The sequence below is a fragment of the Haliotis asinina genome, chromosome 11 (genome assembly GCF_037392515.1).
Source record: "Haliotis asinina isolate JCU_RB_2024 chromosome 11, JCU_Hal_asi_v2, whole genome shotgun sequence".
NCBI lineage: Eukaryota > Metazoa > Mollusca > Gastropoda > Lepetellida > Haliotidae > Haliotis > Haliotis asinina.
The window spans coordinates 3,578,258-3,722,436 of record NC_090290.1 but is presented as its reverse complement, the minus strand read 5'-3'; the positions used below and the strand labels follow the sequence as shown (position 1 = coordinate 3,722,436).

General features: G+C 41.6%; 4 protein-coding genes and 1 pseudogene across 4 annotated transcripts; 2 read left to right on the top strand and 3 right to left on the bottom strand.

The window, feature by feature from the left end:
- Nucleotides 1–4,200: 4,200 nt before the first annotated feature.
- Nucleotides 4,201–23,891, top strand: LOC137256318 (sphingosine-1-phosphate phosphatase 2-like). Its single transcript, XM_067794079.1, has 3 exons — nucleotides 4,201–4,953; nucleotides 20,560–20,649; nucleotides 21,940–23,891. Exons 1-3 carry the CDS (start codon nucleotides 4,351–4,353, stop codon nucleotides 22,501–22,503), a joined length of 1,257 nt encoding a protein of 418 aa, XP_067650180.1. The 5' UTR covers nucleotides 4,201–4,350; the 3' UTR covers nucleotides 22,504–23,891.
- Nucleotides 23,892–25,578: 1,687 nt separating this feature from the next.
- LOC137256429 (uncharacterized) lies at nucleotides 25,579–27,260 on the top strand (annotated as a pseudogene).
- Nucleotides 27,261–30,450: 3,190 nt separating this feature from the next.
- On the bottom strand, nucleotides 30,451–83,614 carry LOC137256519 (uncharacterized). Its single transcript, XM_067794360.1, has 7 exons — nucleotides 83,169–83,614; nucleotides 43,259–43,489; nucleotides 42,369–42,734; nucleotides 39,628–39,798; nucleotides 33,425–33,505; nucleotides 32,732–32,804; nucleotides 30,451–31,961 (listed from the first exon to the last, which is right to left on the bottom strand). Exons 1-7 carry the CDS (start codon nucleotides 83,242–83,244, stop codon nucleotides 31,082–31,084), a joined length of 1,878 nt encoding a protein of 625 aa, XP_067650461.1. The 5' UTR covers nucleotides 83,245–83,614; the 3' UTR covers nucleotides 30,451–31,081.
- Nucleotides 83,615–87,707: 4,093 nt separating this feature from the next.
- LOC137256188 (glycoprotein-N-acetylgalactosamine 3-beta-galactosyltransferase 1-like) lies at nucleotides 87,708–92,267 on the bottom strand. Its single transcript, XM_067793905.1, has 3 exons — nucleotides 92,051–92,267; nucleotides 89,429–90,084; nucleotides 87,708–88,537 (listed from the first exon to the last, which is right to left on the bottom strand). The coding sequence occupies exons 1-3, from the start codon at nucleotides 92,265–92,267 to the stop codon at nucleotides 88,403–88,405; spliced, it is 1,008 nt and encodes a 335-aa protein (XP_067650006.1). The 3' UTR covers nucleotides 87,708–88,402.
- A 4,284-nt stretch (nucleotides 92,268–96,551) lies between these two features.
- Nucleotides 96,552–143,046, bottom strand: LOC137256517 (uncharacterized). The gene is made up of 28 exons (XM_067794358.1): nucleotides 142,944–143,046; nucleotides 129,838–129,939; nucleotides 129,254–129,310; nucleotides 127,702–127,786; nucleotides 126,597–126,744; nucleotides 125,884–125,944; nucleotides 124,766–124,871; nucleotides 123,786–123,883; nucleotides 121,740–121,857; nucleotides 120,927–121,058; nucleotides 120,035–120,295; nucleotides 117,390–117,617; nucleotides 116,565–116,708; nucleotides 114,092–114,201; nucleotides 113,466–113,569; nucleotides 112,834–112,964; nucleotides 112,159–112,300; nucleotides 111,382–111,521; nucleotides 104,207–104,350; nucleotides 103,335–103,514; nucleotides 102,469–102,649; nucleotides 101,682–101,791; nucleotides 100,132–100,266; nucleotides 99,801–99,929; nucleotides 98,971–99,144; nucleotides 98,175–98,361; nucleotides 97,558–97,869; nucleotides 96,552–96,728 (listed from the first exon to the last, which is right to left on the bottom strand). The coding sequence occupies exons 1-28, from the start codon at nucleotides 143,019–143,021 to the stop codon at nucleotides 96,698–96,700; spliced, it is 3,828 nt and encodes a 1,275-aa protein (XP_067650459.1). The 5' UTR covers nucleotides 143,022–143,046; the 3' UTR covers nucleotides 96,552–96,697.
- Nucleotides 143,047–144,179: the final 1,133 nt, after the last annotated feature.

Genomic DNA, 144,179 nt, shown 5'->3' with positions numbered 1-144,179 from the left:
TATACCGTCATCGTGGCGACCATATACCGCCATTGTGGTGACCATATACCGCCATCGCGGTGACCATATACCGTCATCGTGGCGACCATATACCGCCATTGTGGTGACCATATACCGCTATTGTGGTGACCATATACAACCATCATGGTGACCATTTACAACCATCGTGGTGACCATATACCGCCATCGTGGTGACCATATACCGTCATCGTGGCGACCATATACCGCCATTGTGGTGACCATATACCGCTATTGTGGTGACCATATACAACCATCATGGTGACCATTTACCGCCATCGTGGTGACCATATACCGCCATCGTGGTGACCATATACCGTCATCGTGGCGACCATATACCGCCATCGTGGTGGCCATATACCGCCATCGTGGCGACCATATACAACCATCGTCGTGACCATATACCGCCATTGTGGCGACCATATACAGCCATCATGGGGACCATATACCGCCATCGCGGTGACTATATACCGCCATCGTGGCGACCATATACAACCATCATGGTGACCATATACAACCATCATGGTGACCATATACCGCCATCATGGTGACCATATACCGCCATCGCGGTGACCTTATACCGTCATCGTGGCGACCATATACCGCCATTGTGGTGACCATATACCGCCATCGCGGTGACCATATACCGCCATTGTGGTGACTATATACAGCCATCATGGTGACCAGAAACCGCCATCGCGGTGGCCATATACCGTCATCGTGGCGACCATATACCACCATTGTGGTGACCATATACCGCCATCGCGGTGACCATATACCGTCATCGTGGCGACCATATACCGCCATTGTGGTGACCATATACAACCATCATGGTGACCATTTACAACCATCATGGTGACTATATACAACCATCATGGTGACCATTTACAACCATCATGGTGACCATTTACAACCATCATGGTGACTATTTACAACCATCATGGTGACCATTTACAACCATCATGGTGACCATTTACAACCATCATGGTGACCATTTACAACCATCATGGTGACTATATACAACCATCATGGTGACCATTTACAACCATCATGGTGACTATTTACAACCATCATGGTGACTATATACAACCATCATGGTGACCATTTACAACCATCATGGTGACCATTTACAACCATCATGGTGACTATATACAACCATCATGGTGACTATATACAACCATCATGGTGACCATATATCACCATCGTGGCGACCATATACAACCATCATGGTGACCATTTACAACCATCATGGTGACTATATACAACCATCATGGTGACCATTTACAACCATCATGGTGACCATTTACAACCATCATGGTGACCATTTACAACCATCATGGTGACTATTTACAACCATCATGGTGACTATATACAACCATCATGGTGACCATATATCACCATCGTGGCGACCATATACAACCATCATGGTGACCATTTACAACCATCATGGTGACTATATACAACCATCATGGTGACCATTTACAACCATCATGGTGACTATTTACAACCATCATGGTGACTATATACAACCATCATGGTGACCATTTACAACCATCATGGTGACCATTTACAACCATCATGGTGACTATATACAACCATCATGGTGACTATATACAACCTTCGCGGTGGCCATTTACAACCATCATGGTGACCATTTACAACCATCATGGTGACCATTTACAACCATCATGGTGACTATTTACAACCATCATGGTGACTATATACAACCTTCGCGGTGGCCATTTACAACCATCATGGTGACCATTTACAACCATCATGGTGACTATATACAACCTTCGCGGTGGCCATTTACAACCATCATGGTGACTATTTACAACCATCATGGTGACTATATACAACCTTCGCGGTGGCCATTTACAACCATCATGGTGACCATTTACAACCATCATGGTGACTATATACAACCATCATGGTGACCATTTACAACCATCATGGTGACCATTTACAACCATCATGGTGACTATTTACAACCATCATGGTGACCATTTACAACCATCATGGTGACTATATACAACCATCATGGTGACCATATATCACCATCGTGGCGACCATATACAACCATCATGGTGACCATTTACAACCATCATGGTGACTATATACAACCATCATGGTGACCATTTACAACCATCATGGTGACCATTTACAACCATCATGGTGACCATTTACAACCATCATGGTGACTATTTACAACCATCATGGTGACTATATACAACCATCATGGTGACCATATATCACCATCGTGGCGACCATATACAACCATCATGGTGACCATTTACAACCATCATGGTGACCATTTACAACCATCATGGTGACTATTTACAACCATCATGGTGACTATTTACAACCATCATGGTGACCATATACAACCTTCGCGGTGGCCATGTACCGCCATCGTGGCGACCATATACAACCATCATGGTGACCATTTACAACCATCATGGTGACTATATACCGCCATCATGGTGACCATATACCGCCATCGCGGTGACCATTTACAACCATCATGGTGACTATTTACAACCATCATGGTGACTATTTACAACCATCATGGTGACTATTTACAACCATCATGGTGACTATATACAACCATCATGGTGACCATTTACAACCATCATGGTGACTATTTACAACCATCATGGTGACTATTTACAACCATCATGGTGACTATTTACAACCATCATGGTGACTATATACAACCATCATGGTGACCATATATCACCATCGTGGCGACCATATACAACCATCATGGTGACCATTTACAACCATCATGGTGACCATTTACAACCATCATGGTGACTATTTACAACCATCATGGTGACTATTTACAACCATCATGGTGACTATTTACAACCATCATGGTGACTATTTACAACCATCATGGTGACCATTTACAACCATCATGGGGACCATATACCGCCATCGCGGTGACCATATACCGCCATCGTGGCGACCATATACAACCATCATGGTGACCATATACCGGCATCATGGTGACCATATACCGCCATCATGGTGACCATATACCGCCATCGCGGTGACCTTATACCGTCATCGTGGCGACCATATACCGCCATTGTGGTGACCATATACCGCCATCGCGGTGACCATATATCACCATCGTGGCGACCATATACAACCATCATGGTGACCATATACCGGCATCATGGTGACCATATACCGCCATCATGGTGACCATATACAGCCATCATGGTGACCAGAAACCGTCATCGTGGTGACCATATACCACTATCTTGATGACTAAATACCGCTGTCGTGGTGACCCTATGCTACTATCGTGGTGACCATATACCGAGAATATTCCTATTGGACGATACTGTGGTCACTCCGTTGTTTAACGCGGTACTTGACACTATTCCAGGTCGAGGAAGGCTGTCTGAAGCCATTCGATGACATGCACTAACCAAGTCAGTGAGTCTGACCACCAGATTCCTTTAGTCTCCTTATGTAAAGCACAGGTTGATGAAGATCAATTCTAACCCAGATATTGGCCTTGTGATTTGTGACAGCCATTGACGATGTTCATTGATCAATCGATTTCTCTTCTCATTCTGTGCACAGCTTACCTGTCCGATTCAATTGACTAGCCGAACCGGTTTCATTAATATTTAGACAATTCAAAATAACATGCAGAGCGGGATAGTAACGGCTGAACAAGTATCAATACACTTACAAAGAGAAAGTAAGGTCTGAGACAGACACGCTATCTACCTATCTATATCTAAAAACCCGCGTTTTATATAAAATATTTCAAACCACACAAGCTCACACTGTCACAATCCCGAGGCCAGTCCTTCTCCAAACCGGTTTTCTATCGAAGCTAACCGGTTGCTGCTATCTATCAAAACCGGTTTCAGTAGATTTTCGTTTTCATCATTGTTCCCTCTTCAAAAAATATTAAATGGAAATATATTTGTTTTCAAAGGTACAATTCCCATAAACATACAATCGGTTTAAAAATCTGCTTAATGTACAAAATAATCCTGGCAGCGTACAGTACAACTGTCACGCCAGTGCTAACCGCGACAGTTAAGTAGGACCATTCAAGAGAAACCTGTCAATAAAATGTGTTGAAACTAACTGTGTGCACTACGCATGGATGTATAAAACATACCAGTCTTGTTGACAGTGTGGTCACGTGGCGCTGTCTAGGCAACGGCCTGTTGATAACGCTCGGATAACTAGCCGTGAAGACCTTCATACGCCACTGTCTAGTAGATGATAACAAACTATGGTGTTTTGACTCCGTGAAGACTCGTTACAGCAGCCACACGCTTCTCGGACATTGGAAATATGGAAGATATATTGAAACTCGTTAACCCGGAATACGTCGGAAATTTTCAGGAATTTTGCGGACTACAACCCCGCGAACAGAGTGGCGCTGAATCAGGGGTCCATCCGTCTGAGAGGTCAGAGGACAATGAGTTTGTCCCCAACATCCACAAAACAAACGGGTTTCGGAAAACGAAATACAGCAGTTGTGTTAAAAGCCGTATTGATAATGACGAACCATCGTGTGTTTATACGGAAAACGGTCGGTCATCACACCCAAGCCTCATCGAACAGACGCCGTATATAATACAGTATAAATCTATATATTACGTTGCCAAAGTTGGATCTTTTTTGGGCGAGGAATTGTTCTATCTGATATTCTTCCCTTTTTGGATATGGAACGTTGACAGTCTCGTTGGCAGACAAACGGTGTTCGTGTGGTGTCTTGTGATGTATTTTGGACAAGCAACTAAGGACTATCTACGATGGCCCCGCCCCCCTTCCCCCCCAGTCTTCAGGCTTGAAACTGCCCATTTGCAGGAATATTCCATGCCATCTACTCATGCAATGGCCGGGACTGCCATTCCTGTGGTGTTGTTCTACGGGATTTGTACTCGTTATGAGGTAAGAATTCAATATGCTCCTTGTAAAGTCGATGTATGCACTGTTTACAGAGAGAGCGTCATACCCGAGCCCAAGTGAATTGCGGTGGATAGCGATCAATTGTAGCTCTGATTACTAAGGTGGGAAGGGACTCAGGGTTGTGGTGGTTGCAGCAGTCGGGGTCGGGGTGGGATGTTGTGTATCAAGGCTGTGTTCATTTATTGTTCTGTTAATCAAGCGACTGTGTCATTCAGTTTTGAGGTAGTGTTTACCAGATCGTGGATACGCTAATACGCTCAGTAGTTTCTCGCACCTGACAGGATATTCTAGAAGGTCAAGGTGAAACGTAAGGAGGTTGGGGGCGGGTGTGGGGATCTAGAGGCAGTCGGGAAGATATACAGTAAACACCAGCATCTGTGTCAGGGTCAGGGTGGAGTTACTTTTGGTTACTGTCGCCTGCTGGGTCATTTATTGTGGTTGATCGGCATGGAACGCTTCGAGCGTGTACGCACGTACACACGGACACATCCCAGCTAACTATTCAAATTATGCTTTGGTTGTGGAAACGGTATATGTTATATTGTGTCAGCACGCATAACGTTATAACGTTGTAGCAATGTTGTGACGTGACGTTGTGATGCCGTGCTAATGTCGTGGAAACGTTCTTTTGTATCTGTACAACGTTACTGTGTAACACAACGTGACGTGACGTTGTGATGCCGTACAATGTTAGTGAGTAACTCAATGTGACATGATGTTGTGATGCCGTACAATGTTAGTGTGTAACACAATGTGACATGACGTTGTGATGCCGTACAATGTTAGTGTGTAACACAATGTGACATGACGTTGTGATGCCGTACAATGTTATTGTGTAACACAATGTGACATGACGTTGTGATGCCGTACAATGTTATTGTGTAACACGACGTGACGTGACTTTGTGATGCCGTACAATGTTAGTGTGTAACTCAATGTGACATGACGTTGTGATGCCGTACAATGTTATTGTGTAACACGACGTGTCACAACGTCGTCACTATGGGAACGTTACAAGTGCAGGGGACCATTATCTATTTCTTGAAAAGTCAAAAACGTGGGCTCAGTGACACATGAGTCTTATATTTTCAGTCTTCAAGAGAAGAGGCGGAAGAATTGTTTACACATCTTCATCTGCAAAGGTCTATCTTGCGTCTTAGTATCGAAAGAAACAATAACACAGACATGTAGTAATGACAAGGCATCTATATTTTAGGTAAAATGAAAAAAAAAAACATTGGTGATAATGAGATAGGAACCAACATACCCCCCCCCCCCCCCCAACAACAACCCAAAACAGCAACAACATCACAACAAAACAAATAAAAAACCCCAAGAACTAAGAAAAAAAGAAAACAAAAAACAAACAACCAAACAAGCAAACCCAAAAATACCCAAAAATACTCCCCCCGCCCAAATAAAAACCAACCAACCAACCAAAAAACCAAAAAAAACAAACAAATAAAAACAAAGAACAAAAAAAAACAAACAAACAAAACAAAACAAATCACAAACACAAAAAACAGCAAAAAAAACCCCGAAAAAAAAAAAAAAAAAAAAAAAACCCAACCAAATAAAATAAAATAAAACAAAATAAACAACAACAACCCCCCCCCAAAAAAAAAACAAAAACAAAAACAAAACAAACAAAAAACAAAACAAAAACAAAACAAAACAAACAAAAAACAAAACAAACACAACAACAACGTTTGGTATGTTGCCGCACTCAGCAGTATTCCAGCTATATGGCGCCGGTCTGTGATCGTCATATTGTTCCGCCGTAGCAGCTTGATCAAGTTATACGGTTATGCATTACACGAGATTTGAAGAACTATCATCAGAGAACAGGATTACAACCCCTATCGTAGACTGGTTAAAACTGGTTTCAGGACTTAAAGACTCCCTGACTATTTGGCAACGATGTTAAATTGGGCTAGAGATCGTCATCAGCCTGGGTATGGTAATTTAAGCATACTAGAAACACGGGGACCCAAGATGTGATGTACATCGTTTAGTTAGTAGACTAAAAGTAACAAAAATTGTGCACTTAAAATTTAGATAAATATATCTACGCTTTGAAAGACGTGGTATTACAGATCTGTCACTGGATGATGATGATGATGATGATGATGACGACGACGACGAGGATGATGATAGATTACTTTTAATCTCGCAAGATACGACAGTTTGAAAGAGACGGAAGTGTGTGTGCTATAAGCCATTGCATCCAGCCACAAACAAGAAAAGCTTGTTAGTAGACAGAGCCCAGCTTGACACAGGAAACAAGCCCCGCCTCATGTGTAAATACCGACCAGATACTAGGACCTTCACAGTTCTGACAAGGAAACCCAATATAAAATAATACAACGTCTTCACAAAATACTTTCCTTTATACTACTTATTATGCATCTCTAATTTCCCGATACATTGTAAAGTGAATTTGAAATCGGTAACAGGTCAGGATGTCATGAACGTAGTTCTACTTTGTACAGATATACTTATCAAAAGAAATTAATGAACATCAAAATTTGACGCGACAGACTTATTGTCGTCGCGTGGAAAACATTATATATCTTAACCTCTCTAAAGTAGAATATCTGGCCTACTTTTGATTCAGAGTTCAATATATGGGGCACGTTTTAAAGTGTTTAAACATGCTGTGGTAATATCAATTCATTTTTTCATATGAATATTTCAGCTTTTCACAATGCAGTATTACCAGTAACATAAACCCGTTCTCGACAGTTTTCCACGTGTCTCAACACCACAATTAACAATGAGATGTAGCATTACATTGACACTGGGTATTTGATTGTTAATACCGGTTTTCATTGACGTCAGGAGGAGCTGTTAAACTATCATGGTTGCCGCATGCATACACATGTATTTCACAGCTGAACAGGTTTCGGCGGCTGCAAAAATTAAAGACTACCTGCCTTGCAAGATCCTGCGTGGATCGTATCAGAAACGTCTGAATGATATTTCATTTTTATTTGTCCCAGAAGAACTTTCATTTTTCCTGAAACTCATTATAAAGCGTTTTTTTTCAATGTTGAAATAAGTATATGTTTTCTCTGTGCTCGTGATCTTTCATCTGTGGTATTTTTTATGTAGTTTTCACAAGCAGACTCTGAAATAGATCGATCCAACAACATCTGTAATATTTGTCAAGTCTAGATTACCACAGTTTCAGGAATGAAACTTCTCTTGTTATAACATTCTACAATATTATAATTTAACAGATTTTTTATGCAAAATATTTTCATTTCAGGAACAAGACATTAGTTAATGTACGTCATAAGAAGTGTGTTTTCTAAAGGAAGGCATTATATTTTGTCCTTTGACTAGCTGACCCACTTGACAACATCATGACACAACAATACTGCTGATCCAGTGGACATTTATATTCGCTGACGACCTATTTCGTCACTACCCAGCAATGCGAACAATTCGACAGAGAACGTCAACAATATACGTCACAGAAGGTATATTTGTTAAAGGGAGGTAACCGGACGTCTCGTGAATAATTAGCCCAAGACTAGCATCCTTTGACAACCTCTTTCGTCATTACATGGTAACGCTAAAAATCCCCCCAAACGGCATATTTTCAACCCCCACTCCTGTTCCTGTCTGGCGGACTTGTACCTCCTTACGAGGTCCTTGATACAGACCCATGTGTTTAAACCCGGCACATAACTAGACTGTGTTTGTGATATCTGGTGCATGACGATACAAGGATGCGATATAGAACAAAGCCATACTATCGCCTAGATAGCTGTTTATCAAGTCAGGGGTATGTAATATATTTAACACATTCCTTAAGGTTATTCAAACTTGAGAAGATCGCATTCTTGTGGTAGGAGGCGACTAACGCTCTCGGATGGCCGGGCACGCTGACTGGGTTAACACATAATCGCGTAGGCTGAAGCTCATACTATTAATCACTGGATTGTCTTGTCTTGTCATTTACAGATCGCCGCCATTAGGACTGCAATATTAATACATCATCACTATGAAATTACACAAGTATTATTTTTAACTACAGCTTTTGGTGAAGTAGTTGTTACTTCGTCGAACAGGTTTATAATTATATTGTATTTTTTATCTTAAATGAACCGTATATTCCCCGAAGCATAATGGTACCGCATAATACCGTCAAAATCCAGACGCTTTCGACAAAAATGCATTGATATTTGTCTATTCTCATGATGGCACTGGCGCAGTAATACATTAAACATCGATTATGGGTGACGTTTCCGGCTCATTACTACCTATAACGTGTGACCTTCCACGCAACAGTTTCAGTTACATTTGTTGATTATCACGACGTTGTTGATAATGCAAAATAAACAGGGTCAACTATAACTTATAAAACGCCATAAAACTATAAAGTTTCAACACAGAAGCAGGAGAACGCAATGAAGTAGACTGATCGATGAATTACGACTGGGAAAGTAGTCCGTCATATACTGATATTAGGTCATCACCATGGAGTATCCAATCGCCGACTGGAATTTGATCTTAGACATGTTTCCTACCAGTCACCTCAAACGAATCCTTTTCAGCCTAAATAAGTCCACAAGGAGCTAAAAAGCCCTCAAAACCAATAACTTTTATGTGTACCCTGGCTGATAGGAATTCATCCTACTTGTGGAAGAGAGAGAGCCGTTTAGTCATTTCAAACACGACGCTCCGATGACACGTTGGGAAAATGTGTCATGTGATCGCATCATCTGAAACCGACATCAACGCAAGCTTTGTGTAATGGTCACGCTGTGATGTCGCTGTGATCTGAAAACACCTCGTGATTCATTCACACCTGATCATGCGGGAGAGAGAGAGAGAGAGAGGTGTCCTCCGCTGTGATGTACCGCAAAACCAGACTCGCTTATTTATTCACTCACACTCTCATTACAACTTAACATACTTCTCAGTTTGAACTGTATCTTGGGTTATCTTGTCCGTATCTTCACGGTGCACTTTATACCAATTAACTGATACTGATAGTGATATTAACTGATATTGACAGTGATATTAACTGGCATGGATGCATATTAATGGTGAATGTATTTGCATGTATAAAAAATGTCTCCGTTTGATCGTAAATAGTATTTTTTTTTCCATTTCTCTCATCGAGCAATTCCACGTACTATGGGAAATCGCTGTGAAATGGTGAAGGTTGAACATGTTGACCATTTTCGGTGAAACATCAAGTGCTAATGGACACAGAATCATATTCAGTGGATCCTGATACTGCCAAGGGAAGCAACTATTGACACTCATAGATTTCGAGGTTTAAATTGATCCGTTCAATTCAGATGCTACAAATCATGTTCGCTGGTTCTATTTTATCAAAATATAGTTTTAGGCAATCTTGCAGCAATATATTGACGACAGATATTGACTGGACGACGAGCAAACGCTATAACCACTGCCTCTGAGTTTGAAAGGCGACCGACATTCTTCCCTTTCAATCAGATTGTGTCCTGGCGACCACTGCCGTCATGCCACCTGTAATATTTGTTGTTGCAAAGCAGAGTGAAGCTCATTTACTAAACTTACACTCCATGTCAACTTTACACATGCCAATACCGTTCATAGTTTCATAAAAGCAGGTACTACTGGAGTTGTGTAGAGTCGTACCCATTGACCTCGGATGGCAGTTTGTTTTTATTGACAGCATTCTTCTATGCCGTACTCAGCAATATCCCAGCTATATGACGGCGATCTGTAAATAATCGAGTGTAGACCAAAGAGCTCATTTGACAAACCCCATGAGCACCGATCTATGCAACCAGGATCCGATGTCATGTGACATCAAAGTCAGCGAACCTGACCACCGAAGTCCCGTTAGTCACGTCTTACGACAAGCATGTGTTACTAGAGACCAGTTCTAATCCAGGTCTTCACAGGTCACTTCGGATGGTAGCTCGGGGTGGACGACAATATGATACACTAACACTTTATGTTCATGATTATCTTTCTTGTTGATGTGGAAAAATGAGCAGTGAGTGAATATTTCTATAGGCCGCATCAACAATTTTGCAGTTATTTTTTTTCCGGAAAATAATCAGGGAAAGGTTTTTGATATAAATAATGACGTCACAACACGTACACGAATGAATTTTGATTACATGTTTCGGATATTAAGAGCTTGTTTTGCATTGACAAACACCAAACAATTTACACTTCTTTATTTTTGTCTATTGGCGGGTAGGTGGGGCAGCCCAGTGGTTAAAGCGTTTGCTCTTGACACATGTTTGATTGCCTGCATGAAGACGATGTGTGATTTCGCTGGAATATTGCTAAAACCCGCGTAAACCCTAACTCACTCACTCACTCTAAAGGCAACGCCCTGATTGCACCTTGTGCTCACTTTGATAAGTAACCAATAAGATGGCTTACTACATTTCATGATTCAGCAGCGTTTGTAATGAGCGTTCGATGATTATCTTTAATGTCTGTATGTGACTGCGATAAGAGATCAGTAAGGTCATGTTGCAGAGCCTGTTTAATTTAACCTGTAGTTCTTAGAGTTCCCCACACAAACCACATCCACAGTGACCTCGAAACACACGAATGAATAGTATATCCAAGATCTCATTCACGATGATGTGAAGAGTTAACCATCTTGATTCACGCAGATCACATGTAGATTGGGGTAACTATCTGTCGCTGAAGCATGTGCTTGAAACGACGTGTGAGTGAGTGAGTGAGTGAGTGAGTGAGTGAAACATCTGTCTTAATCTTTATTTGAGAAGTTATATTTTTAATTCAATTTATCACTTTACCATTACAGTTTCTTTTCTGTATTGCGTTCGGTAGTGACCATAACCATTTTAATGAAATTCACAATCAATGTGTGAGTGAGTGAATGTTGCTTAACGCCGCATCAGCAATGTTGCAGGGAAAATTCAAAAACAAGGCAATGGTGCTGCAATCTAGGATCTTAACGGGAAGCTAGTATGGAACTTAATGGAACCCGATCCTGGACCGGAAGTGACGACCTCGGTCCCTACACAACAATATTTTCCCTACTGACAAGCCTCCCTGCAATGCTCAAGCCCCAAATGAAGCAAGCATGGATTTCCTCAGTTCTGAATCTCTGGTCTCCCCGAGACACCTTTTGAGTCTATTTGTTTCGATAAAAAGTATATGTATTTCAGAGACTAAGCGTTAAGCTACCCACTTGGCCATCACTTCATCGACAACCCGTGCCCTTACTGGTAATACAAGCACCGAGGTACTGAGGTCAGAGCCCCGTTTCTAAAAGTGATCGCATTCCTACGACAGTCGTAAGTCGGTGTTAACGTATGGGAGATACGAACGGAGGCCTGGGCCGAGATGTCAGAAGCTGTCCTAGCGTTAAAATAGCCGTAAGTTAATGTCAATGCTATCTTACGGGACTATTTTAGCGCTAAGGCAGTTTGGAGAATCTAAGCCCTGATCTCTTCGGATTAAAGGGGGGTTCAGGTGGCCTAGTGATAAAATTGTGTTAAGATCACATCAGATGGAGTTTGTCGTGATTTTCTAAGAATGTTACTAAAGCGGTGTAAAAATTCACTCACTTACTCTTGGGACTTGGAACAAACAATCTTCTTTGTCTGCAACACACACGCGTTCCTCAAAACAATCGTACCGCTACGGTGATCGTAACTCCCATACTTTAACATTGACTTACGACTACCGTGGCGCTACGGTGATCGTAACTCCCATACTTTAACATTGACTTACGACTACCGTGGCGCTACGGTGATCGTAATTCCCATACTTTAACATTGACTTACGACTACCGTGGCGCTACGGTCGCTTTGCGAAACGAGGGACAAGTTTTTCAGACATATGTTATTTCTTAACCGGAGACAATGAGGGCTAACATGTTGTTTTTGCCCCAAATAGCCCAAACTCCCTTCAGAACATCGGTTTCCGGCCCCCAAGAGGAAAGACAGTATTCTTGCTACTGTCTGAGACGCGGTAATCAGGACACGACTTTGACTACTATTTTGGCCCACGTGACCTAACGACCGCTTCCGGTGAACCCCGAGATCGTAATTGTATGTGTCTGCACAAGCTGGGAATTAGACACTTAAACTATCCATCTGGATTACAAGCATACAGTGATTGACTGGGAATCTATGGAATCGTCTAGTTTCCCGCCTGAGCGGATATCTCATTGTTAAGTACCTGAAGGAAGTTGTCTTGTACCATAAACTGTAACTCTCCAAAGCAAGTGACTTAATCCGTGTTTTTGAAATTGGTGCTGTGACATTTTCTGCTTGTCAATAATAATCAAATGAATAAATATTTTTTTCTTAAAACTCAAAACATTTTACAATGTCAATGTTTGCAGACTTGGACTCGTCGCTATGTGGCTGAAAGAATGGCTGTGCGATGTAAAAATGAGAGATATTGTCGAGTTGGCGGGCACTGGATCCTTGTTTTTAGCTCCGGGCAACGCGACAATGTTTTTGTTGTCGGATTCCACGGTTACCTGAGGCGGGACACTGAATAATTAGACCCGTCATATCTAACACACTTCCTTGTGCACCAGATGCCACCAACCAACCAACCCCCTTCTCCCCCTCCCCTCCGTAACCGGATACGACTCATGCTCAAGACACCGGATATGCATCGATATACCTCGCTTGCATCAAGTCATGTACTTGCTCTAGGCACGGGCTCATATAAATCGTGACTGTCTCTATATCCTTTGGATCCGAACTTTGATTCGACCTTGCTTTTTATCTGAGCGCACCTGTCTGGATGAGAGAACGCGGATACATTTATCAATGTGTACCTGTGAATAACAACGCCTTGGAATATGAATTGATAATGCACACTCTTTATTGTATATTATTGTTATTTCGTTGGCGTCTGGTTTGTTGTATGTTTTGCTTTGAATGCATAGTATGTTGCATACACCTCTGTTAGTTGTAATCCAGCTTGTTACCCTTGGAATGTACTCCACAGGTAATATTCGTTTGGAGAATGTAACACGGGCCGTAGACAAGATGAGCTACCGCTTTAACCACTAGGCCATTTGATCAATATCACTGCGGGGTACCGATACACCATGGGCTTCACGTGTTGTAAACGTGGGATTCTAGCCCGAGTATATGGCATGGTGGGCAAATATTCTCGCCACATCCTTACGGGAAACCCATTTCTGTCTCGTGATATTGCTTCATTACAGCGGCGTAAACCAACACCCTTTCACTTCCTGTTCTTTCTTGTTTGTATCTTTGGAAAAGGATATTCCAGTACATGCCTTAGGTAATTAAACCTCTGTCGATGTTGGTGTCTGTGTTGGCGTTCATTCAGCTCTGCATATTGACGTTACTGTCGCTATTAGCGTTTGCGTCAGTGCACGTGTGAGTGTCGATGTCGTTGATGTCCATAGCCATGTTCGGGGATTATGTCGCAGTCGGAGTCAGTCCTTCCGCTACTTTTTCATATGGGGCGGTGGGGGTATCCTCATGGTTAAAGCGTTTGTTCCTCACGCCGTAGGCTCTGGTTTGATTCCCCATCTGGGAACGGCGTGTGAAACCCATTTCTGGTGTCCCCCGCCGTGATATTGCTACTGAAGCGGCGTAAAACTATACTTACTCACTCTATCCACCGTTTCCACGTGTGCTTGTGAAATCGTGAGAACCCCTGATATGGCAAGAAACACCCCTCTTTATATTTCTGAAATGTTATTTTTCAGTGGTAATATTGAAATTGTCTTCCGAACACGTACCACTTACAATCTGTTTGAGAATCGTCTAAAAGACATCGTAACACGTCTTAACTGGGTCGTGTATTTCGCAATCCGCGTTGTCAAGATAACCGCCTTTTCTTATCAGCGTTGCATACCCCAGATGACCTCTATGGTTGAGGCTCTGGAATTTTAATGGACCAGTTTCAATGACATCGATAAATGTACTAAGTAGTAGGCATTCACGATAGTGCACGAGCACTTTCTCACGTCTGTGGCACGTCTGTCGGCCATTGACTGGATAGTAACGTGTAACAAAACACCACCAGACTCTTTTGCTATTAGAGAGTGAGTTTAGTTTTACGACGCACTCAGCAATATGGGGCGGGGGTTTCTAGATAATCGGATCTGGACCAAACAATCAAGTGATGAACAGCATGAACATCGATCTACCCTTTTGCTCCTAAGTGATAGGTACTAGGCACCACCATCCCCACTACTACTACTACTACTGTTGCTGCTGCTACTACTATTGTTCCCCTTGCGTTTTCTCACATTTCAACCGGATAAACACATTTCCGAATATAAAGTATATGAGTCTAGTGAGTTAAACCCCTTATTTAATTTCCAGGGAAGGCAAAGGAACGCGTTCTATTTCATGTTAATATTATTGTGTATAGTCAGATCAACCACATCATACCTCTCCCTGACCTCCACGGTTGCCCTGCCTCACGCAAACTGTAAATATTTAACATCACGACCACAATAAGACCAAAACCCCGACGCACTACATCATTCCGAATGCAGACAGATATTACCGATCGATAGATAACGTATAACTTCAAGCCTTATAGAGATCTTCTCAGGCTTTCTCAATGAGTAATCAATCTGTCATAGCACCTTCGCCATTTCATAAAAGACGACTATCAGACAAATGAACCTGGAGACGAATCTCCATGAAGTCAGTCATGCCATTTCAGGCATCAGGTGTTGATTCAGGTCGTAAAAAGAATTAATTATACATCCCCAATTATTAACGGGAAGGTAAATCGATTTGTATTCGATTCCTAACTCCCCATGCTCGGTAATGCAATGTATTTATACGTGTTTGAAATATATCAGCTGTGTGTTATCGCTCTTTTGTGTGCGATTAACCCAAGACATTGCGAACACAGAAATCTGCAATCATGTCGTTACCTGTATCCGAACACAGGAATCTGTAATTATGTCGTTATCTGTTTCCGAACACAGGAATCTGTAATCATGTCGTTACCTGTATCCGAACACAGGAATCTGTAATTATGTCGTTACCTGTATCCGAACACAGGAATCTGTAATTATGTCGTTACCTGTATCCGAACACAGGAATCTGTAATCATGTCGTTACCTGTATCCGAACACAGGAATCTGTAATTATGTCGTTATCTGTATCCGAACACAGGAATCTGTAATTATGTCGTTATCTGTTTCCGAACACAGGAATCTGTAATTATGTCGTTATCTGTATCCGAACACAGGAATCTGTAATTATGTCGTTACCTGTATCCAGGAAAACGCTAGACTTTGAAGCAACTAGTGTAAAAAATTGAAATATCGAGATTTTGTAAGAGGCCTCATGAAACGAGCAAGTAACGAGATGTTTTGATCCAACTATAATATTTTAGGTATAAAAGTGGCACCATTAATGTTACATATGAAGCAGATTGTAATTATGAGAATTTGTTTGGTGGTATGATTAGTTTGTTATTGTTTTACGGCGCACTCCACAACATTCCAGTTATATCATAGCGGTTCATTGTGTGGACAAGCCAATGCATTTGATTATAAACAAAAATCCTCTGTCTACGAAACTTGGGGCTGTCTCCATGGAAACACATCAGCTTGGAGAGTATCGACAACTGTAACAAGCATCTATTGCGTAAGTGTGAGTGGGTCAAATAGATGTACCAATAGTTAGATCGGAGTATGTTCATTAATGTGGATGTTTAGGTCAGAAACTCTACAAACTCGAAAATCGAAGACCAAATTGTAGGCCGCTCCAGAGAGCGTGGCGTGACGTTTGGAAACTTTCATACCCACGGCAGTTTATACCCTACCCTTTAAATTACAATGTATACCTTCATCTGTCCATGGTATCTACAACTGTAACATGTATATCGCTTTTAGGAATATGCGCATACATTTTAGATAATATCTGAGACCTAATGTCCTCCCGGCTTTGATGGAGATTTGTGATTCACTACGTTTTTCACAAATGCACTTTACCTCGGAATGTAACACCTGTCACCTTGGCAACGTAACGGGTCCGCATAGAGATGGAATCAATTTCCCCAGCTGCTGCAGACGCAATTTTATCAAAATCATTCCTGCGCATACTCGAAGAAGATTGAATTGTTGTTATATTTGAATATGAATATTCATAAACCACCCATAGTGCTACCCAGAATATGTAGATGAAGCCAAGGAAGGTGGCAGTTACAAAATTCTCAACTCACTCACTCACAGGCCCATATAGAGCCCTGACATATCCAAGCCAACGAATCTGATTTTGTACTTTTTTCATAAAATCAATAGAATTATTTATATAATTGAAATTCTGTCCCTTTTGACAGCAATGTGATCGACAGGATTCAGGGAACTCATGGCAAATGACATGTGGGCTGTGTCGTCAGGCTCCCCATTGTTTTGGGTGCCTTGGTGTGGCACCTCCTGATCTCTTGACACAGATCAGGAGAGTGCCCGGCTTCTCCACCGGAAACACAGCCCTTCTGACACGCCGGTTAATGCAGAAGGCCTCAATGTTGTCCGGAAAGTTCTTGATGGATTTGACTAGGTAGTGCTTCCTGGGAGAAGTCCCTTTCGCTGTCTGGGCTGCGTGTAGAAGGGGCGAGGGGCTGAGCTGTTTATGAGCCAATCGAGCCTGACTGTGCGACGCCCTCATCAGAACCCTCTCTTCTGCGTATTTTCTTAATCTGTTAGACATAATATTACGGGTATGACCCACTCTTCTTTTTTCTGCAGTAACCATGTACTTTTGTAAAAGTCTACTGGGCACGTTAGACATGAAAGCAGTGACTGAGTGAGTGAGTTCAGTTTTACCCCGCTTTTAGCATTATCCCAATAATATCACGGCGGAGGACAAGCATGCCCCGTGTGCCATCATGGAGATATCATGGAGAGATCTGTGTCTCCTTGGATGGGGTAAGAAACAGAGACGGAAGGCTAAACGTCATGGGAAGACATCAAAGACGACAGACGAACATCGGCAAATATAATGGACTCTATGCAAACCCATGTCTGGTGTTCCACGCAGTGATATTGCTGGAATAAAGCTATAGGCGGCGTAAAACTAAACTTACTCACTCACTCAAGTGCGTATAGTTTATAGCGACATACGGTGTATAGTACTGGCACATCTCATTGCCTGTCTACGTGATCTGCTTACGTGGATACTCTTTTCCACATATGTTTTATTGGCTGTGCAGAAATTATGCATACATCTGTCGTTTAGCTGACTCAGCGATACTCCAGCTGCCGGTATAAACTCGGTGGATGATATGTTAATTTCACAAACTGCTTGTCTGTTTCATTACTGCTATGTTAATATCAGTCAATGGTATACATGGTGTACATTGCAAAAGATCAGTTTCAAAGGTCCACTTCAGAAAATAATGATATGTATTGAAGTGTCGAGCACAGTCTCATGGATGATCTTCTGATACAATTGCACATTGAATATATAGTGTCCATGTCAGAAATATTTAACATTACGTACTGTTTAATGAAATATTAATATTGGTGTAAAATCGACTTTTCGAAGGTTTAATTGGAAGTACATACCAGTACGTTATAACGGGGAATTAAATTTTTATAAAAGTATGTGGACAACACATGATCGCAGATCAGCTGAAATAAAGACGTCGTCAGGTTGTATTTTTCGGTTTGTTTTTTTCGCCATAAGTGTCACTGGAAAATGCGCAAGTTTGACTGACACAAATGTGAAAAGATCACGACGCCAAATTAAGGATGGAAATGCCGGTCGTTCTCAGGAACATGTCGAAGATCGATTCAGATTAATTCTGCATTCCATTCGCCACCACACGTTTCTTCCCGAAACCTCCACGAACACTCAGTATTCTGTTTGTCCCAGAGATGATCTCGAATGATTAAGACTGGGAGAGGTTACACCGCCCAGGGGTTTGTGTTCTTGAAAAAACAATCAGATATGGGCTTTCTTACGGGCTTTGGATCCAGAATTTGAAATTTTAGAAAACATAAACTGAAAAGGATAATGTAAAAGATACAAGATTTCTTAGACAGACCTGCTGTCTGGGGATAGATAAAATATGTGTGAATGTACTTGGCTTTAATTATTTCTATTCGGAACTGCATCGTTGGATCTTCTTAGATAATGTTATTGTGTCAAATTTGAATATCTGATTACAAAGGTTTGTGAATTGTTCACAATGCAAAGGTTTTCAGAAAAAATATATTGCAAAACGCATCGTTCGAATGAGCGTATTGCGATATACTGCTATACAGTTAATACAGTTAATACAGTTAATACAGTGCAGCCCTAATGTCCACACAATGTGATATCACTGAGGTCCACGTGGTTGTGTATGTATTACATATGCCTCCTGGTCGGATATAATCCTAATATGCCTGGTGCTGTTGATACAGAGATTACAATATGGGTGTCTGTTAGGTACCATTTATCTCACAACGAGCTGTGTAAAAACGAAACTGATTAGATACCTTTCCAACATGAGTTGGAAGCTGAATGATATGTGACAGACACGAGTGCAGTAATTCGCTTCTTGTGTGTGACCTGAGCTCGCCACCTTGGCACATTCAGTCCATTCACACCGTGGTCTACACTTATTACTATCGAGCTCAGTCATGACTGACGTCATACAGTACACATACTGGTCGCATCTTGTCCAAAATTACTGGGTAAATGAATTTGATATAATATAAATGTCGTGAGATTCCATTCAGAATTGAGGTCGACCAGTTTCTACTTTTACAGCGTACCATACGTTCAAATGCCGTGAGATCTCGTGCAGCTGTCGTGAGATCTTGTCCGTCTGCCAAGTGATCGCCGACTGTCGTTGACCACTTCGTACGCGACAATGCTCATTTGTCTGTTGCCTGTGTTCTAATGTAGTGGCTTGTCCAATTTGTCTCTTTAACTTGGTAGTGATTAAAGAGAGGCAATTTACAGTCCGTGTTTATAGACCATGTTTTAAATTCGTGTTTACAGACCATATTTTATACTCCCTTTACAGACCATGCTTTACAGTCCTTGTTTACGTACCATGTTTAACAGTCCGTGTTTACAGATCACTTTTAACAGTCCGTGTTTACACACCATATTTAACAGTCCGTGTTTACAGACCATGCTTAACTGTCCGTGTTTACAGATCACGTTTAACATTCATTGTTTACAATGTTTAACAGTCCGTGTTTACAATGTTTAACAGTCTGTGTTCACAGACCATGTTTTATAGTCCGTTTATAGACCATGCTTTGCAGTCCTTGTTTCTAGGTCATGTTTCACAGTCCGTGTTTACAGACCATGTTTAACAATCCGTGTTTACAGGCCATGTTTAACAATCCGTGTTTACGGACCATGTTTAACAGTCCGTGTTTATAGACCATGCTTTACAGTCCGTGTTTACAATGTTTAACAGTCCCTTTTCAGATTATGTTTAACCTTCAGTGTTTACAATGCTTAGTCCCATGTTTTACAGACCATGTTTTACAGTCCGTGTTTCCAGACCATGTGTAACAATCCGTGTTTACAATGCTTTACAGTCCGTGTCTACAGTCCGTGTTTTAATTCGGGATTCTGATGTAGCAGTTCACCACCGTGTTCCATGTTTCAGTTTCCTGTCGCAGCTGGTGTCGTCCTGGCGGTCACGTGGTGTGTCACCGTGTGCCTCAGCCGCCTCTACCTCGGGGTCCACTCGGTGCTGGTAAGTCTCGCCTTGGTTTCAGATAATGGTTACTGAATGGACAAGCTGTTGACTAGTAACCCGCTCTCTAGGTACAAACTTCACATGCTGGCTAGACCGTGACTGATCTTTACTAAATCGAATGCAGGTTATATCATCTCAAAAGTGAACATCAGTGTGCGAAATATAGCCACTGGGCCGTTAGCCCGTTGCTAGTAAACATCGAACCGGGACAGTCACTGGCCCAGCTGTCTTGTGAAAGTTTATGTAGTCATTTGTTTGGGGTGGTATTTTACCCTTTCATAATGTTTTGCTCACTTTGTGTGCTGGCGATTAGGTGCCTGACTCTGAAGGTGCGGATTCGAATCCCGGATGGGACTCAACCGAAAAAGTAGTAGAATTCGTACTTTACTAAGAAAGTGTATACAAATATGACATATGTTGAGATAACTCATGTTGTATTGAGTCAGGTACGAGCTGCCACGATGTCCACGTCCGCACTGACAACTCTCTAAACCTTTGGACAGAACTAATATGTTTCCAAACTTTTGCTATTGCGTGAGTGATCACGCCACTACATGGATTCGGAGATAGGTGGGGGCGGGATTGGTTTTGAAACCACGGGTGTTATACTGTGCCATTACTCTCGATCTGTCATGTATTGCGGGTTACGCGTTGTGAAACACAGAATCGGTGACCTTTAACCGCAGGTCAAGGCAGCTAAGGGACGTCGCTCTCTGCGCCGTGTATCATTCGTTACTACTCGTCTCTTCACGTGATCTACAAAGAGACACCATGACACGAGTAGTTGCGGATGCGCCTTGTACCACATACAACATTGTTGAAGCAAAACCTTTCTTTATGTTTTTTTTTCTGTTGAACGTCGTATTGAACAATGCTCCAGCTGTATCTCCTTGGTGTGTAAATGATATTTTGGGTCTCGTCTAAGCCGACAGATTTCAGCAGCACGTTTGCTGGGCTTGTGGTTAAAGCATTTTAAAACGGCGTAAATCCTTACCTTAAGGGCACTGGAGCCATGAAGATCCGGCTTAGAATAGGCCTTCAGCAACCCATGCTTGTCGTTAGAGGCGACTATCGGGATCAGGTGGTCAGACTGGCTGACTTGTGTCATCGTATACCAGTTGTGTTAATCGATGCTCATGCTGTTGATCACTGGATTATCTTGCCCAGATGCGATAATTGGCAGACTCAATTATTTACAGACCGCCTCCATATAGCTGGAATATTGCCGAGTGCGGCGCTAAACAGCAATCAGTCAATAACCGCAATCCAATATTTTTCTTTTCGCAGGATGTGTTAGTCGGTTTCCTGTATTCAGTGGCAATCATCATCATCGCGACACCTTATTTCAAGGAGTTCGACACATTCCAACAAACTCACCCAAGCGCCCCTGTCGTCCTCTTCATCACCGGTCTGGCCCTGTGTACAGTGTGTTACCCCAGTAAAACCCAACAGTCCGCCAAGGGCGACGCCGTCGGGACGGTCGCCGTCACTGTCGGTCTATCCTATGGCTTGTGGCTCAATCACCATCTTGGATTGACCTCCCCACCGGAAGTGACGCATCCATACGCCATTGCAAGCCTCACTGCAAAATGGCTGGCTTTGTCCATCATTCGTATGTTTTCTGGTGCTTTTGTGTTAGCGTTGGTCAGAGAAGTGGTCTCAACTGTGTCCATCAAGGCTTTAGCGTATTTGTTTAGTTTGGAAAAGCCAGACAAGAGACACCCAACGGTCCAAACAGCGTATAAATTCATCAGCTATTTTGCGATGGGTGTTTGTGCCATGTGGGCGGTGCCATATGTACATACGATCATGGGAATATGTCGATCACAGTTTTACAATGAAGTCTCATAACACAAAGGACAAAATGGACAAAGCAATCACCTTGGCTACTGTTTCACCGAAACTGTCCTGTCAAGATTCGTTTTCGTTTCAAATGCAATTTTATATCAAATTTGATTTTTATGTCTAAGTTGACTTTATTCTGAATCACCTGATATTTAATTCCGTGAACAAATGGCAGTTATTGTAAGGCAAATTATCTCAGGATTCGGTAGTATATTGTGACTTAATTTTAAGCATATCACTTTCCCTGCTGCAAAACAAAGCGGTAATTTGAATGCTAATAATTGTTGCTCTATTTTTTCATATCGGTGAGGCTCGTAACTTTCCGTGTACACGATTGGAGAGTGCACGGAAAGACACGAACAGTGGCTGCTACATAATTAATGGCTGGAAATATACGCGATTGCTAAACTTGATAAGAGTCGAATGGAACGTAATGGAAATATTCCATTCTGCTTGAAATCATATAAATTGCAATCTGATTATAAAACGTTCAAAATGACAAAAAACTATTTCTTATTTTATCATTTCTTATACAAAGACTTTTACCTTCGCACACACGAGCACACACACACATGAGCGCGCAAGCACACACACACACATGCACGCACACACGCACGCACACACACACACACACACACACACACACACACACACACACTCACACACTCATGACCCACTTACCTCATCCCCGTACTAAGTCCTCGCTTCTTCATCCATGACCTCATCCATCTCGCCTGATCATATGACAAAATAAATGTTGTAAAATCAGCTCATGATGTTACCGATCATTATTATTTAGTCTATGCGATGCTAAAAGTGATTAAATTATTAATCCAAATATATTTTAGTACCACACTGCTAGTCCAGTGGCCATGGCTCCTTTGTACTTTGTATGTAGTCCAGTTACACACGCTCAGATTCATGCATACTGATTTCGATATTGTTTTAAAAGACAATATGTATGCCCCACCGTCATATATGTTTGTTGTTTACCTCCACACTCAGCAATACTTCAGCTATATGGCGGAAGTCTGTAAATAATCGAGTCTGGACTAGACAATCCAGTGATCAACAACATGAGCGTCTATCTACGCAACTGGGATACGATGACATGTGTCAACCAGTTCTAATCCGGATCTTCATTGCTCCACCCTTATAAGGACATATAATTCACAGTGATACACATACCCACCGTGTGAGGTCTTTGGCTTGTCAGCGTGACACTCAGGCTATGAGCAGTTTGTGAATTGGATTCTTAACACAAGAGTCACGTGATATGCATGATATGACAACAGTATGATCTTGTGGACAGACAGGACAATCCTATTCACTGTATGAGTGAGTGAGTGAGATGAGTTTTACGCCGCACTGATGCAATAAACTGTTACCTTATACGAAGCAGATTTTTTTTGTTTGAAATCAAAATGGTGAGGTATTCTTTTGCATTCGCAGATATCTGTCGCTTGATCGACTAACGCTTAACTTCTCAAAATGTATTTTTAAAACTTACAACAAAACATAACTTGAAAAGGAGTCACAGTTAGATCAGAGATTCGGAAGGTGAGGGAAACCTAGACTTGCTTCATTTGGAGCTTTTGTTTTGGAGATAAGGATAGACCTCGGGATACATAAGGTAGTTCAGAGATTGTGATTTATCGCCTGACTAAACGCTTGACTCAGCGTTTGTTTGAGACTTGTGGTTATGTGCAGGACGGGACACTGGGTCATCTTTACGAGGGACGCAGTAATCTTTTTCACAAACCAGTGAATTGCTCAATTTAGGTTAAATTGGACCCATTGGGGTGGGACTGGATTGTAAGGGCCAGTGACTGTCGAGAATTGCTGGTCCGACTGGATTTTTACTAGCCTCGGGCTTGTGGTCCAGTGGCTATTTCGCACACTGTTCGGAATGTTGGGGTTAAGGCAATAGATCGGGATACTATTAAGGTAAATCAGTGTTCAAAATTAACTTCGGTCCTTTGGCCCGAAGCCGACTAAAAACCGATGGCCGACGGAGATAAACTGAGAGTATTATATCCATATTAAATATAAGGCCTACATATTCTGATCAGGACCACAAATTTGTATGGTTCTTGGTCCTTAGGACCTGCAGCGTCTTTAAGAGATGGACAGGTAATAAACCTCGTCTCCAATGTCTGATGTTTCACACAGTATTGTATTAATTTTGCTAACAGTGTTATTTAATATCAGCCTTTAAAAATAACCAGGATGCACTTTGAATGACACTCCCCGGTAATAGCCCAGTGATAGAAAACGTTCACCGGTCTCACTCCAGATCCAGGTTCGATTCCCCCAAATGGATATAATGTGTGAAGACCATTGCTTGTGTACCACGCTGTTGCTAACAGCAGAGTATCTCACTCCGTCGCTCAATGGCGTTTTGTTGCGTTTTAAGGCAACCTTCTTCAAATCTGAGCCGCATTTCATAAAACTGGATCAACGTCACTTTGAAATGTCGTCAAAACTCCTTTATGACGAAGTTCGAACACTTCGAGTAATCCAAGCTCCGACACAAATCACGTGAATAAACATTTTTTAAAACATTTCAAAAACCTTATAGCTAAACGTTTTCGAAAATGTTTCTGAAACCTTTCTGGAAGCATACGTGAATAAAACATTGTTTCAAACATTTCATTCAAACATTTCATTCAAACATTTCATTCAAACATTTCATTCAAACATTTCATTAAAACATTTCATTAAAACATTTCATTAAAACATTTCAAAACGATTATAGATAAACGTTTTCGAAAACGTTTCTACATTCTAATGGTTAAGTAGAGGAGAAATGAGGACTATGATTTATGCTTATACAACTTCTTTTATTATGTACGCACATTTTGAAGTCGTCCTCGGTCAATATTGCTTTTCGCGGGTCCATAAAAACAGGTATTGACCTCATCACCAGTCTATAATTGTATATTATTATGTACGCACATTTTCCTGGCTATTTGATTGGTCCAGAGGCGGTCACGTGACCGTCGACAGAAAAGCATATTGACTCCAACCCAGGTCCGACCAATATTCGTATTCCCGTTCCGCTTCATTCGTAACGCTGAGATGACAGAAAGTAAACAAACTCGTTTTGCGCAACTTTCGGATACTGAAAAAAACATTATTTTGGAAAAAGTTGAAGCCAAAAACACAAAGAAGGCCACTTCAACGGCGATACGTGTTTTAAGGGAATACCTGAGCCAAAAGGGCAAAACTATCGAATTTGAAAATCTCACCCCTGAAGATCTTGACGCTATTTTATCAGAGTTTTACCTAGAAGCAAGGACCGAAAAAGGAGAAAAATACAAAAAATCAACGCTCATGGCCTACAGACATGGAATACAGAGGCACATCGAAAAAACAAGACCTGACACTGACATAATACGAGGCGCAGATTTCAAGACATCAAGCAAGACTTTCAAGGCGATGGGAAAAGAATTGAAGCGCACTGGATTCGGCGAAGTAAATCATCATGCCCCCATAGCCGACGCAGATCTGATTAAACTGTACGACTACGTTTGCAGTGATGACAGTCCCGTATTTCTACAATACAAGGTGAATAGACAAATACAAAAATCGTTACGTAATCAAAATGTTTTTGATGCACTACACTTCAATGTATTTACAATTTTAATGAGTATCAATATTGACCGTTTATTACTGCTCATGATTCTATAAATCCATTAATTAGACCTAATATTTGACGATCAGGTGTTCCTGGATATAATGCTTCACTTTGGAAGGAGAGGGAGAGAGAACCTGGCAGCACTAAGGGTAACAGACCTAGCGGTTTGGGAGGGAGGGAGGGAGACATTTGTTTGTTTACATGTGCACGGACGAACAGACTAAGAACCATCAAGATGACGGAGACCGTGCTCGAGGGAGGATGTATGAGAAGAAAGGTATGCAATTTTATTGAACACATTATTTTGAATGTAAGCCAATATGATTGTAAACACTGAAAGGATACATACCAAAGTTACAACAAATGACGCTGGCGAGGCAACCGTGACTACAAATATCAAGGGACGTCACTCTCATTCAATTTCTTTCGGCTGTTTTAAGTTTTGATAAAAGCTTGCTCAAAGGTTCAAATCCATAAAATGTTACATTATTATGCACTTTTATTCAAACAATTTATTCATTCTTTTACAGACAATACAAGATGCCCAGTCCGTTCTTATGTGAAGTACATAAGACTTCTGAATAAAAACTGCCCAAAGTTGTTCCAACAACCGAACACGAAGATGGAATATAACCAGCACTATTATCCCATTGCCCTTGGCCACAACCGTATCGGTTCAATGATGCCAAATCTGAGCATCAAGGCAGGGCTCTCCATGAAATATACTAATCACTCACTGAGAGCGACAACTGTTCACGTCTTGGACGCAGCTCAGGTCCCTTCCCGCCATATTATGACCGTGACTGGACATAAGTCTGAGTCTAGCCTAAAAACATACACTGGCTACACTGATTAAAAAGCTAAGAAGAAAATGTCAGCAACCATAGCTGAGAAAACCTGTGATGCTGCCGCGCCTGTTGATGATATCAATAACTTCCTGAATGATGTTGACTTTGACAGACTTCTGGAAACAATTGATGTTCATGAAACTACTGACTCTGCAATTAAGCCTAATGTGCAGATGCAGAGCAGCATGGTACATATCTGCTTGACCCGAATGCCCGGACCTGTAATGCATGGCTGCAATGTTACTATTAACTACAATTGCTACCAACACCAGTAAAATGAGCTTTGTATTGTCACAGTATTGTTGACGTAAGGTTATTGGTTTGTAGTGGAAATAAAATTACTTTTCTTGACTGAATGATTATGTTTTGGTTTTTAGAAGTTCATTTTCTGTAATTACATAATAAAACAATTATAGACTGGTGAATTCGGTCAATACCTGTTTTTATGGACCCGCGAAAAGCTTTTCGCGGGTCCATAAAAACAGGTATTGACCTCATCACCAGTCTATAATTGTATATTATTCAGTGAGTGTGACGTTTCGACATAGATACTAATGTCGTTGTCAATCAAATGGCACAGAGTAAGAAATGGAGTTAATATATACATGAATTGTTGTTACAATAAATGAGAAGAAGATGAGTTGTTTAGACAAGTAATGGGGTTGATGTACACAAAGTGATGGCAAGCCAGCAAGCCAGCAAGCCAGAATTTAATAATGAGTACGGTATAGGAGATTGGAAGCCAGTAGAGTGTTGTTATAACAAAGTGGGTTGAAGTACAGAATTATTTTAACAAGTCATGATATTCATAGCCCTCGTTGTACCGCAATGAATGTGGCTGCGGCGACACCTATGCCATGAAATGTTTTTGAGATGTTTGAAAACATTTTTGTGTTGTCTGGGAATACAATTTGAGGACGTTTTTACATTACGTTGTGACAGCTTTATGTAACGGGAGAGGATATATCTTATGTCGATACCCGTCATAGGATCCAAATTGAGTAGATCGATGATAATGCTGTTGATCATTGGACTGTTTGGTCCAGACACAATTATTTACAGACCGTCACCATATAACTGGAATATTGATATGATATAGGATATCTATATAGCGCACATATCCACGCACTAGTGCATGCTCAAGGCGCTGGTATTTTTCCCTCGATCACTGGATGTCAATTTCAACAGCACATCGTGTTTCAATCTCAGCTCCCTGGGGAGTATACAACTCTTGCTGCCAATTGGCGCACCGTGTTTATTGGGGCTCTCTCATCCTAACGAGGTACCCATTCACAGCTGGGTGGACTGGGACATATAGTCACAGTACTTTGTCCATGTTTACTGCACGTTGCTGTACCCGCAACTAGGTGTTTGCATGTATTCATGTGGCCACCATCTGGTCATCTACCAACGAATTCGTGGGTTCTTTCAAGTGCACAGGGTTGTGTACTGTACACTAGGGGTTGTGACAACACTGAAAAAGTCTGCACACAATGCTGACTCCAAGGTTTTTACACCCAATCCCTGGTGGGCTCGATCCCGGTACCTCAACCTCGCTGGATGACTTGCCTGGCGCCTCAGCCGGATCGCCCACCGCGCCCCCAAATATTGCTGAGTACGGCGTTAAAGTAAAACAAACAAACAAAGAAACAAACAAACAAACAAACACACACACACACACAAACAAGCCAACAAGGAAACAAAAACAAAAGACCAAAACCCCCGAAAAACGTCGAGACGATGTCACAATTCAGCAATCCGTACCCTGCAGACAATTAAAGCATATAGATCAATCTTCAAATTTGTCAGTAGGAGTTATGCCCCTTTGACCTCCACTTGGAGGAATTATTTCAATAGTTCTGATTCTGAATGTGTATGTACACACACACACGCGCGTGCGCACAGACACACACAGACACGCACCCACGCACGCACAATGAAAATGATCACCGCTGATCTTCCCATCTAACGGAGAGTCAGTTGCTCAGTTGTGGTGAGAATTTACCGTCGAAAACGATTATGATCACATGGCGGTGAAATGACAGTAACATGGTGAAGCAGAGACAGACGTTGGTTATTTCATAATATAGTATAAACAAAGAGTACTGAGTTGCAATCTATAGTAATTACAAACTATCGTTTCTTCTTGATCCATTCAACTGGTATCACGAGAGAAAGATGGAATTCCTTTGATGTAGCCAGTTGGTTAGTATCCAATATCTACTCCCTCGACGTCATACACGGTATGTATACATCAGCGGCGTGGATGGATGTTCAGACTGTCAATCACTGGAGTACATTAAACATCAAACGGAACGTTACCCTCCTTCCTTAATGACGGAGGTACCTATCTTCAGCTGGCCTTGTGATGCGTGGACGTCCATTTGCTGGTCTGTCTACAGTGACCCCAGTCTTTCTGCAGCTCTGAGTATGTCTTATAACCGTGACCCCAGTCTGTCTTGTAGCTCTGAATAGGTCTTAGAACCGTGATCCCAGTCTGTCTGTAGCTCTGAGTATGTCTTTTAACCGTGACCCCAGCCTGCCTGTAGCTCTGAGTATGTCTTAGAACCGTGATCCCAGTCTGTCTGTAGCTCTGAGTATCTCTTAGAACCGTGACCTCAGTCTGTCTGTAGCTCTGAATATGTCTTCGAACCGTGATCCCAGTCTGTCTGTAGCTCTGAATAGGTCTTAGAACCGTGATCCCAGTCTGTCTGTAGCTCTGAGTATCTCTTAGAACCGTGACCTCAGTCTGTCTTGTAGCTCTGACTATGGCTTAGAACCGTGATACGGTGGCATCCGAGGGTGTTGGGAACAACGTTGTATATCGACCCCATCTGCACCATCACAGTGGCTCTTTCTCTCTCTACAAATGTTACTCGTGGTTACTCGTGCATCATCTCATATATTCTAGTCTCTCTTTATACCCAATATAATCATTCTACAGTCATCTGGATACAAATACTGCTTGAATATTGCTCCGGTTTGGCGACTGATCTTGCTACATGTTAACAAAAAATGGACAAATAGTACTTCGCAAGCAAATATGTAAACAGAGATAAGTTTAGATGTACGAGAGTAAATCGCGCGCGTGTGTGTGTGTGTAGGGGGTGTGGGTGTGGGTGGTTAGTGTACGTTCAAGTCGGTTCAACAGTGAGTGTGGTTTTACACATGGTTTTTCAGCAGTATGTCAGCAAGATCATCCAGGAGACATCAGGCTCAGTTACATTTTGAACACATTTTGTCTTGAGTAAAATTATCCGAGTAGTGGCACCGGAGTGTCCCCGCAGGCATACTGACCATTTGATTCGAAATGTTTGAACAAACTGGGGGGTCGTCATTGGTGGGAACAAACAGCCACAGTAGCGATGGTCTAGAGGGTGATGCGCTGGGACATTATATAAACATACGTCACAAAACATTGCCTTGCATTCTGTCGGCCGAGCTTGATTGGAAAAAAAACACAAGTGCTTTAATAATTTTATTATGTACACTTTTTTTATATTCGGTGGAAATATGTTCGCAAACCAAATGAGAAATGTTTCGACTACTTCGCAGGTTTAGCAAAAATGGTGTTTTTAATTTTGTGTATTGTCACGTTTTCCCCCAAATGAAAAGTGAATATTCTCACATTATAACACATTGATCTGAAAGGTTCCATCCTAAGTGCAGAATAAATAGCATTGTTATGATAATAGGTGATCATTTAGGATGGATTACACGTATATCCAAACAGCACAAAGTTCATTCTCTGATTCTCGCATCTTTCAAGGCAGTCTGGGTTGTTTTTCCACCTCAGTTCATCGTTTGCTCCCTTGATTAAACTGAATTGCACGAGATGGAAACGAATGCACAGAACCAACACGAGTTGTCTCCCTTCTTATGCACACATCACATTGATCTCCGTTCAATGAAATCTGTGGTCAAACTGGAACCCACGTTATCTTGACACTCGATCTTTTCTCACAGACATAATATTCACAGCGGTGGGTATCTTCGTTCTGGCATCAGTCCACAAATACTGCTCTCTAAATATAATATATACAGAATTATCATACAGAAATTAACACCTCACAGAGGAAAACAGCCACTATAGACATTAGTGATCACGTGACTCCTCCTTCACACGATTAGCTTCCTTTGATTTCTGTCTTTGGTTATCCGTGGGTTTGATTCCGGGACGAACAGAACCACTTCCCGGTGAATTCCCGGGAACATTAGTGTATATTGGTTGAGTCGGTTCTGATGTTTTTTTCGTTTTAGTACGGGTATCAGAAACAACGGGTCCCGGTTGGTTCACTGGTCCATTAGAATGATTCACGACACTGCTTGTAGCATAGAGTCCCTCGGAAGACGGATTTGGGGCTTTCACATCTGTAATCTCAACTCCCCGAGGAACATTCTTAGCTGACGGAGTGGCCCGGCTGAGACGGGAATAAAGCAGATAATTCTGGTCCGCAAAACGAGGACTCTTTTGCTCACTGTCTATAACAATATTCTCGTAATCCGAGATTTTAGGGTCACGAAACGATCTCCCTGTTGTTGAGCGAGTTTTGAAAGGCCCGGATGTGTTGGACAATAATCCAGGTGGAGCTGGGTCCGAAAATGTCCGAGTATGCGTCGGCAGTCTCCCGAAGGTTTTCCCGTTCGGATGAGTTCGGGAGAACGTTGAAATGTTCTGCGAAGAAAATGGCAGCTGACTGGGCGGCAAAGGTCGAATTGATGGCCCAAACGTGAATTTCTGAGGATCCCAACGACGGTTATCTCCCTTGCAAACGTCCTCGACCTCTGCGTAACCTGGCGACGCCGGTGTAGCTTGAACACGGGATGCTATTGAATCAGCCACCTCGCAATAACAGTCCCTCAGTATAGGTCGCTCGTGTTTTAACGGGGACGCAGAACTTGGGGGGCTCCCAGGGCTTGTGTCGCAAGGAGTAGGAACTGCATAGACATGCTCAACGCGCTCGATTCTCGGACGTCTGAAATGAATAATTAAACGTAAAGACATGGTACCTGTACCGCTGCATACATTTGGAGTTCTCCAAGAAACTACACCATTCCTCCTGGAAGAATAAGCATATTGTTGAATGAGTTAGACGTACATGTATCGAAGCTTTTCAGCAGTATTTTAGTTAGACGAAAGAGGGTCAGTTTCATGTGGCGTGACTGAGCTGGCATGACTATGGGAGACAACTCGTCATCTGCGATGCGCTGCCGTGATGGTTCTCCTACACTAAATCAGAATCAAATACCCTGAGGGAGTAAAGCATATAAGCATCTGAAGAGATAGAGACATATGTTGCACGTGTAACTGGATGAAACAGCGTAAGATTTTTATTTTAATATTCATCCAGTAATTAAAAGTGACCACAACTTAAAGTATTTAGTGCGGAACTGGGATTGATGTGTTTAACGAATAAAATATGTTTGAATTGTCATCGCACTAAAACCCAAAAATAATTTAAAAAGGACTTAATAAAAATAGCTTATGTTTAAATATATCACGACTGTCATCAAATGGACTACACAAATGCGAGAGTTCCGATTTCGACGGAAATACCCGAATGACCACTCATGTCAGTCCTGGTATTCCGAATTGAAGGCTACGGAAAAACGCGAGTGGTTCCGAATGTAAATCATGTTTTGTTACATTCTGTTACATGAAGCTGTCTCTACGCTACATGCATTGACTGAAAGGGACGAGTGAATTTGGAAGTAAGGTGCATGTATGAGGCACGAATTGACTTACTTCAAGAATATCACTGTCAGGATGATGGCCACGAGCAGGACAGCTCCGATTGTCGACACCACGATAATCACAACTGGAAAGAAGGAAGTCGTTGAATAAAGCGAAATGCTGACAGAGACGTGAGGATATGGGAATGACTATTGTTTTAGGGCGCTTTAGCAATATTCTAGGGATATCAATGCAACAGAGCCAGAAATGTACAAACAGAACCCATTTGGAAATTAAACCACGGTTTCAGTCAGTTGGACCAGTAAATCTCCAAGTCACTGATCCGACATGCTAGTGAATTTTCACTGGAACTTTTTTCACTCAGTAACGCTAAAACAACTTTGATGAAAAACAAATACAATGAACTAACATAGAAGAAAATAAATCTTGACACTACGTTCTGATAGATTCCGACATTATAGAAGTGATATATTGCCACACAGTATGGACAGGACAGAATACAATAATTAGGCATACTGACATATGTGGATACATTTATATTATTTTATTCGTTACATTTACGTTTTTATATCATTATCTCACTCAAATATACATATTTGCCAGTAAACAATTGTAATTTAATAAAAAGAATATGTTGGTTACTTTGGTCAAGACAGATTTACAACCTGTTCGAATCGACGTAAGTACTGAATCTTGTGTCCCTGTTCATAGTCTAATTATTCCAATTTGTCGCTATAGACCTACCTGTGATGCTGATTTTCTCCCGCTCGCTAGATGGCGTCTCCGTGCTGGTTAAGGCAGTGTTCAGTGTCGAGGTATACCAGTCTACAAACAACAATTCCATATTTTGTAAAATGTGAGGTGAATATTAAGACTGAACAACAGCTTGACGTCCCAACTGCATAAAACATGCCATGTGTCCAACTCAACCAAATGCTGGCAAGAAGGCATCATTCCAATTCTAGGTTGCACTTCCCCATAATGAAAAGTTCAAAGTTTGCAATCACTTGACTTATAAGTCTTGGTACTTGAATCTGAACTCGGGGTTACAGACTTCCTTCTAGGAAGGCTTTCTGCAAGGTCGCATGTGTATACGCTCGCCACGTGCACGGTGGGAGTCTGTAAAGCTGTTGAGTGAAGAGAACCGTATAAAACTGAAGAGATCCGTATTCACGAGATACAGTGAAACGGTTTTTGAAAACATCTCCTTTCAAGGTTACCACGCCTGGATTAATGATGGTAAGATTAAGGAGCCCAGATATAGACAAAATACGCCAGCACGGAAATTCGCTAACAGGTAACATTGTATTTTGGGGCTTATATTTCGTTAACGTAAGAACACAAACACCGGTCAATGTTATCTAAAAGCGTTTTCGTGTTATTATCTATTGCAATAAGGAACACCGAGCATCACTGAAACCTGTCCGATATCTTTCTGTGTTCTGTCTCACTGCTCGTACACGTCATGAGATCGAATGATAATATAACGTATAAACGATAAGGGCTGACGTATGAGACGTTGGAGCCCTGATCATGTTTATCTATTGGCTATCAGTCTCGCTGCACGATGGGTGTTTCTGGAAGTATCTGTTTTTTCATTCAGATCAACAAACGGTGGGTAAACAGTTCTCACGTTTAAGGAAGGTGGGCGCAGTTTAGGCAGTTTCCCAGATCTGACGCACCTGTTTCTTTGAGGAGTCGGACAGATGTCGCCTTTAGGTCAGTTTTCATTACGTGTATGTTCCGTAATACCTGGAGCCCTATCCGAGGAATTTTTTTGGAGACATATCCTACCCAACAAAAGGTTTGACTCACTAGTGTAAATGTAGTTAGTTACTGTATTCCATACAGTGTAAAGGTGCTGTTTACACATGTACCGATGTATTGTATAGCACATATTCGTAATGCTGATAAAGTTATTGTCGTATGGTCAATAAATGATGGAACTCAGTGAAAACTGGAGAATTCTTAAGAAAGTATTACACAAAAACTGTTGACATACACGATATTTGCACATGCTTTTCAGTCATTTGATGCATAGTCCTCACGTAATTCGTCTGCATAAGATTTGCAGTTGGTTTCCCAAAGGTAGTGGAGAAATTCATCTTCGATGTGACCATGTATATGCTACAGTCAGATGCTGAAATCAATGAGTGAGTGAGTTTAATTTTACGCCGCACCCAGCAATAGTCCAGCTATATGGCGGCAATGAGTAAATAATCGAGTCTGGACCAGACAATCCAGTGATCAACAGCATCGATCTGAGCAATTCGGAACCGATGACATGCGTTAAGTAAGTCAGCGAGCTGGACCACCCGACCTCGTTAGTCGCCTCCTACGAGAAGCATAGTCGCCTTTTATGGTACGCATGGGTCGCTGGAGGCCCATTCTATATTCTATCCCGGATCTTCACGGGTCTGTGAAATTAGTCATTTCGCGAAATGGGTCACATACGATATACTCCAGTGGCTGCCACATGTGGAGCATTGAGTGTATAGTTTGACCAGTGCTTGATGTATACATGTATGTGGTTTAATGTATACATGAATATAGTTTGACCTGTGCTTGATGTATACATGTATGTGGTTTAATGTATACATGAATATAGTTTGACCAGTGTTTTATGTATACATGTATGTGGTTTAATGTATACATGAATATAGTTTGACCAGTGTTTTATGTATACATGTATGTGGTTTAATGTATACATGAATATAGTTTGACCAGTGTTTTATGTATACATGTATGTGGTTTAATGTATACATGAATATAGTCTGACCAGTGTTTTATGTATACATGTATGTGGTTTAATGTATACATGAATATAGTTTGACCAGTGTTTTATGTATACATGTATGTGGTTTAATGTATACATGAATATAGTTTGACCAGTGCTTGATGTATACATGTATGTGGTTTAATGTATACATGAATATAGTTTGACCAGTGTTTTATGTATACATGTACGTGGTTTAATGTATACATGAATATAGTTTGACCAGTGTTTTATGTATACATGTATGTGGTTTAATGTATACATGAATATAGTTTGACCAGTGTTTTATGTATACATGTATGTGGTTTAATGTATACATGAATATAGTTTGACCAGTGTTTTATGTATACATGTATGTGGTTTAATGTATACATGAATATAGTCTGACCAGTGTTTTATGTATACATGTATGTGGTTTAATGTATACATGAATATAGTTTGACCAGTGTTTTATGTATACATGTATGTGGTTTAATGTATACATGAATATAGTCTGACCAGTGTTTGATGCATACATGTATGTGGTTTGATGTATCCATGAACACACATTGACGAGTGTTTGATGTATACATGAATAAAGTTTGACCAGTGTTTGATGTATACATGTATATTGTATGACCGTGGTGTTTTAGGTTCGACCATTGAAAGGATATTTGGTTTGACCATGTCATGATGCATGGATAGTTCGACCGGCACTACTGTGGATATCTGTTGGTAATGTCCATGTCCACCTTGAACTGATACTTCAAGATATCACAGCAAATTAACTTGGTGTGAAAACAGTCCAACAACCTGCTCGCACTAGTATCCCTTTCCGATACATGTCCACCGTCGGCTATCAAAGTTTTTTTGTGTTTTGCGTACGCTTTGTCTGTGTGCGTGTGTGAAAGAGAGAGAGAGAGTATGTGTGTGTATGCGTGCGCGCGTCTGCTAGCGTGTGCGAGCGTGTGAATGTTTTCTACAGAGATGCAGCATCATGAATCTTGTGGTTTAGGTGCACGTCAGAGACATAACATAACGCAGATGACATAGCATGCTTTCTACCTGAAACCGTTAAAGCGAACGACGCATCGTCATTCGGCAGATATTGCTGGGAGCGGCGGCCTACATTTTAAGGTGGTATCGCGCATACATGTACGGCTGGTTGACCCGGAACTGTTTCATTCGGGATTTCACAAAAAAAACGGAACCATTTGAATAAAAAAACCCTATGCTTTTACCTTAAAAATACTACTCATCATCATGGTGCTTCAGTACATTCCTGTAACGGATCAAATCAAATTTCCTCATAATTCTGATAAAACCAATCTGATAATACGTACAATAACACGATTCAGTATAGGTGACGAACACCCTAAGCCGTAACGTCGGTACCACAGAACATCGAACACATCCTGTAACTTGCACGTAGTAGGGACTCATGGAGGATGTGTCTCCACACCTTGACACTTTCCGGAAGCTCGATCAGTGTCTGGAGACCATTGGTTCCGTCGTATTGATTCAGCTCGTCACATGGTCACGGTGGTCCGACTTCGTCAACTGTTTGTGTATGAACTAGCGATGCGATGCGATGACCAAGCCCAGTGCTTAAAGTATTCGCTCAACAAGCCGTACACCAAGGTTCGATTCCCAACATGTGTGCAATGAGTGATGTCCATTTCTGGTGTTCCCAGCTGTGATACTGGATTATTGCTGACACCTGCGTACAACCAAACCCATTTACTTATTCTACGGAATGCTGGATGTCAACCTGGGACCTCATCACAAACCCCATGACAAACAGGAAAAGGATCACTTGACCATGTTATTGCATAATTACACCTTCTGTTGGTTCGTTTGCAAGGACTGCGAGTCGGCGTTTCATGGTTCGGGACTGCAACACCAGCGTGTGAAATAGTTTCCAAATTTTGCGAACTAGTCGGGCTAGTTGTGCCTGAAAGTTACTACCCTACACTGTAATTCGCTAGCCCGAGGAACTAAACAAATGATTACAAAAATATATGAGAATAAGACATTGTCGGCATGACACATGTTTCGTCATTACAATGAGGATATGATCCACATTTTTATGACGTCATAATCCAGCAGTATTTAAACGTGTATTAGAATTTAATAAGTCAGAAACAGTGAGGCATTTAGAAAATGAACTCACGAAAATTCACTAGCCATTCGGGCAAGTGACTATGGAGATTTACTGGCTCGACTGGATGTTGACAATGCTAAATCGTTTTGTTGATCCCTTGTTGATGTAACAAACCTGACACAAGGTTACATACAGACAGAGCATGCATCTGACAGGGCAAGAACAGACAGATTCGGTCTCTGAGAACACAAGTACACAAGAACCTATGGCATGTATGGTTAGTCAACAGAAAGTAACCCAATGCTCAGAGACAAAGATTGTACGTCGCAGGCAATGACGTGACTGACACAGGGTCGTCATCAATAATGAAAGTGGGATGTGTTAATTCAGAGCTGATAGAAGACAGCGTGTGTAGTTCCTAAAGGAGAACAGAATGGTATGTTGTGATCAATGGTCGTGCTGTATGGTGCGATAATTAATGTGGGGAAGAACATAACACCACTGATCATAGCTGGTGAACATTTGATGGCATTCTTCAGATAGCATTCTTTTGTCAAACTATCCTTACATATAAACAACCGACATCTAACCTTGATCTACACCTCCCTAGACATATCTCCCACAGAACACCCCTGGGACGACATTGACTGTCGTGTTCGACAACAACCACATCAGCCGACAAAAACTGGTCTAGGGCCTCCAAAAGGACCGGCGACCCACCAGAGAAATTTTGTGTGTGATAGAGGCTTTTCCGTGTCTAATATTGAAAGCTTTGTTCTGCTGCCACACCTCAGTCTGGGCAACTGTCATGCCCTTACCGGAGGTGTTTTGACTATCATTTTAAATGTTGATTTCGTTGAGAACTTGATGTTTTCAATGCAGTTTACTTCATGGTTGTTTGTTTTAAACTAGACTGATTTGAAACGATGGTAAAGTTTCTTATGGACGCCAGTTTAGTCGTTTGTGTCAATCGTATCAAGATCATTCGTTCTGGTGCTTCTATCACTAAGCAACCCTCACTAAGGTTGACTCCCATTCGTCAACATTAATGCTTCATGAAGGAGCCCCACGACAATTTGATAAATTTGAGTGAATCTACCAAAACATCAATTTTCAGTAAATTTGTAAACAAAGGGAATCGAACATTTGATAAAGTTATTGAAACTGTCATTCATTTTACATACTGTGACTTAAGACAATTAAAAACATCTACAGGGCTGTGAGTGCATCACGACTCTCAACGATACGGTGATAAACAGCCGGTAGGTCACTCCCTCGTTCAGCGCGTCTGTGTCTGTACCAGTGGCGTAATGCTATAATTTCTACAACCAGTAATTATATAGCTATGTATTGTTCAGGACAAGTTCGCGTTGACCTAAATATTTTAGTAATAGACAGATTAAGTGTACAAGTGAATATGAGGCCGGCGCTTTCGGAATTTCTGTTTATACATCTTTGGACTCATTTGTGATGAAGGATTTGTATAAATGAACTAAATATACAGAATCCGTTAAAATATAGCATTACAGAACTGAATTACATACATCCATAATCATAATTGTGCAAAGTCATTCAACATGGCGTGTCACACCTACTCATATTACTGTAGTGTTATAACGGTGTATTTTAACGGAATCTGTGTTTGTTAAGTCTGAAACGTCTTGCGAATCGTGCACAGACAACCCCTTAAAATATCACAGTAAGGTACTTGACATTGCATCAGGAACGACAGTGGTACACCAGCAATATGGAAGCATTTTCAGCAGACACGGAACAGTATCTGATTGATCTTACACTAACAATCCTAAACACAAACAAACAGAAACTAAAAGACAAACAAGACCTAAAAATATGCATTTGTGAAACTTATCTTGCAGCTCATTTGAGCAGACAAAACATGACAATATGTCGACACATTGCGTTAGCTCTGTTCCAGTTATGGTGACAATGTGTCGAATATTCGAAGCATTCAATAACCAGGAAATCAAGACGTAATTCCTTAGTTTCATAGTGGAATCAGGTGCGTCAGAAAATCGGCATGTTATAAACACGGGAAGAGCATGCTATGAAATATTAAAATTTACTCACCAGGAATTGTCGTTGACGACACCATTCCTGCAGTTGGATACAGCGGCCGTAGAATCGGTAGTTGTAAAACATCAGAGGATAAAACACGGCTGGAGGTTCTCAGGCCTTGCGTACATGGCCCCGCAAACTTGAGTAACGGGGGCCGAACAGCATCTTCCGGTGAAGACGTCACTGGACCGGAAACGGAAATGACGTGGAGGATGTTAGAAGAATGTAGCAGTGTCTATCTATCTAAGGAGGTGGTGAACTTGTTGTTGATACATATAGCAGAAAGTAATGCGGTTAACTGTATACAGATTCAGGGCCAGATATGCTGCAGTTTGATCATACATGTGGATTGGATAAGCAGTATGTCCGGAGAAACTCGGTCGCGTATCAACATATTTGTACGGACTTTGATACGTCCAACGTGTACGTGCTACTTCGATTCACAGAATTTTCAATTCGAGATTTGTCTTATAATGTAATACATTAAGAAAATGAAATAATTTTATCTGTGGACTTTTGGAGATCTGATAAAAAGAAATAACAGGTGATTACTAACAAATCATGAAAACTTCAGAACAAGAAGTAAAGTGGCTTTGGTTGTCCAGACAACATGCTCTATTTTTCAGTTCAAAATGTCTGTCGTCTCTTGACCATCCATTCATGTATAACGGACCTTGTACCTGTAAAAGGGGTCGGTGGTCCCCTTACGGAAATTTTCGATTCAAAATGCGAATAACGAACTCTTGCTATAACGAAATGAAGTAACTGGACCTTTAAGTTCGTTACAACAGTAGTTTATCGTATGTACCGGGTTGGTGGGGTAGCCTTGTGGTTAAAGCGTTCGCTCGTCATGCCAAATATACGGACTGATTTCCCACATGGGTACATTGTGTGAAGCTCATTTCTGATCTCTCCTGCCGCGATATTGCTTAAGTATTGTAAATACGAAATACGGCTGAAGTCTGCAATCACTCGCTCAATACAATCCTCCATTATCTTGTACACTGTATCAAATGTTCAGTTTGATAAATACACTAGAACCTTCCCCGATTTGTCTTCAGAGGAATGGTAGCCGATGCCAAACAATGTCATTCGAACTCTGGTCTAGAATTGAGAATTGTGTTGAAAAACAAATAATCGAATCTGGAGGAGACAAGTCAATGATCAACTGCATGAGCATCGATGTACGTAACTGTGATAATATGTGTCAACCAAGTCAGCTAACCTGACCACCCGATCCATTTACTCGCCTCTTACGACAAACATTGGTTGCTGAAGATCAATTCTAGCCCGGATCTTCACGTGATGTAGCTGCAATATTTCACTTCAGCCGAAAGGTCAAAGGTTATGATCAAACCCGATTTGGTCTGGTCACTTCGTCAACCTCATGAGGTTCCCTCTGTGCCACACAAAATCATCGGTATTCATGAAAGCACGGTTCGAATTCTTGAATGATCTTCACGGGTGATCTTCAATGGTTATAGGCTAATTAAGATTTCTCGAGATAACGGTACTTTACACTTCCGTCTAGCCTACCTTGTAAATATACGTTGACTAAGTTCTCCTACGTCATTCTGATGCGGTAGGCAACTCTGTGATTGGTCGGATGAAAGGTACCCATGTACATCCACAGATATATGTATGGTGAAAGCAAGAATTACGATTTGATTTTAACTAGTTTAGGGTAAAAGAAAGAACTGGGCAGACAACAGAAATTGGTAAAATATATAGATATATGCCTCACAGCCAGGTTTTACTCGGGCATGAATATCTTGACAAGAAAAGGGAAAGAAAAAAATATAACGATATTCGGATCCCTGTCTCAGATAAATCATTACATTTACGATAAAGCGAATACGAAAGCAATATTTTGTTCCTGAAAGGTCCCGTGATAGAGTAATGGTGTTTGAAACAAAATGAAAAATGTATTCCCAGCAGTTTTATCATGAACCGCTTCATAAACTAAGACCATCCGGTGAAACATCCGGGTTATCAAGCAATCTGCACTGATACGGGATTGACCGGTCTCTTCCACGCGCAGGGGGAATGTACATCCGTATTAAACAGTGGCTAGAATGAAATATGGAGGAAATTGGTATACCATGCATGCTTATGTACTTGATTGAGTACACAGTTCTGGTTTCCAGTTTGCAGAGTTTCGGAGACTCTTTCCAGTTTGCAGAGTTTCGGAGACTGTTTTCATCCTGGCAACGCTTGTTTTTGCTAAGTTTGAAGTTTATGCTTTCTTTTGCCCGGCACTTTAGATCCATGTGCGAGAGCAACGGCGTTTCTTGTGAGAAAGTTGTCACGAGGCTATTAATTGGTAATGTTTGTTGGTGTTTATCTATGAATTTTGAAATTACTTTAAAATCTTGGAATATGGATTTTGTGAGAAACATGATCGGGTAGAACCAAAGTAATAAAGAATCAGGGGTAATCGGTCTTTCTCTTAAAAACTGTGTATTCCAATGTTGTTTAGACAATGGTTTTGACAGTGGGTTGAGATTATACGTCGCACCGGCATTATGTCTACCATTTAGTATCTTTAGACAGGAACCTGCGAAGTAACAATATCTATATCTAAGAGAATCATTGTGATATTTACTGAGTAAGTGAGAATTATCATTTTTTTAAGAATGACACTTAAATGATCTCAAATCACATTGTACTCCTGCATGGTCGAACCATGATTCGGCGTGACGACCGAACGCTTTAACCACTGGACTACCCTTCAGACATAGTGATTAACCTACCTGCATAAGACAACCAAAATCGGACGTTACTTCCGGGCCACGTTGTCATCAGCTCCACGCTGACGGTGCCACAGGCTATAAGTTCGGTGGTGTTTGAGGGTATCTTGTCGCAGTATTTGACAGACACCACGAGACCGGTGTCGCACACCTGGTAGGTGATGTTCAGGGCGCTGTAGCATTCCATGGAGGAATGCTCGGAAGACACGTCGTGGATGGACAGATGGACGAACCGGTCCTCCGGGGCTGTCACCCTCCACAGACAGCTCCGAGACCGGAAGGCCGCTGGGTAAAATGGCGTCTGGATGTGGCCCTCCCGCCGCCATATTGTTTCTACGGGCCAGCCACATTCATTGCTCATTGACGAAGCTGAAAGGGGCGTTATAAAACACATTAAACTAAACCTCGATCACACACACAATAATGATAGTAACACAACACATAGTCTTGTGTTGCATTTACATAAATTGCATTGAAAACACAATAACAAACCACTTGAAAACAAATGACCCAAATCACAAATTAAGCCCAAGATAAAATAACTTCAGGGGATTTATTCACGAAATAGTTGGCAATCAAATAACAAAACTTCTGTTCATCTAGTCTGACTAGCATTTTTAAAATGTAAGACAAAATGAATAAAATGGCCTGTTTTTGTCTCTCATAAGACTACGTTTTAATAAAAGCAACAGTCATGTTATGTATGACCCGCATTGTCTTGCCGATGTGATGGGGGCACCATGAAATAAAAGAAGATAGTAATGCTACGGGCCCAAACATGCTGCGTACACCTTTCCTTGTAATCGACCATATACGTTTATTGCAATTTCAGAGACTAAACATAAGTATATCTTTATGGCCCGTAGGTCGTATTGCGCTCTGGCCGCACTCACCTGAAACACATACGTATCGGACCCGAAGGGGGTCCGTTCTGCGTCTGCACATCCTCGAGGGATCACATGATCTCGCTCCCATACACATCTGGCGGATGTTCTGATACGCCGCTTCGTTCGGTGTCCCCCTGAAGTTGGTGACGCTGTCCACGAAGATCAATGAGTTATTATCGCAAGCGAAGGATTCGTCTCTTGGGCGAATGTTGCATATCAGCCATTCACAGGCTTCTCCTGAAACAGAGTGAGTGAGTGAGTGAGTGGGAGAGTGAGAGGGGCAGGGAGGCAGGGACTGTCAGAGTGAGTGAGCGTGAGAGTGACAGAGTGCGTACATGAGTTTGGGACGATGGGAGGGCGTGCGTGAGTGAAGCCACACTCAACAATTTTTAATCTTAAATGCGGCTGGGTGAGAGAGTGAGATGTTCCGACTTGTTTAACAAATGACCAACACTGTCAACGATTCTGCTTGTCAAAAGGTAGCCCGTAAATAACTGACTATATTATTTCTGAGGAGAGGTCGTCCCATCTATATAAGTGGTTAATATTGGGAAGCACAGGTCATGATTAGGCCGTGTTTCGAAACCCAGTCATCACCTCCTGACACAAGTAAGGGACACAACTCTGCGGGGAATACATGTAGTGCTGACATACCATCTGGATGTCTGTACAGAGCCGTTAACTTGTAGTCTGTCTCAAAGTCCCCAAATGTCAATATCTATTTTCGACGCTCATATGATGATTTTCAAAACTTCCAAAATTGCAACAGGATCAAGATTCTAATCTCTCCTTTTGGTCTTCGTTGAAGTTAAAATTTAACTACATGCACTTTTCCCAATAACAAATCTACAATTACAATTCGTCAAAGACAAAACGCTAGTGTGTAAGAAGAAGGAAGGAAGGAAGTATTCAACCATTATGATGGATTCACAGAATAATTTCTGCAAGTGATATTAGCAGATAACGTTCCAAGAAGTCAATAGCCAGTGTGGTTTCTAAAATGATGAAACTGACGCAAACACACGCCATTATAAAAACGTTAAGACAAATAAAAACATATTTTCCCAGTATAAAACCGCGAGGGTATAATTACGAGGTGGAGTAAATCGAGTAAATCTTTTCAGTTCAGTCTGGCACAACCGACATGAACGTTGATTGTCATATCGATTCCTTGGTCTACCAGAACCATGCCGTTATTAAACAGTCGTGTCAGCTGGCAGTTCTAGCCCCAATATTTCAGCCGGACAATGTGTTTTGTCTGTCAGCGCTCCACCTGTAGCTTGATGTTGAACCCTGACTCGCCTTTATATTACTTATATTCTGTTCAAAACGGTGTTAAACTCAACTACCTACACAGGACGAAGGGCAAAACAATATTGGAAAAAACGGAACCTTTTTCATAACAATCACACAGACTCTCAACCATCTGCAAAACATCTGCAGGCTCCGGGAGTATGGTCTCGAGGGTATACCGGAGAGCACATGCGCTCTTTTCGGACCACGTGCACCATGATTACAAGTTTAACTTGTAAATATCATTAGCCACACAGCCACCATATCTAAGCAAGCCCTAACACGTTAACTAATCATGTTTACATAGATATGCCGACTAATATCCAAGACGACTTGAAAACCTGGTCGAGGTATTACATAACAGTGGTGTGCGTGAGGGGTGGCGTTCGCCCGAAGCCATGCTTATTCCGCACCGCTCTTTCCCGGAGAGACTCGTTATCAGTTCTTATCGGAAAGGTCAGCGTAAGCACACAATAACCAAGCTTCGGTAATACTCGTGTCTGATCTTACAGATACTTGTCTGTGATTCCTAAGTAACTCGCGTGTTATTCCACATCCTGTTAATTACATCATTATGGGAAGGTGAAAGGGGCGAATGTGCCAAGGGGCACTGCGGCGGTAACACAGTGTCGGCACGTGTTCATTGGTAAGTGAAGATTGTCTGAGGTTTGTTTTGAATTCCTTGTCGACACTCAAGGCTTCATTGCTTAACGTTTGGAATCTTGTTAAAAAATGTTCACAACTCACGCTGGGATTCAACTTACGATCTAACAACCAGCATGATTCTCTGACTGGAACTGAAGCATTCTCTGACTGGAACTGAATCAACCCCGGCACTTATGGACAAGGAATTATCTCGACACAGCTCAAGATCAGAGACCAAAATGTGCTCCAATTCAGTAGCGAACGATAATAAGATTCTCTAATTTTGAATAAAAAATCCCAGTTGCTTCGATTTTTATGAAAATATAAAAATAATTCAGTTTTGGACAATATATAATTTTTTTCCAAATTTTTCAGTTACAAGCGTTTAGTTTGGAATCCCACGTAAATTCCTGGATAATTCCGTGACTGACATTATGAGCAATCTAGAAAGCGAGCCCGACGACACGATCCTGTTGGTCGTCTTTTACAAATAACACCAAGCATGATGACCAAATGTCACCTGGTATTCTTTGGTTCCGGAATTTTCAGAGACCGAGCACCATGATGTAAATGTTAATAACGGTCCCCAGCTCATATGCAACTATTTGATATAAAAGCTTTCATAAATTGAGCAAATCAAAGTGGCATCATATCGTTAAGATGTACTCCCGTGATGTTTATAAACAGATCCTCTGTATATTCAATGATTATTTATACTTCTCAGCCTTACGTGACATACATTAGTGCACCCTGAAGTCACAGCAGGTGCTTGCTTAACGACGTTCTGTCTGCTGTATCTTCAACATCATGAGGTAGAGCCTCATCTGTTTCAACCATCTCCCTACTCTCTGCGATCAAGCTGTAACGTCCGACACAGCGCTCAGACAGAACGTACTGAAACCAGCCTGATCAACTCAGGAGGGTTTGTAAATCTTCGCGTTCGGTCAGCATCGGACAGTTAGTGAGCACGGTTTTACGACGCTTTTACCTATACGCTAGCAATAAAACAGTCGGCAACACCAGGAATGAGCTTCACACAGTGTACCCATGTGGGAATCGAACCCGAGTCTTCGACGTGACGAGCGGACGCTTTAACCACTAGGCCAGTCAGCATTACGACAGAGAAATGCATCTCTAAATAGAATCGAGTGTTTCATTATTAATAAGCATCGGAAGCAAAACGCGGTGGGATTTACACACTTATATTTAATGTTTTACGTGAGCATGGGGCACTCAGTGATTCCCAAAGAGTGAGTGAGTGAGTTTAGTTTTACGCCACACTCAGCAATAGTCCAGCTATATGGCGACTGTCTGTAAATAATCGAGTGTGGACCAGACAATCCAGTGATCAACACCACCAGCATCGATCTGCGCAATTGGGAACCGATGACATTAGTCTGTCGTACAGACTCTGAAGTAAATATATCCAAGAAAGCCCACGCAAGTCTAGAAAATGTGGCAAGTTATGAAAATGAAGAAGGTCTCGGGTATCCATTTCATTATATTAATTGTTTTGACTATGAACGTTTTTTTCAGTAAAATATGTTCAATTCAGATACTAGTTGCTAGTCTACGATGACATGTGCCAGCCAAGTCAGCGAGCCTGACCACCTGATCCCGTTAGTCGCCTCTTACGACGGGCATAGTCGCCTTTTATGGCAAGCATCGGTTGGAACCCTGGAACCTTCATGGGTCGATTCCCGAAGAGAACAAGCAATGTCGCTAAGGTCACATAATCCCCCACCGCATATTATCAAATCAAATTTAAAAAAGAAAGAAAGTGAAGGTCGTAATTTGAGATGAAGTAAAATGTCAACAAAAACATCACTCTCAAACTGTCTTGATATCTTGCACTGTAGTCACTTAAGACCTTGACCAGTGTATGAAACTCTTAAAAAAACAGTCGCCGTGACCTTGAAAATTAACTGTAACCAAAATCGACTGGGCTCTGCATCTTCCCAAGACAAAGTTTGGTGTTGAATGTGAAGAAAATCCAGTGAACGGTTCTTGACCTTGAGATGAAGGTCAAACCTGACTGAGCCATTTCTTTTACTGTGATAAACCTAGATACGAAGTATGTAAAGGGACTAGTCAACGGTTCTTAAGATATTCCAATTTGTACATACGAACGACCTTGAAAATTAACTAAAGGTCACCAAAATCGACTGGGCCCCGCACCCTCCCTAAATAAAGCTTGGTGCTGAATGGGAAGAAAATACAGAGAACGGTTCTTAAGATATCTCGTTGACAAGGTAAGACGCTAAAGTCCCCTTGTGACCTTGAGATGAAGGTAAAGGTCACCAAATCTGACTGAGACCTTTCTTTCACTGTGATAAATGTAGACACCAAATATGAAAAGAATCTAGTCAACGGTTCTTAAGACTTTCCATTCCGTACCTTTCGGGAGGACAGGTGGACGGGGGGACGGAGCCTATTACTGTATCCCCCGCATCGCGCCATGCGCGCGGCGGGGGATAATGACAAGACATTTAATGTCGGGTGAGAAGATCCCGTGAATATCTTTTTGATCAAATATTTGCAATTTGATGAGTGCAATTTTGTGGTTCTCAACGATGATTGGTCGATCGTATATTTGCACATTTTTTAAGTCCAACTCACGTCTCTGATGATTGGGTTACCTTAGCAGCTGGGGTCATTTTGGATATTTTTATTTCATCTTGTAGATCTATTTTGCAAAGAAGATAAGTATATATACTTCTGGTACTCGATGACCGTCCAAGACAATCGAGGCTGATGCCATCACAATTTGGGGAATACGCATGGAATACCGGTTCATTTTCACAGTCCCTGGACCATGTTAGTTCCCCTTTCACTCAGTGACCCCTGAAATGCGGAAGCTCCAAAATGAACCTAGTCTAGGTTCCCTCGGGTTTTGGTCTCCCTAGGCCTCCTTTTCAATTTAAATGGGTTTATTAACATAGTCAAAGTATTGCTTGTATGTTTGTCGTTTGACGTCTCACTCAGACAGTTTAGAGTTCTATGAGAGCGGTCTATATATAGTCGAGCCTGGACCAGACAATTATATGATTGATATCATCAGCATCGATCTAAACAGTTTGGCAGCCAAGTCAGCGAGTCGGAGCGCCCGATGAAAGAAAACCCATAGGCCTATATTTATTGCCATGGAAGGATTAAACATATGGAGGTTACGGAAGGAAATCTTTCCCATTTCGATACCATTAAACCCAGTATTTGCTCGTTTGCTTGTCATGTTTTTTAAACCCTGTGTTACGTGACCGTTCCCTGACCATCCACACCCATCTTTCCGCTCAACTCCCACCACCAGATTCTCAATGATCTCTCCCTAACATTCCCAGGACCATCCCGAACTGAAACAACACAGACCAGATTAATCCAGATGTATTCTGTTCTTTCAATCTCTGACATTTTCCTCCCTCCGATATCGCCTATCGGAGTCAAGCCGGCCCGTCCCGGTTAACGATAAGGACCGGCGCCCCATGGAACCTTTGCCGTATCCAGTCAAACGGTGCTTTCTTACACGTAACCACCAGACCCGCGTGTTATGCAATCGGCACGAAGTTCCTGTGGAAATACTTTAACCTGTGGTGGTATGTATATTCAAATAACATGGAAGGCGCGTCAGTACGCACGTGCTTCACGTGCATGAAACATAGAATCCGAAATTCCCGTGCGTGTTTGTCATGTTTGCTTGAGAAAACAATTAGCGCCGCGAGAGTGCTACCTGAGTGTTTCATAAGACCTTCACAGCGCTGAACTCGGTGAATCAATATCTTCAAAGTATGGTACAGTGTTTTTCCTTACTCAATGATCTGCTAGCTGAAGAATCACAAATTTCCGTTCAACCAAAACGCTTTTATTACAGGAATTGTCGAGATGCCAAAATGTAAACTCTAACTTTTACAGTTGTCATGGTCCTGGGGCCTGCTTGAACTTTGCTTGAAGAGTGAGTGAGTGAGTTAGGTTTACGCCGCTCTCTGCAATATTCCAGCTATATATTCTACCCTGGTACCTTCACGGGTCTTTGCTTAAAGATTTCTTCCAACGGGGAGGAATGGGAGAGTGTTCCAGTTATATGGCGCGTTCTGTAAATTCAGTGATTGATATCATGAACATCGATGTACCCAATGGTACGACGATGTACGCTGCTTTTAGCAGTGTTTACAGCTATGCTTTGCAATGCCACGGCGGGTTACAATTGAAATGGACTTGACACATTGTACCCGTGTTTTGAATCGAACCCGGTCTTCGGAGTGACCACCGAACCCTTTAACCACTAGGCTAACCGATTGCCCCAGCAGGAGTGAATGTATTGTGCATCGTAACCCCCAAATGATAGAAATATTTCTGCTGTGGTATAACCTTCATGTCTTTCAAATTTTCCATACCGTTTCTATAATTAAGAAGACACGATGTCGTTTCTAAAGTAGTCTAATCCAAAATATGTCATATCTGAATCTTTGAAATAACACTTTCTCAGTAAAATACTTATTCTAGTACGTTTAGGGGGTGAGTCACAGGATTCGAACCACACTTTCAGAGAAATCGATGGTTTTGTTTTGCACAGAGTGAAGCTGAGGAGGTTAACGAAGTGACAAGATCAAATCGGGTTTGACCAAAACCATTGGCCTTTCGGTTGAAGTGAAGAATGTCATCGAGATGTTGCAGCTACATCACTGATCACGTGAAGATCCGGGTTAGAATTGATCTTCAGCAACCCATACGTACCGTGAGGGGCGCGTACCGGGATCAGGATGGCTGACTTGGTTGACACAGGCCATTGTGCCCCAATTCCGTAGATCGATTTTCATACTCTTGATCACTGGATTGTCTGGTCGAGACTCGATACTTACATACATATACCTGGAATATTCTGATTGCTGCAACAGACAAATAGAATGATTCGATCCTATTTAGGCAGCTCTGGGTGATGGTTGAGTGCACAAAGATTCGATTATTTACAAATCGCCGCCATATAGCTGGAATACTGCTGTCTGCGGCGTTAAACAACAACCAACCAGCCAGCTATATCTCGGTATGAAGGTATCACGTCTGGACCAGAGTCAAAACAGTGAGTGAAGTCATGAGCAGCAATCAAAGACATCCGGATCCGCTGACATAGCATCAGTCAGAACATACAGTTGCCGCATGTTTTGATAAGCAAGAAAGCTATAGGTATCCATGATAACAAACGAGTGAGTCTAATTTTACGCCTCTTTAAGCAATATTCCAGCAATATCACAGCGGGGGACACCAGCAATGATCTTCACACAGTATACCCATCGAGTGCTGGTCTTCAGTGGACGAACGATTTAACCACTACGCTACTCCATTAAACACAGAGAGGAAAGTGGAGCAACATTCAGATATTGAGAAAAAAAACTGCCTCGGAGCTTAGTACATTACAATGAGTCACAATTGTTCGGTGTACGGGAGTTTCAGCCAAACAAAACAAGAAGATATCGGAGTACCGTCCTAAATATACAACCGTAACCGTATAATGATGAAATAACGGGATTTGGAAGAATTTCAAATCCTGAAATAGATTTATCTGCGAAAGGCGCAAGCGTTAGTATCAGTGTAATGACGTTCTAAAAGACGGCTGTAATGAGGTAAGAACCGAATTTGAAACATTTCCCACAACTCGTATCTGTAAAGGCTAAATAGTTATTAAACCTCGGTGGCCCAGTGCTAAAAAAATCAGAATAAATTTAACAATAACCATCAATTCTACATACTTTCAAAAGCACGATATTACATCCGTTCTCGCGAAAAACGATCCGGGGGTCTCACGTTGTGGAGAATGCAATGCCGAGCGACCTTGCGTAACAACAGGATATAACCAGTTCAAGTGAAGGTCACGTTTCAACAATGGCGCGATGACCCCTTCATCAACTGCGCCATATTGAGATGTCAAAGTTTACAGATGAGCATCCAGCGTTGAGATAACATCCAGTTTACGAGAAACACGTGTTTGGCGATTGATCTTCCGGAAGTCGGACATGCTCCCTTGAGTCAAGGTCGGAGGTCGCGTGCCCCTGATAAAGAAATATTCCATTCCTGGACTTTGTGGGATCGTTTGGAGGGAATAAGGTTCTTATCTCCTGTTTGGGATCTCTTTGGTGTTTCTGGCGATCTGGTATTTGAATGTCCAGTTGAGTGTTTAATGGTGTGAATTATTTGCTAGGCGCTTTTCCCTTTGACCTACAGGTTCCTGTCAACACACACTGGGCGAAACGATATTTCAATCAGTTTTGACAGTCCTACACACAACGAAGGATGTCATCGGGTGTTTGCATGCATGTATTTCTTGTGACGACTGTCAAATATAACTTATTGAGCCCGAAGGGATTCTTGTGACCCAAAATTGAAATGATAGTCAAGACATAACTTAGACACGTACAAAGTGACGGGTGTGAGTTTTAGATGGAATGGGACTCAGAGTGGGGTGCTTAGTCTGTGAATACATAATATTGATTGTAAGATACAAACCTACATTGTATTTAAATTGAAAAGGACCCCAAAGCCAACCAGAGCTCTGAGCCTGATAACTGATAAAACCATTTTGATAATCTTTTACTAGAAATTTATCCAAAGCATATTAGTTCATAAGTTAGTTGGCTGGTGTGGAAATCGGTGCGGAATAAAACCAAGTTGATCAAAATTGTAAATACTGCTAGTAACATTTCTGGTGTAACGTTTGAAAGTCTCAGTTCAACTTTTGAACGGCAAACACTCAAAAATGTACTCAAAATTATCAAAGATCCTAATCGTTGCCTAACTTCATAGTACAAATTTTTGCCTTATATCCGCAGCGGCTGCTGAGATCGAACCACGCTCGACAGTCCTTCATACCAACGAGCACTACACTTTACAGCGAATGCGTTGGTGATTTATTTTAAAATATTTTTCCATCCTCATAGTGATTGTCAGTTTTAAGTTTCCCACGCCCAATGTGTGTTAACTGTATGTGTTAATTATATACATGTTTTGTCTATGTTTTAGTGAATGTTATAATTAACTCATTTGTTAGATTACTGTTATCTGCTATCTTAACCATGCATTCTGTGATCTGGTGTGCTGTAAGATAAATTTCTTTATCTTAACCCGGGGAAATCTAGACTTGCTTTATTTGGGGCCTTAGGATTGCAGGGACGGCAAGACTGTGGGGGAAATAATGTGGTTTAGGGACTGTGAGACAGACTAAGGGTAGGGGTGTGAGTGAGTAAAATGTGAACCGCCTTGCTTAACACGGTTATTATTCGTGCAGAAATTATACCACTTTTATACCCCTCGACCACTCTCGCCCCAACATACTTTAACATATACCCTGTCTTCTCATGATCACAGCGACCCTTGATTTGATAAATGTGGGTTCAAATCCTGCTATATGGCAGCGATCTGTATATAATCGAGTCCAGACAATCCAGTGATTAATTACGTGAACATCGATCTACGCAGTTAGGAGACAATGATTTGTGTCAAGCACGTCAATGAGTCTGATCACCAGACCCCCTTAGGCGTCTGTTACGACAAGCATGGGTACTACACACATGCCACCGGTTCCCATTTGGGCAGCTCGCTGCTGCTGCTATTGATCACTGGATCGTCTGGTCCAGACTCGATTACGTACAGACGGCCACCACATAGCTGGAATACTGTTGTCCGTGGCGTTAAACAGCATCCAACCAACCAGCTATATCTCGGTATGAAGGTATCACGTCTGGACTAGTGAGTGAAATCAAGAGGACATCCGGATCCGCTGACACAACATCAGCCAGAATATACTGTTGCCGCATGTGTTGATAAGCAAGAAAGTGATAGGCATCCATGATAAACCACGAATGAGACTAGTTTTACGCCTCTTTTAGCAACCCATTCACTCACTCACTCACTCACTGAAGATCAGTTATACGCCGGATCTTCATGGGTCATAAACCAATGGAGATTTCTCGGGACATACTCCTCTAAAACCTGCCGTCCAGCCTACCTTGTAAATATACGTTGACTACGTTCTCCCCTGTCATTCCGGTGTGGAAAGTAACTCTGTGACTGGTCGGACGAAAGGGTCTGACCTTACCGTTACAAGGATGCCATTACACCCACTGTGTAAAATTCCAAGCCAGACAGCCGGACTGGTAACTTTAAAAAATACCAATCCGGACACAAACGTGCCTGTCTGGTTTCGACAATAAACAACAAAGAAATCAGCTTTCTGAACACTTTACTGCATATATCGTAGCGCTAAGGTTAAGGTACATGGCCTGGTTTAGAAACTAGAAATCTGTTGCACTTTTTACCTCATAATCAAGATCAGAGAAAAAATGAATCATAGTCTGGGTCAGCATGGCCATTGTCATTTTTCTCAGCAGCAGGAACAAAGACATCATCTGTAGTTGGATGCTACTGAAACACAACAGCATCCTTCAGTTGTTAGGGGTAAAACCCCAACTACCAGACCACCGGACAGCTATTCTTGAAGTTTGACCGTCCAGAATGAAAACAGACCGTTCTGGACCGTCGGGCAGGCGGGATTTGTTTAAACGCTGACATATCTATATTTAGCTTTAGAAAGAATTAAGATTTGATTTTTTTAGATAACTGAGAATAAAAGATAGAAGTGGACACAAACGATATGGAATGAATGTGTTTTCACGTCAGCGAACCTGCCGTTAGTCGCTTCTTGCGACATGAATGGCCCGCTGCATGTCGATTCTTACTTGAAACTCACGTGTGAGTGAGTGACAGAGTTTGTGAGTTTACTTTTACGCCGCTTTGTAAGACCCCAGTAATATAATCAAGGTGGGGGACACCAGAGATAGAAGTCCTGCAGACAACTTCTACTTGATGATTATTTCTCAATAGACATTAAAAGTCAGGCAGTTTCATTTCGGACCATTAATATTTGCAGCCAATCAATGGCGCTTACACGCGCTGTTTACAATTGATCACGGGCTATGAGTACCTGATAGCTGATTTAGTTGAACTTACATCGTTTGTGACCAGTCAGGCCAAAATTGAAACAAATTTTACGAACATTTATTTGAATTTCAAATAACAGTTGTATAAAAATAACTGAAACAAATGCCATAATCTGTGTTCAACACACACTGCTGAACACACTGGGCAAGACTGAAGGGGGCGACCTCAGTCGCTACAAAGTCACATGACTGGTCACATGATTACACACAACCACAGTGAGTTGTTCACGTTGGAAAAACACGTGTGAGTAGCATACTCCCATCAAACGACCACGTGCATAATGTGCGCCGCACATGCAAGTGAAAAATGTGAATTACGACCTTACAGTCTATATGATACTTCCATCAATATGTAGTGGACGATCCATTATTGTATTAGACTTTGTGAGAAGTCTAGTTATACTTTTTCCGTTAGTATTCCGCGCCAAATACATTTGTATACATTTCCATTCCACTCAGTATTCTGTTCAAATAACGGTTGAAAAACACGCTTAAACCATAACCGACGTCAAGGACGGGACCGAATCTCACAAAAACAGGTTCTGAGAAAGTCAAGACGGAGGCACTCTCTCTCTCCTTCACTGTCCGGAGCTATTCGGGGACGAAAATCCGAATTCCTCTTACCTACCGCGCGGCCGCTCATGTGCCCCTCGGAAGGAAAAAACACTATATTTACATTTTATATATCACCCATTTGGCAATTGCAGTTCTCCCCACCAGGTGGAACTACGTCACGTGTGCCCAGACAGGTGGTTCTCATCTTATATCATACAGTTGAACGGGGCAATCACACGTACTTCGCTCCCTCCACTTCACAGCCAGGCACAATGTTCCACTTAAATTCCGGATTTGGATGAAGGAAATGCTTATGTTGGAATGCTTCTACACATGTGTTTATAGTCAAAGGTACACTATGCTGGAATATTTGATTTGATATTCACGAAAACTAGATTTCTCTCAATATTTTCAACATCGATATGCCTATGGCGCATGCCGCACTTCTCACAGAGTAACGCTGAGTCTTTGAAATTATATGTCTTTTTAAAGAAAGAGTTCATTTTTATTTGAAAAGGAGCCCCATTGAGGTTGAAGATTCACAACCTGAACCTGCCCGAACTCTAGACTAACTTTATTTAAGAATTTGCATTACTGTGAGATAGTTTGGCACGGAAATTACTGCAATGACGACTATCTGAATCTCAGGACGAATACCTTTATAGTCAAGGCGTATATCTCAGAGCCCATGGCGACTTCCAATATTGTCATGACGACTACCTATAAATCCATGGCGATTATCTCTGTCCACGCGTATTCCCCTGTATTGCCATTACGACTACATATATTGCCATGACGACTACCTATGTGTCCATTGCGTATATCCCTGTCCTCCGCGCGTATTCCTCTGTATTGCCATGACGACTACATGTATTGCCATGACGACTGCCTATGTGCCCATCACTTATACCTCAGTGCGCATGGCGGTTACCTGTGAACCCATGCCGTATACCTCTTGACCTCGTATATCTATGACGTAGGCTCTTGCAACCATGTATCTATGACGTATGCCCCTGTATACATGAACCCATAAAGGTCCCGGGGTAGAATAGGTCTTCAGCAACCCATGCTTGCCATAAAAGGCGACTATGCTTGTCGTAAGAGGCGACTAACGGGATCGGGTGGCCAGGCTTGCTGACTTGGTTGACACATGTCATCGGTTCCCAGTTACGCAGATCGATGCTCATGGTTTTGAATACTGGATTGTCTGGTCAAGACTCGATTATTTGCAGACCGCAGTCATATAGCGGGAATATTGCTGAGTGCGGCGTAAAACTAAACTCACTCACTCACCCTGTATCCATGACGATTCTCCCCCTACACCGTACCTCAGAGATGACCAAAGGTTCCACCCTCAGTTCCCTCCAAACCAATGTCCCTAAGACGCCCCTGTCTGTAGTCCATCACCTACATTTCAGTACCAAAGCCTCACATTTTAATACCCCGCAATGTGTGTATCATTACCCATGACTTACATCTGAGTACCCCATGACGTACCAGGGACGGTGGTGTGACCTATTTGTTCTCACGTCAAGCCGAAGACCCGAGTTCGATTCCCAACATAGGTACAATGAATGAAGCCCATTTCTGGTGTCCCCCTCATATTTCTGGAATATTTCTAAAGGTGGCGTAAAACTAAACTCACGCACTCCAGGACGTAAATCCAAGTAAACCCCTTACGTTTTTCAGTGCCCCAGGAAATATGTAGGGCTTATATCTTAATCACCCGTGAGCCATTTCAGTTTGCACTCTGTATCCCCACTTGCATGACTTATCTTTGGTAGTAAACTAAAATGTTTCTGATGTATACAGGCAGAGGTGAGAGACAGCTTGATTTATGGTTCATTCGTAGACATGTCTAAAATTAAGCGACAACATATTTCAAGATTGTAAGTAACATTTGCGGAATGATGTCTGAGGTAGAACCAGAAATTTTGTATGTGCTGAGATATTCACAAATTAACATGAAACGAAACATCCCTGTCGCTATGTAACTACGATAATGCTTGTCACTGCGTCGGTCGTAACGTACAGCATCAGCGCGTATCTCGTCGTAACATTCACGCATCGGAGACGGATGAAACAGCTGCGATGCGTTTGAGTATGGGGAATAGCTGCGCTCCCCTGTCTCTCTCCATCACTCCCGAGGACCACATCCCCCACCCCCTCCCTCTCTTTCCACCTGACTCAGGAAGTTAAAATAATTCCAACCTCGCCGATCTGGGCTCCATTCCTCAAAACGATTGTAGTGCTAAGATAATCGTATCTACCATACTTTAACATAGACGTGCATTCGCACCGCTACAGTCGTTTTGAGGAACGGGACTCACTGCATGAATTTCTTGACTCGATCGTAGCGCATCCGTTGGTCGTTATTTGTTGGGCGGTCGGGTAGCCAAATGAAAATGTTCGCTCGTCACACTTATGACCCGGGTTCGATTCCTAACAGGGTGAAATGTATGAAGCCCATGTTTGGTGTTTCCCTCAGGGATATTGTTGGATTGTTGCTCAAAGCGGCGTAAAAGTAACCTCACTCGCTCACTCATTATATGTCATGTAAGCCATGTTCAAGCCGACCTGGTTGACAAACACGATCTTCGTTGCCGTCAGTCAGTGTAATAAGGCACTTGAACACACGATTAATCGTGTGAAACAATTTGGAAAATGTCTGTCGACACCAAATTGTCAGCTGGGATGCTAGGCAAATCTTGCAATCGACCCATAATCTTCTCGGCTGTCGCCATGTTGTTTCGTACCAGATGAATAAAAAAAGATGATAATTTTATGGATATAATTCTTAATACCGTGAAGGGTGTTTCGACTTAGATTCGAACGTCGATTTCAAGCTAAGTGAAGGAACCGGATGTTGATTCCATTACGTGAGTGCCACTGGACTATGCACAGCCAGAATATTACTCTGGAACACTGTCAAATAGACTTAAGTACAATGGAAAGTACACGTCGGATTTGGGAGAATTATCCCCCTACCCTCATTAATAAACCAAAACAACCGAAAATACAAAACAAACAAACAAACAAAAAGAGTCGCATACTTTAGAAGACCGACTGGCAAACTGAGTTTATTTCCTTCCCTTTTTCGCAAAAGCCTGTAAGCTCCTACTAACGCATGTACGCTCCTTCATACTCATCCACTCACTCACTCACCCACCCACCCGTTCTCTCTCACTCACTCACTCACTCACTCAACCCATCCACTCAATCACTCACCCATTCACCCACCCACCCACTCACCCACTCACTCACTCACTCCGTTGCTCCTTTAAACACTCCTGAGACTGAGACTCCGGGAAACTCCAAATTTCATAATTTTGGGAATGGCAGACCTTGGCTTTAATGTGACTTTGAACAATATTTCAGTTTGTTCTCATATTTCTTCATTTGTATTAATGTAACATACTCAAGGACGGTTTGATTTGGTGTAATTAGGGAAGAAAATATGGTGAAACCAAAGATTATTTTAGAGACGAGTTCGGGTTTCCAGCCGAAAACCGGCGGATCCCGACACACGTACAAGGGAGACAACTCAGGGATTCAAGGATTGGAGATTACAATTTTGTATCAAAAGTATACTACGCAGATGCACTTAAAGACAAAGGGACAAAAACACCTCAAATTTTCCAAGACAGATCACACGAACAGCTTGGCAAAGCATCCTTCATTAAAGCATGTGAATAATACTACTGCATAGAATTTCTATTAAAAATTACTTCGGGTTCATTTTGTGAAGGTAATGATTGTTTTAAATGCCAGGATATACATAAACCAGAACCTTCTCCCGATAGGTCCTTTATCACATATCTATGGAATAAAAGAAAATATGAAAAAAGAAATCGCTTCAAAGAGGCCCTGCCCGGAGTTTTGTGCACCCATCCTGACAAGAGGGGACGCCAGTGTCGGGAGTTTTAAAGCACCTCCATAGAAACAAACACTCAACGCCAGCACCACAATGGTCGCGCGTCTGACGCTCAGGAAGCTATTACACAATAATACTCCACAACACATGGAGTTGGATGAGGGACTTCCTACGTAATCCATGACGAGTTGTTGTTTGTTTCTTCTAGTGTGACCTGAAATCGCATCTGTGCAGTTATTATTATTATTTTTTTTTCAAAACAATTTTTTGAAACCGTCAACCGCGACTGGTGTATGGTGACACCCTGAAGGTCACTGGAATCATGGTTACTGGTTACCCCATCGCCCCTAACTGTCACAGATGAAGCAATGGAGTGGTTTGTACAAATCTTTACACTGCGTGAAATGAACAGACTCAATGGGTTTTTTTCCAAAATGAGTTAGTAAGTATGGTTTTACATCGCATTTGTCAATATTCAAACAATACCACGGCAGGGTACACCGGAAATGGGTTTCATACATGCATGGACCCATGTGGGATCTTCAAAATGGGTCTTGGGAGCGAACTGTTACGACAAAAAGCACCCAGTATCCCTTTTCCAAAATGAGGCGATTCTGGCACAGCATTTTTTAGTTGACGTATCGGGATTTACTGAGGTAGCATAATTTCTCTTTTTCATAATAATGATTTCTATAATTAAAGCAGTAGTGACAGTCAGTCAATAAATAATAATAACCATTTAGTTAAACAAAACTGGCATGAACAAAGTGTTAACTCAAATAACTCAAAGATATAAAAACAAAATAAAAATAAAAACATTACAATAGGTCATCTGCTTATTGGCAAGAAGCCCTAATAATAAATCTTCAAGTGGTCACAATAATTTTAATCTGATTAACAATGGCAGTTCCATATTCATATACAAAACACTATCCACAGTCCTACAAATAAGACAATTCCTCTGAAACGTTAGAAAGTCTCTCTCTCTCTCTTTCTGTCTGTCTCTCTCTCTCTCTCTCTCTCTCTCTCTCAGACAATTCCCCTGAAGCGTTAGAAAGTCTCTCTTTCTCTCTCTTCCTCTTCGCTGGGAGATACAACACCAAATCAACAGCAAACCATTACTGCGCTGTAGTCTTAACTAACAATCAATCTGTTTTCAGGATTTATGTTTGAACAGATCCGGTCGGTACACACAGCGAGCCGCGCCGTCTCGCAATACACTCTCATACAATAGCTGTATGATCGACGGTTTCCGTCAGGTACCGCCCTCGGGTAATTACGGTGACAGGTCAAAGGTCAGACCTGCGTAATTACAACTTCCTGTTTATCTGCGCGAGTGAGCGAAAGCAAATCGTGCTTGGCCTTGTAACACGTGACATCGTAATGCCGGTCTGTCCACCGGATCGGTATGTGGGGAACAAACATGCATCATTTCTATTTGGATCGTCGCTTAAAGGAATGACGTAATTTCACGAGGATTGGTTGTGCAGCATCTCCCGATGTAGATCTATACTGACCTAGATCAGGGATAATGTACTGCTAAGATCAACTGTTTTTAGTGGTTGCACGTGGTATTTGCAAAATCGAGTGATGATGTTGGTCGTAATTATAGGAAAGCAGATTGACTAACGTTTGGTCTTTCAAAATGTATAATTTTGATAGTACAAGCAACCCGGTTTAAATTGAAGAGAAGCCCCAGGCCGACCAGAGATTCAGAGCCTGAGGAGATCTAGACTGGCTTTAGCATTGCATGGAGGGCTTGGCAGGAAGGGACATGATGAGGTTCAGGGACTATGAGACATACTAGAAAGTAGATTGAAAATGATTTTAAAGATTTAAGTGTTTGTATTTGTAATTCGAATAGCCGTCAGAATGCGGATGATACTTGGCGTGTAGAATTTGTCTTCAACAACCTATGCTTGTCGTAAGTGGCGACTATAACGGGATAGGATGGTATGATGATAGGTAGCCTAGGATACACACATGGCATCGTATCCCGACTGCTTAGTTGATGCTCATGATACTGATCACTGGACTGTCTGGTCCAGACGCGGTTATTTAGAAACCGCGCCATACGTACTTCGATATAATGTATACGTCAAAGAAAGTATGATAATGTGTAAGTCAAGGACAAGATGATAATGTATAAATCAATGACAATATGATAATGAATAAGTCAAAGACAAAATGATAATGTATGCAATTAGAAACATAATGCCGACACCATGGGCAATATCTAAGACACTATACAAGAGACCAATTGACTATGGTAATGATGCATGACAACAGGACAATATAATGAGTAAGTTTTCGTCAGTAGGTTTAGTTGTAGTCTGCTTGTGGCATTAGTCCAGAAATGGCGCAGGTCCAATGATAGAATATTACAACATATGGTAAGTCCCGTACACTAAGTTCCTGGAATCGTTCTTATTAACCCACTTCCGGAATAACGAAACAGTGTCTGCAGTGTGTGAACTTGTGTATATATTTCCACAAACGTTCTGAATCGCGATCGTCCGAACAGAGGGGTTTCTTTTTTTAATGAGGTTCACATTTTTCAGTTTGGCATATGCTGCGTGAAACCATGAAACCTTATATATACACATGCCCAAAGCAGGCGGTCTTCACTTACTCTCTCGGGTGATCAGTGCACAGTCGTATTCTCAACTCCCTGGGAAAGATCATCTCAACATTGAACGGTGTATCCAGGTCGTGTGGCTAGCAACGGAATTATATAGACTATTCAGCTCTTGAGGACAGATACCATGATATATATTCATTTCATCGAGTAACCTGAACATGTTGATAATTTCGTAAGTGGATATATCCTGACTGAAAATGCCAGTTTTACCAGGTCACTGGGATGAAGAACGGCTGTATTATTTGAAGTCTCAATACCATAGGAGTCGCTGAAGCCGAGTAATATTGGTTCCGACATGGAGTGGCATTTCGCTCAACGAAACACGAGACTTCACTCAAGGGAAATGTAGACTACTGTTTATACTTTTCTTTTCTCATTACGTTAACACGAGATATCCCCCGTAGTTTGAATCGCGAGGGGTGGTGCTGTCAGTAATCGAACTCCATGTTGTGCTCTATTTTTCATATATTAAAATATTATCGCCGTTATGGTGTGCATTGGTTAGGTTTATTATCTTCACACTTAGCATTGTTAAAGGCTATTAACCTCACACTGTACACTATTACAACTACCACGTGCTCATTATTAAATTACGCTTTGCAGTATTAAAGTATATTACCTTCACACTTTGCAGTATTAAAGTATATTACCTTCACACTTTGCAGCATTAAAGTATATTACCTTCACACTTTGCAGTATTAAAGTATATTACCTTCACGTCGAGCATCATTTAATGTTGTTGATAATATTACCTTCACACTTTGGAATATTAAAGTACAAGTATATTATCTTTACGTTGAGCATTGCTGATATTACCTTTATGCTTTGCATTATTAAAGTATATTACCTTGTCATTGAGCATTATCTAATGTTATTATCTTCACGTTTTGCATTATTACAGTATATTACCTTCACACTTTGTATATTACATTTACGTGAAGCATTATTTAATTTTATTACCGGTATGTTGTGCATTATTGGAGTATATTATTACCTTTACGTTGAGCAATATTTGATGTTAACACTCATGCCCCGCAGAAAAATGTATTCTCTTTAAGTTGAGCATTATAGAGTATCACAAAAACTAAGTAGCATGTATTTTTAACAGCAGAAATCTATACACCTGGAAATTAATCAAGCAACACCCCAATTTTTTCTATTGGAGCAACTTTGAAGTGTTCTGACAATCAAAATATGCCGGGTTGATATAGTTTGACACTTTTTTATTCAACAGACGATCTCTGACAAACAACTTAAAGGGAAAAAGTATCAAGACTTTGCTTTATTGCAACGAAATCCAAATTCTTAAAACTGTCTTAAATTCATGAAAAAATGGACACAATTTACTATTCATCCACAGACGTTGTTGTCAGGTGTATTAACACAAATGTCACATGGAAAGAAAGAACAGTCATCTGAGAGTCTGCACACCGACTTTCATCAATATCTAGTGTGTCCTCCCTGCGCACGCACCACCGATTCCAGACGCCTCCTCATTCCTTGGATGAGTCTCCGGATCTGATTCTGGGGGATCCTGTTCCACTCCTCATGCAGGGCAGCCGTCAATTCGTTGAGATTATGGACTGGTGGGTCTCTCTGCCTCACACGACGGCCAATAAAGTCCCACAAATGTTCAATGGGGTTGAGGTCAGGGCTCATGGCAGGCCATGGAATTCTGTCAATTGCATTTTGCCGCAAAAAATCAATTTTAGCATGCGCCCTGTGAGGTCTAGCATTGTCGTCCATAAATATGGGTCTCGTTGCCAGAGGATGGTTCTCAAAATGAGGTACCACAGCCCTGTCAAGAACCTCCTGTTGGTAACGAACACCGTTAAGGTTGCCACGGATGGTAATGATATCCAACTTGCAGTTCATGGAAATGCACCCCCATACCATAACGGAACCTCCCCCAAAGGCCACAGTCTCCTGGATGTTCCGTGGAGCCATTGCTGTGTTCCTCTGCCTCCAGACCCGAGTACGACCGTCCACCATGTGCAGCAAGAACCGGCTCTCATCTGAGAAATGGACCTTCCTCCAAGAGGCAATGTTCCAGTGCAAACGGTCATTACACCAGGCCAGTCGGGCTGCCTTATGGGCTGGAGACAGTCTGGGTCGCTTGATTGGCCTCCTTGCCCGGTATCCTGCAGCTTTCAGACGATTCCGAACAGTCCTGTTCGAGATGGGTCTCCCTGGAAGCCACTCCTGTCTCAACCGAGAGCTCGAGTCGAAGGACCTGCGCCGTACAAGTCTCAGTAAAGCTCTGTCCTCCCGGACTGTGGTCTTCCTGGGTCTTCCTGGTCTAGGCAGGTCTTTAACTTCATTAGTGGCCCGGTATTTTTTCAAAAGTTTTGAAATTATGGAATGATGTCGTCCGATTTGAGTCCCGATTTGTCTTAGAGACATACCAGCATTCCTCATGCCGATTATTTGCCAACGAGTGGCCTCTGATAATTTCCTACGTGCCATGACATTGAAATGAATGAAAAACCGAATGCAATCGACAACCTGCGCTTGTAAACACCCCAGGGAAAAAGTGCATTTTTCGAAAGTTGAGGTTGAAGCAATGCACGTGCGCTGTGCAAGCTTCACGCGCGTCATATCAACCCATGAAAAGCTCATGCTGTATGTCAATACATCAAAATTGAATAATCAATCATCAAAATTACTTCGTTAAACTTTGTTAAGTTTTTATGTGTCTTTGAATTTGGTGTTGCTTAATTAATTTCCATATGTATATTTCAGACAATACCGTGTAAAATTGGGCTACTGATCATCACGAACTGAAGGTAGAGCACCACCCAAGGGATCATGGTAAGTAAGGCTTTCACACCGTGTAATAATAATTATCAATGTTTACTGTGCTGAGCGTTTAAGATCTTTATCATCTTCTCGCTCTACATGATTTTGATTTATTGGTTTTACGTTGTCTTTTTCCATTATCAAAGTAAATTAGCATATCGAAATGTAAGATTTTATTGTCACACCGATGGTACGTATACGATTCTAACTTGACGATGAACGGGCCGTATGGGTCTGTCCCACAGTCCCTGAGCTACATTAGCACTTTAGTTTCCCTACTGCCTAGCCCTCCCTGCAATGTTAAAACCCTTAATGGAGCAAGTCAAGATTTCCTCGGATTCTGACGACCCCCTCTCACTGGGTCTCTTCTTAAATTAACATTGTTTTATTTGTTGCTATTAAAATCATACATATTCACTGACTAAGCGTTAGTCTATGTGATCTTGTGAGAATATTGCGGTAAGCGGCACAAAACTTCACTCATGCGCCCATTCATCTACCCAGTCATTCACAAGGCGGTACCTGGAGTTCAGCACGCGTAATGTATCACACGTAATCATGGCATGGAGTTGTTTTCTTTCTTTCAACACATTACTGGCGTAACATGCATTCCCACTTAAAACCCACTGTTGATTTCAGTGCGCAGATGAAATACACCTAACTCATCTGAGGAACTAAATATACACGCTTATGTAAATACCCTGGTCTCCTAAATCGTATCAGTGTCTTCATCACGAGTCTGTGTGAACGGTAAGAGATGAACCAGCCCTGTAGCTGTACAATGGCGCAGTCCCTTGATTGCACTTATGTCTGGCGTTCCGTCACATTGTTCGAATACGAGGACGTGGCTACCTTCCAGATAACAGCTTGCATTTCCCAACCCAAGTTGTTCAGTGCTTGCCTCAGCTGTCATAATTAGTAGAGACAGGGTTATCTCCCTTTAACCTTGCCACTCAATCACCATGCTGTGATAGTCTCCGTACGGCGTGGAAGTGTTCTTAAAATTACCTAGACTCGCACAAGCGTTTAAGGTAAAAAATATCAGTTTAAATAATGATTTCTAAAATATAAATATTCCACTTACACATGTACAATGGCGAGAGAGAGAGAGAGAGAGAGAGAGAGAGAGAGAGAGACAGAGAGAGAGAGAGAGAGAGAGAGAGAGAGAGAGAGAGAGAGAGAGAGAGAGAGAGAGAGAGAACATATAACGTTACTTGCACCCCTTAAATCTAATCCTCAGTACTGGGGCTTCCAACGTAAAAACCTATCGCACAACTCCTAAACTAACCTCTCTCACAGTCCCTGAACCACATTATTCGGTTCTAGCCTTCGCTGCAATGCTAAAGCCCTAAATGAAGATTGTCTAGATTTCCTCGGGGATCTCCCATCTCGCTCGGGCTATTTTTCAGTTTAAATGGGTTTATTCATTACTATCAAAATTATATATGCTGAGAGACTAAGCGTTAGTTACTCTTAGTCATACCATTCAAGCAAACATACATGTAGGTCATCGGTATGTCTGTTTATACTCAGAAAACCCTGTCTGTCAGGTGTGTTGAAAGCAAGACCATATCAAAACAAGTAAATATATGGGGTTTTTGCACCGGAAGATGATAGAACTACAATGTGTTTTTCTGATGATGTTCAAACCATTGAAATAACCATCTGCTCATATAATGTAATAATATTGTTTCTGTCAGGATTCAGTGGACGTTCATAAATTTAGTTTTAACAATAATCACTAGTCAGGAATGTAATACTATCAAATGAAAACAGTTGTGTTGACGATAGTATTTTGTGTTGGTACAACAGTGTTTCTGTTAACATTCAGTAGAAGGATACATAACATTCGGTTTAAAAAATATTCACTTGTCTCGAATGTAATACTATATAATGTAAGCAGTAGTGTGGAAGAATATATAGGTGTAATCAGGCGTTTTCTACAACGCCAGTAGGCGAATCGGACTTTTGTTTTCACATTCAATCTGTTGACGATAATCCGAGAAGCCAAGTCTTAAACTGTAGGTACAGCGGCCCGAAACTGGATCTTCGTTATCCCAAATTTAGAACTGAAGCCAAGGTATACATTCTCTCACCGCACTCGCTCTTGTCTAAATTGTTGACTCGATCGCCATTTACTGATAACGCTTACCCCGCTAACATGCCAGTTTCTTAATGGCCATTATCTCAGTGAGCTTGGGTCAGTTGTGATTCATTTGGTCAAGTAATAATGATGGACAGCGGCACAAATGACCGGAAGATTAGGTTAGCTCCTGTGAGCATAACCGTAACTTTGTGGTGTTGATGCTGTGGTTATTAAAGGGGCCCGTCTAGCGGGTTATAGTGCGTATGCCGTGTTTTAAGAGACCGGATCAGAGAGTCTTGGTGGGAGTGGAAGTCTGCATGGAATTTTACAAGGCACGTCACTGTTCATATCAAGACGTGGTGTGTTTATGGAACTCGTCGGTGGTAAAGTAACAGGTGGTTTTAAAGGGGAAACTCACAACTGAAAGGAACAGAGGTGGTCTTAAAGACCTAATAGCGAGTTATTTGGTTGATCAAGGTTCGTTAAGCATGATAAATAATTTGAAGGTGTTTGTGGAATTGTGAACACAACCAAGAATTTATTGGGCGTCTGTGTCGAAAAAAACCCCACGTGATAAATTCTCTAAGATAATCATTGAAGCGTTTCTGACTGTTAAAATACAAGTGAGTGAGTGAGTGAGTGAGTGAGTTTGGTCTAAGGCAATTTTGAGCACCAGTTTTTTTTTTATCTTATTGGATAAATGTGGAGGTCTCATTGGAGATAAATGCAGAGTGAATTGCGAAGAATCACAATACACTTCTGTCGCTAAAATCCAGAGAAACTGTACTGATATCAACAGCCAGTCTGTGACCAATGCAGGCATGCGGTACCGGAAGAAACCTGACCGACGGAAAGGGCCGAGTGGTGACGAACATACAGGGCCATTGTTCTACATCCGGGTTATAGTGAGGCGAGCCATACCGTACAGAACTGTTCTCGTAGGCGGCATTACTGACGAATAAATCATCCATCGACATCGGTGAATGTGATATCACATATTTTCATGATGTTCTGTTATCCACAACGCGCCAGGCCAGTCAGGTTATACAATAGCTAAAATGTCGAAATAACACTTGAACGTTCTGACATTAATAATCAAGATTAACCCTATTTACATAGCCCTGGGCGAGATAGTCTGATCGTGTCCTTTTTAACTTGGACATATTCACGGCAAAGGGATCCTTGTGCACCATCATTCTCAGCTATGAATGAATCATTCCGTTATTAGTTTGCTGTTTAACACGGCGCTCAACGACATTCCAGCTGTATGGCGGCGGTTTGTAAATAATCGAGTCTGGGCCAGAAAATCCAGTGATCGACCGCATGATCATCGATCTACGCACATGGGATACGATAACATGGGTCAAGCTAGTTAGCGAGTCTGACCACCCGGCCCCGTCAGTTGCCTATTACGACAAGCATGGGTTGCCGAAGATCAGTTCTAACCTGGATCTTCACCGGTGAAATATACACACGTTGCTGAACCTGAGCCTACATGCGGCCTTAGCCTGTTATGCAGAACGACACTCCTTAATGTCCCACAACATAACACCCTTACTATCCGACCTTAGGTGACCTGGCGGTAAGGGCAAAGAGGGTGACCACCCACGTTTGATGGCTGTATAACGCGATCACGTTAAAGAATGATTGTTGTTTCCAATGAATATTTCGATAAGAACCCGAGTGAGGGTAAACTACCAAAAGTCATGACAACAATTACCCGGAATGCAGTAACCATCTAGGTTATTAGAAGGTATACGGTAAAATACATATTTAATACTCGCACCGGGTCTCCAGCTTGACATCATCAGTAATGGCAGCAGTATTAATAATAATAGTAGTAGACTCGGGTGATGGAAGTGCTGTGACTGTTTTAATGCGCTAGCTTCACGTTTTATGCCGTCTATGTCTGTTTCAAAGATACCTTAGAACCTGAAAAGTATGTATCCTGTCTCCAAGCAAGAAATATTAGAAATACAGTTGTAGTGTTAGAACGAACTTTACGGTAAGGCCCTTTGTGTAGTTCTGAAATTGCAGATTAAGTCCATTTATATCTTTGTGACCAACTTTTACGTTATTGTGAATTGTGAATAAAATATTTTGGCGAACATTACTGTCTTGATCAGGTCAACTATACCGTTTTCGCTAATCCCTTGGCTACGAAAAAAAAGGATGTTATGTTGTCTGATTTGATTGTATGTACATCACGCACTGAAACTAAAAGATTCTATAGCATGATTATTCTACTAGATCATTGAATGTTAATATCCATATGTTTAAATAATTGAAATGAATGGTTACAGCAGAAAGTGTTTGCGTATTGTATCTATGATTTGTATATGGGTCAATGGCTTTTCATGCAATATAAAAGTTTTGACTTTGACTAAGACCGTCTTGTGCAAAAGGGTTCTTTATGTGTCTTGCTATGTGTATCTAGTTACAGCCATAATCCAAATCATGTGACATGTTGCCTGAAAATTGCTTTATGTGTGCATGTTACAGAAACATATATCCGACGCGTGATATTACATGTGAATATATTCTCACACATATACCGGATACAATCATAGAATCATTGCAGTTATTAATGACATATAATTCACTACCTTCTACTAAAATTCAGCCTGTTTTAATATTTTCTAGATAATAAAAACACCAACATTATCATTAGGAAAAAAAGGGTTGGCGTTTAACAGCTGTGTACGTTTGTGCAATTGACATCTAGAGTAGGTGGGTATCTTTTCACGACGCCGTCAGCATGTTCAATCAACATCGCGGCGGGGAATATTAAGAATGAGCTTTCAACGTTTCACCACTGTGCGTTCGTTTTGTAAAACTCATCTTTATTTTTGTTAGGTTATTTTCAAGCTACTTCATATGCTTTCCTATGTTCCCCTACATGTTGTTCGCACTAAACCAGGCGTCATTTCATAAGTTTCAGTGCGTTGGTGCACAATATCCCAAAGCAAAACTGATAATTCGTTAGAAACATGTTACCATTTTACCCTGAACAGTAGCCAAATTTATGAAAAGCAAAGAGGAAGTCGATCAGAACCGTTTCAAAGGCATTCTAGACAAGTTAAAGCATTAAATAAATTGGATTCATCAGGACCTGACAATGCAGTGACTGACTTCACGGTCGTCGATTGACGGAACTGGGAAATAATGGCATACTTCAGTCGATTCAACCAGTGCGGCAATTTAGGTAAAGATAAATGTTGGTAAAGATAAATCTTGACTTCACTACAGCATCCACACGTGGTTGAAAACCAACGGTATCCTGGATTCCCAGGACTGGCTTGATGAAAGTCAGTTCTAACACAGAACTTCACGACAAGCACACGGTTGAAAATCCAGGCTGTCCCGTGTTCCCACGACAAGCCGATTGATGACGATCAATTCTAACCCAGTTCTTCACGACAAGCATAGGTGGTTGAAGACCCAGGCTTTCCTGTGTTCCCACGCCAAGCTGATTCATGAAGATCAGTTCTAACTCAGATCTTCATGGCCAGCACAGACGTTTGAAAACCAACTCCAGTGTTCCAAGAAAGCATGGGCAGCATGGCTTGGTGAAGACCAGTTTCACCGAAAGCACAGGTGGCCGAACACCAAGTGTCACCCAGTTCTGCATGACAAGCACAGATGGTTTAACACTGTAAAATGTGACCCAGATCCTCACGTCAATCACAGTTGGTTGAACACCAGTTCTAAACGAGATCTTCACGACAAACACAGGTGGTTGAACACCAGTTCTAAACGAGATCTTCACGACAAACACAGGTGGTTGAACACAGTTCTAAACGAGATCTTCAAGACAAACACAGGTGGTTGAACACCAGTTCTAAACGAGATCTTCAAGACAAACACAGGTGGTTGAACACCAAGTGTCACCCAGTTCTGCATGACAAGCAAAGATGGTTTAACACTGTAAAATGTGACCCAGATCTTCACGTCAATCACAGTTGGTTGAACACCAGTTCTAAACGAGATCTTCACGACAAACACAGGTGGTTGAACACAGTTCTAAACGAGATCTTCAAGACAAACACAGGTGGTTGAACACCAGTTCTAAAACGAGATCTTCACGACAAACACAGGTGGTTGAACACCAGTTCTAAACGAGATCTTCACGACAAACACAGTTGGTTGAACACCAGTTCTAAACGAGATCTTCACGACAAACACAGGTGGTTGAACACCAGTTCTAAACGAGATCTTCACGACAAACACAGGTGGTTGAACACAGTTCTAAACGAGATCTTCAAGACAAACACAGGTGGTTGAACACCAGTTCTAAACGAGATCTTCAAGACAAACACAGGTGGTTGAACACCAAGTGTCACCCAGTTCTGCATGACAAGCAAAGATGGTTTAACACTGTAAAATGTGACCCAGATCTTCACGTCAATCACAGTTGGTTGAACACCAGTTCTAAACGAGATCTTCACGACAAACACAGGTGGTTGAACACAGTTCTAAACGAGATCTTCAAGACAAACACAGGTGGTTGAACACCAGTTCTAAAACGAGATCTTCACGACAAACACAGGTGGTTGAACACCAGTTCTAAACGAGATCTTCACGACAAACACAGGTGGTTGAACACCAGTTCTAAACGAGATCTTCACGACAAACACAGGTGGTTGAACACCAGTTCTAAACGAGATCTTCACGACAAACACAGGTGGTTGAACACCAGTTCTAAACGAGATCTTCACGACAAACACAGGTGGTTGAACACAGTTCTAAACGAGATCTTCAAGACAAACACAGGTGGTTGAACACCAGTTCTAAACGAGATCTTCAAGACAAACACAGGTGGTTGAACACCAAGTGTCACCCAGTTCTGCATGACAAGCAAAGATGGTTTAACACTGTAAAATGTGACCCAGATCTTCACGTCAATCACAGTTGGTTGAACACCAGTTCTAAACGAGATCTTCACGACAAACACAGGTGGTTGAACACAGTTCTAAACGAGATCTTCAAGACAAACACAGGTGGTTGAACACCAGTTCTAAAACGAGATCTTCACGACAAACACAGGTGGTTGAACACCAGTTCTAAACGAGATCTTCACGACAAACACAGGTGGTTGAACACCAGTTCTAAACGAGATCTTCACGACAAACACAGGTGGTTGAACACCAGTTCTAAACGAGATCTTCACGACAAACACAGGTGGTTGAACACCAGTTCTAAACGAGATCTTCACGACAAACACAGGTGGTTGAACACCAGTTCTAAACGAGACCTTCACGACAAACACAGGTGGTTGAACACCAGTTCTAAACGAGATCTTCACGACAAACACAGGTGGTTGAACACCAGTTCTAAACGAGATCTTCACGACAAACACAGGTGGTTGAACACCAGTTCTAAACCAGATCTTCACGGCAGGCATAGGTGGTTGAACACCAGTTCTAAACGAGATCTTCAGGAGAAACACAGGTTGCTGAACGCAAAATTTAACCCAGATCTACACGACAAGAGTAAAGTGTTGAAAATCAGCCATGATGCTAGTCGGTTGAACTATAAAGTGTCTTCTTCTTGATCGACAAACACATAGAGATATTCCATTCGGTGCTGAGGCCATAAACACTTTTTCGAAAACAATCAACAAACAAACAAACTTAACTTTCACGAAAGTCGTTTTAAAGGCCAATTCAAAATGGTAACTGGATCGTGGCGAGGGATCCTATACACCCAGACACGAAAATAAAATTTCGCGTTGACGTCATCCCATCCTGACAGCGGTCAAGTCGCTCAAGGATGAGTTAAAGAAAACAAACAAAAAACACACAAACAAACAAAACAACAACAACAACCCCCAACCCCAGAGAATAATCAATCTCACCTACCTGCAAAACAAATTCCATTAGATGGATAATGCAAAATACGGGTGAAAGGTATATCAAGTGATTTCTCATCTGCGCAAAATCATACTCGTTGGAGTGGAATATTGCTGAAAGCGGCGTAAAACTAAACTCACCCTCTCCCACACTCAAACCAAGGGACCTAATTTGCGAAATGCAGGTCACCTTCAAAATCTAGTTCAGGTAGCATTTTTTTATACAACTGCGGCTTTTAAGAGGAATCGGTGTACAATGCGTTTCAGCGCTCAACATGTGGTTTTCCGGTTTTTATCAGAAATAAACATCGCCCGGCCCGTGGCCTCTGTGCTTGATGCTTATCTGTCAAACAGACCCAGCTCTATTCCAAATGTAAATAAACACCTCAGTAATTGCTAAACATCGGAGGCATTGAGTCATATTTAATAGATAGGATGTTTTACTGTCAAAACGTGATTTGTGACATGATTATAAGTGTGAGTTTTTGTTGCTGATAGTTATGTGGATACTTGTAATGGACAGCAGGAACTAAACATGTTTCTAGTAATTCATCGTCTTTGTTCAGATAAACGTTCGTGATCGGGCCAGTCTACTAATCTAATTTATCATCTTTGTTCAGATAAACGTTAGTGATCGGGGTAGTGTGTCAGTCTAATTTATCATCTTTGTTCAGATAAACGTTAGTGATCGGGCCAGTGTGTCAGTCTAATTTATCATCTTTGTTCAGATAAACGGTCGTGGTCGGACCAGTGTGTCAGTCTAATTTATCATCTTTGTTCAGATAAACGGCCGTGATCGGGCCAGTGTGTCAGTCTTATTTATCATCTTTGTTCAGATAAACGTTAGTGATCGGGCCAGTGTGTCAGTCTAATTTATCATCTTTGTTCAGATAAACGGTCGTGATCGGGCCAGTGTGTCAGTCTAATTTATCATCTTTGTTCAGATAAACGTTAGTGATCGGGGTAGTGTGTCAGTCTTATTTATCATCTTTGTTCAGATAAACGTTAGTGATCGGGGTAGTGTGTCAGTCTAATTTATCATCTTTGTTCAGATAAACGGTCGTGGTCGGACCAGTGTGTCAGTCTAATTTATCATCTTTGTTCAGATAAACGACCGTGATCGGGCCAGTGTGTCAGTCATATTTATCATCTTTGTTCAGATAAACGGTCGTGATCGGGCCAGTGTGTCAGTCTAATTTATCATCTTTGTTCAGATAAACGGTCGTGATCGGGCCAGTGTGTCAGTCTAATTTATCATCTTTGTTCAGATAAACGTTAGTGATCGGGGTAGTGTGTCAGTCTTATTTATCATCTTTGTTCAGATAAACGTTAGTGATCGGGGTAGTGTGTCAGTCTAATTTATCATCTTTGTTCAGATAAACGGTCGTGATCGGGCCAGTGTGTCGGTCTAATTTATCATCTTTGTTCAGATATGATCGGACCAATGCAATGCAACTAAACACAGCTGTTAGTGAAAATGGTGATGCTATCAGGTGAACATGGTGATGATGATAGTGATGACAATGGTGATGCAGATAATGATAGTGGTGATGATTTGTGATGACAGTGGTGATGTAGATAATGATAGTGGTGATGATTTGTGATGACAGTGGTGATGAATATGGTGATGGACGATGGCAACGGTTACGGTGACATCTAAGAAAACGTTGGTTTATATTTATAGATTTGTGACAACAATGATGATAAACAATCCTCTAACCATAATTATGCATGAAGTGAAGTGAAATGAGGTTTAATGTCGTACATGAGAATACACCTCTCTTCTGACGACGTGCAGGCGTGTGCGTGTGTGCCTGCTTGTACTAGCCTATATTTGTTTAGTGACTTCTCACTGAGATACCATGCCACAATTAAGCCTGAGTAACCAACTCAAACAGATTATACTTATTTAAAGCCGACCAGTCATTGCTGTACCCATTAATGCCGAGCACCAGGCAGGGAACAAAATGTACCATATTTTGACGTCGTTTGGTATGACACGGCCGTAGATCGAACCCGCGACATTCCTGTCTCCGGGCGGACGCTCTAACCCCTACACCGTGGAGATTCCTTACGTGTGTACACTTTGATGATAGATGAAAATATTAATAGTAAACATGATCCGCTCAGGGTGATTCCGATTCCCATGTTACATACCAGCTAAAAGAATCAACACTTGTCGCCCCAAGCTACACTCAGACATGTCTCTTACTCAAAATAACAGAAACAAGAGCCATTATCATATCGTTTAGAAATCATGGTCTATCTCATAGTCCCTGAACCGCATTATTTCCTTTCCACGAAGCCGTTTCTGGAATGGTAAATCGCTAAATGAAGTCTAGATTTCTTCAGTTCTCAATCTCCCATCTTAATGGGACTCCATTTCTTCAATCTACGTTTCAGTCAGAATTCTATGTATTCAAAGACTAAGCGTTAGTCTACACAAAGACCATATACCGGTATATGGTCTCTGGTCTACAGAAGTAGGCTATACACCACTGTAAGAATCCCGCCATGTTAGGAGCACGTGTCTAGGACCCACTATCAAATAGTGCTGATATCACGTGTTTGTTAAGAGGTAAGCGCATCCTGTCCCACCAGTGGCACCAATCACAAACATGTGCAGTTCTCCACGTGTTCAAGAAGTCTGGATGAAACTAGGGCATCATTTTAGTCATGGATACATTACTCCAGTGGGCTACAATAAACTTTTAATACTGTAGTAGGGATTGAATAGTGTTACCCTAATCACATGTCTACAATAAACTTTTAATACTGTAGTAGGGATTGAATAGTGTTACCCTAATTACATGTCTACAATAAACTTTTAATGCTGTAGTAGGGATCTGAATATTGTAACCCTAATCAGACAACCTTAGCTCAAGGGTTGCTGGATACGGTTTGAAATCTGGTTATCAGGAAAGCTGAAATCGTCAGGGTTTCATCAGTCTTTATTCATTAGTGTAGTTAAACATAGATTATTATATGGTCTCTGGTAGGGATAAAGACGATCCGGTTTCCCTGGTCAACTGAAAGGATTTCGCCCTTATTAAACAAGATCAGAAAATCGTATCCCTGAAACCATTTCTAAACGTCCTCACCACATTTTGTTTTGACTTTGCCGATCTGAGTAGACAAGCTGATGATGAAAACCTAATATTTAATCTTACAGTTACGAAATAAGGAATGCTTGCTTTTACCATGCTTTTCGCACTCTTATTGTGAAATAACAACCCACCACTCTCCATACATCATCAGCAGAATTTTGTCGAGACAAACCGACGAGCAAGTCCCGTCATTATCTGATGATGAGGCGAGAACAGTTTAATGACACGTGATTTCACGCTCAACAAAATGGCAACTACTGGATGCGCGCGTTGCCTTAGAAACCCGAGATTCCATCGTAACACCACCCATGATGGATTCCTGGTGGTTCTCAAGAAACATGTTAAAAAGTGGCATATTTCTGAGATAATGGTCTAAAAATAAGTGTTTACCTATAACATAGCCAGACACTAAACTCAGCTCCACCGGCCTGTTGATCTAACCCCGTGGCATACTCGCGGCTTATGCCGCAACTCATTTCACGCGTGTTATATTACTGGTCCGTATTTCGGCTTCTGAACATTCGGACGTAATCTGACAGATGTTTCCTTCCTGGAGATGAAAGAACATTCTTCGAGTCAGTTATTGCATTAGCGATCTCCCCGATAATCTACCTATGTGAAATACATCATAATTTAGATGCAATCAAGTCACTCCTGGGGAACTACCTAGCGAGATGCTGCCTGGTCATATCGTATAGCATAATTAATAAAAGCCAAACCAAAGCATCGCTGCAACAGGCTAAACAGGCAATAGGCAAAAATGCAATATTTTGATTGCACTCTGTAAGATGTGATGGATCGTCTCATATCGGCAGCCTGCGGCAGAGATAAAACAAGCTGACTACACTGGATGAGTTGTGACGTCATCGTAACTTTGACGTCATAACCAAATAACATCAGTACTCTCTGCCACTAAAGTTGTCGAACTGCACTTTTCACATTCAAATCGAATTATCACAATCTACAAAGGATGAAATATGATTTTGAATGATAGCCAAATTTCATTAAAAAAATGATATTACCTGTCGAAGCGAGTAGAAAACCGCCCTGCTCTTAACTCGTCGAATTTTCACTACGTATGTAATTACAAAAGACATATACCCAAACTAAGATCTATCTCTTACAGTCCAGTTAACTGATTGTGACGAACATCTGTGAAATCACCCACACATAATGAGATGACAGAAAAACTGCATATGTTCTTTTAGACTGCTAATTAAGACACTTGTGATGCGTTGAGCAGTATTCGGCCACTTAAAAAGTATGCTTCTACGTTGTCTTTATCAATATTCAAGTAATATCACAAAGAAATGGTTTTCACACATTGTACCCATGAGGGGAATTGAATCCGAGATTTCTGTGCATGACGATGTAAGTCTTCACCCATTGTGATACCCCTCGGCGGCCCCAAGACGCTAACAACCAAGAGGAAGCAATTAGAAAAGAGATGTGACCAGAAACATGGAATAATTACTGTATGTAATTACATAAGGGGCGTCTTGGTTCTGTATTTCAATACAAGTACACTGCAGATCACTTTGTAAACAAATAGATATGTGTTTTGTCAGAAAACATAAACAGGATACATTTTCAAAACCGTTATTTTATATGGAGATGTGTAATTAGCTGCTTAGAATAAACCAGGGTATGTATTTCAGCAAAATCGTCGACCCTTAAGTTTACTTTTAGTTCTACGTTGTAACCCTTTACATTACATTACATTACATTACATTACATTACATTACATTACATTACATTACATTACCCCTTTACATTCCATTACACTAACCCATAACATAACATTGGATTGACCGTTTACGTTACATTGAACTAACCCTTTGCTGTACATAGCATGAACCCTTTACATTACATTAACCCTTTATAAAACATTACATTAACCCTTTACATTACATTAATCCTTTTTATTGCATTATCTAAACCCTTCATATCACATTACATTAACCCTCTATATTGTATTACATTTATCAGTCATTACATTTTATCAAACGTGTATAATATATTACATTAATCATTTGTATTACATTTCGCCACGTGTTTTAATCCTGTTTTCATTTTTAAGTGTTGTGGTGTGGTTCATGGAAAACTACTGCTAACTTCTGATTATAAATGAAAACTAGAAATCTGATTACTTACTAGCTAATGGAGAGCCAAAGAAAGAATACATTTCATGTTTGATGACGAATGGAGCTGGTACCGCGAGAGGTTGTTATTCGATGGGGATGTTTTTGATGCAAGGATTATAAAGCGATGCGGTTTAGACCTTCAGTTTGACATGCTATTTTTTCAAGTAACGTTTAAATAACGTTTGTAATTTTTGGGACAAATCCAATTTTCAAGCTCTTGCTTTCGTTTGGCCTTCAGTTTTGTTTGCTTTTCTTTGTTTGCTTAACATGACTGAAACCTACAGCGTCTGTTTCTCGTTTTGTCATAACTAGTTGTCCTGACAGTAATATTGTATATCTCTACAAAAATACTCATCTGTTTATTTGGTTGCTGTGTTTTCACTAAAATGAAGATAAACAACAGTAAACAGAGAAGCTACACGATGGCTACAGGGACCAGCAGAGATGCTGGAGATAAACTGTGCTCCCAGTCAGAAACATGTCAGGTAAAACTATGGTGGTCTAGAGGGGACATCACCTTCTCGCCTTCCGTTACGGCCACGAGAAATGGAGATAACGAAAACACGAGATGGTAAAAGCGTTCGCTCTTTCAATCAATGTCACGGTTTCTGCTGCTCCTGCTGCTGCTGCTCCTCCTCCTCCTCCTACTACTACTACTACTACTACTGGTTGTGCACAGCCAAAGCCTCGTGTTCGATTCCCCACCTGGGTATAACGCGTGAAGCCCCTTTCTAGTGTCCCCTGCACATTCCTAAAACCATACTCACTATCACTCTCTTGTGTCGTGTTATTTCTCTCTCCCGTAATTCAAAACGAGAAAGTGATGTCTCGTCTGGGCCACTGGACATAATCCCTTAGTCTCGGCCAGGATGAGTGAGTTTACTTTTACGCCGCTTTTGTCAATATTCCAGCAATATCACGGAGGGGGATATCAGAAATGGGCATCACACATTCTACCCATGTGGGGAATCGAATCCGGGTCTTCGGTGGTAAGAGCATGCTTTACCGAAAAAGACCCCAAATTTAAACGTTTGTCAATTAAAATAAAACACAACAGAAAGGAGCCCCGAGGCTTTCGTCATTGTGGAAATCTTGACAAGCCACACATTCTGGATTTCTATGGACTGCTCTGGGCATATTTGTTTCAGGGCCTATGTGACAGGCTAGACGCAAGGGAAAACACGTTGTGATAGTAATAACTGTGATAGCATGTCGCACAGACACTGAAACAGACAAATCCAAGAAAGCCAGTGTAAGTCATGATTATGTAGTAAGTCCAGATTTCCACAATTAAGAAAGTTTCAGAGCTTCTTCTCATTCTACTATATTTTTGTTTTGTTATTTTTTTCTGTAAATCGTGTTTATTTCAGAGACTAGTTGTTGTCTATCACTTTGAGACAGACTGGGATCCAACCATCAATGATTAAAAAAAATTTTTGTTCACCAATTTACATTCATTCGGCCTGACAAATCCTCAGATCAAAGAAGTAGACGCAATGAACCCTGAAGGTTGCCAACATCCCGCAGCAGACTAGCGGAATGACAGTCTATTAATACGTCAATACGTTGTGAGCGTACATTGCTGTCTTTGACCCGTAATGTACTAAACGATAGCGTAAGCGTACAATAGTCCCAGTTATTAGCGATGGCAGACTGGGAATCGTGTTCGTCATGTGGAATATAGTTTACGTTTTGAAAACCACAAATTTAAAATTAGAATCCCATGATCGCTTGAAAATTCTAGATCAGCCTGTGCTCCGCTTTCACCAGGGACCGTCTCAAAACAGCCATTATCCTATTTTACACAGCCATTTTAAGCCAAGCCAAACTCATTTGTTTTCGTTACACGAACGTGTTTCAAATAAGGTTTGGATAAAATATCTTTAAATCTGTATTTCACATTATGGACATATTTTTGAAGCATAATATTCAATATCTACCATCTGCTTCCACATGTTGTTTGTTCCTTTGTGTTTTAGCCCAGTGTGGACGTGAAGGTTTTCAATACTGTGGGAAATACGGAGTGGAGCACTCTCAAAGATCACACCCATCCACTTCCATTATGTTAAAAATTGTAATACACTCTTTTTAAAAATCTGAAACAAAATAAATTCTATTTGGGACGGTCCCTAGTTTTGGAGTGAAATGTACATGTTCCACCTGAAATATACAAGAAGCACCTGTCATGTCGACATGTTTACCGGCATTGAGCGAATGGCTGATTGTCATCGTCAGCTGTTCTCACAAACACCCTAAATCGTGGGTGGTTTTCACCAGCCCGTATCAGGCAAACATGTTTTAGGATGGGTTGTGAGACACGCTTGTTGAAAACAATAAGTCCCGCCAAGCACATAACGAATTCCTTAAAAAGTAAGAAAATGAAGTGTGCTGAATCTGATCTGCTTTGTCTTTCTGTTGAAATCGATGTTGATAAATTTAGATATTTGTCTGCAAGTTAAATGTATCAAATGTGAATAAATTTCTCGATGCTGAGTAGTTTAGAGGCAAAACACATACAGAGAGCTACCTTTGACATCCTGACATTGTATAGTCACAGAGAGAGCTACCCTCAGACATCCTGACACTGTACAAGTAACGGCGAGGGCAACTCACAGATATCCTAAAATTGTAAAGGTAACGGAGAGAGTAACTCAGGACAATCTGACACTGTACAGGTAACGGTAAGAGTAACTCACGGACATCCTGGCATTGTGCACGTAACGAGAAAGGAGAGAGTAACTAACGAACATTCTGACACTGCACAGGTAACGGAGAGAGTAACTAACGGACATACTGACACTGTACAGGTAACGGAGAGAGTAACTAACGGACATCCTGACACTTTACAGGTAACAGAAAGAGCAACTCGCGGACATCTTAACACTGTACAGGTAACGGAGAGAGTAACTCACGGATATCCTGACACTGTACAGGTAACGGAGAGAGCAACTCGCGGACATCTTAACACTGTACAGGTAACGGAGAGAGTAACTCACGGACATCCTGACACTTTACAGGTAACGGAGAGAGCTACCCGCGGACATTCTGACACTACAGGTAACGGACAGAGCTACCCGCGGACATACTGACACTGTACAGGTAACGGAGAGAGCTACCCGCGGACATACTGACACTGTACAGGTAACGGAGAGAGCTACCCGCGGACATACTGACACTGTACAGGTAACGGAGAGAGCTACCCGCGGACATCTTAACACTACGGATAACAGGGAAGCCAGTAGCGGACTCCGTGGGCTCCCTGCATCTCAGCTCGACGTAACATATCATCACTCCGCCAGCTATCAGCACCTGTAGACCTGATATCTAGCGGCCACACGGGATATATTCACACACTCTGGGTTCTGGCTTCAGTGCACTAACCTGCACACATTCGTATCGTGAGTTTCCGGGGAATGTGTTCACGAAGATGATTTAGATGCACTATAAAACCTGACGGGCCGGGGTCGAATAAGCAAACAAGCCCCACACTATGACAATATTGGTATAATTGTGACACTACAGACATGCATGGTTGGTACCAGTCTTACATCGAGGCTGCAGTGAATGCTAAGCCCATGGCTGAAAATACTCTGTAATTCTATCCTTTGAAAAGGCAACTATAGATAAGTAAACAGTAACAAAAATCGCCGCTTTGTTACTTATACTGTTTAGAAATTGTGCAAGGGTCTCGGTTGACTGTAAAAGCTAAAAATCAGCTCAATGGCAAAAACATTTTAAAATGTACTTACACCTTACATGTTAAGAATGTCCAGTGAATCCCTAGCTAAGAAACATCTGTATACGTCGTGACAGATCAAAGTCATGAATGGTGATGCCAATTGGCATCAGGCATCATCTGCACCAAAGGACCTCAGCGTCCAGACCATCGTCCATCTCACAGACAAACATTTGTCTTTGCAAGAAGAAGATATCATCGCGTTAGTTTGTCTTCTCATCAACCACATCTGAGAAAAGGTACCGAGGTCAAAGCTTTACCTCGTGAATGCGTGACTTCGTTGTATGACATACGAAGTACCCACGGACGCCATCTTGGGAATGGGGGGTGGGGGAGGGGGGAAGAGGAGGAATGAGGGGGCGTCGTCTTAAACATAACATAACAATGTAGGCTGATGTTGTTTTGGCGAACTCCTTGTTTGGAGACCAATGAAATAATTACTCTTAAACTAACACAATAAATTCTTCTAAAATGGCTTGTGCATTTCCTTTTGTTTAAGGGTGTGTTGTTAGAGACTGGCACGTTATTCAACAACTCATTCAGTAGCAGTCCAGCTACAGGATGCCCACCTGTATCGTCTGGAGTGAGTGAGTGAGTGAGTGAGTGAGTTTAGTTTTACATCGCATTCAGTAAAATTCCACCAATATGGTGGTTGTCTGTAAATATTCACGTCTGGACCAGACGATCCAGTGATCAACAGCATGTCCTACGCAACTGGGATACGATGCCGTATCAACTAAGTCAGCGAGCCAGATCACCCGATCTCATTAGTCGCCTCTTACGACGAGCTTAATTCAGAAGACTAGCCGATATCGTCGCAATCAGACATAGCCCATTAAAGGTATCTGTCTTGATCCTGCCGTGTTTGAGCTTCCTAAACTCTCGCGGCCTCTCGTGTATGAGCCCAACTCTCGCCGTGTCTCGGCAAACGTCAGTGATGTGGAAATACACCGGTGGAACAACACGATAAAACGTTTTTGCCCCAGTGGCTGAGATAGTTATTTATGGTGGAAATATTTGCAGACATGTTGATGTGGCAAGATAGCTGGCGATGTGACTCACGTTTGTGAGATGGCCCGGTGATTCTGTTTACATGAAGAACCGAATGGCTTGGAGAATTTGTGCTGTCCATGAAAATTTATCTCTTGTGAAAATTCACATGTCACAGCCATTGTTATAGTGATGGCGACTTAAACAATTATGATAACAGAAATTATCATCGGAAATTTCATGATAGTGTTGTCTTTTATGATGATGATGATGATGATGATGATGATGATGATGATGATGAAAGGTATTATTTTAACCTTCGGTATTCCTCTACTTCGAGTAATGGGACGGTAGGGTAGCCTATTGGTTAAAGTGTTCGCCCAGCACGCCTAATTTCACATAGGTACAGTGTGTGAAGCCCATTTCTGGTGTTCTCTGTCGTGATATTGCTTGAATATTGCTGAAAGTGGTGTAAACTAAACTCACTCACTCACTCTCCTCGTAGTGAATACGCGTCCCTGGCTTATCTTCAACTTTTGACTAATAAATCCTTCATTATGGGAAAGAAATATCAATAATTTCCTAAATATCACTTTTAGAACCGATAGTCATAAGCATTTTCAAAAACAACACTGATCGACTTATCAGAAACAACCAATTGGCATCAGGACATCACGTGAACACAACCATCACTGCCATCACCAATAATATAGTACTGCATCGGGCCCTTACAGACCAAACACATATTTGAGTATTGAAACTATTCCATATCAGCGTTGGAAACTTGATTGCTGGTTTTTCCTATGATCAAACCAAACAGCCTCTGGGAAAGGATGTTTGATGTTAGACAGTTCAAGCATGCCTGTGAACGTACTGTGTTGTGTGTGTAAACATTCCATTGTCAAATAGTGGAACTGACTGATACAAGCTTGTGTGCTTACGACCAACATGCAGTATGTAAGGTAAACGATTGTGTATACAGTATATTAAATTTCTGGAATGGTGCGACTTTATCCCATTAGAACACAGTAATAACGATAAATAGTTCAAAAGTGTGACAAAATCATCAAATGTGATATAACCCAAGAAATAACTTATTTCAAATCATTGAAGTAAGGGCTCTCTGTACTACAGCAAAGGAACCCATCCCTGGTATGTAGCCAAACAGATTTCGATCGGAATTAAACAAGGAAAAAAATGGCTAACTCTCTCACCTTTAGATGAATATGCACCTGTTATGAACTTAAAGCCTGCCCATGCAGCTAGAATCACGAGCAGACGACACAACATGGTATCCGAAGCCACTATATTCAAGTATCCCGCATCCTTCCACACAAAGTGTCTACATCCAAATGTAACCCGAGTCAGGAAGGCTGTAGTACCTCCGCGATATCAGGAACATATTTGATAAAACCACGAGCAGACGACTCTGTATCTATCCCTTATCACGTGACCAAACGTCAACAATGGCGTATTTAGAACGACCGGAGCCAAGGAAGGGGCAAGCTAGACTCCTTCAACTCAGAAATGCAGTATTGTATTGGAGAGGAAATGTTTATCACTGGTGCTATACAAAACTCGCCAGAAGTTGGCCGCAGGTGGTTTTCGTTGGAGGCCAAAAGCGCCAACAGCATCCGCCATATTCACCGCGTGATCTTTCCCGCGCTTGACATTTTTAGATTGAAAGGTCAAAGAGGGAACCGCTACACTCCATCGTAGGGTCGTATGGGAAACATATCCTCACATTGGTCGTGTTTGTTGCTCAGTGTGTAAATACATTGTCGTGTTATCTCTCGGGTCTCGATTGTGTTAATATCGTTTACGTAACTGTAAAGACCTATTTGCTTACAGGTTTAAAGTATGTTGATGTATTGGGATAAATGTCAGTGATAGGGCAATTAAAATTGTTATTCGGATTTGAAGTAGGTCAGAGGGTTAAATTGGTCCCGCCGGAATCTTCGTAACCTTTGCAGTATATACATTGAATAAATCACCTCACGGCCAGAGACTAACCAGTACAGATATCCACGGAAACAGCTTCTGTGTTTACGTAAAATAGTGAGTGTGTGAGTTTAGTTTTACGCCGCTATTAGCACTATACCAGCATTATTACCTCAGGAGACACCAGTAATGGGCTTCTCACATTGTACCCTTCTGAGGGAATCGAACTCGATTCTTCGGCGCGACGAGCAAACGCTTTAATCACTCGGCTACATCGCCACCTGAAAGAAAATAGTGTTGTGAGGATAATTTAGATGGATGCCTGAATATAAGTGGTGGCATTCGGTATAAAATCACTCATTGGAATGTCAATATTAAAGAAGTAATTTCTAATCTAGTGGATTTCCCTTGGCTAACAAAGCACAACTTGTGGTTGTGTTTGAGAAGGGCCGAAAGAAAGATCACGCGCACTTGCAAACCACTGCTGAGTGATATACATGCATGGTGGTATTCTTCAATATTCGAATCGAAACCGGGCCTTCGGCGTGGCGAGCGATCGCTGTAGCCGCTTGGCTACCTCAACGCCCCCAAAATCAAATAGGACCACCTGTTTGGTCCACCCTTGATGATTTACAAGCGGATGTCATAGCGGAATATTACTGACAGATCAACATTAAACATTTTGTTTGTTTGTTGTTTAACCTCGCACTATTCCAGCCATATGATGGCAATCTGTAAACAATCGAGCCTGGATCAACACTATGAGCATCGACACCAATGATCAAAAATACAACAAAACTACAACCCAAATATAAAAACAAGGACAACGGCGAGATCACGTATGTTTCAATACCTAAATGTATGCTTGCTGTCGGTCCAAAACATAACCCTGGAATGCCATGTCGCATGAATCCCCTCTTTCTCCATTAGAAAATTGATTTGATTTTGCTGATTTTCTTTAAATGCGAGGCCAGTTAAAAGCAGCTGCGATCTTATTTGAATAACCATGCCGACGTGTATAAGAGATGTTCTGATATGTATTTGTGGTTGTTGATTTCAAAATACCAAAGGATGAAATACCGCCCTGATCTTCTCAGAACCAGGAGTATTCTACACCGGAAATGCCATATGCGAGTATACACACTGGGCAAGGCCACACAGAGCGCTTCTCCGTGAGTGAGTTGGTAGTTCGTTAACGTCACCAGCGGTGTTTACCAGAACTCAGCGAGTCATTTATTCATTCAATGAAACCGTGAAGGTCCGGGTCTGAGTTGATCTTCAGTAACGCATGCTTGTAAGAAGCGTTCAGGCTCGCTGTCATGTTTGACACGTCATTGTATTCCAATTGCTTAGATCGATGTTCATGCTGTTGATCACTGGGTTGTCTGGTCTAGACTCGATTATTTACAGTCGCCATCCATATAGCTGGAATATAGCTGACATTTCGCAAAGATAAAACGTATTCATTCATTAAATGGATGGAATGGCACAAGATACTTGAATCGTTACCACTTGCACGGACGGCTTGATTCTTTTAAGTGCGCTTCAAACGAAAGCAGACTCCAGCTATAGTGTATTAGTTGAAGTTTGATAAAATAATTTAGAATCATTGCTCCACATGAGGGAGTGTTTGGTCCAGGTCGCATAATTTTCTAGCTCACAATCTATTGGTCTTTAGGGAGTTAATTCATCTGGTTTCAAATACGACCCTTCATATACAAAGAATGAAGTTTATTTCGACGTCTGATTATCCATTTTATACACATGTGCCATGGATCGTATTTTCTGAAATAAGATATAAACTGATATGCGCATTTTAAGCCATGTGTAATTTAAAAAGAATGAATAATTCTTGATATAACCTGCACGGGATACTTATGAAAATATGCAATGAAAGGAACCCGAACTAACATTGCAATTAAGTCCGTGACTACACTGTCCGTGTATGCTGACAGACCAGTTACAAATCATCAAGTCCTAGAGCGTCAAAAAGGTTGTTTTAGCTCTGTGTTCTGCCAATCCTCTGCAAGTATTGGCCTGTTCTAGCTGCGGAACAGTTATAGCCGCGGTACAGTTATCGCCAATACATCAGCATCGCGCGCGCGTAGTTCCGGCCACCTAAATTTCCCCCTCTCTCTCTCTGTGTGTGCGCGTGTGCGCGTGTGCGCGTGTGCGCGTGTGCGCGTGTGCGCGTGTGTTCAGGTGAATACATGTATTGTGCCTGTCGTGACGAACAATACAACATTCCACGAAGAGATACGATTACTCTTCCATCTTTTATACAATTAACGTATTTCCTCTAATTGGCACCGGTTTCTAATATGAACCGATCTCCAATAAGAGCTGGATATAAAGCAACTGTTCAAGAAATAAGCGCTGGGCCTCCAATGAACGCCGAGTTTCTATAAAGCGCCAGGTCTATAAAAGCGCGTTTAATGTTTACAATGGACTTTTCAAATACAATCCAATGGAGAATCTAAATTTATGTTTCTTTTCTTTGAAACTTTAAGCGCTGGATTCCAATAAGCGCCGGACCTCTAATAAACGAAGGGTCTGGAATTCCGCTGAAAAAGAAAGTACCAGGGCGTTTATTACAGGAAATAAGGTATTACGCACTGGACCTGACTCTCTGCATATGAGCACAACAGGCTACTCAGGCCATCTGGTACCCGCGTTGACAGCTGTGATGAACCAGCACTCATAGTCACACCACTGTCACTGCCGTACACCCTCCAATAACCGTATTGCATTAATATATGACTGGACCAACTCACAACGAAGCACATGGCCTACATGTAGTCTCATTTTAGGTTAATAATGGTTAGCGTTATAAATATTCTCATCATTATTATTTCGTTTTATTCACCCACCAAATGATTCCAGTGACCCTTCAGGAAGCTATTACAAGAGGATCAAAGAACCGTGGCGTAATCAGTAAGGTAGACTGATACGCGTAGCATTTTGTAAAGGATCGTTGCCGCGCTATCATGTGTGTCGATAGGCCATGACAAGCCACTGCTATCATAGGGGCGTGTCTACACGGACCCTTCTATCTATCTTTTGAACGTATAACCACATGGTTTTGCATTGTATTTTGTTTTTCGTCCTCAGACAGATTATTCGAAGCGTAGTTTGCCAGAATTCTATGCTCGTCAGCGACCAATTTCGACTGAGCTCGTTTGAGCTCAGCATGTAGTGGACCTGCCCCTCCAACGTTTCTTGCAGATCAAGTCCAACTCGTGAAGATCCGGCTTAGAACTGGTCTTCAGCAACGCATGCTTGTCGTAAAAGGTGACTAACCCCCTCGCTGCATTGGTTGATATAGGTCACCGTATCCCAATAGCTTGGACTGGTGCACATGATGTTTAACAAAGGAATGTCGCGCCCAGACTCGATTATATCCAGGTAGTCGCCATATGGCTGGAATATTCCTGAGTTTAAGCAACAAAGCGGCCGAAGCAGCCAGATCAGATCCAGGCGTGGCGATATAACCAGCAGGGTTAAAACAGTTTTACTCACACACGTACACTTCATCCTTAAGGTGCGCCAATTTGCAATGCAGATTGCGTCCCTTTGCATACCTTCGAATGGTTCGAATGTCGGTTCGCACAGATTCTGTTTGGTACCACATGTGGGTACCATAGAAGTGGCCTGATTGACTCGGGACATTAATCCGTTAGTAAGCTGACACCTCGATAACCGGATTACTGTTTAACCAACTCGTTCACTCACTCACTCACTGGTCCATGGTACTACCTGCTCCCATTCACAGACACATTGTCCTGACAATAAACACAAACACAAACATCTACTAAATTGTTTACATTCTTTATCGTTCAACAAGACGCCATAACTGTCAGTGCAGGGTTACGTGCCCTTTCTGTCAACACCCTAAAATATTTCCTTTATTGACCAATCGCCTTCAAGAAGACGCTCGGCTTGTCCCAGAATACCACGAGTTGGTCACGAGAGGAATAGTTTTGGGAACTTGACAGCAAGGGCAGGCAACCCTCATTTCATTCCTGCCCAGAAATTTCCGGGACAAGCCGAAAAGCGACAATCATTTTGCAGGTCACGGAATGGGTCGAGTGGCTACGACAGGCCAAAGAGTTTGATCGACCCTAGTACTTGCCTCTTACATGACTTATTCATTTATGTTCGTTGATGTTTTTCGAAATTTAAGTTTAGCAGTTTCATTTATTCCTTTACTTTGATCTTCCCGTCAAAAAGAAACATTACAAAGTTGTCATTTCAACAACGGAACTTTGGCACAGATAAGGGACAGGAATCGGACGCGACGAAAGTCATGTTTTCTCATCAAAATCTCCTCTGTGACGGAGCTCACAGATCTTATCTTGGGAGGTACCGTATTTTTCTTATTTTGATTTGAATTAAATTCATGTTTTGATGCCGCCTGGTTCCGGAAACCAGACTGATTTTGGTGATCACTGCATTCGGCTCCCCTCGGCTTGTACGAACTGTATAGGCTGGAGATGAGCCGAATGAATCAAACGTTTACTTCCTGGAAGGGCTTCACGATGCCGTGAGGTCTGAGTCTGTAGAAGAGGAAGTCCAGCATGTAGATGTCGTAATGCTGTAGGTAGTGGAAGGAGATGGGGTAGACGCTCATGGTGTCGGTACCCTGAAAAACACGAAACTTATTAATCGGGTGGTAAATCGTTTGTTGTGTTGTTAAGCCTAAACTAGGGGGATTTGAATTGACAGTTTGGCAAACTTTCTGTCATTATTTGTGAATTCGTATAGTTTCGGTTTTACTTGGAAACTGATTCTTAGACTTCTCAAATATTGTGCTTCTTTTCATGCATCGCTCATCACATTTAAAATAATGTTTCACTTGTGTGACGCATTACATTGCATATGGCGCATCATATTATTAATGGCACTTGACGTTTCCAATAACCATAATCTGTGCGAAGTAAGATATTATTTAAGACATAACATGTCATTAATGACTGTTGGAATGAATCGCGCACCACCTCTGGGACGCATTGTTTCATGAAGGGCACATGCCGTTATTACTTACGCATCACATTACGCATATAAACGGCGCAGCGAGCGCATTATTAGTGACATTATGAATAACAGCATGACATGAATGATGGATCATATTATGAACCACAGTTACGTGGATCATTTTGTCTTCTAGAAAACTGGTTGTCTTCAGGGAAAACGCACGCAGGCGCGCTCATGCACAAATATGCTAACACAGAAGGTGGTTAAAGCGTTCGCTTTTCACACTAAATACCCGGGTTCGATTTCCCACATGGATACTAGTACCAGGTGTTAAGCCCATTTCTGGTGTCCCATGTCTTGATATTGCTGTAATATTGCTCAAGGCGGCGTAAATCAAAACTCACTCACTCATTCATTAGCACAGAAATATATGTTATAAAAAAATTTCTGAGACATTTTCTCAAAGCATGTTTTAACATCAGTCCATGTTTAAAGGGGCTCGGTCGTGTATCGCGATGTAGCGATGTCTGTGCACAGTATGATGCTTTGAAGGACGTACCTGTCTGTACCGATCTCCCATGAAATCGCGGTACCACTGTTTCGCGTCTCCAACAGCATGCAGGTCGGCTCGATCGTAATGGAACCTGCTTTTCCCCATACGATCTCTAGTCTCTCCGATCGCCACACCCAGGTGACGTAAACAGTAGCCTATCTCCTTATCCTCTGGTCCCATCGGGTCCGAGCAAACGCTTCTCAGAAGCGAGAGTTCCCCGAACCGTCGTAGAGCCTCTTTGCTGAGGACGTAGCCGGCCCCTCCGCTGTTGTAGCGAAGGTATTTAGTGTCAAACGGGTTGAAAAACTCGCCGAAATATACTGGTGATTCAGGATTCTCGTCGCTTAAAAAATATTTTAAATTTTCCATGACAATATAGGTGTCATCATCTGCTTTGAGAAACCATTCAGCGTCGTTTATATGATATTTGTGGATGTATTTGAGGGAGGTGAAGGTTTTGGCAGCTAGGTATCGCTTTCCTTCCTGTGTTCTAAGATCTATGGCGGAGAACTCGTCATCGACTCCAAAGAACAGGAGCTTATCACAACGTTTTCCCCACGTAGCACGCAAAGCTCTGGCCTTGATATTGTTGCTGTCTCGAATCATCACCCAGCACAAGATCCGGGTCCTGTTCAGCACTGCTCGGGCTAGTCTGTCATCACCTGGGAGGTCAAGGTTATATATCAAGGTCAGGGACATTGAAACTTTCACATGACATATTAATCTTACCATAGTAATTATGTAACTCTTACATAAGAGGGATATAAATGAGATATGTTGCCAACGAATTAGATATATACTGAACAACACATGAAACACAACTATGACTTTTTGTCACATGAGCGCTTAGTTTTGTGATATTTCGTTTTTTTCTGAACTTGCGTTTCTTTAGCTGTTCAGTATACATTAGTTATTGAACCATTTGTATGGACTATTTGAAGCAGAGACCATAAACTATTTTCTTGAAAGAGGTCACCTCAGGAAATGTATTTCCACAGCTTCATACATCAAAGCAATGCTGTATTTTTCTGTACACGGTCCTCTAACGCTCCAGTTTTGGGTTATTAATGCATATTACAAGAATCTCTCACAAACATGATGAGCTCCACTGATGTTAATCACGGATTGAACATTTGGACGTCTTAAGTTCGTTTATGAGATTCAGAAATGGTTAATCTTAATGTTTAGGTGTCACCCACCTCTCCAAAGTGCAGCTGAGGTTTTACATTGAATGCTATGAGATCTCTTTCGATTGTTCTTGGGTGTTTTCTTGTGCATATTGTCTACATGTCCATGATTCAGTCAAGGATGTTAATCCTAAGATTGGTGCAAACCTGTCTGTGTGTTTTTTTGGTTTTCCGTCAACTGTTGAGGGTCAATTATGAGTGAGTGAGTTTAGTTTTACGCTCAACAATTTTCCAGCTTTATGGTCTGGGTCTGGAAATAATAGGATCTGGACCAGACAATCCAGGGATCAACAGCATGAGCATCAATCTACGTACGTGAGATGCAATGATGTGTCAACCCAGTCAGCGAGCCTTACCATCCGATCCCGTTGGTCGCCTCTTACGACAAGCAGGAGTTACTGAAGATCAATTCTAACCCGGATCTTCACGGGTATCCATCAATTATGATTCCAATATGAAAGAAAAAGAACGTTTTGTTATCTCATTGTCCTCTTGTAGAAATATATTCACAGACGTGATAAATTACTCTCACCCTTGCACACTCGTATACAGGCCTGCAGACCCGTACCATATACAGACCTGCAGATCCGTGCCAGTTGTAGTGGGCCACGTCGTTTCCATTGACTTGCATGTTATTTCAGAGTAGCATAAATAATTTTCATGAATTTTCCATTTTACGGATCTTTGACAGGCACATTTGAAATCATTTCAGCTCTACGCACATAATTTCAGTTCGATTTCCAATCACTGTTTAACTTATGACGTCACATTTATCAACTTGAATATGGTTCCACAATGCACAATAGGCCGCCATATACAAGGTGTCCACGGCACTGTACATATGTTGATAAATTTGTTGCCAATCGATAAATAAGCAGCGGAAAATAAAACAGACAGTATGTGATTGCAGATAAGATGATTCGTCACAAATGTGCAATATTTGACTTGGCTCTTAAGAAAGTGTAATTCATGAAAATTATTCATGCTACGCTGAAATAGGCCACGTGGCCTACTATAACTGACACGGGTCTGTGGTTCAGCATGACCTGTCTTCATCTTCATCAAAATGCAAAACGACAATATCTGCATCAAACACAAATCATTTGATCACATTTCCAGCTGAGTGAAACCTTCATCCAGGAAGTCACAGTATTAGTAAACATTGGGTTACTTTTATTATTAATATGTGTTTGTTTTACCTGTTGAATGTTGCTCTTTCAATTTTTGGGGAGCTTGATAAAATATGAACGATCTTACAGCAGGTATAGATGTTGGTATGAGGAGATAACACTTTGTACTAACAGACGACAGGCCCTTTGTTGGTGTCCCCCGCCGTGATACGTGCCATTGCTGGAATATTGCTGAAAGCGTTATGAACTATCTGTTTTAAAACACCTCACCCACTTAGAGTCCTGCCAGGTGTATGTATGAAAGTACTCACCGCCATCTCTTCTCTTCTCCTCTCTCAGCAGTCGCTCTATTGTCTCCTCCTGCAGTTCCCTCCCTTCCCAAGAACCAGTGTTTCTTTTTGTCGCTAGATGGGGCTGCACAATCACCATGGTAATAAATCCCAGGATGAAACCATAGACTACTAGCGTACTCTTCGATGTGAAAGTCAGTCTTAGAATAAAGTTTTTAAATATTTTGTGTACTTTCATTTTAAGAAATCGATTGTTGAAGAGTGAAGTGTATCCTCCTAGCATTATCCACTATCGTTTCTGTATCGATACAACCTCCTTGAAGCCAGTCGTCAATGTTCAGTTTTGATCAAGGTCAAGGTCAAGTTTAGTTTCGACTATGACAAAGTATGCCACGTTGCAGTGAGGCGGTTAGATCCACGCCCCAATAGAATACAAATGACTTTACACAAAACGCACAAGTCACTCGTCAACATGTGTCGATTCCCTTCGTCAAGATCTTTAGAACAATGTGCCGTATCCGAACACCCGTGTGACGATCCCTTGTCGATCCCTTGCATTGTATGCGATTAAGACACGTACTCTGTGTACTCTCCCATGACGTTGCTTCGACACGTCTAAGCATCCACAACTAGTGTTGAAATGTGCAGATATGCGACATGGATATCCTATTGACCATCACTGTTTGAGCCGGCGGTTTCAGTTGCCTGCCGCAGATCTATACGCGGTGGCGTCATCTGGCGCCATTGACCTGCCGTCGCCTGACGGTATTGTCGGTGGCAGCAGCTGGTGCATATCAAACGACTCGACGGGTAATTGTAAGATGTATTATTGTAACTGTGCATTTTACATTTTGAATGAGACTCTGTTGGACAAAAGAGGTATACGTACATGCCCATGTTTGACTGAACTTAAAAAAGACAACCAGTAGATGAATGAGTTAGTTTTATGCTGCAGTCAAAATTATTCCAGCTATATGGCAGTGGTACATAAGTACTCGAGTCTACAATCCAGTGATCAACAGCATGAGCATCGATCTACGCAAATGGAATACGATGTCATGTGTCATCCAAGTCAGCGAGCCTGACTACCCGATCCCGTCACTGGCCTCTCACTATAAGCATGGGCTGGTAAAGATCAATTCTAAACCGAACCTTCACGGGTCCAATCAGTTAATGGTTGTTCAATAGATGGTGATGTGTATGAAATCATTTCCAGTCTTTAGGCGTATACTTCCAACTGCTATGTGGCAGAATTCGAAATAACCGCGGACCCGGAGGCTCAGCGCCGGTTGTTATTGTATCAGGCCGGGAGTTTCACATATCTGTCATTTGCTTAATTATATTTCCAGTAATTGCATTGACACCGAAAACGGGCTTCACGAATATTTAGTTTGAGAAATATTTTAAAGTCACCGAGCAGCCGTTACAAACAGAATATGATGCTCATATTCAGTTAAACAGATCCCATGTGTGATTCTCTAACTCTATCCAGAAATTTATGTTTGGAAACATTTTTTTTAAAGATGAACTGCCGGTACTAATTACGTTAGAATATGTGTTAAAAACACAAAACGAACAATTTTCCGCTTGTTCTTAGTTGCATCAAAGAGGCTTATTTCTTTAAACTACATGAAATAAGAAAACAACCACACCAACAATGAGTTTATGATCCCTTCGGCTGTTTTAAGTACCATGACTGGAATCAAACAGGAACAGAGTTATCCTTCTTATTTGACGAGTTTCTGATTTCCAAGCGCCATAAAATCATCCCTGAGGTACACGTGTCAGTATTCAGCTTGTTCTGGAATGATACGTGTTAGTCGGACGGGATTAGAGATGATCTTTAGCACCAGTGCTTGGTGTTAAAAGGCGGTTAATGAGATCATGTGTCAGGTTAACTTGGTTGATGCATGTCATGTTTTAATAACAGCGGACATCGATCACTGATTGAGTCTGTTTGTGTTTTTCTTTGTAAACGTGTTTCTCGGGATTGGTAGTACATATATTATATTTTAAACTGGAATTCTATTAAACCGGGGAACTACGTTACCTCTCAGCGGAATTTATTGCGCTTGACTTGAAGATTAAATTATGTTGAATTAGCAATAATATAGTCTATTATATAATATCTATTATATATTTACTGCACCAGGACTTAGTGATTAAATGTATAAATTGCAATTAAATTTAGAAAGAACCGAATGTTACATGTTAGTATCAGGTGTACAACGGGGTATCTTAGACCAGTTATATTTGAATGGGACGTAACACATATGTAAATATAAGAAACAAACATATTAAGCATGGAAAGCGTAGTGTGACTGCAAATTAATTTATTTGAAACAAACTTACTCAGTTACAAATTGTCTGTTCAAACAGCGCTAGAATGGGTAAGTTTTATTAAAGAAATACATAAACTAAGCTCGGTACCGGAGAGTTTCCCGAGCAAACTCTCAAATCACTCAACGTCTCGATCTTAATGAGTGGGTGAGTAAGTTTAGTTTTGCGCCGCACTCAGCAATGTTCTAACCACATGGTGGCGTCTGTAAATAATCTAATCTGGACCAGACAATTCAGTGGTCAACAGCACGAGCATCGATCTGCGCAACTGGGGACCGATGACATGTGTCAAACAAGCCAGCAAGTCTGGGCACCCGTTCCCGTTAGTCGCCTTTTATGGCAAGTGGGTTGCTAGAGGCCTATTCCACCCCGGACCCTCACGGGTCTCCATCGTAATGAGCATTGCTACCACCATGCTGGTATGACGATTTTTGTCTCGCAAAACAACTGGTCGGTAGTCGAAAGTTGAAAATTATGAATATCATAATAAAGGTGTACAATGCCCGTGCGTGTGTGACTGAGTGAGTGAGTACGTGTTGGTTAAATCTGGCTGTTGTGCCAGGATATTCAACTCCTTCGGTGACATATTAGTGGTCCAAGAGTTCAGATACAGTTAGTATAGGAATCAGTGAGTCGCCCCTCGTACCACTACTTGTTCCATTGTTCCCGTGGGAAACAGTTGCCCAGTCGCCTCACCGGAACTTGATGTGCGTCCCTTGAACAAAATTTCAATACAACTTTCGAATCGTGTGTCAACCCCGGCTTCTAGGTTTGTCAACAACATGACACATACCAGGCGGTTTTACCGGGTATCCTTCCATTTTCCTGGTCTGTTCTGTTCTGCCCGTTTGTCAGACATCCCAATAGTCAGTGTTGAGTGCACAATTGATCCCATGACTGTTACCTCTTAACTAGGAATGGTCCACAAAATAAAAAACAGAACGGAACGGAACTTTATAACACTCTGGCCGATATCATCGGCATGTGAGGCACAAGTGACAATAAATGACACTACACGTATTGGGGCAGAATAGTAGTCAGTCGGAAGCTTTCACATACAAAATTTAATAACATATCTATTTACATAAAGAGTATTTAAATTTCTACAAATGTGGTCTTTTTTCTTTTTTTTTCTTTTCTGAAATATGTGCACTTAAGAATATAATGAAACTCATCCCCCACATGATTCATACAACATATTTTACATTAATTTTTCTTTCATCTGCTGGTCCTAGTCCTTTTTCAACAAGTAAATGGTGGCATGGAGATTGTTTAAATTGTTCGTAAATAATTTATACCAAACATTAAACATCCGAGTTGTAACATCAACTTATAGTGTGACTCTACCTAATTCACCATAAAACATAGACAATGGTTACTTTTCTTTACAGGCAGAACTGTTCACAAAAACATATATGTATATACATTTTCAATTACAATGTAGTTTAAACTAACATGTCTCCAAATTTCACCACTACATGTATACAAGATAGGTTTCACCGTTAAATTAAATAGATATAGTTCACTTTGGACTGATGAGTTTAACATTCAACTTCTGCGCAAAACAAAATAATTTAGTAGCTTGTCGACAGAGATTTGACAGATAATTTGAAAGAACTTTTTCTACGAAACATAACAGTTACTCAAAAATATTTATACACAATAACAGTTTTCCTTAGATTCAACTAACTGGTTGAAATATCAATTGGGACATTCCCACTGTTTATGGGTGTAGTGCTAATTAGTCTCTACGTTAAACAACAGTCAATCAATCAGTCAATCAATCAAACGCTGACAGGTCGTGGTATAATTTGCAACAAGGGCGCAGTTTTCACAACTAACTATCTAACTCGATTATGTACGAAGGGATATATAGCTGTAATATGGTTGAATGTTGAATAAAGGCACCAAGTGTTTGAAGTTCATCTTGTAAACAAAACTGTGATTGAGTTTATTTTTACGCCGCACTATTTTAGGTAAACGGCGGCGGTCTGTAAATAATCGAGCCTGGGCCAGACAATCCAGAGATCAACATCATGAGCATCGATCCACGTAACTGGGAACCGATGACACGTGTAAGCGAGCCTGACCACCCGATACCGTTGACGTTAGTTACAAGTATGAGTTATCGAAGACGTATCATAACCCGTACCTTCACAGGTAGAATGAGTGACAACACATAGATTGCTGATTGTTTATTAAATGACCATGCATGATGCTCTACATATGACGTGGACGCGATAGTTGTCAACCCTGATGGTTGATCGTGACGTATACCGAATATACACGCATGTTACAAACACGGAAATTGAAGCTAGGAAGCACATCCTAGTTACGGAACGTCACCGGCACGTCGCCCCTGAAAAGAGACCAAGTTAAATAATTAAATCTGAAAAGATATATTCCAAATAACAAATAAAACAAGTAAAGCCCATTGGATTCACTCTTTTGGTGGAACTGGTACTGGAAGGGGATATTAACTAATTTCACGTGTCGGAAAATCTGAGAGAAAACATATCCAAATATAGGAACAAAACAAGAAAAAACGATTTCATTCCTTCTCTTAGTTGAATTGGTACCGGAAGAGGATTAACTAGTTTAATTTGTTCACGTGTCTACATATCGCATTACACAACCTGACTCTTTGACAGTCGTATCCAGGCACACTGCCTGCTGAAGGTGCTGGGTACATTACTATCCCCAGTCATTAGACACTATCGCACTTTCCGATACTTTTTCAACTTCCTGGGGATAATGCACCCATGCTGCCTGTTAGGCGCAATGCACTAAACACTAACACAGCACACGGATACTGCTGGGTGAAATCCACACATTCCGCAGATGTGATGGGGCCTAGGCAACACCGGGGAATTACCTTGCTCTACAAAGTTAGGGGTCCAAAGGACACCCAACTTCAAGGATCCGTAACAGGAATACGAGTAGTTAAAGTGTCCGCTACCGTCGCAGAAGGCTCGGGTTCGATTCCCAATATGGGAGTGAAACCCGTTTTTGTTGTCCGCCGCACATTTGACTTCATCATCAGAGTAAGCGGCGTACAATCACTCACTCACTTACTCTTTCTCAGACCAAGCAAACGCAACGAGACTGAAAAGATATACTGTTCGACGGCATTAAACTAAAACCCAGTCCCGTGAAACATGATCCACGTCATTCCCTCACTAACTCACCCCACATGGGCATCAGGAACATAGAAGCAGTCAACACGAAGCGTGAGACATGTCGCATCGCCGAAAGTCACGGTGTCGCCAATGACAGGGTCGTCCGATTTCGACACACTTCTCATGACATTGTTGACAGTCAACAGCTTTGTCGTTCCTCTGCACGGGTGCATTGACACAAGGCTGCCAGTTTTGTCCTGAATGCCGACGAAGTCTCCGGCCTTGACACTCAGGGGGTTGTCGAACGTCCACGTCACTGCCCGTCCCGCCATGCACTCAACCGCTTCCGACGCCCTCAGGGTAAATTCACCTTCACTTGCGCTATCACGACAACATAAACCAATAGGGATTACTCTCGGACTCTTTGTCAGTCGTTATCTGAAACGTATGCCTATCTTTCGAAGGTCATTTCGACCCATTTGAACGATCCGTGAGGTAACTGCTAGTCCCAATCTTCGCCACATTAAGTACATCAACCTTTAGTGTCCGTCACGATATGGCTGGAATATTGCCAATGTGGCGTTAAATATTAACTCACTTTAGTGATATTGTGTTGAATAAAAGGAACATCCCAGCATGGCTATCGGCTAAAAATAGCTTTCCAAGTACCCACACAGTATACTCACGTTGAGCTCCAGAACTGGATGTTTAAGTCACCGTCGTTTCTGCAATAAGCTCGGCATGCTTTCACTGACGAATCCACGGCTACACTCAAGTATGGCGAAGGTCCAGCCAATATTTGATTTTCTCCCGTAGCCAGACGGCTGTCAGTTAGCTCGTAGTAGTTCATCTGTCTTGGAGCTGTGGCGCCATCTAGCCAAAATATACGTGTCACATTTGTTATAATTTCGAAAGACACCTAATCTCCAGCATACGAAGCCAGGGATTTAACCCACTCAGCCACCGCGGCTTCCAAGAAACTGGAAGTCCGACGACTGGGGGTGCCGTTTATTACTCTGTGTTCCTCTCTTACAAGTGTAAAATGGCACAGTCTCTAATAGTATTCACCTGCAGTTCACTTTCCAATAGCATTCACCTAAAGTTCACCTCCAATTGTATTCAGCAAGTTCACCTACAGATAAGGTGATCCCAGAGTATGAAACAAGCCTAAATTCTCAGCCTGACATCAGGGCTGGTAACTTCTAAAAGTTACCATCCTGAAATGAACTGAACCAGACCAAACCAGGACATCAATCGTTACTGGGTTCCTTCTCATCTAAAACTGGTATAACTGAAAGATTCATCAACTCAAAGGATTCCACCTATCATACACACTATCTATCGACACAAATAATTCAGGTCACACCCTCATTCTGATCGGTTTGTCATAACCATCGCCCCAAACAGCCATAGATCGGGACCGAGTCAGGTTACGGAAAGAGCCGAGCCGAGTGGTGACGAATGTCTCTGGGAAAGTCTCACCTTCGCATATAATGTCAGTTCCAGTGAGAGAACTGTCTTGTTGGCAGGCGCGGATTCTATTTCCACTCTGGTAGACATATCCGGAATCGCATTCGAAATTGACGACCTTGCCAGTCTGCACGCTGGTGGCGTCGGCAACGACACCAACTGGGGGAGCGGGGACGGCGCACGTTCCTTGAGGGTTGAGGAAATGTTGATTAGACATACTGAAGATCGTTAATAAGATCAAAACTGAACTCAGTGTATTTTCCTAGATCGAGGGTTAGAGTTTAGATGTGATCTTCAGCGAACCATGCTTGTTCTCAGAGGCTACTAACGGGATCGGATGGTCAGACTCGTTGACATCTGTCTGCATGTCATCGTATCTTAGTTCGGAGATCGATATTCATGATGGCAGTCACTGCAATGTCTTGTCTATACTCCATTACACACAGACCGCCGTCATTAGCATGACAGGTGGGAATATTGCCTCGTAGCGTCTGTTATATCCTTTACACACATACCACCTGTGAAGATCAGGGTTAGAATTGATCTTCAGTAACCCATCCTCGTCGTCCCGTGATGATCCCTGTTAGATCTGACTTTCAGTAACCTAAGCTTGTCGTTGGTGACGACTAAGATTTATTTTATTATATTTATTTATAATCGGTTGAGACACGTCATCGTATCCCAACTGCGTAGATCGACGCTTAACTGTCGATCGCTGGATTGTCAGGTCCAGACTCGATGATTTACAGACCTCCGCCGCATAGCTGTAATATTGCTGAGTGCGGCATAAAACTAAACTCACTGGCTGTCACACATATCGCAATCACCATGGCAACACCTACCTGGTGCACAATTCCCGGATGTTTTTTCGCAGAATGCCTTGGCAAAGCTTGCACTGTAACCCAGATCGGGATTGCCACTGAGAATTGTCGCACAGTCGCCCTTCTTGTCATTACACGATCCTGAGCCTCCTGAATAAAGACATCACATTCGGATTAGTACAGGGACGTGACGTCTTGTTATGAGAAGGTAGAATTATGAGGATTCGCAATCTTAATTTCACTTTATTCGATTTACCTTTTTATATTTCAAGTGAATTTCAGGGTGAATTTCACTGCAAACATACTATAATTGCCATCGGAGACTCAACAGTTGCAATCCGATGCATCTCACCTGCTAGTGGTACCTTGCACAAGGCATACGCGGCGTGTTTGTTTAGGCTCGTCTTGGCCAGCTTGTTGGCGAACTTGTGGTTACCTGGCAACAACCACGCCATGTTTTTCTTGGCGTTTCCAGCGATACCGTTAGCTGAAGTCATATGGAAAGAGAAATACCAGTAACTCGGTTAATACGATTTTTTTAACTTTCGAGAGCACTGAGTGGATAGGTCTGTCATCTGAGGTAGCTCAGTTGGTCGGGGCACAAACCGATGTCCTCTGGTTCAAATCCCGTGTTATGCTTCAAGGTTTCTAGCTCCGCACCACATACATGTAAAAATCTGACACCTACAACACTTGACACCTAGAACAGTTGACACCCACAACACCTTACACCTAGAACAGTTGACACCAACAGCACCCGACACCTAGAACACCTGACACTCATAACACCTGACACCCACAACACCTGACACCTACAATACCAGACACTTGGAACACCTAAAACCTACAGCACCTGGCACCAAGAAAGTTGATACCCACAACACCTGACACCTACAACACCTGACACCTACACCTGACTTTCCTTCCAAGTACGTTTGTTAATGCGTATGACGAACTACGGTTTTGACGATCTGCAACTGGTGTCCCCTTTCATTTCGTTACAATCGTAACTGTCAGTTTTTTTGCGCGATTATACGCACTGAGTATAACAAAGAGCAAAGGTAGCATGCACAGGGGACCAGCGTTTACACTAACATATACATAAACATTAGTGGTTGAAAGCTGACGATTAATGACTGGTTTATTACCAACGAGCTATCATCACAGGAAATACTGGTCATCTGTTACATTATCCTCTTCAGGTTGTTATTGCAGATAAGTACAAATGTGGTCACCTGGGTTTTTTTTGTTTTATTTAGAAACTGTGCAAATTGCATTTGCAAATGTCACATTCCATGTACTTTTTTAATCAAGGTGCTGAATAATATAATTATCATGAACGTAAACTTTCTGGACTTTTAAGACATTTGCAGTCATGTCTTTTCAGTAAACGGAGTTTCAAAGATTTAGACGCATTTTCTGGCCCTGACACCTAAAAATATTCCGTTTTTTAAACACTGACACAGCAGTTCCAAACTCGTTTGGCTTTGATTATAAAAAATGTGTTCAATTGGTCGTTTAGTCACTGTGTAATTCAGTTAGAGCACCACTAATAGAAATGCCGCACTCGACAACATTCCACCTAAATTTAGTATGGTTTATAATTTTATATGAATAATGAAGTCTGGACCAGACAATTCAGGATCAACAGCTTGAGAGTCGGCCCACGCAACTAGGATCCGATGACATGCGTCAACCAAGTCAGCGAGCCTGACCGCCAGATTCCGTTAGTCGCCTCTCACGACAAGGATGGGTCACTGAAGATCAAATTCTAGCCCTGATCTTCACGGGACAACACGATACGTACACGCGTCATCACCTTGTTCACCAATGTATAAGTATAACCATTAGGATCTTGCTGGTCTTCTTTTGAGAGATATAGTGACTGATATTGTTTCTCACCGTTCTTGTTTTTCCACAGATAAGCGCCCACTACAGGTTTACCGTCGAAATCGCTCATCCATCCTTTCCCCTTTGGCGTCATCCCAAACCAAACTTTAGCAGTCGTAAGTCTGTGAAGGCAAGAGCTATACGGTTTGTACTGAACTTTAAATTAACTGTAAAACATTGAAGCGAAAGAGTACACATACAACAGGAGACAATTCGGATTGGTAATATACGAGGCAACATACTAGTAGTTGCATTGCTTTCAATTCAACATTTCGCTGTTAATATGTATCAACAATAACCGTATTTCTTGTCTTCATAGCCGTGACATTGCTGGACTATTGCTAAAAGAGGCGTACATCCCTTCTCCTTCATTCCTAAACAAGCAATCGACCCATTACGTCGCTTCGAACGACAAGCACAATTACGTTGAATTTGAACGGTTTCTAGTAAAGCTGCTTTCTCGGATCCAAGCTATCACATAACCTTGTAGGAAAGCTGTAGATTGGTAACGTCATGACACAACGTTGTGGGAAGGTTGTAGACTGGTAACGTCATCATACAACGTTGTGGGAAGGTTGTAGACTGGTAACGTCACCATACAACGTTGTGGGGAGGTTGTAGACTGGTAACGGCACCATACAACGTTGTGGGAAGGTTTTAGATTGGTAACGTCATCACAACGTTGTGGGGAGGTTTTAGATTGGTAAAGAACGGCACAGACAGGTGTGCGAGAAAGGATGGAGGCGACACAGCACAGGTTAATGCATAGATAACGTTGTCGGCACACTGAATGACTTACCCTAGAACATTGTCTCTCAAGTCGACGATGATGTTAAGTTCCTTCTTGCTCTCGGGATACACAAGGACGCTGTTGGCGTTTACGTCTTTAGCGCATGCTGCCCGTGCAGCGGCGCCTTTGAAGGTTCCCGATAGGAACTTGTAGCAGTTGCCGCTCCGCTCTGTGAAACCACCTGGGCAGCCTTTTAGAAACAGAAAGTATTTTGTTCAGAATTGGTTGGTCTACGCCAATGAACAATTAGTGCCGATATTACCGGGATGTCACAACCAGAAAAGCCACGACTCCGGCAAAATACATGACTTATTTAGCTGCACTCCTAAATTTTCCCTCTATATGCAAGTTGTCCTGGGATAATGGAGTCTGGACCAGACAATCACGTGGTCAGAATTTGGAATCCAGTGAATCAACCAAGTCTACCGGACTATCGGACCCAGTAGTCGCCTTCTACAAAGCGTGGGTTGCTGAAGACCGAATCTTCAAGGTTCTTGTTCAGGCTAGCTATTCTCGAAACGTTCGTAGCCCTACGAACCTCTTGAACCCATTATTAACACATTGGCTAAGATCAAAGTGAAGAATTCTTAGGGCTACGAACGTTTCGAGAATACGGGCCCAGGAGGTAAAGATGTACGCTGAATACGAAGTGCTTCTCGATTAGTCACGAGATGCCGGAAGTCTCTCGCTGTGATTTAAATTTTAACACACTCACTCTGTGTTCAACAATGCGCCTGCAATATTTGGGATATGAGAGGCTCCCTCCATGTTTGAACCCACTTTTAGTGTCCCCCGCCGTAATATTGCTAAAAGCGACGTAAAATTCAACTCACTCACTCACGGAGTAAACCTTTCTGGGCAAATGCCATACATACCTGCACAAAAATTATCCTGGGTTGACCATTGTCCATTTGACAAGCACACGAATTGCACGGTGTTGTCACCGGAGTTGCATTTGACAGAGATGCTGTCTCCAACTGTGTAACCGTCGGGGTTGACATTGAGGTTGGTCGTCCCCTCCGGCAAAGTGGGGTCACCGCATGACACGTCTGGGGCTGGGAATGGGAAAATACGATAGATTTGGAAGTTATTCTCATGGACCCGTACAGGTTACTCTGTATCCTTCAACTGAATTCCATGAATAATGTCACGTGAGGTCACAATGAAGTGTTTTCTTTTTTATAAAAAATCTCAAAATGTTTCTACAGTATAACTGTTATATCCGTTTGTCGTTCTTTACGTGCGTTTCCAATTAAATATATAACAAATGACTTGGAGAAAGAAACCAGATCCATGTGTCGGTCAGAATGTTATAAGCGTCTTGGTTTTAACCGGAGTACAGCGAAAACTGCCACCTGTCTAATCCGGCACACTGCCTAAACAGGCATAAAATTTTGGTCCATTTTACAACGATCCTATGATCATTAAAACACGTATCTTTTGTATGTAGGGACGACATTCCGATCCCAACAAGCAATTTTAATTGATATGAACTCTTAACCTTTATACTCTGTTTATAAATAGTGCTCGATGTTGTACAGCTAGAGTGAATTTAGGGGCTGGACTTCTATGCAAAGAGGAAAAGTGTAGATGGAGATAGGATCGATAGTCACTTGGGATGGAGATTTTAGGACAAGAGGAGGGGGATTAATTCATTCAAGAGTAAAACAACCTAAGTTCAAGGTACATCCTTGACGCGTAACTACACGAGTTACTGTTTTTGAGAGTTATCGCCCCTTGCCCTTACCGGGGGTTTCAGCAGTAGGGTAGTCTGTGATGAGACCAGCATCATAGCACGCCTTGAAGCATGTTCTTCTCGTTTCGGGGTCGCTGCATGTTGAGTCCCACGTGAGGGAGGTCTCGCAATCGTCGTAGACGTTGAAGGGTTTGACTGTTGAAAAGTATGCGTCTCGTTAATAAAAAAGATAACCAGGGCTGCGTATGAGCAAGTAAGTTGTATTGCAATATACTGCGATTCAGGTATCCGTACTGCGATACGTATTGCGATATATTGGGATTCAGGTACCCTTATTGCGATACGTATTGCGATATATTGGGATTGAAGTACCCGCATTGCGATACGTATTGCGATATATTGGGATTTAGGTACCCGTATTGCGATACGCATTGCGATATATTGTGATTCAAGTACCCGTATTGCGATACGTATTGCGATATATTGGGATTCAGGTACCCGTATTGCGATACGTATTGCGATATTTTGGGATTCAAGTACCCGTATTGCGATACGTATTGCGATATATTGGGATTCAGGTACCCGTATTGCGATACGTATTGCGATATATTGGGATTCAGGTACCCGTATTGCGATACGCATTGCGATGTATTGGGATGCAGGTAGCCGTATTGAGATGCGTATTGTGATATATTGGGATTCAGGTACCCGTATTGCGATATATTGGGAACTAATATGCATGGCAATCCTATTTACTACATTGTAAGTCTCTAAACATATCTTAGGATTCTGGGCACCCGTGGCGAGCCACCTCCTCGTGGTGGGTGCTGGGTAACGCTAAGAGCTCGCCGACACCCCCGTAGTGGGGGATATTTGGTCCACCAACCCGTTTGCCGTGGGTTGCGGCCTTGTGTCGGCGGAGAAAGGGATCCTGGTGGTTGAGGGCAATAGGAGCTTTAAGCCGTGTTCCTGTTGCCTAACACACCACTTTGGCCCTGACTTCGCCTAGACGGGTGGTAGAACTGGCCCGGTTCTATCAATTGGCTGGTCACGCCATGCCCTGTGCATAGTAAAAGTTTTTTTGCACACTCAACTACTTATTGGGTCTTGGCCATTTCGAGTTTTCATTTCCAAAATATTAACATATTTAATGCCTAGAGTCCTATGCCAGAAGGCGGTGGCTCATGGGCCAATCTGGCAATGTTGACCTCCAAGTTCAATATGTGTCCAATCATTTGTCACGGGCAGAACCACCCTGGCAATTTATTTGGTATACAAATGTTGCTATTTGTGTCATAGTTGCCGGAGTATAGCATCCCTGTATCCCTGGTGTCGGCATCTTGGAGATCCGATGCTATTTGACATCGTCCTTGTTGACACTCCATGGTGGATGGGGAGTAGGGATGCTGAATTTTTTCCTTCAATCATGGATCCCCAATCATCTGGTTCTTGGCGAAATGAAAAAAAGCGACGAATTGAAAATATTGATGAATCAACAAGAAGTGTTTCTTCCAATGCTGATTACTGGGCAAGTTTCTTAGTGATTAAGGCAACAGACAATCTTCCTATTAAACTAAACCCCTTTGCCATTTCTAAGGCTGTTTCAGGTATATGTGGAGAGGTTCGCAATGTCACCCGTCTTCGTAGTGGTGCATTTCTGGTGGAATGTGCACGGAGACAGCAATCTCTAAATCTTTTATCTATCAAAACATTTGCCAATATTGAGGTTGCTGTGTCCGTGCACAGAACATTAAATTCCTGCCGGGGCATTGTTCGGGACAGGGCTCGCTGCCTGTCTGACATGTCAGAACAAGACATAGTAAATGAACTTCATGATCAGGGAGTCACAGCTGTAAAACGGTTCACCGTCAGGAAAGAAGGAATCAGTGTCTATACCAACACATATCTCTTGACGTTTGCTCGTGCATCCTTACCACCTTCAATCAAAGCAGGGTATTTCAATATTGGAGTGGACGTGTATGTCCCCAGCCCGCTTCGCTGCTTTAAATGTCAGAAGTTCGGCCATGGGGCTAGTTCTTGTCGTGGTTCGGCTGTATGTCATCGTTGTGGTGAACAACATGATAATACAGACTGCAACAATGAGTTCAAATGCGCAAACTGTTCTGGATCTCATGCTGATACATCAAAATCTTGTCCTGTTTGGCAAAAGGAGTCCAAAATAATGAAACTTAAATGTGAAAGGAATATTTCATACTTTGACGCCAAAAAACTGTTGACAGCTGAAACCACACCTCCATTAAATAAGACCTACTCTGCTGCCGTCACTCACGCTGTTATGACATCTCCTGTAAGTTGTCAGACAGACTTGACATGGGTTAAGTCTGCAAAACCCATTACCTTATCCTCAGTTGCAAAACCATCTTCCCCAGTAACTCAGTCTACATCTGGATCACAGACTGAGAGACAGCCTGAGTCCAAATCACAGTCTTCTGACAAACAGACCGATAGCCAAAAACAGAAAGGAAAAAAATTAAATAGGAAATCAATTCCCATCATCCCTTCATCTTCAGAAGTTCCTGTAGAAAACTCTTTTGGGCCTCTGGAGATGGATATCACTCTGTCCTCACAGGACAGCAGGAGGAATTTACCCTCCACACATTCGCGTGGAAGATCACCAATTGAGCCACCATGGACCAGTCCAATCTATTGCAATGGAATTGTAGAGGACTAAAAACTAATTTCAACGAGGTACAATTGCTGATACAGGACTTTCAGCCATCTACGCTATGTCTCCAAGAGACATATCTTAAAAATACAGATACCTTGAATTTGAGACAGTACAGCGCTTATCATTCTTTTTCTCCTCCGGGATATCGGGCTACTGGAGGCGCTTCTATTCTCGTTCATCAGAGCGTAATACATAGCCCTGTTACTCTAAAAACAAACCTTCAAGCAGTTGCTGTTCGCTTGACTTTACACATTGCTTTGACATTGTGCAGTTTGTATATCCCTCCATCTTCCAATATTTGTCAATCAGATCTTCAAAGTCTATATGATCAGCTCCCCAAACCATGTATTATTATGGGGGACCTCAACGGACACAATCCATTATCGGGAAGTGACCATACTAATAATAAAGGCAAAATCCTTGAGGAATTCATTTCCGATAATAATTTGTGTGTTTTCAATGATGTCTCAGCTACTTATTTACATCCAGCTACGGGAAAATACTCTTCCCTGGATTTATCACTAGCTGATTCCAACTTATACAATGAATTTGAATGGCTGGTCCATCGTGACCTATGTGGGAGTGATCACTTCCCCACCATGCTGAAAGCCATCAACCCTGGTGATGATCCACCTGTATCAAGACGGAACTTTGCTAGGGCTGATTGGTCATTATATCAGACACTGTGTGCTGAACACTTGAAGCATGATCTTTTTAAGAACAGTGAAGATCCAATACAGTCTTTTTCGGATATACTAAATGCCATTGCAGACAAAACAATTCCTATGTCCTCTGCAATTCCACATATTCGTAAACCATGGTTTACTGACGAGTGTAAACAGGCTAGAAAATGTAGGAAGAAAGCCGAAAAATATTTTCGCAAACATCCTACAGTTCATAATCTAGACAAAGTCAAAATTACTAACGCTAAGTCTAGACGTACTTTTAAACAAAGTAAACGTCAGTCTTGGCGAAATTATGTTTCCAAAATAAATTCACGCACACCAATGTCAAAGGTGTGGAATATGGTCCAAAGAATAAAGGGCAAAGGTTCCAAATCTACTGTGCATCATCTGAAGGACGGGGATACCATATTAACTAATAAAACTGACATAGCAAATAAACTTGGCGCAATTTTAGCAAAACATTCATCTTCATCAAATTATGTCCCTGAGTTCCAAAAGTATCAGAAACAAGAGGAAAAGAAAAGAATCAATTTTAAATCAATGGTGAAGACTATAACGAATTATTTTCGTTGCATGAGCTCCATACTGCCCTTGAGCAAGCTCATGATACAGCTACAGGAACCGATAATATTCACTATCAGCTCCTAAAGCATTTGCCCGAATCATGTTTAGAAGTCCTTTTAGGAATTTTTGATCAAATATGGACGTCGGGAAATTTCCCAACTTCATGGCGTAATGCCATTGTTGTCCCTATTCCAAAGCCTGGCCGGGATCATACTGATCCGTCTAATTACAGACCAATATCTCTAACGAGTTGTATCTGTAAAACCATGGAACGTATGGTGAATAATAGATTAACTTGGTATCTTGAAACCAATAACATTGTAACAAATATTCAGTGTGGTTTCAGGAAAAATCGTAGTACCATTGATCACTTGGTACGTTTAGAATCCTTTGCTAAAAATGCTATAGTTGATAAACAGCATGCTGTATCAATTTTCTTTGATCTTGAGAAAGCTTATGATACGACCTGGAAGCATGGTATTTTACAGGATTTGCATGATTTTGGTTTGAGAGGCCGTTTGCCTCTTTTTATATCACAGTTTTTACAAGACCGGCAATTTCAAATCTGCGTGGGTTCTACCCTGTCTGAACATTATAATCAGGACCAGGGTGTTCCACAAGGGAGTGTTTTGTCTGTTACTTTATTTAGCATTAAAATCAACAGTTTATCCAAAGTTTTAAATGATTCGATTGACGGATCACTTTTTCTGGATGATTTTAATATTTCCCGTCGTGGTAAAAATATGCGTACTATTGAGAGGCAACTGCAGTTATGCTTAAATAAAATTAATAAATGGTGTCTTGAAAACGCTTTCAAATTTTCTAAATCGAAAACTAATTGTATACACTTCTGTAGACGATATAAACCACATAAAGACCCTGAACTGTTTCTAAATGGCACTGCTATTAAAGTTGTTAAAGAGGCCAAGTTCTTGGGATTGATTTTTGACTCACATTTAACGTTACTTCCCCATATCGAATCCCTTAAGACTAAATGCCTGAAGGCACTTGACTTGTTGAAAGTCATTTCTAATTGTAAGTGGGGAGGAGACCAAGCTACCCTCCTACAACTTTATCGATCATTGATCCGTTCGAAACTTGATTACGGCTCTATCGTATACGGTGGAGCCTGTAAAAGCAACCTTAAACTTCTTGATTCTGTCCATCACCAAGGTTTAAGACTTTATCTTGGATCTTTCCGAACTTCACCCTTTGACAGTCTTTACGTTGAGGCCGATGAATCATCTCTTACACAACGTCGTATAAAATTATCCTTACAGTACATTACTAAATTATCCTCTAATGAATCTAACCCTGCATATAACTGTGTGTTCAATCCACTTTATCAGGATTTGTACGACAAGAAGTCTTCTCTTGTTCCACCTCTCGGACACAGAATTAAACCATTTCTTTCTTCGGCCGGCATTAAGCTGGAAAACATAGCTCCCTCCCGTCTTCTTTCTTCTCCTCCTTGGCAGTTAGTTAGACCACAAGTCGACCTAACATTAATTTCTTTTAAAAAATCCGAAACCAATGAATTACAATATAAACAAGAATATAATCAATTAAAAAGTACAGCAATTACAAACCCTTATTTACAGATGGCTCCAAGGACGGTGGTGCAGTAGCTTGTGCCACTGTCATTGGATCCAGAACAATATCTTCTAGAATTCCAGATGACAGTTCTATTTTTACTGCAGAAGCAAATGCCATATTAACGGCTGTCAAATATATTCAAAGACACCCTAAACATAAACAGTATATTATCTATTCAGACTCTCTTTCTTGCCTTCAGGCTATTAAAAATATTTCTTGTAAACATCCACTTTTAATTGAAATCATTGAATTGTATAATGATCTTGCTACTGGCCAATACGACATCGTCTTTTGTTGGTTACCCAGCCACGTTGGCATTTCTGGGAACACACTGGCTGACCTTGCTGCAAAAGCAGCACTCAACAAATCTGTGACACCACTTCTTATTCCATACGCTGATTATAAAGCAATCATTAGGTCTTACATCCATGATCTGATGCAGAAGAGGTGGGACACCCAAGTAGGTATCAACAAATTACATGAAATAAAGCCGTATATTGGATACACCTACTTGGGTTGTCAGTCAAGATTTGAAGAGGTCATTATGCGACGATGTCGTATTCGCCACACTAGATATACACATGAATATGTGCTTAAAGGTGAGGATCCTCCTTTTTGTATCCCTTGTGATGAAAAAATCACAGTCAAGCATGTCTTGCTTGACTGTGTTGAATATTCCATCACAAGGGATAACTATTTTAAATCAAGAACTATGAAGGATCTTTTTAGTAATGTTAGTGCTCATTTAATCATTGCGTTTTTAAAAGAATTAGACCTGTTACATGACTTGTAAATAGATAAATATTTTATGATTGGAAGTTGAATTAGCAACTGAGATTGTTAGTGGCTGTATCCTCGAAGGGGGTTGAAGTACCGTAAAAGTATTGTCCTCCTGAGAGGGTACGTAAGTCCCAAAACAGTTGAAGTCATATTTAATCTTCCATTTTTTTTAGTCGTAGAATATGTGTCATTTTAAATTGTGGCTAATTTTGCATACAGTTGCCATCAGCCGAGGGGATGGTGTAAATCCAGCTATGGACCATGCAGGCAGCAAAGGCACTGTAAGTCCCCATGGTACCTAGGATGGTGATCTACCTTCGGTTGTTGGCGATCTATGGCCTGTTTTAATATTGTATTGTCCAAATAGTGATACGATTATTTTGTTTAAGTTTCAACGCTAGTTTTAAATACTAACTGTGATAATCTAGTGGTTTTACTGTCCTTCGTCGACAGGTTCTTCATAATATGCTCATATATTTGGTTTTTAATGTCACGTATGTTCTCGTCACGATATGGCTGCAATATTGCCGACGTGACGTTAGATATTAACTCACTCACTCACTCTTAGGATTCTGATAACATCCATCTCAAAATGACGTTGCATAGTCAGGGATTCTTTTTTCCTTTTTAAACGCTTTACAGTATGACAGTATGTACTTTTGTCTTTGGATAATGAAGGAAACATTTGTTGTGAATGTCTGTCCTTGTAAATTAAACCATAAAGCTAATCACGAAAACGTGATATGTTCTTTCCGGATGGGACTCGACCAGAAAACGTACTAGAATTTGTACTTTCCTGAGAAGGTGAAATCCCAAATATGACATATATTGCAATTGTCACAGTAGGCGATTAACAGCAATACTCACTGAACGGACCAAAGTCAAAGAAGGTGGCTAACAGCAATACTCACTGAATTGCCCCACGTCACAATACGTGAATGTCACGTTTCCCAAGTGTACGGAAGTGGCACAGAAGGGCATGAGTTTGAGTCCCCTCACATTTCGACAGTAGTTCGAATCAAAGCCACAGATGTGATTCTGTGCTGAAGCTCTGTGTAAAACAGAAAATGTATTGGCAACTGAAAGCATGAAGTATCTACAGGAAGTTAGGGTTGTTCCGAACATGCTTATGACGCTTTCACACCAACAGTTAAAATCGACAAGCCAGTAATCACGCGTAAACCTTGCACATTCAATTCAGACTCTACGGCGTAACATTTACCTCCAGGGAAGACCTCCTGTAGGCCATGACCATCGTGTTGGTTTTGTCATGAGTGGAAGAATGGAAGCAGGGTCAAGGTCAAGGTCAAAGGTCACTATGCACTGGCATATGCGCCATAATATAATAAGTAATGAGACATACCGTGACCTAAAGTGTTTGACCATCGTAATAAAAATAAATATATTTATAATGGTCGACTTAAAAGCGCCATTCCAGGATGAATATCTTTCTCAAAGCACTACCATTATTACCCTGCATAACCCAAGATGCCTTTGATACACTAGAACGTTAATAGCCAAATGACTTATCCCATCGGGTACCCATTTTCTGCTGGGTACGATAAATACGTACCGTTATAACCGATGTGGCAAATTTTGAGAAAAAAAGGAAATTGGTCAGTGCTACAGATTAAACTTGATGTATGACCAAGTATACGAACTTTGTATTTTAACTTTGACCAACTCACGGTGGCGCAAAATACTCCGGGTCGACTTCAAACACGTCCGACCAAGGCAGGCACTGAGAGAAACCTTCCTCGTTGACAGCGTAGCTCATTTGTCCGCAATAGTCTTCGCCTCTGTTCACCAGTGAGTGTGGCAACTGGTTGGCTGAACGGTCAAAATAGAAAAGAAAATGTTTTTGCGTTAAATGCATGGACAAGGTTGTGGTCAGTGCGAGTGAGTGAGTGTGAGGACCGTCTTACGCCTCATTTAGCAGCATGACAGCAATATCTCCAATATGGTGGAGACTCCAGAAATACACTTTACACATTGTAACCATGTGGGGAAACGAACCCGAGTCTTGGGCGTGATGAGCGAACGTTTGAACCACTACGCTACTCCATCCACCCAGGTCAGTAGAAAATGGTGGATAGTGTGAGCAACCAAATTAGCCATTCCTGCTCTGTGGCAAAGGTCGGTAAATGATGGAGTCTGGACCAGACGATCCAATGATCAATATCGTGAGCATCAATCTACGATGAATACGATGACACGTGTCAACCAAGCCAGCGAATCTGACCACTCGATCCCTTTAGTCGCCCCTAACGATAAGAATGGGTTGCTGAAGACAAATTCTAACCCGGATCTTCACGTGTATAATCAGGAAATGAAACGACTTCATTGAAAGAGGAATCGCTTACATGAGGCCAGCTTGGCTTTACATTTGAAGCCAGTGAAAGGGCAAGACTGAATCCCAGTACTAAATGTCACCCTCAGTTTGTTGGCGATAGACAGCACCGGCGACATCCGGTTTCCACTCGCGTAGATTGGGCTGATAAAAAAAAAACAAAAACAAAAAATAACATCATCAGTACTCGATATAAGGTCTAATGTATAGCAAACGAAACGCAAATTTGGAAAAAATGAAATCTCATAAAAGTAAGCATTCGTGTTTATTTTCTAAATTTGTATTATGCCTCGTTTCTTTTGCTGCTTATGAGAGTTATCGGTATATTCGCAGTTCGAGACAAACCGAGTTGACATCTGCCACATGAGCGATTATATAAGATTCTGTCTGAGCCTTAATCTGTTTCGTCACAATCGACGCATCGAATTATATTGGTCCGAATTATCACAGATTCAGAGTTCAGGGTCCACGGGACATTGTGATTCGAGAAGCTGCAGTTAACTCCCTTTGATTTAATCATGCTGATCCTGGTTTCAAATCTCGGATTTGTTTCAGTTTGGGGTTAGGTATATGGCAATGTTCCATGCATGTTCGCACTGAGCTTATGTCAGATTGTTATGAGACCACATGGCAAACAAGTCTTACTCCACACCACCTTCCCCAAGCATGTTCTTGCTGATCTTGAAAGACGCATCACAACCAATGTCGATGTTACCGCATTCAAGGAGAACCCTGGATCCCTCGGGAGCCTGTGGGGGAGAAACGTCATCAGTAGAATACGATAGTGAACTGGTCCTTCGATTTCCATTCCCCTAAACGATTAATTACGGATACGGGCGACCACTTTTAATATTCTCCCGTTGCTTCGATACTTGCACATTAGAGGTAGTGCGTGTGTGTGTACGTGAGTGCGTGCATGTGTGTGTACGCGCGCGACCGTGTGTGAATGTGTGGTTTTGTATGGGTGCTTGATATTCTTGTCAGCTATGCTTTCAAAACCAGGTATTTGCTTGAATTGACCAGAAGCCCAGTTTTCTTTTGTTACACGAAACCGACCTTAAAACATATTCAATGTATTTCTCCCTAGCCTGATTTAAATAAAACTTTCTCTACTGCTGGGCTTTTCTTCCTTGCTAATTTGCTCATTTAACGGGACTTAAAAAACTACTCCGTGATGCAGAAGTACAAGTTATATGATTAGACCTGTTTATATTTTGACCGTGCTTGCGGTTGAATCCACAAATCAACGAAACTGTCAAATTACTGTTTACCTTAAACACCCAGTTGCACTCCTTGTTCTTGCCGTATGAGTCCGGGTAGTTGGGAGAGGCGAACACCTCCTCCGCGTGGGTCTCGCTCAGTTCGACAAAACCTCCACAGTCTGAAACAATTTGCATTCTGTTGACGTACACACAAAAGCAGACATATTCACAGTGAATGAGTGAGTGAACGAGTTTAGTTTCACGCTGCACTCAGCGATATTCCCGCTATATGGCAGATGTCTGTAAAATAAGCGAGTCTGGACCAGTCAGCAGAGTGATCAACAGAATGATCATCGACCAGAGCAACTGGGAACCGACGACATGTGTCAACCAAGTCTGCGAGTCTGACCAACCGATCTCGCCTCGGGATTATTACTGAAGATCAATTCGGGTGCCATAGTCAGAGACAGACACACTTATAGTGACCTATACACCGCGACAGATATATACACAAATAAAGATAGGAACATATACAAAAGCAGACAGACACAGACACAGGAACCGACAGAAAGATAGGACATATCTAGGAAGGCCCTTAGGCAGTTTAGACGTTATCGCTCTGTGCAGAATCGTAGAAGGTATTGTAAAATCAGAAATAAGTATAAAAGTGCCTGTACAGCTTTCAAGTGTGAAGTGCAAAACACAAGGCTATCTCGACTGAATAGCACCCTCCACAGTCCAAGGCTATTTTGGCAAAATATTCGTACCCTCCAAAGAGGCTCCCTACCCCTATCGAGTATATCAGAGGCAGAATGGTTTTGTCACTTCAGGGACTTGTTTGCTTTTTAAGGAAGACATTATCTGTGATGCACATGATGATACAATAGATACAGATAATGGATAATGTTTTCAGCGACTATTTTGATTGCCCGGTTGGTGTACGACAAGGCTGTGTTCTAAGCCCCATACTTTTTTCATTTTTTATCAACGAACTATATTTTGACATTATACACTCTGGCAGACATTGCATTCAATTATCTCCTGATCTTGTTGAAGTATTTATTTTACTTTTTGCCGACGATGTGATCCTAATGTCAAGCACTGTTATTGGCCTTCAGAGACAAATTAATAGACTATCACATTATTCAGATAACTGGCGACTTGACGTTAATCTTGAAAAGACCAAAATTGTTGTTTTTCGTAAGGGTGGCCCTACGGCAGCTATAGAGAAAATGGTACTTGAAAGGTGAACGTATGTCCGTTGTCAACGAATATAAATATCTAGGGAATTTATTTACACATACACTAAACCTAAATAAATCTATCATTAATTTGGCAAGTAGAGGGAAAAAGGCTTTATTACAATTGATTTCTGTTATACTGAAGTTGGGGGTTGTTTGTCCCAGTATAATTTTCAAGTTGTTTGATTCCCAAGTGCAGCCTATTCTCCTCTATGGATCTGAAATCTGGGGCTTCAAGGAATTTTATGCCATCGAAAAGCTTCACCTTCTTGCTTGTAGAAGGTTTTTAAATGTTGGTATGTCTACCCCTAATAGTATGGTGTACGGTGAATGTGGGAGATACCCTTCGTACATAATTTCTTACTCTCGCTGTTTAAAGTACTGGGGTAAAACAAAAAAATATGCCCGAACATCGTCTGCCCCCCAAAAACTACAATATGATTGTTCATCTTGATAATATTGGTAAAAACACTTGGGCAACCCATATTCGCAGTCTTTTGTTTAGATACGGCTTTGGATTTGTCTGGTTATCGCAAACCCTGGGCGATGTTAATGCATTTATCAAACATTTTCGTACCAGGGCTATCGATATCTTCAAACAGGACTGGCATTCATCACTATATGAAAGTTCAAGATATGACTGTTATCATGAGTTTAAATCTCTACTTGAACCCGAGTCGTATCTATACAACCTACGTAATACAAACCTTCGTAATGCTTTTATACGCCTGTTTTTCTGGACCGGCAGACAGACTCATGCACAGACAGACAGATACATATATAGACAGACAAACACATACCCAGAGACAGATAGACAGATACATAGACAGACCGACAGACACATCCACAGAGACAGACATATACCCAGAGACAGGCAGACAGACGCACAGTCAGAGACAGACGCCGATCTTATGACATTTCATGAATATATTTATCAGGGATCTGACTTACGATGATAAAATTTTGGAAAGGAAAACTGTTTCCCAAAAATGCTTTATTAGACTACTTATAACCGCTATTTGGCGATGATCTGTAAATAGTCGAGACAGACAATCGAGTCATCAACAGCATGAGCATCGGTCTAGGCAACTGGATGTGATGAGATGTGTCAACTAAGTCACCGTGCCTGACCACCCAATCCCGGCAGACGTCGTTTGGTGACAAGTATGGGTAACTGAAGGTCAATTCCACCCAGAATCTTTACGGGTGGTCTTATGCAAGGTTTGGACCTGAACTATTTTATGAGGATGCGGATGAGGAACATGGATGAGTTGTGTCTTTAGACTTTGGTTCCAACTTACTGTAATCAACTGGTTCATATCGACAGTACTCAAACTTGATGCTGTTGTCACTGGACTCGGTGATGGAGGGCAGGATGTCACCGAAGTTGAACTCGGAGGGCCCGTCTTGGACAAAGGTGAAATACTCGCTCTGGACGTTCATACCTGCAGAAGCGGAAGACAGTGCGAGTGTTTCCTTGCAGGGTATTACAGCATTGCGTTTTGTTGAAAGCCACACTCGGCAATATTCCAGGTATACGGCGTTGGAAATATTAGAGTTAGTTTAGTTTTACGCCGCACTCAGCAATAGCCCAGCTATATAATCATGGCGGATTTCTGTAAATAATAGAGTCTGGACCACATTATCTGGTGCTTAACAGAATGAGCATCGACCTACACAAATGGGATTCGATGACATGTGTAAACCAAATTTTCAATTATTTCAATTGACTGGAACACCACTACAACGGATGCAAGTAATAACATTAGAATTTTGTTTGTTTGTAGTTTAAGGATGTACTCAGCAATATTCCAGTTATATGGCGGCATTCTGTGAACAGTCGAGTCTGGACCAGACAATCAAATGATCGTATCATGAGCATCGCCCTACACAACTGGAATACAAAAATGGTTTCACAGGTTGTACGCATATGGGGACTGAAACCCGGGGTCGCATGACGATCGAACGATTTCACCCCCTACCGCCCTAGTAGTAGTAGCAGCAGCAGCTGCAGCATCATCATCAGCAGCAACAGCAACAGTAGTTGTCGTCGTCGTCGTCGTCGTCGTCGTAGTAGTAGTAACCGACAGTTATGCTAATTAGTCAGATGAACAGCACCTGCCTACCTGCAACTTGTTCACAGTCCCTGTTCTGTGCTTTCATCAATGTGAAAGGGAAGTCGTTTGGGAGGGACAGTTCGTCGCCCGGGAACCTGTCGTCACGGCAACAGAACCAGTAAACGGCATTTTCACCGAAATCCCCTGCAGGTAGGCCGCAGTTGCTTTCAGGATTGTCACACTGATCTAGATTCTGACTGCTGGCCTCGTTCACTTGGTAGGCGGCGTCGCTGAATCCTGTCAAGTGAAAATATAGGTCATGAGTTTGAGTTGAAGGTTTAAAGGAACTTTATTATACTTCTCACACTTTGCTAAGGATAATAAGAATTCACACCTTAACTTAAACAGAATTATTATTTGAAATTGTATCCATCTAAAATTGGATAAATAGTCACATGGTAAACATGTTTAGGAAAACAGCCAATTTAAGCTAAGTGCATGCGCTCTATACATGAGTATAGAGCGGTGTTCATGGTACTAGTCAACTATTTAGCAAATCATGGCTCGGGTCATTGACAAGTACAAACCACCTGTCAATAACGGGGATAGGGTCAAGGAGAAGCAGAGACATACCGCAGTGTTGGATCCATACTTACAATAGGCCTAGATATTCAAATCAAATATGTACCCACATGATAGTTTTCTGTGGAACCAATGATTTGATCATTAGCAAAGTGTGAGTAGTATAGTACAGACTAGCGAGGTAGTTCAGCCTGCCTGAAGGGTTCCTCATTAAAAAATCAAGTGTCTAGTCGTCACCACTCGCCCCTTTCCGTAACCCCCAAGAGGACAATTCCTGGTGTCCCACCGTGATTTGCTGGAATATTGATAAAAAAAGCGGCGTAAAACCACACTCACTCCAAGAAGACTCGTGTCGGTGAATGCTATGCTGAAGGATTGAGGTACTTCGATGAAAAGTACTGAAATCGGTTATGGCACTAAGCGATTGTTCAAACATGGCACGGAACATATATCGTCATGTTGGCATTATGAAGAACATAGGTAACAGAAATGTGTTCAGTGATATAAATGCTACAATAAGGATAGGACCAGGAAGGGGGGAGCGGGGGAGCGGGGGAGCGGGGGAGAGATTGAAACAGACACGAGACCTTGTTTACATTACGGTTGTCATGTTTTCCTTTGAGTGACTTTAATTTAAATTTACTGTCTTTATCGGACGATCCTGTGCGTATATTTTACGTCCGCATTTCGTAATTTTGGGTGAGTTAGACAAGGTTCAAGTTTCAAAGCATGTTTTATATTTGACTGATAGGAATAATTTAGTCAGAGACTTCTGGGGTCGTTCATAAAATTTTCAGCGTATTGATGTTGAATTCCTCTAGGGGTATGGCACGTTTTTCACAATTTTTTTCAGCTTAAAATACATTTTAGAGTAATTGTTGTGTACATTTTGAGATCTACTACAGATCTAGCTGTTTAAACGCAACAACGATACACAGATCGTATTACAGGTGCCTATCTCGACAATACAATGTTATTCCCCGAAGTTCAAGTTGACTGATGTGAACCCAGTCGAGCGTCTATGACTCTGTGGTACAAAATTGATTCAAACGTCCGTAAACAGTCAGTCACCATCGTCCGTGGACACTTCCGGAACTTGTCAACACGTTGCAGTAGAAATGTCGCAGAATTCTCCAAACAGACATCCGACGACTTTAATTTCTTCCAAAACTGTGTCGAGAAGTGACGACTGCAAGGGGTGGTGTCACCAGACACTGACCTGAAAGCCCCTTTGTGTCCACAAATGTGCAGTGAATGAACTGACTTATTAAATACTAACAATGTATTATGTTCATCAGTGTGTCCAATTTCCTTTATCTGCATTCAATCTTAATCGACTTATGTACACTTAAATACGTTTGATACATTTCATTACTTTTGGCCTGTGCGTTTCTTTTTCGAAGAGTCTATTTACTTTCACTCTTGTGACAGGAGATGAGATTTCGAACCAAATTCATCCGAAAAACACAATAAATGATTAAGGGCTATGCATTGTTCGTCACAAGGAAAATGAATGAGTTATGTTTTCACGCTTATTTTAGCGATTTTAACCCATATCATATTTTGTATCCATAAGACAGATCGGAAACTAGACCTGTGCCCTGACGAGTTGATCACTGCTCTAGAGTGAGTGAGTGAGTTTAGTTTTACGCCGCATCCAGCAATATTCCAGCCATGTGGCGGTTGTCTGTAAATAATTGTGTCTAGACCAGACAGTCCAGTGACCAGCACGACCAACATGACCACCTACCTGCGCAACTGGGAATCGGCAAGCTTACACTGCACTAGAAGAATGGAACACCCGAGTGATCTGTCAGTGAATGCATGAGGTTTTACGCCGCCTTTGACAATATTCCAGAATTGTCACGACAATGAACACCATTCATGTACGTCACATATTGTGAACCCGTGCCTTCTGGGAATAGGGCGAACACGTTAACTACTGTCCTCTACTACCCTAATTTAATAATTTCAAAGAAACGACCAGTAAATATATTTGCTCTTTGTAAGCACACACAAATACCACAGGCACGCCTACACGAGTAGGTCACATCTCATTCCCTCATTACCGTAATTTGGGCACACACACACGCACACCTACACGCGCAGTTCCCATCTCATTCCCTCATTACCGTAATTGGGGCACACGATTCCTGGGTTGTAGAAGCAAAAGCTTCCCGGCGTCCATTTGCCGGAGTAGGTGTTGCCGGTGTTGGTGCAGAAGTCAAGCTGGAGGGCACCGGTGGAATGGAGCCCAGCCAGAGTGCTGGGAGAGGAGTATGTGATGTCCCCTTGGCTGTAGGCGAAGCGTGTCCCCACCTCGAAGCCCGATGGCGGACAACCCTCCTTTGGGGCGAGGTACGACACCTCACTGGGCCAGTCTGCCACTGGGTCTGCGGAGAAAATACGTGACCATTGTCAGCCGATATTAGGCTATATATTTAGGGTGAGTGATTGAGTTTTACACCTCTTTAAAGAACATCCCAGGAATACCACGGCGGGGCTTCACACATTCTACCCATATGGGGAATCGAACCCGGATCTTCAGCGTGACCCGCGAACAATGAAACCACTCCACTACCCCACCGTCCCTAAAGGCTAAATCAGTCTGACAAACCCATTCGAGTCCCGAACCATAGTTTCCTATATTTCGTCCCCGGTTACTATGACAAAGGGGCTTGGATTGGATCATGTCTAGATTTTTTTTAAAATCTGACTCTCCCTTCTCACCCGGGCTTCTTTTCAGTTTAAACAGCGTTGTTGTTTCTATCAAATTTACATATTTGCAGACACCAAGCTCTAGTCGAAACCAGGCCTTGGGCGTGACGAACGATCACTATGGTACCCCACCGACCTTATGTCTGGGATACAGGAGGACTTTAAAGCAGACACTAGAAATGGGCTTCACACAGTGTAGCCAAGAGGGGAATAGAACCCGGATCTTCGGCGTAATGAGCGAACACTTTAACCACTAGGCTCCCCGCCGCCACTCGCCTGTTGTAAAAGACATGGATTCATACTTACACCTTGCGTCAAGGACGGTTTTACACTTGGTGCGGCTATCCAACCCAGGGGGACACACGCATTGACATTTGCCTTCGAATTTCCCCAAGTATCCCTCGTTTGCACAGGTGGTGCTGTCGCAACTCGTCTCGCCTGGACAATATATACAAGCCATGAATACATTGTACTATAGTGAGTGAGTTTAATTTTAAGCCGCTCTCAGCATTATTCCAGTTGTATGGAGGCGGTCTGTAAATAATCCAGTCTGGATCAGCGAATCCAGTGATCAACAGCATGAGCATTGATATATATATAACTGGGATATGTGACACGTGTCAACCAAATCAGCAAGCCTGACACCCCGATCGAGTAGCTAAGCTAGGTTTCCATGTGTACGTATTGTCCGCGTAATTACGTATTGTGTGGTACGTATTACAAGTGCGTAGTGTCCAGTCCCTTGTGTGCGAGTACATAGGCTATGCGGTACGGTAGATCAAGTCATTCTTTTCCTAGAGAATTTGTGTGTGACATGAAAACCGCGTGACATCGGGAAAACCCCTCGGGAATCCTTACTTCTGCATAGCTGGGGAATACATATTCGAACACATTTTGAGCATAAACAAAATCACGCAAAACGCAGCGTACGTGCATGGGAACGGTTCTTACCATACTAGCATAAAGCGTTGTTAACGCTCTGTGCACGCATTGAAACCCAGTTGTAGCCTTTTACGACAAGCATGGGTTACTGTAGATCAATTAGTTGTAATCCAGATCCTCACGGGTCGGAAATGTTTATACATGGAGGGTCCCAAAGTGTTAAAGATCGATGCCTACCACAGCACTTGTGATTGATGCTGATTTCCTTGAAGAACAGGAACTGACTCATGACCGATGGCCGTGGAGCGCCAGGATACAGGTATGTGTACGTCGGCCACCCATACTTGGATATCAGCTGAAACAGACATTAATGACTCGTGGGTACAAAGTAACAGGAACCTTGGTTGCTAGGTAACAGGAAACATGGTTGCTAGGTAACAGGAAAAAAGGTTGCTAGGTAACAGGAAGTTTGATTGCTAGGAAACAGGAAACATGATTGCTACTAGTAGGTAAAAGGTAGCTTGGCTATTAGGTTACAGGAAACTTGGTTTCAAGGTAAAAGAGAACTTGGTTACTAGTTAATAGGAAACGTGATTATTCGGTAGCAGGAAACTTTGCTGTTAACAAGAAACTTGGTTGCTAGGTAACAGAAAACGTGGTTACTAGGGAACGGGAAACATGGTTACTAGAGAGCAGGAAACGTGGTTGTCAGGTAACTGGAAACTTGGTGATGAGGTAACAGACAATTTGGTTACTAGGTTACAGAAAACAGGATTGTTAGGTAACAGGGAACTCTGGGATCCTGGATAAGAATATGGATAATTCGATAATGTCCATATATACTTGTTCTAACGTGTTCTTGGTAAAATAAGAAGTGAGTCTCTCCGTCTATGATATTTTAAGGTTACTTCCATTCGTTACATAACAAATAGAAGAAATGTTTACTTAGATTGTATGTGCTTCCATTGAGGTGTAATATTAGAGACATTACTGGCAAACAAGGATAAGCTTGGAATACGCAGGTAACGCGTTTACGAGAATTAGGAGGGCACGGCAATGAGTAAACCCATTTGGTTTGTGAAAGGTGGGTCAGATGTAGGCTAGTCCACGTGTAGTACATGACGATGAAATTGATTCCGCGCATAGGAGACAGACCACGCGCATCACTCTTGATCGAGGACAGCTTGGGGCCGCTTTGTTCACAATGGCAAGCGCCTTTGGGCACCACTCACACATGTTAGTCAATTGTCAGGTCGGTGCTCAACTTATATATCCTTGTTTGACAGTAACATTGATAAGATGTGTACCATGTGTGGACTCGAATGAAGAAAAAAGTCACTTTACATTTGAACAAACAGCGTAATATAATTTTACTAGAGAAAAGTATTTTTCCATATTGTGGACAGGACATCATACAGATAAAAAATAATCATTTCATTAGCAACAATTGTACCCATACACTTTTTAACTGTTTAAAATGTATTAAAGACGCTCTTGCCTTTAGAAAATTTGTTACATCTTCTTAAGACGTTAAACTGCCTTTAGTCTCTGCATAATTTGCTACTCTTTTGAACTGTATTCTTATTATACATGTGCCAAATTCACGGACCTATAAAACCGAAATACATTCATTTGAATTGAATGAAGGATTGGGCACCCATTTGTAGATCTACGGATAACTCGAGTGTGTTTTAGTGCATGCACAACTTATTCGAGAAGGCGTCCACGGAGAGGCAGAGACGAGCAAAAATTATGTAAGCGTAGTTCAGGGCGTTTTTATCTTAAAGGCACACTATCACGCCACAGTTTCTCTAAAATGAACACTGCATTTCTCTCTATGATACCATCACCTATCAGCCAGGCTACCATATAATTTATTCCGAAAAATGCGTATTCAGACTAGAACCAGAAGCTAAAAAGTACTAATGAATCAATGCAACGTTGCATTAATTCGACTAACGCCTTCTACCAACGAAACTTTCTTTCAAGCGAACCCCATAGATATATGTCACTTGGGACGCTCTTTATGAATTTCCTTTCACACAGTTTGTGATTGAAGCCAGTTTGGCTAACACCGACAAAACCCCGTGTGACCGTTTCCGAAGCAATCGTTTACATTCCATACGTGGCAAATGTTGTGTGTGTGTAGGATGTTCTCTTCGAAGATTCAGTTATTGGTTACAGGCAAGTAGTAAGGGATAAATAATCTTTTTGTGTTAATAGGAAGCTTAAGTGAATGCACATGCTCGAGTATATATGTATATGATAATGATATTTTCTCACGTAGTTGTTGTACGTCATTATAGACTGGGAGGAGAAACCACAGCTTTTGTATTTCTGCTGCTCGACCTCGGATGCCAGCTCCTGCTCGGGCCGGTAAACTGAAAACAAGTCATCATCTTACAAGTTTGTGATGGTTTGGTGACTGTTCTGTTCGACATCAGCCACGTGAACAGTGAGTGAGTTTATTTTTACACCGCACTCAGCAATATTCCACATAAATGGCGTTGGTATGTAAGTGATCGAGTCTGGGCCAGACAATCCAGTGAACAACTGCACGAGCATCGATCGCTCTGGCAACCGATGACATGTCATCCCAGTCAACGAGCTAGACCACCTGTCTCTTTCGACAAGCATAGTCGCCTCTTGTGGCAAGCAATGCTTTGTGGAGGGTGGGTTGAGCTAAGTGAGTTTAGCTCTACTCCGCTTCCGCATGGGCTTCACACACTGTACCCATGTGTGGCATGGGTCTTTGATATAACAACTCGGCTACCCCACCACCCCTCGTAAGATGAATGAGATATTCAGGCTCTTTGGCTTGGCTGATGCGGGTTATCCTATCCCACTTACTGAAATCAATTCTCATTATGTCACTGGAGTGTCTGCTCCAGACATTCTTTTATTTCTGACCGCCGTCATATAGTAGGATCAATATTGTTTCTATGACATTAGTCCAGTCCCACAACGAAGCACACGTGATACATGCGGTCTCATCTTAGGCAAGTGAGTTTGGTCAAAATTGCCACTGTTCACGAAATGGTTGCCCGATGGGATAACTAATGAAACTTTTAACCTTCAAGCGCTTCAGGCAGTTTGGGTTACCTAGGGTAATATTAATCAGATAAAGATTGTCAGCGCTTTGAGCACTGCCCATGTGAGGTGGAAGTCAGCGCTATACAAATATTATAACAAACAAACAAACAAACAAACAAACAAACAAACAAACAAACAAACAAACAAACAAACAAAAAAGCTTTACTCACATTTGCCAGCATTGTCCAAGTTAGCGTTGATGTATTCCTGACGTACGGTCATGCTTAGTTCATGTACCAAGCCAAGCATATGTCCGAATTCATGGGCGTATGTCATCTAATCGGTAAATGATATAAAAATTAATCACTTAAATTCATAGGGTTTACTGAGATACTGAGGCAACATTAGCCAGAAAGAAAGGTGTACCCCAGGGGTTTATCTCGCCTCACGGCAGGGGTTCCTGGGAGTCCCTGTTATCAGTTTTAGAGCTGAGTGAGTTTAGTTTTACGCGCACTCAGCAATATTCCAGCTATAGGCCGGAGGTCTGTAAATAATCGAGTCTGGACCAGAAACTCCAGTGATCAACAGCATGAACATCGATCTTGGGAATCGATAACATGTGTCAACCAAGTCAGCAAGTCTGACTACCAGATCCCGTTAGTCGCCTCTAATGACTAGTATGGGTTACTGAAGACCAAGTATTCTAACCCCGATCTTCATGGGTAAATGGTGTACAGAAATTTATGCTGATAATTTCTTCCTAGCCTGGATTAAATCATAGATATGCTGACGAATTTCCTCGTACAGGAAAAACGTTTACTGTGCTTCTCTGTGGATGAATTTAATTTGTGAATACATGTGAATTGGTGGTTTCAAACAATAACATTCACGGCGTATCCTGTAGTCGGAATACACATATATTAAAGCTGCGGTATGTGCGGGATGGAGAACACACGAAAACTGTGTTTTACATTCTTGATTGACGTAAGACAAAGATGTACTCTCCGTCCTTTACATTTTTCAGTTTGTAGAAAGGAATTAGCTGAGTTTAGAATCAGACAATAAAAGAATGGGTGGCTTCCCATCAGCTTGTGTACATCAAACCCATTAATTGTATAAACAACTCATCGTCTTCTCATCCTTGTAACAACTATCCATGTATATATTCCTCCACAATGCATTACCCTGTACCATTTGCTTGGCAACGACATTAGTATCTATGTCGAAACGTCGCACTCACTGAATAAAAGAAGTTGTATATCCATAAATCATAGTCCTCATTCTTCAACTACTCAACTTCTAGAATGCCTATCAAAGATGTCAGACAATAAAAGGTCAGTAAACTCACAGCTCCACGGCATGGTGACAGTGATCTTCCTCTTACAGAGTACCCAATATGTGCAGCACACCTGTAACCCGGAAGGACTCCGTTTATACTTCAAGTTTGTTCCTGTAAGCGGACCAGACTATCCAGCGGTCAACACGTCATCAGCATCGATCTGAGCCACGATTATGTGTCAACCATAAGCCAGACCATCCGATGGAGGCTGACCATCCGATGGAGCCTGACCATCCGATCTCGTTAGTCGCCTCTTACGACAACCATGGCTTGGTGAAGACCCACTCTAACCCAGATCTTCACGGGTAACAAAGCACAAGAGTGGATAATTGATGTTTGCTGAAAGAGGAAACATGTCAGACACACACACAATTTGCTAGCTTTCCTCTACTGCCCAACGCCTAACAAAACTAAATATACACACAGTGTCACAGGTAGTACCCACGGTGGAACTGAGGCATTTCTTCTTTGTGTTGTGGCTTTGCGAACTTGTCCGACAAAGGTGTGACTCTGGGCGAGTAAACATGCCAGCAGCAGTCTGTGCTGGTGACAGGCATACCAAAATGGATCGGTTGATTATCCTCTGCTAGGCATTTGCACCTACATTGATGCTCATTATGTCAACCATTCGATGTCATGCAGCCAGAATATTTTTTTTTGTGTGTGTGTAAGGCATAATAACGGGTGAAAAGGGAAACGACTGTGTCAGGACGTCAACTCACACGCCACTGTCATAGATGTAAACCCATCCCTTTGTGTTTGTAGCGCCAGGAACACTGGAAGAGTTGTCGGCCTTTTCCTTGAAACGAATGCAGGTATTCTTCTCTAGAGTCCTCATGAATCCCCTCCATTTTTTCTTAAGGTCCGCAGCTGTAAGTAAGGAAGTGGTTTAATTCCTGAAAACATTTGACACTTTTGAAACATGAAAACGTGATTCTTTAAAGACAGAAAAACACAACTCGCCATTATTCTATGAATACTGATCACGTCCTGGGTTCGAATATATTTTCTGAATTTTAACCCTTGGTTTTAGAAGTCTTACTTACTTTGTCTCGCTTTCGTATTAAGTTTACAATTGAAATACCAGCTGTGTGGGTTAGTGAGTGAGTTGATTTAGAACTTCGACTGTTATTTCATTTACATCACGGGAGGACTCGTACAGATCCCCGATAGAATTGATCTTCAGTACCCCATTCCTGTCGTAAGAGGCGAATAACGGGTTCAGGTGGCTTGGATCGCTGACTTGGTTGACATCCCATCCCGGTTGCGTAGATCGGTGTTCATGATGTTGATCACTTGATGGTCTAATGCGGCAATAAACAACACACAAAGATCACTTCTTGTCTGCCTGATGTAGACTAGAATCCCGAAGTGATGGCGGCCTTCAACATTTAATCATTTAATGTGTATGTGAGTGTTGTTTATCGCCGCACTCAGCAATATTCCAGCCATGTGGAGGAGGTCTGTCAATAATCGAGTCTGGACCTGACAATTCAGCGTTCAGCAGCATGATCATCGATCTATACAGCTGGGATACAACGACACGTGTCAACCAAGTCAGCGAGCCTGGCCACCCGAACCCTTCAGTCGCCCATTACGACAAGCATGGGCTATTGAAGATCAACACTAACCCTGATCCTCAAGGGTCAATCCTTGATGCGTGGTGCATGGACACGGTAGTGACTATTTCCAGACACAACCACGTATATTTCAAGCCCACGATGTTACGTTCCTTGTATCCCTTAGACATTATAAGTGGAATATGGGAAACCCGTGCATCACAAGCACTGATTCACTTGCCTGTGAATAGAATATCTATAGACTTACGGACGTTTGGTGAGAACCGGTATGGAATGACCTTGTCAGGCCAAGGTTTGGTGTAGAAGAAAGCCCTTTTCTGTCGATGTCCGGTCTGCAAATCGATAAGATTAAAACGTACGAATTGCAATCATGCATCGTATTTGGTACTTGACTTTTAGGAAATATCTTAATGGTTGAGTATAAACAATGCGAAACCATTGAACACTTATTAACAAGGTAACCTCCAATGAACCCTAAAAACGCGACGTTTGCCATGCATGCTTGCCTCCTGTCGCCCTAGTGAAACATGCTGTAAACAGGAAAATGCGATTTCAGTGCGAATACAATAATTCGAAAACGATGAAATGTAAGCCGACACTTTGGAGTGAGTGAATGATTCTAATTTACGCCGCAGTGAGTGAGTTTACTTTACACTGCATTGAGAGAGTTTACTTTACGCCGCAGTGAGTTTTCTTTATGCCGCAGTGAGTGAGTTATCAAATTTGCTCCCGACATTCCAGTGATCAACAGATGAGTATTGATCTAAGCCTGACCACTCGATCCCGTGAGTCGCCTCTTACGACAAGCATGGGTTACTGAAGATCAATTCTAACCTGGATCTTCTCGGAGCCTACACTATAGAACGTGCAGTACGTGGGTATCGATTCGAAAAAAATAATAAAAAGGCTCATGCGCTAGTCTCAGTATGTCGTTGCCAATGCCTGGTCGTTCACGTTGCCCCGTATGGCGACGCAAAGTATTGGAATGATAATAGCAAGACAGCTGCGAAAATAAATAACGATAACGGGAGAGAAAAACATCAGTGTCGATTAACATTTTGCGATTAAAAATAACGAATAGAACGAGAATGATCAAGTAATAGGTTGCGCGTGGTGGTGCATGCGCAGGTAACGGTCATCGTGAAGGTGGTTACTCTTGGTGTTGCGGTTCTGGGACTCTCAAACGTCTGACAGCCTGACTGACACGTCTCCCTTGCCTGATGGTGGTCTAGTTTTGTACAGCCTAAAGTTCTGGCAATGGTTGTTCTAAGGCGCCATCTTGAAATTTCAGTGTTTCGTTCTCTCCCCGCTGCTGGGCATTGGTAGGCTGGTAGTTAACGCTTCCGATCGCCACGCTGACGATCAAGGTTCGATTCCCACATGGGTGCAATGTGTAAAATCCAATTCTGGTGTCCAAGCCTTTGTATTGTTGGACTATTGCTAAAAGCGGGGTAAAATCCAACGCAGTCAGTGAGTCACTTTATCTCTCCAATGCTTGCTGACAGTTTGATGTCTGCCCCTGTCGGGTGTACCATTCACAATCGCCACAATCTTATCTCTGCTGTGTAACATGCACGTACGATTCAGCTAAATGATGATCTCCACGCTATTCCATTACAACATAGCAATAAATGATATCCGAGATATTTTAGCAACATTTTCACACTGTGATTACCGTAAAGTAATTATAATCAATACTTTTCAAAATATTTACTCAATGTTGTTTGGAAAATATTCTTCAAACATCGAGCGTGTGCTTTCTTTTGAACGTCAGTTTATATAGGTGCGGGAGCACTGACCTCGCTGTTGACAATCTCCATCCCAGTTTCACGTTGTTGCTCCGTGTCAATATCCACCTAGAGATGGAAAAAAACCCCATCTATAACAACACTTAAAGTACACCTTTAACATGATAAAGTAATCCCCTCTGCACTTCGTGGTTAATGAAACCCTACTCAAGGGACTTAACTCTGAAGAACAATTACATAAATGAACAGTTACTATTACCAAAACCAAAGCAAAAGTTCACCCGAACTAAAAATATCTTTTCATGGAAATGTTCATGCAATGACATATCTGGAGGGCATCACCCGGTTCCAATGCCATCAGTTAGAGTCCCCTGTCGTGATATTGCTGGAATATTTCTAAAAGTGGCATAATATTTAACTCAGTCATTCACTCAAAATCGATATCCCAACGGTGATTGTCGCCCTTGCTCTGTCAGAATATTGACCTTAAAGTCAGCTACTGGTGGCATTGTTAGCACCTCACTTTCAAGATGACGTTGTGTGATTTGCATCAAATATTTTCCAAAGCCATGTTACATTTGCCTCACTCACTCAGTGCTCATAAAATCACGGTATATGGCATAATTTGACGTCACCTCAGGTTCGGCTTCATCCTGACCCTCTTCAACGGGTGCGCCATAAATCGACTGCAGACAGCACAGCGCTAGAAGAAGCCCTGTGACCTTGAACAACTTCATCTGCAAATATGAAGTAAATTGTAGAACTATTGAATTCACTCTTGGTCCTTTTTGGTGGGTCTGTTGTTGGAGATTTAAAGACGGCGGACACACAGACTCACTCACTTCCCGTGTATAACATCATGCTTAAACTTTGGCGACAATATCATATATGTTGTATTCATGTCAGTGTGTGTTACTCCTACTCCCTATGAAGTAGTTTTATGGTCAACGTGTAAAATTCTTTTTATCAGGGGCTTTGTCTCCATTTAGTGTCTCCAAACAAATTCACAGCTCGTTTTCATCCGTTTGGCTCAAAAGCAGACCGACGAATTGCAATATTACTCGAAACCTGTAAATTATGTACATATAGTATACGGGCCTACTGACACACCCACTAAATTCACATTTATAACTCATAGAAGAACAAGCATAGTAGACAATTTCCTTGTCTCTAGTCAATTATTTCATAAGGTTGTGGATTTAAAGATATGTGACTGTGCTGAATGTGATCATATGCCGATATTCTGCACTTTGTCGACAGTACTCAGTGACGTTTCAGTACCCAAAAGCAGTATAAATCTAACTACTGCTCCCAGATAAAGGTAACCAGAACCAGCCTCGTCCACGTATACAGAACTTCTACGATCACCTAATGCACTGGATGACTTGCTGTGTTGCAGACTCATAAATCTTCCTGTACTGAAAGTGGACGATTTTCATGATATTACTTTTGCAGCCGGGAATTTTGTGTGTCAGAAATGAAAAGTACTGAAAAACAACCTTTTGACAGTTTGATAGTGAATGTGCAGAAATAAAAAACCCCCAGTAATACAGACGTTTAAGTTTATTCCGAAGATTTGAGTGTAACGAAAACCTGGAGAGGTATATGGAAACTAAAGCTAGATTTAGCTATGTGCTATGAAAAAGGCCAGTTTGGAGAAACGTTTAGGAGTTGATCTGTGTCGAGCTGCTAAAGATGGTGACTGTAAGACATTCTGGAACAGTTTAAAAAACTAACTACGGAATAAATACAGAGGATGTCCAATAAGACCAGATAGTCTACAGATATATTTCAAGGATCTGTTGAACCCATCTAAACATCATACAGATGAATGCTTTGATCAGCGTGTCTGATTTCATACCTAACCATTATTGGGAAGAGTGTGTGAACGCTCCAGGTATAGATCAACTGTTGTCTGAGAATAGTATTGAACTTGAAATCACCGAAGCTATAAAAGAAACTGAAAACTGGTAAACTCCCTGGTGAAGATGGAATTCCTCCAGATTTTTTAAGATTGGACAATCGACATAGCTTGCTTTCCCCAAGCCACTATTTTATTCAATATTAAAGTCTAGAATATTTACAGATTCCTGGAACTCTGCTCTAACTATACCTCTATTCAAGTCAGGATGCACAACCGACCTAAACAGCTATTTGTGCATGTCACTCATAACCATTTCAGGGAAACTACTTACACCAATACTGGATAAGCGACTCCGTCCGTGGATAGATATGAATGATATCTTAACAGAAGCACAAGCTGTGTTTAGGCCCGCATTGCTACCCCCGATAATATATTAACCCTACAGGCACTATATTCCAAATATCTTTCAAAGCCTAAGGGGCGATTCTTCCGTGCCTTTATTGACTTTAACAAGGCCTTTGACTATGTTGATAGAACCAAACCTCCACATATGTTACTCAAGTCAGTTTGTCATGGTAAACTGTACAGTCTTCTTCATAATATGCATTCATCTGTAAAATCCTGTGTAAAGGCTGGCAATTGTAAAACTGATTTGTTCTCAGCACGTTCTGGCGTACGCCACGGCTGCATTATAGGCCCAATACGTTTCATCTTATAAACAAACATGCTGCAGAAATGTATAAATCCTGTATACATGGCGTGTTTATATGTCAAGATATTTATGATATTGTGATGTTACGACTTACTAACGATGTAAATATGTTTTCCTATTCACTCATTGGTTAATGGCAACAACTTAATATGTTGCGTCAAGTTTGTATTACTTGGGATTTGAGTGTTAATATTGAGAAAATTAACATTATTGTGTTCAGAAATGAAGGTGTGTTAAAAAGGGATTAGATATGGTATGACGGCAAAACAAGGCTGGGATATGTCACGAATTATAAATATTTGGGTACAATATTTTCATCCAGACTTAATTGGCCAACAACCTGTAAAAGTTTATTTGCGCAAGCATCAAAGGGTGGACATGTGCTAACTGTATACCAGTGATATTCAAAGAGAATTATTTTATTTCTTTCAATACTGCTTGGGCCATCTTTGACTGTAAGGTTTAACGGTTCTTTTATATCGGTCCGAAATTTGGGTAACTAAATATTTCCACTGTATTGAAAAGGTTCATGCATTATATTTGTAGTGCTTCCTAAATTTGGGAAATGTAATTAAAATTTGGCTGAAATTATTAAAATGGATTCATATAGGTACCTTAGGAAAGCTACATTTTCTTAAAGTTCCAAGATGATAATAATGGTGATCAACTGGGCATCAAAGGTTAGACAGGTACGTTTTTCGACTGGATTTTCATGTGTGGATTTCTCAAGAGGCTGGAAATGAATGTAATTTGTAGATGTTTAAGCAGTGGCTTCAGGACATTTCCTTCCGAGAATGGACCATGTCAATAAATAATTCCCGTTTTTAGAACACTATTCTTCATGTGTGTTTGCTAGAAGCGGAGTTTTATGGTATGTATGTATGTATGTATGTATGTATGTATGTATGTATGTATGTATGTATGTATGTATGTATGTATGTATGTATGTATGTATGTATGTATGTATGTATGTATGTATGTATGTATGTATGTATGTATGTATGTATGTATGTATGTATGTATGTATGTATGTATGTATGTATGTATGTATGTATGTATGTATTCGGGCCAAAATCGGACGTTATGCAAATTTAGAATTGGTTTTCATGATTTTAGAATTCACTGTTTACGCAAACCCATCATAGTTTCCAGTGATGATAATGAATCCATTTGTAAAAATTGTAATTCTGGTAATACTGAAAGTGAATTTCATGTAATATTTGTGTATACCAAGTATTCAGATTTACGTAGTAAGTATGTGTCATTTATATCAACCCCTGTAAGAGATAAGGAATATTCAAGTTATCATATATATTGGACTATATTTAAAACATGTTTTCAATGCGAGAAATGTAAACACCAGCACGTGCATTTAAATGCATCAAGTCTGTTTGTACTGTCGGCCATCACGCCTCCCTAGTTAGTCTAACACAAATGGTAATTAAGCTGATTGAATGAAGAGAGGCCAGTGCGGAGGTTCAGGGACTATTTTGGAAAGTCCCGCCCCGGGCATAGATCTCTCAAATCTGCAGGATTGGTCTCGTTGTAAGTCGTCAAGTTTGTCGACACATTCTCTGCCTTCTAGTCAGTTTGTGAGTTTACTTTTACGCCGCATTCAGCAACATTCCAGCTTTGTAGGTGCAGTCTGTAAATAATCGAGTCTAAACCAGACAATCCAGTGACCATCTGTTTGGTTGGCATTTTAGAAGTTGATGGATAATATGAAAGTATAATATTTTATGGATGACAACTTCCTTAATGCTATGATGCGACGTTTCGGTATAGCTTCTTCTACCGTTTTCAAGCAAGACTTCTTTATTTCTATGATGCGACGTTTGGGTATAGCTTCTTCTACCGTTTTCAAGCAAGACTTCTTTATTTCTATGATGCGACGTTTCGGTATAGCTTCTTCTACCGTTTTCAAGCAAGGCTTCTTTATTTCTATGATGCGACGTTTCGGTATAGCTTCTTCTACCGTTTTCAAGCAAGACTTCTTTATTTCTATGATGCGACGTTTCGGTATAGCTTCTTCTACCGTTTTCAAGCAAGGCTTCTTTATTTCTATGATGCGACGTTTCGGTATAGCATCTTATACCGTTTTCAAGCAAGGCTTCTTTATTTCTATGATGCGACGTTTGGGTATAGCTTCTTCTACCGTTTTCAAGCAAGGCTTCTTTATTTCTATGATGCGACGTTTGGGTATAGCTTCTTCTACCGTTTTCAAGCAAGACTTCTTTATTTCTATGATGCGACGTTTGGGTATAGCTTCTTCTACCGTTTTCAAGCAAGACTTCTTTATTTCTATGATGCGACGTTTCGGTATAGCTTCTTCTACCGTTTTCAAGCAAGGCTTCTTTATTTCTATGATGCGACGTTTCGGTATAGCATCTTATACCGTTTTCAAGCAAGGCTTCTTTATTTCTATGATGCGACGTTTGGGTATAGCTTCTTCTACCGTTTTCAAGCAAGGCTTCTTTATTTCTATGATGCGACGTTTGGGTATAGCTTCTTCTACCGTTTTCAAGCAAGGCTTCTTTATTTCTATGATGCGACGTTTGGGTATAGCTTCTTCTACCGTTTTCAAGCAAGGCTTCTTTATTTCTATGATGCGACGTTTGGGTATAGCTTCTTCTACCGTTTTCAAGCAAGGCTTCTTTATTTCTATGATGCGACGTTTCGGTATAGCTTCTTCTACCGTTTTCAAGCAAGGCTTCTTTATTTGTATGATGCGACGTTTCGGTGTAGCTTCTTCTACAGTTTTCAAGCAAGACTTCTTTATTTCTATGATGCGACGTTTCGGTATAGCATCTTATACCGTTTTCAAGCAAGGCTTCTTTATTTCTATGATGCGACGTTTCGGTATAGCATCTTATACCGTTTTCAAGCAAGGCTTCTTTATTTCTATGATGCGACGTTTCGGTATAGCTTCTTCTACCGTTTTCAAGCAAGGCTTCTTCATTTCTATGATGCGACGTTTGGGTATAGCTTCTTCTACCGTTTTCAAGCAAGGCTTCTTTATTTCTATGATGCGACGTTTGGGTATAGCTTCTTCTACCGTTTTCAAGCAAGGCTTCTTTATTTCTATGATGCGACGTTTCGGTATAGCATCTTATACCGTTTTCAAGCAAGGCTTCTTTATTTCTATGATGCGACGTTTCGGTATAGCATCTTATACCGTTTTCAAGCAAGGCTTCTTTATTTCTATGATGCGACGTTTCGGTATAGCATCTTATACCGTTTTCAAGCAAGGCTTCTTTATTTCTATGATGCGACGTTTCGGTATAGCTTCTTCTACCGTTTTCAAGCAAGGCTTCTTTATTTCTATGATGCGACGTTTCGGTATAGCTTCTTCTACCGTTTTCAAGCAAGGCTTCTTTATTTCTATGATGCGACGTTTGGGTATAGCTTCTTCTACCGTTTTCAAGCAAGACTTCTTTATTTCTATGATGCGACGTTTCGGTATAGCATCTTATACCGTTTTCAAGCAAGGCTTCTTTATTTCTATGATGCGACGTTTCGGTATAGCATCTTATACCGTTTTCAAGCAAGGCTTCTTTATTTCTATGATGCGACGTTTCGGTATAGCATCTTATACCGTTTTCAAGCAAGGCTTCTTTATTTCTATGATGCGACGTTTCGGTATAGCTTCTTCTACCGTTTTCAAGCAAGGCTTCTTTATTTCTATGATGCGACGTTTCGGTATAGCATCTTATACCGTTTTCAAGCAAGGCTTCTTTATTTTTATGATGCGACGTTTCGGTATAGCATCTTATACCGTTTTCAAGCAAGGCTTCTTTATTTCTATGATGCGACGTTTCGGTATAGCATCTTATACCGTTTTCAAGCAAGACTTCTTTATTTCTATGATGCGACGTTTCGGTATAGCTTCTTCTACCGTTTTCAAGCAAGGCTTCTTTATTTCTATGATGCGACGTTTCGGTATAGCTTCTTCTACCGTTTTCAAGCAAGACTTCTTTATTTCGAAACTAAGCTATACCGATATGTCGATGATTGTTGCCATCTATAAAGTATATACTATATATCTATATACTTTTCTATAATCCAGTGATCAACAACATGAGTATCGACCTGTGCAAATGGAGCATACTACCGAGTGTCTTGCGACTGCTGTGGTGCAATGACATGTATGCAGGTCTTTAACCCATTTAACACACTTGACACTTACCCTGTTCAGTAGCGTCGATAAGTCTTTCTGATACACACATAAACTAAATCCTGAGCAGTCCTACAGTACACTGGCAACTTTCACAGCTGTAATAGCTTTTTCCCCGTCGTTGTCGGTTATACAGTTCCCAATGAAAAGATCCCCAAACACTAAATGCCTTCCTTACCAGACATACGGCATTTTCATCTAGCATAATTTGAACTGTGATACCGCAACCCATGGTCTCCGGTGGACCAGTGAACAACGTACCTATTTGTCTTACCGAACACCTCAGTTTTTAGTTGTTTATAGCATGGGTATCGGTTCGTACATTGTCTTAGTAAAGTCGCCGCGATGTAATTCTCCTAATGTTCACAGGGACTACATGTGAACGTTTTGTCAAAATGTACTAATTGGAAAGAGAATCAAATGTTTTCGTAGCCATCGCTAGATTTTGTGGACGAGACATGAAAAACAGATTTAGAGTTATCTCTCATCCATCCATATCCATTCGAAAAATATCGGTAATTTCCGTGCATTATGAGTCATTTAATGTTATTCGAGATTAAAAAAGTAACTACCAAGAAGTACCGAATGAGTTGCTATTGGCAGCAGGGTATATTGCAATGTACCACGTTTGCAAGCGGGGTACATTGAAAATAACAGAAGAGGGTTCATCCAATCATTTATGTGTGAGGTAAGATAAATGTACATATATGTTAATGCTACGTGTTAATACGCTAGTGGGTTTATTTACTTCCCTTCACAAACTGTCACCTCTCATGCTTTAATGACCGCACGGCAGTATCCGGTAATCTATAACCCGCCTGTCAGTCCTGATATATTGGTGTGATATAGTGCTATATGCAATAAAGTGGTAAAACTTAAACTGTTAGTCCGAAATAATTATTGACATTTGTGCAACATTCCCTTAGCTACCTTTGAGCTGAAGCTTTAAATCAACGAGGTGTTTAATTATCTATACTGGAGTTTCTTAAACCCACCTACACAGTTACTTAGGTTGAGGCTGCTTTTTTCATACCCGTGAAGGTCCGGGTTAGAATATTGGCCTTTAGTAACCCATACTCGTCGTGACGGGATCGGGGTGGTCAGGCTCGCTGACATGTCTGACTACATGCCATCAGTTCCTAGTTACACAGATCGATGCTCATGCTGTTGATCACTGGATTTTCTTGTCAGACCCGATTATTTACAAACCGCCGTCATATAGCTAGCTATGCATTAAACAACAAACACACAGACTTGCGATTTTCTTGCGATTTTGCTAGGCTGCTTTGTCATGACTACGTTGTCAAAAGCCTCTTTCACTGTAAGTGCTATTGCCAATATTTGCATTCATTATTACAGGCATATCCGATAAACGAAACACGCCGAAATGTACACATAGCGTGACTCTACTTCACGTCGATGTCATCTGTAATTGGGTAGCTAAATATACTAACAATGTATTTCATATTTGACCATTAACAAAAGCAACAAAACTCTTTCCATGATCGTGGGTAGCCTTGTGGTTAAAGCGTCCGCTCGTCACGCTGAAGATCTGGGATCGATTCGACACATGGGTACAATGTGTGAAGACCATGTCTGGTGTCCCCCGCCGTGATATGGTTGTAGTAATGCGAACAGCGGCTTAAATCATACTCATTCTCTTTCCATTATCACGGCGAGGGACACCAGAAATGGGTTTCACACAATGTGTCCATGTAAGGGACCCGCCCCGGTCTTCGGTGTGACGAGCTAAACCCCACCACCGCTAATAGTAATAAAAGGGATGAAACCCTATCAAAACTCGATGGATGGCTTCCGATCATATAATGAGTAGTAGTTCAGAATCACTGTCAGATCACTGCATAAATAGTAGTATAGTATAGTATAACTGTATAAAACAACTCATTACAACATACATGTACACAGACAGTACAGCCTCACACTTCACAGTCTCATAATCTGGGAAACTGAAGGAGAAGCATGACCATTGTACAATGTATGATGGCTGTGACAACTCTAAAGGTAGACGCTAAGCTCACAACTTCAAAGTTCAAGCGGCACGATTTACTACAAGTGTTAATGTTATAGATATTCAATGTCCCTTTTCTAATCTACGTCAAGAAGATGAGAACCATGGGTTACTTATATTCAAGAAATATTTAGAAATAAGATAAAAAATATGTGCCTTATGATTTCTACAAGCAATCATCGGGACATACATTCTGTGTGCGAAGTCGCACACAGAATATTACTTAATGTAGCCCTTGTTGTGTTGTACCACATACTTAGGCTGAGAGATTGGGGATTTATAGACGTTGCTTTAACTCGCGTATTTACATGATGCGCGTAAATTCACAGTTATAATTTTACTCCCCCTACCCATGTATGAGCATATCATCGTATTTGGAACGAGGTACATAAACCCTTTTGTGTATTAATGATTATTCAAATTATGGATTGTTTATAAAATATCATATTACATCCCATTCACAGAAGACAAATTAAATCAGGAAACAGCCATTTTCACGTGTGTATATAGCTAAGTCATCCGAACATAAATAAATAACGGTTCACATTAAATGATATTCCACGTGACGTATCACTAACACATCACCTTGTATTAATACACAATAAACATTGCACTTCATTTCAAAGTATGAACAAGACTCACAGAAACTATGTATATACAGGGTTGTAAGTGCGTCACGTTGTTTGTTATGTTTCGTATCAAAAGAATAATGAATTCATGACATCAAGAACGTAATTTAGCATCCACTGTATTTTTCAATGATAGGTTTTCAACACGAACATGAAAGTTCTCGTGGCAACCTCGATGCAAAAACATGAGTGTTTTTCCGACCCGTATGATTCTTTAACTCCTCAAAATAAAACGATCGAGGAATGCTAATTTTGTAAATAATAATGACACATATAGTATTATTAGTTTTATGCCACACTCAACAATATTCCAACTACATGGCAACGGCCTGTAAATAACTGATCACCCAGTGATCAATAGCATGAACATTGATGAATCTGTATAAACTTTGAGACTTGTACAGACATCTCTATTAATACGGACTAAGTGGTTTAATATATTCGAATGGATAATATTTGCCTATGAAATCCTGTTTTCTCATTTACCTTTATCTTCTATGTTCTTAGATGACATGACATTTCCCCAGAAACAACCAGTATGCTGGTCCACCGATCCTGCTGTAAAGGTGCTGGAATCGTCCCTTTACTGGACGTCACTTGTAGGTCAAAATTGAATCAGTTCGTGGACAAATGTTTTTGCTTTCCATTTCATGATTTGTCGATATGACCTGAATTCAACACTGGCAATCAGAGTTGAAAACATTAAATGTAGCTTTGCTTACGTCAAGTTCAGTAAACTCTCAACAATCAATATACACTGTTGTCTCGCCATGACTACAGGATTGTATCATGTTCCTGTGTCACGATACATGAACAGGCCAATACTGACTGTCGTTCTACATATCAATTGTAAATTGTGATGGGAGAATGGTCTTTTCAACATTATTATTAGATGATAGTGCATTAAGCATTATTTAACGACGACTATGATGACGGGTGTGGTGATGATGTTGAAACTGTAGATTAAGATAAAATGCAGAATACACATGGATGATCCTGACACGTTCAGGTGTGAGATTGAGATGAATAATAATAATTGGGGCAGTTTTCAGATTTCCGAGTAAGGGCACAAGATTTAGTTTTCAGCCTCCTTAAGCAATATTCCAGCAATATCACGAAAAGGGGAACATGAGAAATGTGCTATTCACATTGTACCCATGTTGAGAATCGAACACGGGCCTTCGGCGTGACGAGCGCTAGGTTACCCTAGCGCCCCAAAACTCAGCCTACGGTATAACGGTACCCGACACCGCTAAACAGCGGCTAATTGAGGGTAAGATGAATGTTAGCCAACAGTCACCGCGTTTAATCGTTCTGACGACCGAAAGCTTTACCCAGTCGACCACCCTCCTTATTAACCCCCCTTATTGCCAAATTAAGAAGAAGAAGAAGAAGAAAAAGAAGAAGAAGAAGACGTTCTCCCTGTCGAGTCCCTTTCTAATGATACTGGCATGGCTTTTGGACTCAACAAATGTAATACTCTTCATTTGAGACGTGGTAAGTTAACTATTGATGAACCAGTCAGGTTACAAGGGAGAGTGGGTATTGAGCATCGGGTGGAAGATCAGGCCTACATCTATCTTGGAATGCAAGTTCCAGACAAGTTCCAGAATGCCCAGATTTAAGAAACGTATAAATCTCGTTTAAAGAAAATCTGGAGTTCAGAGCTAAATGCTCGAAACAAAGCCAAGGCCACCAATACTTTGGCTGTGCCAGTCCTTTCCTATTCCTCTCTAGTAGTTGATTGGATCTATATCATGTCTGATAACAGAGCACACCACCCTCGTTCTTCTCTTAATCGTTTATACATGCCAATCAATTCAGGTCTGGGGTTGATTAATGTGGAAGCTCTTCATAATAGAATTCTACATTGTACGTTTGCACATATTTATTTATCGGATGATCCTTTGGTGATGCATGTCCAGACTCACGATGAAAGCAAGGAACTCCACAGCTATCATGACCGTGCCAAGGTTAAGAACACAATCTGAAATTTGAGATTGATTTTGTTGATGGTGATGTACTGCTGGACATACAGCGATGGGAGTAAAGCAGGTGAAGTACTTCACCAAGTCTGACAAGAGTCAGTCTTTCGTGGAGAGGCTGTCTGTGAAACCATTGCATAGTGTTTATATGCAGTGTGTGGAACCAAACAGCAATCCAATCGACTCCTTTGCCTGGATGAAGTCGGCTGGTCTCAAATATGAAACTGAGGGCTTCCTTTCTGCTGCTCAGAACCAGTCACTTCCCACTCGCATTCGCCAGAATGTGATCATTATTAAACCAAATGTCAATGTGAATTGTCGTCTTTGCAATGAATTTATAGAGACTGTCCAAAACCTTGTCAGTGGATGCCCTTCCTTGGTACAAACAACATATCTTAAAAGACATAATGGCATGGCTCGCTGCACTTACTATCATCTCTGGCATGCCTGTGGCTTTGAACCCGAGGTCCATCCATGGTACGACCTTGGACATGTCCAGGGCGTCATAGCTGCTCTAGAAAAGGCTCATATGCAGCCTCAGAAACATTCCTGCCAACAAACCTGATCTTGTGCTATTTGATGAAGCCAATGAATTTATTTATGTCATTGAATTTATCGTCCCTTTTGACAACAATGTGATTGGCAAGAATCAGGAAAAGCATGATAAATATGCGGATCTCGACTTTGAAATGTCTCGCTTGAATCCCAAGTACACTGTCGTCAGGCTCCCCATTGTTATCGGTGCCCTTGGCCTGGTACCTCCTGAACTCTTGGCGCAGATCAGGATAGTTCTCGTGTTCGCCACCGGGAGCACAGCCCTTCTGACAATCTGGGTAATGCAGAAGGTTGCAGTGTTGGGGAGCCTTCATGTTCTCCGGAAAGTTCTTGGTGACTTCGGCCAGACAGTATTTCCTGGGAGACGTCCCATTCGCTGTCTGGGCTGCGCGTAGCGGGGTCGAAGGCCCTGAGCTGGTGATCTTTACCGGCCTGACTTTGCCAGGATCACCCAAATCATCCCTGCTGCATTTCTATCTTAATCTGAACAAAATAATGATGATAGAAAAACAAAGCTTTTTTACGATGACGTCGTTTGGAAAAAACACCGTGAATTGATGACGTTTTGAGCGTGTCGTACATGCACATTATCATATATACTGTATTATTAATACTGTGTGGAGATTACAAGCGGTTGTTATTTTCATAAAACAGTGATGTCATTAACGAATCACTTAAAACACAATAGCTCTCTAAATTACAGATTTATCTGATCACGTACACACGTGTATCCAGAAAAATGCATGATACATAATAGGACACTTTCAATGACTGGCATTATTTGGGAAATGATAAACAGTTTAAGGAGGAGAGGACTTAAAGTGTGATATCAATTGGTAATGGTAATTTCAGACAAACTACGACTGTCACAGTATGTATAGTCATTAAGTACAACTAGTAATTAAGTAAAGCAAAATGGACATAGCCCATCTATAAACAGTTCATCGGTGAGTGAGTTTAGTTTTACACCGTTTTAACGGGGGAGGGGCACACTAGATATGGGCTTCACTCATTGTACCCGTGACGCTTTAACCACTAGACTACCGGACAGCCCCACATAGTGAGTGAGTGAGAGTGAACCAGGGAATGTGTTTGAGCTCAACAGTGTCTCCGTTTGTCAATATACGGTGGAAAGACATCTGGTACTGAGGCTTGCCTGACGTTTACCATTTTGGTGAAGCTTAGACCCAAGGGTATGGTGCTCGGAAATCTAGAACTGAAGTTTGAACCCAGGACCTGGCACGAATGACGTATACACTTCGTCAGAGCGAAAAGTAGCACCGTCTGAGAAGAGTGAGTGAGTGAGTGTGTTTTTTTGCCGTTTCTAGCAATATCGCAGCAATAGCAACTAGGCCCTCAGGAAACTAAGGCATCGATATTTCCTTTTGATGACAAAACTGACAATGGCGACTCATTGCTGACAATTCTTGTAATCTCATGCGTTTATAAGGGACTGTGGCCTTGCAGTTAAGGAGTGGCCATGCAGTCAAGGAGGTTCGAGTCCTCACATGATTGTGTGACGCCTCGTGTCGCCAGTATAAGCCGTCAGTAAAACATTCACCAGTAGTACAGTCGTTAATAAAACACTAATCAGTAAAACAGTCGCCAGTATAACACTCATCAGTAAAACAGTCATCAGTAAAACACTCAACGGTGAACAAAAATTAAAAGCTTGTCTGCATGTGATGAAGTCCATGGCTTTCACCGACCTCTCTCTAACATTCACCATCGTAGTTTAACACGAACATGCAGTGGTTGGGTGGTGATTAAAGCTCATTGCTTAAAAAACCTACCTTGTAGGAGCGGGAACAGTCGGAATTGAAGACCAGGACAGGTACTCTCACACTATGGCGAATGCTTTTTATATCCATGGACAGCAAACGTCAGCAACCCATTAACAAGAGCCAGTCAAGCGTCGAGGATTCGAGGAAAAATTATACGAGTACCAGAGGAAAGTTGTTTTCTCTGCGTATTTTCAATAACACCATTTTAAAAATGATTAATATATATATGGTTACTTTATGACGTATGGTCGTGATGGATCTTTGATGTATTTAAGGATGGACGCCCCAACAACCTATATGGTTGCAAATTAGTCTATAGGCGATGCTATCGTCTCATACAGCTGGCATATTCGCGGCTTAAAATAGTCAGTGAGCAGGTGACAATACCGCTGTTATATTCTGGAGCTTTGAGCTGAGCGGCATTAGTCGACAAATATACACAGGCTATCTTACTTCTGTGGAGCATCACACACACAACAGATAGACAGACACACACACAGACACACACGCAACACAACACACACACACACAGACAGACACAGAGGCACGCACGCGTGCATTCACAGAAAACACCAAGAAAAAAAAAACAAACCACAAAACAAAACTCAAATAAATGTAATGAAAACAAAGCAGCAACAAAAACACAAAAGAAACAGCAACAAAGAAAATAAAAGAAAAGGAAACAGAACAAAAGAAAACCCAACCAACCAACCAGCCAAACAAACAACCAATCAAACAAATAAGCATAGGTCGTGCAGTTTACTTCATCACATCCAAACGTCTTGTAGGGGCGGTGGGGTAGCCTAGTGGTTATGGCATCTACTCGTCACGTCGACTGGAGTTCGATTCCCCACATGGGTACAATGTGTAAAGTCCATGTCTAGGTTCCCCCACCGTGATACTGTTGAAATATTGCTAAACGCAACGTAAAACCATACTCACTCACTCTCACATCACATCCTGACGGCGTGCATCGCTGCTCATAATGTCAATCACTGGATTTCCTCGCCAAGGGTCGAAAATAAACGACCGGCCACATGGTTTAGTTCGAACATTTGTGACCTGTAACAAGAAACACGAAGACATGCGATGACGAGCATGTCACACTGGGCAAGCTACTTCCGTGTTCATTTCACTCGCTCTAGTTACTGAGTGGACTAGGCCTGTGGCTGTAAACACAATTTGTTTACGCTTGTTTGCGTAGCTTAAGAACACATGGTGCGCCAGGACGGTTAACCACCTTTC

Excerpts from the sequence above, each read along its gene's own strand:
- LOC137256318 (XM_067794079.1), top strand. The coding sequence starts at position 4,351 with ATGGAAGATATATTGAAACTCGTTAACCCGGAATACGTCGGAAATTTT. Across the intron at positions 4,954-20,559 it reads GGATTTGTACTCGTTATGAG|TTTCCTGTCGCAGCTGGTGT; the intron begins GTAAGAATTCAA and ends TCCATGTTTCAG. Across the intron at positions 20,650-21,939 it reads TCGGGGTCCACTCGGTGCTG|GATGTGTTAGTCGGTTTCCT; the intron begins GTAAGTCTCGCC and ends TTCTTTTCGCAG.
- LOC137256519 (XM_067794360.1), bottom strand. The coding sequence starts at position 83,244 with ATGTTGTGTCGTCTGCTCGTGATTCTAGCTGCATGGGCAGGCTTTAAG. Across the intron at positions 32,805-33,424 it reads GGAGAAAATCAGCATCACAG|TTGTGATTATCGTGGTGTCG; the intron begins GTAGGTCTATAG and ends CCTTCTTTCCAG. Across the intron at positions 31,962-32,731 it reads CTGACAGTGATATTCTTGAA|ACGTCCGAGAATCGAGCGCG; the intron begins GTAAGTCAATTC and ends TATTCATTTCAG.
- LOC137256188 (XM_067793905.1), bottom strand. The coding sequence starts at position 92,267 with ATGAAAGTACACAAAATATTTAAAAACTTTATTCTAAGACTGACTTTC. Across the intron at positions 90,085-92,050 it reads GGAGAAGAGAAGAGATGGCG|GTGATGACAGACTAGCCCGA; the intron begins GTGAGTACTTTC and ends TTGACCTCCCAG. Across the intron at positions 88,538-89,428 it reads TGGGAGATCGGTACAGACAG|GGTACCGACACCATGAGCGT; the intron begins GTACGTCCTTCA and ends CGTGTTTTTCAG.
- LOC137256517 (XM_067794358.1), bottom strand. The coding sequence starts at position 143,021 with ATGGATATAAAAAGCATTCGCCATAGTGTGAGAGTACCTGTCCTGGTC. Across the intron at positions 127,787-129,253 it reads TGGAGATTGTCAACAGCGAG|ACCGGACATCGACAGAAAAG; the intron begins GTCAGTGCTCCC and ends ATCGATTTGCAG. Across the intron at positions 113,570-114,091 it reads AGTGCAACTGGGTGTTTAAG|GCTCCCGAGGGATCCAGGGT; the intron begins GTAAACAGTAAT and ends TCTCCCCCACAG.